This window comes from Lagopus leucura, unplaced genomic scaffold, assembly GCF_019238085.1.
Source record: "Lagopus leucura isolate 7727_CA_CO unplaced genomic scaffold, USGS_WTPT01 Super-Scaffold_702, whole genome shotgun sequence".
Lineage (NCBI taxonomy): Eukaryota > Metazoa > Chordata > Aves > Galliformes > Phasianidae > Lagopus > Lagopus leucura.
The window spans coordinates 7,825,460-7,969,638 of record NW_024962254.1 but is presented as its reverse complement, the minus strand read 5'-3'; the positions used below and the strand labels follow the sequence as shown (position 1 = coordinate 7,969,638).

General features: G+C 39.9%; 1 protein-coding gene across 4 annotated transcripts; it reads left to right on the top strand.

The window, feature by feature from the left end:
- The first annotated feature begins 26,634 nt into the window (after nucleotides 1–26,634).
- On the top strand, nucleotides 26,635–124,510 carry SLC36A4 (solute carrier family 36 member 4). Of its 4 annotated transcripts, none has more exons than XM_042862618.1 (11): nucleotides 26,635–26,707; nucleotides 36,471–36,591; nucleotides 38,192–38,282; nucleotides 39,465–39,553; nucleotides 40,573–40,668; nucleotides 42,214–42,298; nucleotides 47,533–47,760; nucleotides 48,780–48,878; nucleotides 65,975–66,144; nucleotides 70,861–71,030; nucleotides 120,485–124,510. In XM_042862618.1, the coding sequence occupies exons 1-11, from the start codon at nucleotides 26,680–26,682 to the stop codon at nucleotides 120,790–120,792; spliced, it is 1,485 nt and encodes a 494-aa protein (XP_042718552.1). In that variant the 5' UTR covers nucleotides 26,635–26,679; the 3' UTR covers nucleotides 120,793–124,510. The 4 variants fall into 4 exon arrangements, with proteins under 4 accessions (XP_042718552.1, XP_042718553.1, XP_042718554.1 ...); XM_042862619.1 differs by lacking the exon at nucleotides 120,485–124,510 and adding an exon at nucleotides 88,234–88,404; XM_042862620.1 differs by lacking the exon at nucleotides 120,485–124,510 and adding an exon at nucleotides 76,213–76,284.
- Nucleotides 124,511–144,179: the final 19,669 nt, after the last annotated feature.

Sequence of the window (144,179 nt, the reverse complement as noted above, 5' to 3'; positions counted from 1 at the left end):
CTAGGCAAGTTAAAAACTCTGACGCTCCTGGCTGTGATAGCTGTGCCAAAGGCTTGTGACATATTTCCCACATTTGCCAAAGATTAAAACAAATTGTGACTCATGCAATTTTCAATATGTGTCACACACTCAGTCACAGAACAGTTTTAGGCCAAAAACCCCAGTGTGTCAATGAAGATCAAGAACAGTTTTTCTGACACATACAAACGTTATCCATAGCTCTGTCTCAAAGCAGTGAGAAGCCATTTAGAGTTAACAGTAAGCAGTGCAACAGGTACCTTGTAGTACAAAAGTCACTAACTACAAATAAATCTGTGCTTCATTACATTAAATGTATATAATTTTGGAAGTATTTATTTTAAAAAAGCTCCAGGGAAGGAAAGTGACTGCAAACATGGCACCCTGGCAGCTCCCTCAGGCACTCACCCACTCTGCATCCCATAAGCTCCCAAAGGCTCTGAGAAGTTCATCCTGTGAACAATCTGAAGCAGGAAGAAACCCAAACAAAAAGAGAAGCTGGAGCAAGATGCCCACTCCTTCATTTCCATGAGCATTTTTCACAAAAAAGTGTTACGATGAAGAACCTCAGAGCAAGTAGCTCACAATCCTGAACATTGCTGCTATTTCTGTTCTTTTCTTCTACGGCCACTACAGCAGGTGACACACCAGATCTCCAGCCCAAAGACCTGTTACAAACAGAGGTATAACTGAATGGTGTGTCCATCTTTTTATTTACCTCTTGGATTTTTGTAAGTAAGTTCTTTTTCTTTTGGCTTGATTTCCTGGGGCTTGTGAGTTTTTGAAGGAATGCCGCATTACAGAATGATAGAATCACAGAATCACTGGGGTTGGAAAAGACCTCTAACATCACCTAGTCCAATCATCAACCCATCACCACCATGCCCACTGTATCGAAGCATTCCACTTGCATGAATATTTCTTGCTGACTGGTGAATATAATTCAATTTATGTAAGCTTAGTTACGTGTTAAGGCATTTAGAGTTTTTCCTAGGCATCATATTTCTGTTACTTAAGTAAATAAGATGATATATTAAAGCCCTCCTTTGTCATTGATTGCAGTCTGCTTGAAACATAATTATTTCTCCTTGTGTATTATTGCAATCGTTGATGGAATTACACCTTTTTGTATCTTCATTCATTCATCTATTCGATATATGATATTATTTATAGTGTAGCATCAGTGTCTGATACATTTTTTAAAATTCAGCATATTTCTGGCGACTTCTCTGCCTCCTCTCCTGCCTCCTCATGCTCCATTTGGAAATATGGGTTCTTGAGGTGTTCTTTGGTGGAGAAGTGAAGCACTTTTGCCATTCTTGGCGACCTCTCCTCAAAACAAGATGTGCCCTGATGCTTATTGCTCTGTGTACTGCCTAACATCTGTATAAAAGAGCACAAAAATTCTTATCCACCTCTTTTTTGTGAGGCTTTCTCACTTGGCTGGGACATTGGCACAGCTGCCCAGAGAGCTGTGGTGCCCCATCCCTGGAGGTGCTCAAGGCCAGGTTGGATGGGCCCTGGGCAGCCTGGGCTGGGGGGGAGCAACCGGCCCATGGCAGGGGTTGGAGCTCAATAATCTTTAACGTTTCCTCCAACTCAAACATTCTGTGATTCACTGACTCTATAGAGTGCTCTTAAGGAGTTAGAAGAACGAGACAAGGTGATGAAAGAAGCAGTCTTGAAGTATCTGACATTCTACTGCTAGAACAACTTAGGAATAAAAGAGGAAGAGACTCTGTGCCTCCTCGGTTGCTCAGTATAACCTGTAAGTAGGTGATAAACAGAGTAATGGCAACATCACAGCCTAATGCAGAGTGAAATGGTGTACCCTGCTACCTCCAGGACTGACTGCTGAAACAGAGCGAGGCAAACTGAGGTGACTGGATAATGGCAATATCCAGTTCTTACCCTGGGTTTTGGCAAGCTGTTTACTCATAGATCAGCAGATCTGGGTCTTGCTGTCTTACAAAATGATGTACTTCATGGCTTTGAAAACATGACCTGTAACAATCAGCTATTCAGAACCATTCAGTAAAGAAGGCCAGCCCGATATTTTCTGTCTTTCTTTGCCAAGGAAACAGTTTTCTTGTCAGAGGAGAATTTTCTTCGTATACACACACACAGACTTAGAAATTTCCTGCTATCGATTTATTTTCTGGAAAGAATTATTCATCTGCTTTCAGGAATAGCCTAAGTAGCCTAGATACTTACTGTATGACTTACTGCTATTCTAGACCTATTAATCATCTGCCAGTTCCAGCTCATGGGGCTGAAAAGGTTTTGAGGTGACTTAACAATGAGTGAATATGAGAAACACTTATGTTTGAGCTTGGGAATTTTAGAAATGAAATTTATGTTATTTACAATAGGGATTCATGCCCAAACCACGTATCTAAGACTTTCTTCAGAGATTAAATGCTGAAGCTGCAATTAAACACACTATCAGCTATTTTCTGCTCATGCAAATGCTTTTGCAGAGTGATGTATCTTTATTTAGGAGCAAGAGAATTTATAGGTATTATTCCAGCCAGAGAACAAAATACTGCAAAGAATCCCTATGTCAGACTATTTCATACAGAAATTCTCAGCTGGATTCCTCTGACTCAGGATGCTTTATCTCTCCTCAGTCCCACTTCTAAATCTCTTAAATGAAAACAAAACAAAACAAAAAAACAAAAAAATCCCACAGAGGTATTCTTTCAACTTCTAAAAGACAGACAATGTTAGAAGTTTTGAAAGTTTGGATACTCTTTTCTTTCTCCTCTACCCCTCTTCTGACATAAGCTGTAATAGAATGAAACTATAGAAGTTTTCGATTTTCTTTTTTGCACTTGAAAGAAAACAGAAAAAACAGCTTGGCAAAAGGCAAATAGAATTCCACCAAATAATGAGAGGATAAAATTAGACAGAGGAAAAAAAATGAGAAAAAGCAGAAAAAAGATCATGAAAAAATCCTGGGCAGCTTAATTTCATTGGATCTTTTAGTCAGAAATAGAAAAATCCTGTCTTTCCCTTCCACCCAGTCCACAGTTGGATCGGATTATCTTGGAGGTCTTTTCCAACACTGGTGATTCTATGATTCCAATGAGTTAAAATTATTGGAAAAGAGAATAAGAGGGGAAAAAAAATCAAAAAGCGCATGAATTCAACAAATACTGACTTGTTCAGAAACCAAGTATCCAATGTAAACATTATCTTTCACTTCTGTCATTCTGTCTGAAGGGGTTGAAGTCATTTACACTGTCACAAAGATTTCGTAGCACAGTTAGAGTTGGGATCATTCATAGGAATCCATTCTATCCTTATTGTCTGGAGTTGCTGTTAGGCCCTGGCCTTTGCTGTTCTGCTGATGTAGAAGCCGTAAGTCTCGGTGTGTAACTCTAGGTCTTCTCTCTACCTGCTGTGATTTTTGTTCCAGATATTTCTCTAAGAATTTTGTTTCAGGCAGGAGTGATGCATCCAATCATTGCGTGATAAACACTGCTCAGAAAGAATCTCCATCCTGCTTCCAGTGAGATAACAGGGATCCGGCATTTCCAGTGGTCTCTGACACTTTCAAAACTGGAATGTCCTGACTTCCAGCGGCACTCGTGGAGCTGGAGAGCCCAAGGATAAGGCCCTCCACTGCTAGACTAAAAAGCCTATACACGTCAGGAGATGCCCTGAGAGTATTATTCTCAAGCAATTCTAACCATCTACATTTTTAGATAATGATTAGCTTTTAAATCTTAATTGGTGCCTGATGTGTCCGTCATGGTACCTGTAATATCATCATGATGACAACTTAAAAGTGGTATAATGGTGCATAAAAGCCTAAAATGAGAGACTACTTAATGGTACTCACTGTATTGATCTAAAAATAAGAGATCACAAGGAAGAAACAGTACCAGCTGGGCTAGTTCATAAAAGATTGTACCATCAGCCACAGACACGTCTAGCAAATTGCTGTACTTCCACAAATGGATAAAAGCAGCAGATGGTGTACATTAGTGCAGATCCAGTTGCTTCAGTAGGATGAATGGCGCCTTCCATTGGCACAAAATCTGATCCTTGAAACTTCACTGAAAACAAGATGAGAGGTGATTGCTACCTAGCTTTACTCATAAATGATACATTAAATGAGTGAAAATAGAGGATGCTACTATAACTGTTTTATTTAGATTATGTAGCACTCCTGGGCTTAGAGCCAGTTCTCCAAACATAACCCAAATATTTCTCTCTGTTCTACAGAACATTTGAACGAACAGTAAGTTTGAAAATAAAAGCAGTTAACATTGCAGACTTTCAGAACTGAAAATGCAAGCTTAACTTGGCAGTTTTATCACACTCTGTGATTTGTAGATTCTACTCCCAAAGGTTTTTTCCAAATACTAACAAAATTGCACATCAAATGTGTCCTCAAGTCATGAATAAAGCTGAAGCCCTAAGACTATATCTCACTGCCATCCAGACTGAATGGTGAGGTGACATCCACGTGACTAAATGAGTAGCCTTGACCCCAGGCAAAGTCCACACAGCTTTAGGCAAGCTCTCCATCTGCACCATGCTGTTTTGGACTAGGCACAGTCTTCCCTGGATGTCATTTGATGTTGAGGCACTGGCTACTGAAAACCAAAAAATAGTCATTGATCCTGGGAGAGTCAGGTCCCACCATATTGTAATGGGAACTGACTTAGAAGTTCTTATTAATCTAATGAGCTAATTGGGTGAGTTTAGTTAAGATTGAAATTGATATTTCTAATTCTATTGGCTCCAGTCTTAAAATGAAGATTCTTAAACAGTTTAGTTAGGATAATAAATGGGAAAAAGAGAACTTTGAAAATTAAAAGGATGGAGTTACTATGTATTAGATGAACCTCATTATTCTTTGTACGAACATAATCATAGATTTTCATCCAGAAATACTGTACTTATCTTCAGTGCATTTATCTTCCAATAATCTGCAAGGTAATCTCTTTTCAGAACTGATATCAGACCTAAAAGACTATTGGCCAAAGTAATTAGGTGCTTGTGGCAGTCCACTCCTGGATGGTGTCCCACAGAAACAGCAGTGGACCTATCTAGCCAAGCCCAGGTGAAAAAATAAACTACAACAAATTTGCCTTGGCTTTTTGTGCTATGCAGAGTAAGTAAGGTTCTTATATTCGTTCAAATAATTTTAGTTTTTCTCTTTCTAACATATCTAAGTCTGACCAGGACATTGGTACTGGTACTTTTCCTCTGTGTAATTCATCCTTAACTCATGATGATCTCTTGCTCCCCTCTCTGTCATACTGCATAATTTGTTGAGATTATTTATTTATTTGCTTACAGAAATCTCTGTGGGACTTTGAGGCAGAAATGAATAACTGCAGCTGTGGGAAGCAGTGCAGCAGCGAGCATGGAGGTTAACAGCTCCTGCTGCCTACAGACACACAATCTTACCCAGCTGACATTTTAGAGTGGTGCTAAGGAGGCTAATGTGATTGCTGGCAATTGTCTGTCACGTAGGAGGCAACATGCTAAAAAGGGCTGTGACGTTCAAAGGAACTGAACAAAACAACTGATGTCATTGTTCAGACAAGCAAAGGGACGTCTGCTGATGGGATATTGGTTCTGTCTTGAGAAACTGAAGTTCCTTAATGGACAGGCTGGGAAGTGATTTTGGTTTTGGCTTTGCAAGACCTCGGTAAGCACAGCCCGGAGCTGACACAAAGAACAGAAGGTGTCGTGCTGACCATGTTAGAGTGGCCCATTTGTATACAGACAGCCCTCATGTCACACTGGCTGGAAATGTGAGTTGTCAGATTGCTTTCCTTACATTTCCACAAAATTACTTGCACAATGATTCGTGGTAAGAACAATTTGCAGATCCCAAGAGATAAATGGGAGCTCGCAGCATCAGGTCCCATTGGTGAAAAGCACAGGGCTGTGTGCAGACTGGGCTCATCCTTCCTGTACGTCACTTGGGTGCTGGGAGCCTTTCCACAATTAACACAGGTCTTCTCTATCTCAGTGTAATTTCTTTACACCTAAATAGGGTCATTAAGTAGCTGGAGTAAAGATTATTTTTTTCCTGAAGTGGGACAGTTAGAGAAGTGATTTGAACTGATATGTTTAAGCGGGAGGAAGAATAGCTGGGAAGGAGATGATATTGCCACTATCAAATTTCTGCATTCATCTGCACTAGTCAAGTGTTGGCTTTGGTCAATAGGATTTTATTTTTGTACAGCTCTCCTACAGAGCGGTTGTAATTCTTTACAGCCCATTCAGCTACTACGAGATATATTCAGAAACACAATTAGTGATACTAACTTTCCATTCCTTTATTCCCAGACTCCATTGAATATATTTCAGCCTTAAGCTGTGCAGCAAATTAATATGGCTTATTTTGTGAAAATTAAAAGGAATTACAATATATTTAGTGAAAACTGCATTCTTTGTGGGCAGAGAGATGTATACTATATGGCAGGTATTTTAATAAATGCACTGCTTTCCATAAGAATGGAGGGAACCAACTAGAATTAAAATACACAAGCTATGTAAGTTCTTGCTTCCAGTTTCACACGTATCTAGATAAATATATTTTAAAAGTTATTTTATGTCCAAAAAGTCTTTCGCCTACATTCTAAGGAGTATTTGGTCTATTTCTAACTAGTTTTCAAATGTAATACTGAGTAGCACAGCATGCTGCAGCACGATGTCAGCAATCTCTGACTTGTTCCCTCCATCCTCTTCAAATTGTCACAGTAGAGAGGCAAGAGCTTAGGTTACCATGGCCCATCTACTGCAGATCTTCTGTTGGTGGGCAACAAGTTCACTAAACATTAAATAACCTTATCTGTCATACACCCAGGATTCATCTGGCCCATTTAGTTTTGAATGATGAATCCTCCTATGGAGAACAGACCCGGACATTTCATTTTCTGAAAAACCCACTGGGGAATCTTCTTTTTCTGTGTCAGATTTACCAGACTTACAGTTCCTGAAGAAGTTCTCCACAGAAGAACACAGAAAGAGGGTGGCAGGAGAGGTTTCCTCCTGGGACCTCCACCCCTAAACACTCAGGATCACTTGGGAAAAAGAGGGTTACAAGTGGTGGCATTTCTCCATATTTAAACAGTGTTGCAGTGTTGTAGGAATAGCATAAAACATCATTCCCAGGGGTCAGTACTGGGGCCATCCCTGCTTACTATCCTTATTGATGATCTGGCTGAGGGGATTGAGTGCACTCTCAGTAAGTGTGCAGATGACACCAAGCTGAGGTGGATATGATGATCTGTCTGAGAGGCACTCAGCACTTGTGAGGCCATACCTTGAGAAATTTTTTTGGGCCCCTTACTGCAAGTCAGACACCGAGGCCCTGGAGTGTGTCCAGAGAAGGGCAACGAAGCTGTGAGAGCTTTGGAGCACAGGTCTTATGGGGAGTGGCTGAGGAAACTGGCATTGCTCAGTCTGGAGAAGAGGAGGCTCAGGGTACACCATATTGCTCTCCATAACTGCCTGAAGGGAGCTAGTGGCGAGGTGGGGGTCGGCCTTTCCCCCAGGTAGCAGTGATAGGACAAGAGAGAATGGCCTCATGTTGCACCAGGAGAGGTTCATGTTGGATATTAGGACAAACTTCTTCTCAGAGAGAGTGGTGAGACATTGGCACAGGCTGCCCAGGGAGGTGGTGGAGTCACCATGCTGGAGGTGTTGAAGAAATGTGGAGATGTGGCTGTGGTGATTGGGCATGGTGGGGATGGATTGACCGTTGGACAAGATGATTTTAGATGTCTTTTCCAACCGTAATGATTGAATGATTCCACGATCATCCAAAGAAAGTCAGCATGGGTTTGTCCCCTTTTATGAAGTTCTTTACACAAGAGTAGCATGTGAAAACAACATCTAAGTCTAAAATTAGTTGATTAAAGCACCAGTAGCCCAGTCATAACACTGATTTAAACTGGTCATTTGTGGTGGAGCATATGTTATGTAAATTATGTAAATTGCAAATTAATTGAATGTGTGAAGGCTGGACAGTCCTTATGGATCATTTCTCAACATTTAACTGATCTGTTATGTTTGAAACTCAGTCAATTAACAGCTGGTTCTTGCAGATAACCGCTGATCCTGACAGGGTAGACTTCAAGCATGGACACATGCGAACATGCACACATCTTACACAAAATCTCTCAGGATATTTCAGACATAATAGTTAAAAAAAGTGACTGACAGTTTTTTTTTTTTTCTCAAAAACATATATTTTCAAATTTTATTTGTTTTTAAACGACTTAAATTCATCCATCAGTTTCTTTCAGCAGTCAACTGAGGACAAATATTTTTAGTGAAGCTTAATTTGGATTTGAGGACATGCAAACTGTAGGTTAATTGAAATCACAGAAATAACTGAGCTTAATTACTAAATGACTAAACATTCTCTCCCAGTGCGAGGATGTGCATGCAGAGAAAGCATTCGATGACAAAATATCTTTGCACATAGTGCTGTAGTTCTGCAGCCTGCAGTACATAGTTCTGTGAGAGCAAAGCAAACTGAGGAGGAAGCGTAAGTTTTGAGGTTTGAGAAATTGAGGCTTTCTATTGAAGATTAATTAATAGCCATTTTTCTATTTAATGATCTGTTCCAGTGACAATATAATGATAAACTACACTTCTGCTTAAAAGTACTACAGGAGATAGGTACTATAGGTACCAGTACTATAGAAGATTGGTATTCCAAATAGGAGCCACTCAGAAGTACTCTGCAGGCAGAATCTGAACACATGGAATAGTCTGTATAACTTCTTGCATTGTGCACCTGTGCACATGAAAGGCACCCACAGAGCCCCTTATATTACTACAAGAGAAAAATGTGTGAAGTTAGTGGAATTCAGTCAGGAAAAATTATTTCCAGAAATTCACGGTCTTCACAGCAATTTACCATCTTTTATGCTGGGGGTGGTGAGGCACTGGCACAAGCTGCCCAGGGAGGTGGTTGATGCCCCGTCTCTGGAGGCATCCAAAGTCAGGCTGTACGGGGCTCTGAGCATCTGATAGAGCTGTAGGTGTCTCTGTTCACTGCAGGGGAGTTGGACGCGATGGCCTTTAAGAGTCCCTTCCAACTCAAACAGTTCTACGGTTCTATGAACTATGGAAGAGATATTTTGAATTTTTCTATCTTACTTTCAAGCAAAGAAACAAAGAAACAAACCACAAACCAACCAACCAAGACATTTTCTCAATGAAGTAATAGACATTCTTCAAGCACACAAAGTATGATACTTAGAAATTGCTGTTATCTTACTGTGGGTAATGTTCCTACACCTATTTTTGCTGATTTAATTGATTAAAGAGGTCAACCCTCTTCACTGATTTATTTAAGGGTTCAGACCCTTGGAAAATCTCAGGATCTTCTTAGACACTTTCAGCAGAAGATCCTTGAGTTGATGTGCAGTGCTTCCATGCCCTCCCACATGAAGCAAGATTTTCTTGGTTGCTGAAGTTTTGTAAAGCATTTTTGACATAACAAGAGAATGCATCACTCTGAAAATTGCTGTTTATCTGTCACAACTCCTTCATTTTCTCTCCTTTCCCAATAGTTTAATGAAGCACTCCTGTATGAACAAGAGCAGGTCACTCAATTTGCCGAGTTCTGACATTTTCCACAAAACCATACCAGATGTAGATTTTAAATGCCTTCCCGCTCAGCCTAATGAAGCATTCCTCCCATAGGAATAGGGAGGACAATTCAAACTGGTTTATGATCAAACTTGGTGACTTTGTGAGGGACATTAAATGACAAATTTGTCCCATGATTGCAGGCAGCCCAGATGTCCCACTGGCTCCCCTGTCCCCAGTCCGTGAAGGAAAAAATAGCATCAGGAAAAAAGCGAAACCTCCTCTACTGGCTTGGGAAAGTTTTGTTGCAGTTCACCACCTGCTTCCCATTATCACTTGGGATAAACTTGCGTTTACACTTACGGTACCACTGCAATTACAGTGGCTAGCTAACAAGGGAATTGGGCCCTCAGCAACTTGCTTACTGGTGTCACCAAATGTTACTGTAGAGCAACACTGTTAGCAGCTGTTTTCCTCCACATGAGACATTTGCCATTTTGCTCTAATTTGTACTGTTTACTCCTGTAATGGGAGCAATTACAGTATTTCATTAGCAGCATTCCTTAACAATGAACTCCTCAAGGAGCAGAACATTTACAAGCAGGCGTAGCAGCTAACACTAAAAGCACTATTTATTGTTCAGTTATATCTTCCTCCCATAGAGATTGAAGAAACTGGCCTAGCCATGACTGAACATTAATACAAAACATTAGGAACAAGAGAGTAAGTCTTTAAATAAATGCAAACTTATGTTTTTTAAGCAAATGTCACTCACTTCAGCAAATGCAATTGGAACTTCTAACTAATTTTATACCAGAAAAGTATCCAAAGACATGCTGTGGAAGCACCAAGGCTTATATTAAAATACATGCTTTTAGTGTCTTGCACTGTTGGATCTCAACATTGTTTGAGTTCTACATAGGAATATGTAAGCTATTTTTTCTCTCCTTAGAAATGTCTTCCATATTCTGTAGCCAGCGATGCACCAGGATAAAAACTACATAATGGGATTTGTACTGTTTATTAAATAGTAAGCCAACCATGCCTTAGAAGCCTGACAGTGTCTATAACTTCTCTGCGAGGTGTGAGATGGCATAATTACATTTAGTTACTGAATGGAAACTAATTCCAAGATCAAGGCCTAAAAATGTTGCTTTTTTTTTCACATCCTTAAAATGAACTGGATGGATGGGACAATGGGAAATAGTTTTAATAATTTTAAATAATTTTTATATTTTAATTAATTAATTAATATTAATATTTTTAATAATAGTTTTAATAATTTTAATTAATAAAAGAGGGTACATTTAGGTCAGAAGTTAGGAGGAAACTCTTTACTCAGAGGGCAGTGAGGCCCTGGCACAGCTGCCCAGAGAGCTGTGGTGCCCCATCCCTGGAGGTCCTCAAGGCCAGGCTGGATGGGCCCTGGGCAGCCTGAGCTGGTGGGGGACAACCAGCCCATGGCAGGGGTTGGGGCTGGGTGGGCTTTGAATTATTCAATGATTCTGTGATATACTTTGCATGCATGAATCAAAGGTATCTTCCTGAGCGATGAAACGAAAGGCTGAGTGAACTGGGTCTGTTCAGCCTTGAGAAAAGAAGGCTGAGACGGGACCTGATCCAGGTCTATAAATATCTAAGGTGTGGGGGGCAGAATGGCGAGGCCGGACTGTTTTCAGTGGTGAGTGGAGACAGGACAAGGGGAAATGGCCAGAAACTGCAGCATAGGAAGTTCTGCACAAATGTGCACAAGAACTTCTTTACAGTGAGGTGACGGAGCACTGGAACAGGCTGCCCAGGGAGGTGGTGGAGTCTCCTTCTCTGGAGATGTTCAAGACCTGCCTGGATGCCGACCTGTGCGACCTGCTGTAGGGAACCTGCTTTGGCAGGGGGTTGGACTCGATGAGGTCCCTTCCAACCCCTATGATTCTGTGTGATTCTGTAAAATAAATTATTTTACAAGGGATGCAGATAATTAATGCTGTCTGTTGTCTACTGGTCTACCTTCTCTTCTTGCTCTGACTGCTCTTAGTTTGAGATGGAGAAGCTGAGGATATGGAAGTGTACAGTTCCTAGATGAAGATGTTCTTTGCAGAACATATGCTTATCTGAAACAGGCTTTCTCAGAAAGAAAAGCACCAAGAAGGACGTGTATAGTTCTTCACGCACTGCTTGTCAATCCTATGTCTGGCACAGCATCACCGCAGGCAAGCACTGTGTTAGCAAACAGCACAGATAGGAGCTCTGTTTTGATACAAAGTCCTGTCTATTATGGATAAAACCTAAATCTCCATAACATAGCAGAAGTAGTTGGCTCAGCTCTACACAGACTTCAATAATTAGTCTGCAGCAGAAATCAGAAGGTCATTTCATGGCTTTTCCATCTCACTGGCTTGCTTACACAGCCTTGTGCTTTAACCTGTGATGTCTATGTCTTGAGCTTACCTAAACTTCCTCTCTGAGCTTGATTTCTGGTTAAGAGATTCAGCTGGTACTCAGGAACGGAGTTGCTTGCATATTGCTAAACATGAAAAATAGCTGATGAAACAGCAGCTTATGATGCTGAGTTCACACAAAAATCAGTTCTGGAAGCCACACTTTTGTAAGCAAATATCTTTATACATTGTCCAAACTCCTGATCACCTGTAAATGGCACACAATCTCTGGTTCTAGAGGTTTTTCAGATTTCTGCTCCTCTTTCCTGTTTGATCATCTCTCATTTGAACATTTAACAGTGGTAATTTTTTTGCATGTTTATTCAAGTTGAAGCCTAAAAAAGATGCAAGTAATCTGTTTCCCAAACTCTCCTAAGTAGATGAACCTATCTTGCTATTTACTTCAGAGAAAAAGTAGTCTCCTGGATCTGCAACACCAATGGTTCCAAAGATTGCAACATGAATTAATCAGGATGCAATCAAGACAGAGTCAAAGGACAGACTGCCTTTATATAGTTAAGAGGGATCAAAAAGTCATTGGAGCTAATTGCTTAGAGGTAGAATCATAGAATATTTGAGGAAGGAACTTTTAAAAGTTTCTATTCCACGCCCCCATGCAATGAACAGGACACCTCCAGCTGGAGGGACACCTCCTGCTCAGATCCCCATCCAACCTGACCTGGAGTGTCTCCAGGGACAGGGCACCACCACCTCTCTGTCCCACTGCCTCATCACCCTCATTGTAATAAATGTTTTTCTTATATCCAGTCTAAATCTCCCCTCTCAGTTTGAAACCATTTCCCCTTGTGCTATCACAACAGATCCTGTTAAAGGGTCTGTCCTCTTCTTTCTCACAGCCTCCCTTTAGATAGTGAAAGATCGCTCTCAGGTCTCCCCAGACCCTTCTTTTCTCCAGCCTGAGACAGTGAAGTATTTCCTCCTTCTCAGTGCAAAGAGCATTGCTTATCCATATTTACACTACGTACACAATAGCACTAAACCGTTACCATCCCTAGAAAATCTTCTACCATTTAGACAGGCTTCAACACATAATGGGTTGTCTGGTTTGGACAGAAACTCAATGGGTTTGATGTGAAAATGAGCTCAGTAGCTGTGTGCTATCCTTCTGCAGGCATCACACTAATGACCCTGATTTGCTGAAAACTGCAAGGATCTCTGGTATTTTCAAATGAATCTCAACACAAAACTGCTGCTAGAGATAAAGAGACAGCTGAGGCTTAGCTGCCAGTAATGCTTCACAGAACCAATCACACCATGGCCACCACTGTAGCACGATGTCCAGAGAAATGCGGTTCCCAGAAGCATCGATAGTTCCAGTGCAGGAAGGAAAGTAAATCACAGCCATTTTTAACATGATATTGAAGGTTTTTCCGAGCACCATCTTGTAGTGAGACCTAGCTCTGGCGTTTTGCCACTACAGAGGTTGGAGATTGGCACACATATTTGTGTGTTCAGCCCAGGAAATCAGACTCATGAATCTCAGTGCTCTAAGGACATGTTGTCTGGGGACCCTGCCTGGAGAACCATTTATTAAACAAATCTGGTTGGCATTTATTATAGCAGCATGTTTTCCCAAACTTGCTTGATTATACTTCTGCCTTGGATCAGCTATGATAATATTTATTCCAACTGGGTCTCATTAGTTGCAAAGCAGGAAATTATTGCTAAATTAACTGGCTCAAAATATTAGTTCTGTATATACTTATCCATGGAGCTATTTTTAAAAATTCTTGGGTTCAAGTAAGTATAAACTTTTTCATGAATTAAATGATGATCCCGTTTTAGTTCCTCAGTCTTTTGGGTCTGCCATTATTTAGGACCTGACAGTATGCTTGCTGAAGTTGCAGTTCCATTATCTTGGATGGACTTTTTAGATCAGGCTGCTGATGGTGAATTTATTTGAGATAACATTATGTGCAAAGGAGAATAAATGTTGCAAAGAAACTAGAGGTTAATTTTACCTGTTTGCAAAGCTGTCGCTTAGTCTTCAAAGCAGAAAGAGATCAAGCAAGATTTGCAGAATGAAAAAAGGCAATGGAGGATTTTGGAATAAAATTTAACTTGGTAACTTCTTGTGAAGGTTTAGAAATTTTAATATAGCATTTTCAGCTCTCTCCTTCCAGTCCTGCTCAGGCCATGTTTACCTCAATAATACCCAGTGCATTGAAGGGCATGTAGTTGGAGGACTCTACAAATTTCCAATGTTTTTTGTGTTCATTCACAACCACCCATGATTAGTTCTTTACACACCCATGATACACTAATCACTCCTGCAACTGTCTAGGCAATAAGCCTTTTTTTTCCTATGTATGGTCATTATAAAGTATGTAGCTTCTCTTATTTGAATTGTTTCCTGTAGAATGATGAGGTCAAATGTCAGACATATTCTCAGAGATATTATTTATCACTGAATCATAGAATGGCTCAGGTTGGAGGGGACCTCAAAGCCCACCCAGCCCCAATCCCTGCCATGGGCTGTTTGCTCCCCCTCAGTCCAGGCTGCCCAGGGCCCATCCAGCCTGGCTTTGAGGACCTCCAGGGATGGGGCACCACAGCTCTCCGGGCAGCTGTGCCAGGGCCTCACCACACTCTATGTAAAAAATTTATTCCTAACATCCAACTTAAATGCCCTCTCTTTTACCTTTAAGTAATTCCCCCTTGTCTTATTGCAATGAGAATACATAAAAGGTCAGTCCCCTTCCTGCCTCTAAGCTTCCTTCAAGTACTGGAAGGCTGCGAGGAGGGCTCTGCAGAGCCTTCTCTTCTCCAAACTAAACAAGCACGTGTCCCTCAACCTGTCTTTCTAGGAGAGGTGCTCCAGCCCTTTGATCATCTTTGTGACCCTCCTTTGGAAGTAAATTAACTGAATTGAACTAAATTGTTAGTTATAAGGGAAATACAAAACTTCCCCAGATCACTACTCAGTAAAGATCCAGAATACTCTGGATAGCTCCAGAATAGCAAAAAAAATAAGACATTAAATCTAAATTCAAATTTTACTACACATCTACCAACTCAGGAGAGAGGAAGATACTTACATGCAATGGCTCCAAATCTGGGTAGGACTTCTGGGCTCTGCAGGCTGCTTGTTTCAAAAAAAAATCAGATTTCTGAAACCCGCAGCAAAAGGAAGTTGTTTAGAGAAGCTCACTAAACTCTGTCTGTATTTATGTGTGTGGGAGGTCATTATTTAAACTTTCAATCTGTCTTATTTTCCCATTGTATGGATGTATCTAAGGGCTATGTCTTTGTCACCACATTAAGCACATTCTCTAGCACTTGGGCCAACTTTCAAACTCTTTTTCCTCCCAAATAGAGTGACTATTTAATTGAGAATGGCCTGTGCCAAGTCCTTAATTATGCCTGGGAGTTGTTTAGGAAACTTTAAGCGTGAAAATACCTCAGGCACTATCCTAAGAAATAAATAGTATAAATGATAATTTTCTAGTGTCTAAGACTGTGTGATAGCACCGTTTAATTTACTGTTACTGCTTATTGTAGTACATGCTGATAATACAAAGTACTTCAGATGATAGCAATGCAAGCCATGCTTAGATGAGAAATATAATTCAGAGATTCATTGGGATAAACACACTTCTTGGCCACCTGGGCACACTGCTGGCTCATGTTCAGCCAAGCATCAATCAACACCCCCAGGTCCATTTCCTCTACACAGTCCTCCAGCCACTCCACGCAAAGCCTGTAACGTTGCCTGGGGTTGTTGCGGCCAAAGTGCAGGACCCGGCATTTGGCCTTGAACCTCATCAGTTGTTGAACCTCATCCCATTGGCTTCAGCCCAGCTCTCCAGCCTGTCCAGATTCCTCTGTAGGGCCTCGCTACTCCCAGGCAGATCCACACTTCCAGCCAATTTGGTGTCATCTGCAAACTTACTGAGGGTGCACTCAATGCCCTCATCCAGGTCATCAATAAAGATATTGAAGAGGACAGGCCCCAGCACCGACCCCTGGGGAACACCACTCTTGACTGGTCACCAGCTGGATTTAGCTGCATTCTCTACCACCCTCTGGCCTGGCCCTCCAGCCAGTTCCTTATCCAGCCAAGAATGCAGCAGTCCAAGGCACGGGCTGCCAGCTTCTGCAGGAGAATACTGTGGGAGACAGCGTCAAAGGCTTTGCTGAAGTAGACTACGTCACGAGCCTTTCCCTTGTCCACCAGACGGGTGCGAGCTTTCTGTTTTAACAGTGGCAGTGAGAAGTTCAAGAACACGGCTTCCTTGCAAGGCTCAAAATCCTGGAAGCAACAAAAAAGATCTACAGTTAGATTTACTTATTTCTATTTAAATCTTGTTTTCCAGCTCCTGTGAAGATAAATGGAAGAAACAACAGTATTTCAATTGGGTTTATTGATACATAGCAAAGTTTTGTATAAACTTCTAAGAAACTAGGCTACTGTGTTTAACTGCACACTGAAGTTATCCTTTTACTTCTAATTGTTCACCACAAAGAATCATAGAACCATTAAATGGTTTGGGTTGAAAGGGAGCTCAAATCCCACCCAGCCCCAACCCCTGCCATGGGCTGGTTGCCCCACACCAGCTCAGGCTGCCCAGGGCCTATTCAACCTGGCCTTGAGCACCTCCAGGGATGGGACAGCACAGCTCTCTGGGCAGCTGGGCCAGGGCTGTAAATCTTTTCCCCTGACAGCTATTGTAAATCTCACCTCTTTTTGTTTAAAACCATTCCCCCTTATTGTCCACCCCATGTAAAAAGTTGTTTTCCATCCTGTTTATAAGTTCCCTTTAAGAACTGGAAGGCTGCATTGAGGTGTCCCCAGAACCTTTTTTGTCCAGACAGAGCATGCTCACTTAGCTATAGGATAACAATCTAATTGGCACTTCTGCTTAAAATCACTTGGCTTACAAAGTACTTAGCTGCTCAGTACATTAATATTAAAAAAATAAATAAATAAAAATCAGTGTTAAAAAAACAATGATTGTAAAAACGAATGTAGCCACTAGATGGGGAACAAGATCTGGTTAGAGAATGAGAGCATCAGCCTGGATGAACTTGAGGAACTCTCATCAGCTGCGACCTGCCAGCCTTCAGCTGATCACCAATACTTCAATAATGTATCTCACTAATGCATCTCGACACTTCTATAGGCATAGACAAGTAGGCTGTTCAATGAACTGGAAAGTTTTTTTTCTTCTCTCTTTTTTGTTTTGTTATGATTTGGGAATGGTGTTGATGAAATGGTGAGAGAGAGGAGTATTTTAAAATAACTGTGATAATTCCTTGCCTTTCGATGGCTTTGCCGTATGAAATGATTGAAAGGTGGGCCCTTGCGAACCTACTGAGGTTTAACAAAGCAAAGTGCAAGGTTTTGCACTTGGGTTGAGGTAATCCCAGATATGTATACTGTTGCTAACCTCCATGCAATCCCAGCCTGGTCCACAACACCTTATCAGCAGCCCTCCTGTCTGCACCCCCACCCGGCACAGGGACATGAGAGATGCACACCATAGGGTGTAGCTCAAGTGCCAATTTAATGCTGTGCAACACCTACCTACATACCGTGACACGCGACCGCCCCGTGAACCTGTTGACCCACCAAGTACCACCCAGAACCACCCCCTGTAACTACCGCCCACCTTAGCCCAAGTAGCACCCACACCGAGTACTGCCACATATACAGACAGGGAGAAGAACTCCTTGAGAGTGGGCCTGCTGAGAAGGACTTGGGTTGATAAAAAACTTAACGTGAGCCGGCAGTGTGCGCTTGCATCCTGGAAGGCCAATGGTATCCTGGGTTCCATAAGGAGAGGGCAAGGCAGGGCAAGGGAGATGATTGCCCCCTTCTAGTCAACCCTTGTGAAGTCCTCCCCATGTCCTGCGTCCAAGTCTGGGGTCCTCAAAACAGCAAAAATATGGAGCTTTTGGAGAGGGTCCAGAGGAGGGCCAAGAAGATATTCCAAGGGCTCGTAGGTTTGTTGCAAAGATTGGATACAGGCTTGTTTTTAGCACAGTATTCTTAGAAATGGTGTGATTTGTTAGCTGTGCTGCCATTAGAAAGTTCAACCAAATTTGGACCAGAGGGTTAGTGACCTCAAATATAGGAAATTTCTTCCAGAAGAGAAGACAGACCAATAACACTGTCTATGTTGTCAGTGCTTGTCTTGTGAATCATACCAGGAGGTACAGGCTAGCCAGCTCCAGTGTAGCAGATGGACACAGAAACAGAGGTCAGAGACTCCTGCATCCAACTGCCGTTTTTGTAATGCCTTGCTCTATAACACCAGTCTCAGTGGTAGTCAGACCAATGACAGTCACTAGGGAAAATAAGAGTTATTTTTACCTTGGCCTCTTCAGGCAAATTACAATAGTATGAAAATAAAGATATTAGCAACTGACATTTTTCAATTGCTGGATCTGGTAGCACAGCAATGGGAGGTTTTGGGGAAAACATGAATGTGATTAAGGCTGTTTACATAGGAAGGGAGAGGCCAAAGCAGAGAAGGCCAAATACATATGGGCTATGTGATGATCCCAAATCACTCCTACAGAGTACAATAAACATAAAGTTGATTTACAATGGAGAGAGGAAAGGGTATCTTTTTTCCACATCTATGTATACGAGGGTCCTCCAAGAACACTCCTGTGTTACCTTCACAGACAGCCATGTAACAGGGGTGGTGACCTCCTCCCCAGATATCACATAGTGAGGGGACAGCAGCTCCTTTGGGACATCACAGTGCATCACATGCAGTTGCATAGGAAAAGAGGTGTTCAGTGTACTGATAAAGGAAATGCCAAGTAAGTTAAATATTCCAGAAGACAACAACTGTTAGTGCATTATTCTGTTCTGCTAAATTTATAAAGTTTGGAATACACATTTTTATGCAACTGACATCCAATAATAAGTATTCTAGCAAGAAACAGATTTTTAGGATGAACAATATTTGTAAAGATGTAGGACGATTTATTTCTAATTAGTGTAGCACCAGTTCTTCGTGAATGGAAGACACAATTTCATTGTGTTTACGTTGAAAGCTGAAATGATGGCTGTTCACTTGTGACACTGACATTTCACAAACTGAATGAGCTGCCTAGAAAGTCAAAACTGTATGAATTTTCTATTGCTCTCCTTTTCCTACTCTCCCTTCTCCACTTCCATTCATTCTGTTCTGGATACCAGTATTTCATAAATGCCTTTGATGCTTTTTTGACATTTTTTGGAGATATTTACTTCAGCATAGCTTTATTGATTCTGTGAGGTTTAACTTCATCTCACGCTGTCATTAGTGTAGGAGGACACAAAAAATTGTTCAGCATGACATTAAGAAAGGCTTCTACAGGCATCTTCAGTTTTTAAAAATAATACCAATACAAGATTACAATCCTGGATTGAGGTTAGCACAAGGAAGTGGTTAGTTTGGCTTGGCAGTCACAAGAACCAAGTTGTAAAAGCCGTTAACCAATTTCCATGGCCTTTTTTCCCTTCCTAGAATCTGAATCAATGCTTAAACACTGATGGACAGAAGTCACACACAAGGAAAATAAATGGCGCTATTCTCGATTTCCATGGCTAGAGTGCAGTAGTCCAGATGTCTTATTGCTTGCTCACAGATTTAATATATTATGCAGGCAGAAACAAGTCATCGGTCATTTTCTGAATTACCTATATTGGGTCTGGCTATAAAGACAGTGTGTGTGATTGATTATTATCTTGTTTAATAGAAGGGCTCCTGTGGATAGAAAGACAGCTTCTAAATGCTTCCTGAAGATGAGATGTTGACCTGAATTTCTAAAATAAGTGCCAAATGGTAGACATTTTAGTTTTCACTGAGCATTGAATAAAGCTAGGAGCAGATGAAGAGGAGCTGGATCATCACGTTCACTGAACAAATCAGTACTATTGCGAGTCTTGCACATACACACCAACTGCAAGTTCCAGAATGATGTACTACTGATCCTGGGAAAATTCGATAGGCGTATTTACCATAGAGCTCAGCTGTCTGATGATTATGAATTTCCTAGGAGCTTTCTGGCCCCTCCTAGTATTTTTTTTTCTCGTTTGATTGAACTGAATTAAATGATAATGTTCTGTGTAGCTATTGTTCTGATTTCTATAACCACCATTTCCTACAGCTTTAACAAATATTTTCAGTAACAACTTTTTACTATTGGCTAGATATGATTTTACAGTATCCTGTAACTAGTTTTGCTTCTGGAAGCTCAGGGAGGCAGATAACCCTCCCCTCATCACACTCCACTTTGAACACTGCTTCAGAGGAACACAAAGGCCACAAAAGCTGCTGAAGGAAGAATTCCCACAAGATGCATGAAACGAATCCCCACAGTGCATGAGGTGGTGTGGATTTTCAGTTGCTCTGAGCTGCAGTTCTCTGGAGGTTTTCTTAAATTAGAGCAGGCTCTGGGAGTAATGCCTCATGCCTTAGGCTATGCTAGTTCCCAAATCAGATGTGAATCTGACAGCCACTCTAGGGCTGTGCTGGTGGGTCACGTCTTTTTTGTGGTATCACAGCCAGTGCCTTCAAAAGAGATCTGGGCTTATGTACTGCCTAGATGTGAAAACCAGGAATAATAGAATTCTCTTATAACAGGGAGAGAGATTTACCTTACAACACCACAATTCTTATCCCTTACTCAGCCATTTACTTTCCATTCTTGTGCATGTATTAAATGCCCAGAAAACATTGTATCTGGAGGTGTGGGTGGCCTGAAAGTGCAAAGGCTGCTTGGGATAGTGGTGGGGGGCTATGGAAACGGAGGGAGCCAGACCTCAGCTGACTCATTCTTGTCGTCAATGTTTTTTGGGAGCAGGCTTGAGGAGAACTGTCCCTTGAACAGTGCCTGGACATATTCTTGGAGAAATCTGGTTAGATATACAGAACATGGGTGTTCCCCTGAACAGCGTAGCACAAGACACAACTGACCATATGTTGGTGACAGATGGCAAGACCTAATGGCCATGTGCAGTGTTTTACCCACCTAGGTAATTTAATAAACGTTACGGTAGGTCCACGCTGATGCTTAGACTAATCTGTGTTATATCCATAGAACATCCACAGGCTTCACTATTCTTCAGCTTCTAACATAGGTGAATTGAGCTGCATAATATGGAAAAGCGTTATAAATCTGAGACACTATCCAAAATGATCATATGATCTTCTTTAGTGTGGCTTAGTAAGTTTGTCATGCATAATATCTGGATTTCTTTATTTAAAATATTTGAGATTAGTGATACATGATCTGACAAAGATTTGTTTGTATCTAAACATCTGTGGTATTATGGCAGGTGATCTGCTTATTGAAGAGATGCTGCACTTTGACTCTGAACAGTAGTGAAAGGAAGTTGACACTGGCAGCCCATTAAATTAAACAATTAAAGAAAGCACTGATATTGGCAAAACTTGACTGACAAGTCCCTTATGAAGATCCATATGCAAATATAGATCTTTTATTTTCATTAAGTGACAGAAAAATATTTTACTTGTGCCTTGTGACAATGAGTCATGTTGGGAAACATCCTGCTAGCTCTCTCACATGTTTCTGATGTTTGAATGGTGCTGAGGATTTCTGTTTGAAGTATGAACCACCAACAGCTCTTGTGACAGCTGCAGCATCTTCTGTAATCATATTTATTCTTCATCAAAGCTTAAAGAGAATCAACACAGTCCAGGCTTTTTACACTTGGTTACAAAACAGCCAAATTTTACAGATTCTAGAGGGAATCATCTAAAATTTCTTTTTCATCACATCTGTAGCAATCAAATCTGTGAACAGTAATTTTGGAGTTTTAAGCATAGCTGTTGAGCACAGTGGTCCTTTTAAGATTTGTTTTCTTAAGCAGTGACATTGAAAACACGCGTTCTTCAGCTACATACCTCATGAACAACCTCAGGACAAGCTACGTGCCACCCAGCTGAAAGCAGCCCATCAAAAAAACACCTAGGGCTCCTCGTGGACATCAAGTAGAATGTGAAATAGCAATGTGTCCTCGCTGCTAAGAAGGCAAGTAGTATTCTGGGCAGCATTTTACAAAGCATCATGACCAGCAGGTCAGGAAAAGTGATCTTTCCCCTCTATTCAGCACTGGTGAAGCCAGTCTCATGTTCAGTTCTGGGCCACCCAGTATTAGAGAGACCTAGACAGACCAGAGAGTCCAACGAAAGGCTACAAAGATGATAAAGAGCTGGAGAATCAACTCTGTGAGGAGATGCTGAAAGGGTTGGGGCTGATCAGCCTGGAGGAGGCTTAGTGGGATTTCATCAATACAAAGCAGACAGAGCCAAGCTCTTGTCAGTGGTGCCCAGTGCCAGGACAAGAGGCAATGGGAACAAACTGCTGCACAGGAGATTCTCTCTGAACACCTGTCTCGCTCCAATTTATAGGAGGCACAGGAGGTTCTTTGATATATATATATACCCAGTGTGAGATTGAGAAGCAACGGTTCAAATGTTGGTCCGCCTTGTTTGTTTATTACAAATCTCAATCAAGGCGATGGGGAAAGGGAAGACAAACACTATTATGGATCAGGTGATGAGGAAGGGAAGGTAGGTTATAGACAAGATAGGAAAAAAGCAAGAATTGTGTAAAGTGGGGATAGTCTGCAGGATGAGTCTGGGAGGAAGAAGGAGGACTCAGGTCCAGGAGAGTCTGTCAGCATGCAGGCATTCCGTAGTGAGGGAGCTGATGGCAGACACCTTTGTTCTTCTTCAGCATGCAGGCATCACGTCGTGAGGAATCTGTTGTCAGAAACCCTTTGGGAGGGAGCAGCAGCATGGCTGGCCTTAGGCAGCAAGAGGCTGCAGCGACGGAGTAGGTCCAGGAGGAAGAGGGGCAGGACGTGAATCTTCTCATGGCCGTAAAGCTTCTTCTTCATGAGGAATCTGTTCCCAGAAACCTAAACCTCATGATTGTAGGTCCCCTTTTTATCCTTCTTCTCCTGCCAGCATGGCATTCCTGGACACTTGGGTAAGAGTCATGTGCAGTACCCCTTGAGAGGACGATCTCCCTGGAGATAAGCCCACACAAGAAACGGCTTCCTGGCCATTAATCTGCAGCTTATCTCTCTCGTTGCCCCTGGCCTTGTCCATCTGTGTCCCTCAGACAAAGGATTTTGCAACCCTTACCCAGGACTTGTCCATCTGTGTCCTCCAGACAAAAGATTTCTCAACCCTGGTCAAGGACTTGTTTGGACACGTTCCTCAGCAAGCTTTGAGGCATAGAAGAATAATCTCTTACAACACCAGAAGCCCTTCTATGCTGTGCATGATGGAGCACTGGCACAGGCAGCTCAGAGAGGCTGTGAGGTCTCCTCCTTGGAGATCTTCCAAAACGGCTGGGGCATTATTTTGGGCACCCTGCTTTTGCTGTCCTTGCTTGAGCAGGGGTTGGAGCAGGCAGAACCAGAGGTCCCTTCCCACCTCAACCATTCTCTGATTCTGTGAATCTATCAAACACAATGGAAACCAACCTTTGGAACTTCTTCCAAAAGACTCATCATGGTGAACAAATACAAGCTGTTCCATGCGTAGCCTGAAAATTCATAGTAGGAAGATGTAACAGAATACTTTCCGAGCCAATACACATCAAACTAACACCCTCCTAAAAACTTAAGTCTGCAAGTTTATTACATTTTTAAGTGATACTGACCACTAAGATGCTGACTTTTTATGACAGTTTAGGACGTTGATATTTTGCCAAAAAGCAAAAGTAGGGATGCTTGGAAACTGGCCAATACATACCAGAAAATAGAACATGAGGAATTTATAAGAAAGGAAGCTCACAATTTTGACTGCTGAATTGGAAGTATGTATAAATGTTTTCATGTCAGTGATCAAAGGAGCTATTGCTCTTTGATTCCTAGGTAAGCAATAAGCTATTTGGGATGCAGTGAAATGTGGATGCAGCATTCATATTCAAGGGGATATCAAAATGTGTTCATGTGGTCTGAAGTATATAACAGTGATATAAACCTTGGAGCAATGCCAACCATTTGCCAATCAGACAGAATTATAGACTACAGGCAAACAGATGGCAACATAATTGAAGGCTACCAATGGCTCATTAAAGCATCATGCAAACTAATCATCTTGTAACTGAGAACCTGCATAAAATATTAAAATATCAACTGCCACACAAAGCAGAAGTACAACTAGTCAGATGCAGGCAGAAAGGTCTTTAGTGTGTTTGTATGTCTGCACTTCTGATGCATCAGGTACAGGCACAAAAGGACATGCCTTTTTGGATGACACATAATTCAACTGTGAGACTTACTGCCTCAGGTGGTCTGGAAGAGAAATACAAAGAGCCTGAAAAATAGATTCTGCAAAGAATTCGAAGAAGAGTCCCTCAAAACTTGAGAAACCTCTAAACCAAAGCTAATTGATATCTTTGTGGAAAAAAACAATAAAATCAACAAGTTGAACCCAGGATTTCTAAGAGAGAAGCTGCAAATGCTATTCAGAATATGAAGCTTAATATAAATATGCATTTGGTGACTGCAGTATTCACAGCATGAGGTAATTTTGCATTGATGGATGGATGGATGATTAGAAATAAACCAGATGCCTGTATTAAAGTAAATCCTCCCATTCTTACTAAAGAGGAACAATACAAATATAGTAAAACCATGAATATCCATCACAACATAAACTCTCCTGCATTTTTTTGAACATTAATTGATCACTGCTGGCTACCCAGATATTTGGTATGTTTTTTGGAGCATACTAGAGAAATCTCCCTCAACACATCACAAGCCTCTTCCCTGAGGAGTGACCTCTGATGCAGTAGTGTAAAGCAGTGGAAATAAATGGCACTGAGATGTGAATTAATGATGTATCATGTCCTCAAATCTCTACAGCATGTATGAAGGATTTACTGTGCACCAAGTCCTGAAATGCAGTGTCAAAGTAGAAGGAATGAACATCCTTACTGAATACAGATTTTTAATATGAACTCATATAATCTGATACCTTTTTTTTTTTTTTTTTTTCAGGGAACAAACTTTGCTGTTATTAGAAACAGCAGAGGACATAGAATATGCATGAATATAAACAAAATTTATATATTCTAAGTGAACACATCACATAAACACTGTAAGTAGCAAAGCAGTTTCTGAAATCAATAACCCGCAGTCACAGGTTGCATAATGTGAGCCCTTTTCCAGAATAAATTCAATAAGCCAATAGCTCACATGCACGGCTCTTTTTTTAAAAAAATATAGCTTCATAGAACATAAAGCTGGTGATAGAAAATCGTTGTTTTCCCTAGTGGAACTTTGTAGATAATTGAATTATTTATACTTGTATCATAGAAAGGCCTGGGCTGAAAAGGCTTACAACGATCAATTAGTTCCAAGCCCCTGCTATGTGCAGGGTCACCAACCAGCAGACCAGGCTGCCCAGAGCCACATCCAGCCTGGCCTTGAATGCCTGCAGGCATGGGGCATCCACAGCCTCCTTGGGCAGCCTGTTCCAGTGCGTCACCACCCTCTGTGTGAAAAACTCCCTCCTAATATTTAACCTAAATCTCCCCTGTCTCAGTTTAAAACCATTCCCCCTTGTCCTATCACTATCCACCCTCATAAACAGCCATTTGTCCTCCCTTCAAGTACTGCAAGGCCACACTGAGGTCTCCCCACAGCCTTCTCTTCTCCAAGCTAAACAAGCCCGGTTCCCTCAACCTTTCTTCATAGAAGAATGTATGAAGATGACTGAAGCTTCTGGGAACCTTCAGAAGTCTCTTGCATTTCTCCTGATAGGAAACTGATTAATTTGTTTTTTAATGTCTTCTCATTGCAAAGATAGTTTTCTGTTTTAGAAAACCAACAGGTGAAAACTTTATTAGTTAAATCGTATCAAGCATCAGTATAGGCATAACTTTTACAGCTGTGATGAAGAACACTGATGGGTTACTCTGGGAGCAACTGGCACAAAGATGGGTTAAGCTGTGAGAGCCAGGTTAGTGGGAGATCAGTCTCCACGTACTTAAAAGCAACAACAGAAAATGCTTGATTGAAGAAGGCTTTCTCAAACACTGTTCCTTTTCAGATAAACAGCAAAACTTCAGCTGAAAACCCTAGGAGTTTTAAAACACCATACTTTCACAGAGTCACAGAATCATAGGGGTTGGGATGGACCTCTGGAGATCATCCAGTCCAACTACTTTCCCTTCATTTCTCTTTCTGCCTCTGCCCCCTTAAAGAGCTCTATATTAAGGGCTTCATATCATGACAACAAATATTCATGGAACTATCGCTTTTACTGCACAATGCTTAATTTGCTTTAATTTCACAGAGAGCAAGGATTCTGTGTATTACATCACCCTGAGGTGAGATTTAGACTGATTGTAAAGAGGCACAGGGTGAAGCTGAGGCATTTGCAGGGGCAGCCACCAGCAGGATAGCTGATGTTAGGGACCAAAGGTCAGCACGGGCCGTGGCTGACAAGGCGTCAACGCACCCAACATGGCGGCCACGGCCAACCCCACCCGGAGGACCAAACCCCCTCGCTCTCGCGCGTCCTCTCCTTCCGGCCGCTATCTATGGTTCGCCCCCGCCAGGCGCGCCGCAGCGCATGCGCAGTAGCGGGCCGGCCGGCTCCACATTGGCGGAAGGGCGCGGAGGAGCCGGTGGGAGATGGACGCTACCGGCGGGGAGGAGCTGGGTGAGCCGCGCCGTGCGCGCCGCCGGCGGGGGAGGCCGGCGGGCAGAGAGACGGCAGATCGCCGCGGGGAGGGGAGGGGAGCGACATGAGGTGCGACCGGCCGAGTTCTTTCCCCCTCCCTTGGAGGCGGAATGGTTCGGCCCACGGGGGGATGCGCTGCAGCGTTCGGCGCATCGTGGCGGGCGGGAGGAACTATCCCACCGGGGGGAGCGGTGCGCTGTGCCACTCCTCTCCTTCTGAGCGGTCCGGAGCCGGTTCGGCTCTGTGGAGACACCGGGCGGGGCTGAGGGGAGCGGGGCGAGGTCGGTGGGCCCGCGGGGGGCGGGTGGCGGCTTCGCTTCGCAGGGACCTCGCGGGAAGCTGCCTCCGGAGCTTGGGGAAGGGAGGGTAGAGGGGACCGGTCCAGGGCTGGATGGAGGGCTGCAGCCTCAGGCGCAGCTGTGTGCCCCTGCCTCTGAAGGGTTCCTCCCGTCCCCTGCTGGTGACAAAAAGCGGGAGGCGTGCTTCGAGTTTGGATTTCCCGAGGCTGATCCATCCTACAGTGAGAGGCTGCGAAGTGACGGGGGAAGCTTCATTGCTTCAGTCAGCTGCTCAGATTTGCGGGCATGCCAGGGATTGTCAGACCTTCAGAACGAGATTCTTATTATTATTTACGGGATTATCTGCTTAAGAATGTAGGTAAACTGGATTATCTTGATTAAACTTGAGATTTTTAAAAATTGCTGATTGGTCCTGTTGAATACATCTTTGTGTGTATTGATTGTGCCGCTTGGGAGTAAGTGCTGATCTGATTGAGGGTAGGAAGGCCCTGCAGAGGGATCTGCACAGGCTGGATCAGTGGGCTGAGGCCAGCTGTGTGAGCTTCAATGAGATCCAGTACTGGGTCCTGCACTTCGGTCACAACAACCCCTTCCAATGCTACAGGCTTGGGGCAGGGTGGCTGGGAAGCTGCACAGAGGGAAAGGATTTGGGGGAGCTGGTTGAATGCAAGTTAGCAGTGGCCCAGGTGGCCAAGAAGGCAGGTAGCATCCTGGTTTGTATCAGAAATAGTGCAGCTAGCTGGAGCAAGGAGGTGATGGTCCCCCTGTACTCAACACTGGTGAGGCTGCTCCACGAGTTTCGGGCCCCTCACTACAAGGATGACACTGAGGCATTGGAGCGTGCCCATAGAAGGGCAGTGAAGCTGTGAAGGGTCTGGAACACAAGTGTTACGAGGAACTGGGATTGTGTAGTCCGGAGAAGAGGAGGTTCAGGGGGAGACCTTATTGCTCTGTACAACTGCCTGAAAGGAGGTTGTAGTGAGTTGGGTGTCACTCTCTTTTCCCCAGTAACAGCAATAGGATGAGAGGCAGTGGCCTCAAGTTGCACCAGAGAAGGTTCAGGTTGGATATTAGGACAAACTTCTTCTCAGCAAGAGCGGTGAGGTATTGGAACAGGCTGCCCAGGGAAGTGGTGGAGTCACCGTCCCTGGAGATGTTCAGTAACTGTGGAGATGTGGCACTGAGAGATGTGGTGTGTGGGCATGATGGGAGTGGGTTGTTGGTTGGGCTAGGTGAGCTTAGAGGTCTTCTCCGACCATAATGACTCTATGAGTACTTAATAGCATTCAAGTTCTTACCCACGTGTCATCGGTTGACCGCATGTTAATCATGTAGAAATGTGCGCCTTGGTCTACATAGTGCACTGGATTAATTAAGACTTTGCAAATAAATGTGCGATTGTCAACAGGAGTAAAAGAGCTTCTCTGCAAGAGCATAATAAGCTGTGAAGGGGTTTGTAATTTGTGTTTTGTTCTGTTGGTCTCCTGGATTTTGATGATTTTCATACAGAAGCAAACAGTTCTTCCTGCTTACTCAGTGACGTTATTGACTTCTCAACATTTATTAATAGAAAAAATCGTACTGTAAAGCAGAATAAATTGACTTCTGTAATACAGTCTGTAATGGAGAGAAACGTGATGCAAAGTTATCTTCCTCTGCCCCAAATAATAGTTAAAGTAGCCACACTATGTATAGCACGCAGCAAGAAAGAAAGCTAGCAAAATACAATATTAACTTTTATTCTGTAAATAATGTTACTATATAGCAATTAAAAAAAAAAAAAGGGCGCTTCTTTAACACGAGTTTTCCTTTTACATTTTAATTTTGGAAGATTTTTTTTCATTTTTTCTTTTTTTTTTTTTTTTTTTCTTTTCATTCCTCTTGCATACAGTTGTAGTTATGGTAGTGAGAAATGGGCAAGGGTTGGCTGGTAAGGGGTTGAATGGGATTACCTCCCCCTGGAGCTAGAAAGGATTCACAAGCCATTCAATCCATGCAGTTGTGCCCCGGGAACTGCTGCTCAGTAACCTCATGCTCTTTGAAAGCTTCTGTGGTGGCTGTGGGAGTGTATAACAGAGTAATGTGGTAGAGCTCAGGAGTCATAGGCCCATGAGTCATTTGTGTTTATAGACAGTGCTGCACAGTTCACCTTCTGCAGAAAGTACTATGAAGGTTCTTCATAGGCTGAAGATTAGGGTGTGGAGGAAAATACTTGTGGTTAAAAGCTTAACTGAGAGTTATATTATGCATTGCTTACTGAACCAGTTGTGGATTCTGAGAAGAAGTTACTGTTTTCTCTGTGACTAAATATTTTTTGAGAGCCCTGGTTCTGACTGCTGAAAGAGCTTCTCCGTGACTTCAGGATGGTAAATTTACATCTGTAAATTGAATGGAATGGCTGAGCAAGTGCCTCATCTTGTCTCACTGATGGCTGTTCCCTGGATGGTGGAGTGGTCCTGTGTTACGGACCAGGAGTGTATCTGCTGTGCGCAGACCCGGTTGTCAGTCTTGTCCCATATAGAAGCCACAGCTTGGTTATGTGACAGAGCCTGTGGGCTTGTGTGTAGGTTGTCAGTGTACCCCGTGTGAAAATACAAGCTTCAAATCATACTTAGGCTAGTATATAGACTTAGTGCTTCTGATTTTTGCTTTTATTCAGCAATCAAAACAAGAGCGAATTAAATTAAATAGAGCCTGTGTCCCTGTAGCAGAGACAGTGAGTCACCTTCTGTTTATAATAAACATTTTGTGGGACTCTGAATCTCCTGCTGTGTTTCTGGCTGTGTTAGCAAGTTCTTGTGTAGGAGCTGTGAGTAAGTGATGAAGTATCTGTGAGATTCACTGTGATTAATGCTTTTGCCAGGCATATAATGTACATAGGTTGCTCTGAAAGTAATGCTTCCTATTTATTTCCTTGGAAACTACAACAGATGCAAAGAGCTCAGCGATACTGTTTGACAGAGCAAATTCTCAGCTACGAAACACTGTTCACCGCATTAAATGTGCATTTTTACCATTGATGAATGAGAGCCTACATGCTGCGCTCATAAAAATCTGCACCAGCAAAGGTGATCCCCTGTTACCATTGCCGAAATGCACCACTCACTGCCTCAGACAGTGGCTGTGACCACAGTGCTCTCCATAAATATTCAGCAAGCATTGATGAATGTCAGTGGGTACCATCTTTTCCACACAAAAGCATCCAGTTGCAGACCTTCCTCTGCACTTCCATGTCAGATACCATTCTGACACACTGCCCCTCTGCTGCCATATGGTGCAATGCTGTAACAGCAACATCCACTTCTGGTGTCATGGGCTGACAGAATGTAATAGGAAGCATTACTTTCAGAGCATCCCTCATACACTGGAAGTGTTGCTCCAACAAGATCTGTCTTCTTTCATAAACAGAGTAAATCAAGCTGATACAAACGATGATAAGCTATATCCTGCCCCTAAATCTTTTTTTACGTGTCAAATCCAGTTCTTGCTGTTAGATCACGCTTCTCAAACCCTCAAGGGAAACAAAAACAAGCTGCTAAATTGATTTGCAAAGCAGGTTTTAGATAAGAATTTGCCCGGGGGGTGAACTTCTCTGAAGGAACAACAGGAGGTTATTTGACTGTGTTTTTCATATTTCTTTGTTTTTAACTTGGTTGGCAGCTGTGGAAACAGCTTCATCCTTTTGTTGTCTTTAATGATGGAGCTTAGTTTTGTCACTTGTGGTGCTGAGAGGTTCAGTTAGTTTTTGGAGTATTAATGGCTTGAGCAATATAGAAAAACTAACTGAAGTTCTTAGTGAAAATGCATTTGCTTGCAGAACTTTCTAGCTAAGGGATTAGTTGAGTGTGCTATAGATAGGCTTAGAATTAAGTACATTTAGTAACAGCTCAACAGTTTCTTTGGCAGTAAGTCTACAGAGATGCAGCCGAATTCTAGTGGTAGGAAGATGCATCGAACAGGAAATATTGGTCAGCACAATTTAAAAATGACATTTTAATCTCCTACTGTATAGTGAATGGTTGCCTAGTGGCTGAAGTTACTCGGAGGTCTGAGGATGCAGGATTGATGTTTGTGTGATGTAGCATAGCATGAATCTGTCATGGTTTGTGACGGCTTGTTGTCAGTAGTAGTGCTGCTTGCAGAGCTTTTTGGCATCCATGTGGATGTTTGCAGAAGAGTACAGAAACAACAGCAAATATTCTATAATTGCATAATATATAACAGGTGAGGACAGGCTGGATGAAATGCTTGGTCTAACAAGATTTTTGTAATAGTGTTGGAAGAGGAGTTTGTATTAGCTGATAGAAAGACATTTGAAAATTGTGTGGTACTTTGGCTAGGTAGAAGCAAAGCATTCGTAGAGGTGAGCTTTCGTTCTGTACTGTGTTGAATCATGAAATGTGATGCAAAAGCACGGAATGCACACAATCCAGTTCCAGCCCCTTGCTGTGGGCTGACTGCTGCCCAGGGCCTGTTCCTGCCCTTCAGCACCTCCAGGGACAAAGCATCCACAACAGCTCTGCAAATACTGTTACTGAAGTGGATCTTTAATAGTGAATAAAGTTTGGATGCATTTGAGGCAGCTTGGTGGAACAGAAGCCTAAGGAAGACTGAGATGTATGTTGTACCGTATGCTTCATGAGACAACAGGCTGCGGGGTTCACCTCCAGCTGAGGTTTGGCATGCTTGTGCTGTTCTTTGAGTTTAATGCCCTATTTATGCTTATTGGACCATGCAGGGGTCACTGAGATGATCAGAGGGCTGGAGCTCCTTTCCTAGGAGGAAAGCTTGAGGGAACTGGGATTGTTTAGCTTGGAGACCTCACTGTGGCCTTCCAGTACTTGAAGGGAGCGTATAAACAGCAGGGGGAACGGCTGTTTATGAGGGTGGATAGTGATAGGACAAGGGGGAATGGTTTTAAATTGAGATGGAGAAGGTTTAGGTTAGATATGAGGAGGAAGTTTTTCATACAGAGGGTGGTGACACACTGGAACAGGCTGCCCAAAGAGGCTGTGGATGCCCCATCCCTGGAGGCATTCAAGGCCAGGCTGGATGTGGCTCTGGGCAGCCTGGTCTGGTGGTTGGCGACCCTGCACATAGCAGGGGGTTGAAACGTGATGATGATTGTGGTCCTTTTCAACCCAGGCCATTCTAGGATTCTATGCTAGGAAGCACTCTAAGTTAACTTTGATATTCCATGCTAAAGCTCTGGCAGTGACTATGTACTTCTCACAGACGGTCTCAGGCTAGGTCCGTGTAGGCTGAGTACTTGCTCTTCTACTTTGTGGGTATGTATCAGCTTTGTGGGAAAGATAAAGGTTAACTTTTTTTCAGATGTGCTCTAGACCGCATACTTGGATCCATTAGATTTGTGTAATATCCAAAATTAAATATCTGTGCAAGTATGGACTGTGCAGCTGGGACACAGCTGCAGTACCCCCAGCAGTGGAGATCTATTGTCAGAGCCATGCTGGGAAAGCTCCTTTGAACACGTTCCAGGGCCTCAATATCTTTCTTGCAGTGAGGGGCCCAAAACTGGACACAGTACTCGAGGTGCGGCCTCACCAGTGCTGAATATAGGGGAACAATCACCTCTCTGCTCCTGCTTGCAACACTGTTTCTGATGCAAGCCAGGATGCCATTGGCCTTCTTGGCCACCTGGGCACACTGTCGGCTCATGTTCAGCCGAGCATCAATCAATACCCCCAGGTCCATTTCCTCTACGCAGTCCTCCAGCCACACCGCCCCAAGCCTGTAGCGTCGCCTGGGGTTGTTGCAGCCGAAGTGCAGGACCCGGCATTTGGCCTTGTTGAAACTCATCCCATTGGCTTCAGCCCAGCTCTCCAGCCTGTCCAGATCCCTCTGTAGGGCCTCGCTACCCCCAGGCAGATCCACACTTCCAGCCAATTTGGTGTCATCTGCGAATTTACTGAGGGTGCACTCGATGCCCTCATCGAGGTCGTCAATAAAGATATTGAAGAGGACAGGCCCCAGCACCAACTAAATACAGGGAATTTAAATGAATCAAGATTGTATATTTTGTCTGACCTGCATGTCTTCTATTTTGTAAATTCTTACATTCAAAAGCGCTTTACTTTTTGTCACGATCAATTGCTGAATGGGACAAATGAGTTCAGGACTCAAGACCAGCAGTAAGGCTGACAGGGAAATGGAGCAGAGTGTCTGCTGCAGACAAGTGATGAAGAGGTAGACAAAGCTCTTTAAACAACTGGAAGGAGACTTCTGCTTGCAAGTCCTGCTTATCCTGGGGGAGTTTGCCCTCCTAATGCCTTCTGCGGAGGCAATGTCATAGGGTCCAAAGAAATGAGGATTTTTCTGAAGTGTTGTGTTTCTCGATAAAAGTTTTGATGCTGAAATCTTATTCTGCAGTACTTTAAAAAAAAAAAAAAAGCTTGAATTAAATTATCAGTTATTGCAAATATTAGCATTTTGATTTGTACATTAGCCCACATGTTTTTGTGGAATCTAGTGAAATAATAATGACTTTTTAAAAAATACATGACCAAATAAACCATAAAAACGCATTTCTTTTTTTCTTAAGAGGGATCTGCTCTGAAGTAGTCCTTCAGTGAGCTACAGAACCTCTTCACAGAAAAAGTTAATGATTAAGGAAAAAAACCCACAAGGCCAGGTTGGTCGGCGTCCTGGGCTGCGTGATCTGTTGCCTGATTTAGTGGTTGGCAGCCCTGCCTGTGATGGGGGGTTTGAGCTAAATGATTTTTTGTCCCTTTCTACCCAAGCCATTCTGTGATGATTCTGTGATTGTTAGACTCAGTATTTCAAAGTATGAATGTATTCCTAATTGCACGCCTGCTGGGTAAAACCTCCAGAATTGGCACTTTGTTTGGACTGGTACTAAAGGGGAAAGACTTCTGTTCTAAAAGCAGAGTACGTGGATTTTGGTGAGCACTATGAGCACAGCAGTAACTCAGCTCAGGGTGACAGGTCATGGTGTCCTACAGTACTGCTCAGCACAATGCACTGGCAATAGTGGGAAGGGACCTATTTGCTGACCCTTTTTTTTTTGATCTATACGGATAGTATACACCACATAGAGTAAGGTGATTAAATCTATCTCAACTTGTATCATTAGAATATGGCCGAGTATAAATTTGATTTATGCTGTACTGTCCATTTAGATCTGACCTCTGATGCTGCATTCCCCTGCACTCCTCTTGCTTTTTTCTTTTTATTTTTCTTTTTTCCAAGTGTTTTCAATATCAGCATTCATCTTCATTGACAGTTCAGATGACTTGGTGCTGTCTTTAGATGAGGTTGATCTACAAGCTTTAATTTTAATTAGCTGGATTTCAAGGTGAGACTGGATCAGGCCATGAGCAACCTGATCTACCTGTGGTGTCCCTGTTCATTGGAGGGGAATTGGTCTGGATGGCCTTCAGAGTTCCCTTCCAGCTCCTAGGGTTCTATGATAAGCTGCCTTCTATCTTACTGGATATACAACACTTGTTTAATAGTTGTTTGAAGTTCCTATAGCTTGTGTTTGGCTTCAGTGCCCTGCTTTGGGTTTAGACTTAAGATTTAATAATGATATTTTTGAACAGCAGATTTCAGTGTATTCTGTATTTCCTAGCAGGCTTTGTGCATGTATCTTGTTTTTACATCAAGTAGTGATCTTATTAGGTTGACCACAATAAGTCCCTAAATAAAGCTTGTACCTGGCAAGTGTGTTCTGCTGTGTGCTTTGGAAATGCCAGTCGTCCACGTCTTCTTTTAAATGCTTCTGCAGTGGCAGTGGTGTCACAAATCTGTTTGAGATCTGTTCAGCAGATCTTATGAATGGGTGCTGCAGAAGGCAAATACTCTTTTTGCTCTTGGCAGGATTTGTTTTGCTTAACTGTAATCATTTAGAAATGGTTTAATCAATGCGGAACTGGCAAAAGCTGCTAGCATTGCCTGAGAGGCAATTTTGTTCACTGCTGGCTGCTTGCTGTTTCTTAGTGCTGTTATTTAGCTGGATAGCAAGATTGCATATGTTGACTGCAGTGTCATTTTATGCTGCTTTAAGAAGATCTGGAAATGGCAGTTTGAGCATGTGGTTTAATTCAGTTATCTAGGTTCTCCTGACAGTGATGGGGGATATCTTCTAGCGTAGCTGTTGTACCAATCGCTTGTCTTGGGTACAGGACTCGAAGGTGTCATGAGTAGGTCTGTGATGATACTACACTGGGAGGGGTTGTTCACTCCCTCGAGGGTAGAGAGGCATTGCAGAGAGATCCTGATGAATTAGAGGGCTGGGCGACCAACCATGATGAGTTTAACAAGTGCGGAGTTCTGCATCAGGGGTGGGACAGCCCTGGATCACGTCACGTGCAGACGTGGGGATGAGATGCTGTAGAGCAGCCCCAGGGAAAGGGATCTGGGGGTTTGATGGCAAGTTGGACGTGAGTTAACAGCGTTCAGCCAAAAGGACCAACCGCACCCAGTGTGCATCAGGTCCAGCACTGCTCTGCGCTGGTGCATCCTCACCTCCAGCTGGCACTGGTTTGAGCACCACAATACAAGAAAGGTATGAAAGGGTTCAAATGAGGGTTACAGAGATAGGGAGGATCTGGAAGACAAGGTGTGTGAGGAGTGGCTGAGCTCAGCCCAGAGTAGAGCTGAGGGGAGGCCTGATGGCAGCTGCAGCTCCTCACAGGGAGCAGAGGGCAGCGCTGAGCTCTGCTCTGTGTGACAGTGACAGGGCCTGAGGGAATGGCATGGAGCTGTGACAGGGGAGGACGGCTGGGGGTGAGGGAAAGGGTCTGCAGCACAGGGTGGTGGGCATGGAACAGCCTGCCCAGGGCTGTGGGCACGGCCCCGAGCTGCTGGAGCTCAGGGAGCATTTGGACAGTGCTCTCAGACATTGGGTTTGGGTCTTGGGAGGTCCTGTGTGGAGCTGGGAGTTGGAATTGATCCTTCGGTCCCTTCCAACTTGGGATATCCTGTGCTTCTGTGATCAGTGGTAGGATGGAATGACTGGATGGAGGTTACCCTTACTTTCCACTTGTAAGAGCTGGAGAGTAGGCTAAGTGCTTAATTGAAAATAGCTAACAGCACGCTCATCAATCAGTGTCATCCTTTCCTAGCACTGGATGACCTTTCTTTTTAAGCTGTATGTTGTATTAGCTTTTTAAAACTGTATACACCATCGTTGTTTTGATGGTACAAAGTTGTTTTTCTTAAAGCTGTAATGTTTGGCCATAAACCAGCCTACTTTTGAATAATGTGAATGTGCACCCCTTTAAAGTGAGACAGCATTTCTTCTGTAGATATGTGATGTAAATAACTATCTGCCCAAACCAGCTTTATACTTGATAACATAAAGAAATCTCACAGAATGGCAAATTAGTTGAAAATTGTCTTTTAATTCTAAACTGTACATTTCTTTCTAAGACTAAGTTTGCTTTAACTCTGTTGTTTAGACATGGAAGTAATGAAGCCTTTAATTGATGAACAACATTCAGATGTTTCTGATGAGGAGCGTGAAAGTAATTTCCTGCCAGTTGAGAAGCATTACCAACTTGATAGTGAAGAAGGCATTACGTATGTATCATTCTTAACTATCAGCTTGTTAAAAATTTGTTACCTCTAACTTCCTTTTCATAAGTAGCTTACTAAACTCTTAAGTGGTTTACTTGCAGCCATGCTATGGTTTTGCAGGTATACTTAAGGCTTTTCATAGTTTTACAATAATCAGTGGATTGTGCAGAGGTTCTTTGTTCTTTGGAAGCTAACAGTATGCTGACTAAAATATTCAAGGTGACCATTGTTAAGTGATTGGGCCTCTTGAAATCCAAACACTGTTTACAGTGGATTTGGATTGAATTAATTTTATAATAAAAAGCTTAAGATACATTGGAAATAGATTATTTGTTGATGTTTGAAGAACCTGTAAGTTCTGTTTTTGTTATTTCTTTTTTATTGAGTAAAGCTTTCATGGTCACAAATCACAGATTCTGACAGGTAATTGTTTTGAATGTTATCATTATAAAATAGCTTTGATGAAACTTTGAATCTTTCTGAGGCAAAATGACAATAAAATTGCACAGAAAATATCCTTATCAAGGTGGAAGAGGGACCTGGAGGTCAGACTTCTGTGTCCCATTTGAAGGAACTTGTTTCTAGATATTAGTAAGAACATCCTTTGAATGTGCTAGACCACTTTAAAGTACTTAGAGGAAATAGCTGGTTCACAGATCATCTTTATCAATGACCTAGACAGTGGGATCGAGTTAACCCTCAGCAAGTATGTTGATGATACAAAGCTGACAAACAGAAGGAAGGGATGCCATCCAGAGGGATCTGGACAGGCTCTAACTGTGTGCCCATGTGAACCCAGTGAGGTTCAACAGCACCAAGGGCAAAGTGTTAGGTTTGAGTTGGGGCAATGTCTGCAGAATGGGAGAGCTCATGGAGAGCAGCCGTGCAGAGGTGGAGGAGAACCTCGTGGTTGAAAAACTGGAGGGCCAGCTGTATCCAGAGCAGCATCAACAGTGTGATGGCCAGCAGGGTGGGGGTGGTGATTGTCCCCCCTCTACTCTGCACTCAGGAAGCCCCGCATGGAATACTGCATCCAGCACAAGAAAGACATAGAGCTGTTGGAGCTGGCCCAGAGGAGGGTCACAGAGATGTTCAGAGGGCTGGAGCGCCTCTCCTGTGAAGACAGGCTGAGAGAGCTGGGCTTGTTCATTCTGGAGAAGACAAGGTTCTGGGATGATCTCATCTCGGCCTTCCTGTACTGGAAGGGAGCTTATAATAGGAGTGATTTTTTTAGATGGTCTGATTTTGATAGGACAAGAAAGAACGGTTTTACCCTAAAAGAGGATGTATTTAGATTAGATGTTAGGTAGAAATTTTCACTGAGAGGACGGTGAGGCCCTGGCACAGGCTTCCAGGAGAAGTTATAAATGCCCCATCCATGGATGCGTTCAAGGCCAGGTTGGACAGAGCCCTGGGCAGCCTGATCTAGTGGGTGGCAAGCAGCCCATGGCGTGGTATTGGAACCAGGTGTTCTTTAAGGTCCCTTTCAGCTGAAGCCTTTCTTATATGCTAATAAAGATGGAGGGTGCTCTTCCCCCATCCAGTATGAATGTACTTCTAATGTGATTATGTGATCTGTGACTGGCTGTGTTTGTGTCCTTAGGTTTATACAAACGCTTACCCACCTTCTCAAAGGAAACATTGGAACTGGGCTTCTTGGTCTTCCTCTTGCAATAAAGAACGCTGGCATTGTGGTAAGACAATTATTTTTCACAGGTAGAAAAATTACCTAGGAAGATCTATAAATATGTGGCAGAGCCTGAAAAACTATATAGTTGTTGTTTGTACCTACCTACTTGCAGTTGTTTTCTGTTTTTCCTTTTCAGTGTGGTGAATATGTGAAGGTTGACACAAACGTTTTTTAAAAAATCTAGGCAATTCTGTTAGAATATGTTGTATTTTTGCTTAACCAAAACATTTTTTTTTCTGTAGAAAACAACAGCAATTAAAAAAAAAAAAAACAAAAAACAAAAAAACAAAAAAAAAAACCAAAAGTCTGAAACCAGAAAAATGTTGATTCATTCAGTTTCCTGTGAATGGGATTTGTTGTTGGGTTTATCTCATCTTTGTCCAGACTTCTTTGTATCCAGATTGTATGGCAGAGGATGTACTCTTATTTTCTTAAGTCAGACTTCTGTTTCTGAGCACAATTAGTTTGTACCAGACAACAAACAGTATCATTTTCTAAGGCAGTGTAAATTTCATCAAGTGAAATTTTCAACTAGATAAGGCAGTTCTTTATTACAGAAGGCTTAATGCAAGGATGAAATCGTGTGAATAGCAGGTACCTTTTGTGAAAACTTGTGGTCAAACGTAGGAAAAGAAATTATTTAATTCAGAAGTTATCTGTGACTCACAGTTGTAAAAGTTATCAGGGGAGTGATTGTGACATGTTTTTTTCCCCCCTTTGTTTTTATATTTTATTACACTGCACATCATCAGCTGTTCAAATGTAATGGGAAGAAGCCTTTAAAATGGCAATGCTGCTGCTGATGAAATGGTCCAAGGCATGGTATGGAAGTGTGCAAAGTGTTCAGCCTTTTCTTGTGATAATTCTTTTGATGAATATCTTAATGAAACTGTTAATGGGGGGAAGTTCTTCGTGCCCCCTTGCTATTCAATGCATGATCATCTCTAAGAAATCATCATTCAAACAATCAGTTAAAAGGGAGGAATGCCACAGGAAGTCAGCTGCAAATCCTCCAGTGGGTTGGGGGGGGAGGTTGCTTAACATGTGAACCTTAAAATCTATTTATGTGCTGAAATGTGAAATTTTTGCATGTGAAGATTTTTCCCCAGTGTATTTTCATGAGAAGTTCTGTTTGTATTACTTCTGTTGTTGATATTCTTTTTCCTCTTTTTTGTCTCCACACCAGGTCGGACCAGTCAGCCTTGTGCTCATAGGGATTATATCCATTCATTGTATGCACATCTTGGTACGTTGCAGCCACTGTCTATGTCAGAGGTAAATGTGGAACTACTCACTCTGTTGCTAAGTTGGAATATTATTTTTTTTCTTCTCCAATTCTGATTTTTGGTCTGTGGAATGACGTGATGTTGTAGCAATTTGTTCAGCTCAAAACCTTGTACTTAAAAAAAAGAACACACACACTTATGGTGCAGCTACAAGTGACAGCTGTGTGAACAACACTGCGTTAATACACTGATAAAAAATTTCTTCTCTGCTCCTACACCAAATTAGGTTGGTTTAATATATATTGTCCAGTATCCTGTTCCCTCTCTTAATAGGGAAGTAATCGGCTGTTTGTCGTTACAGTTTTACTAGCTTACCTTCAGTCCTTTAACCCCCTTGCATCTTCATAGTTTTCTTAGCTCCTCAATCTTCACAGCTTTGAAAAATGTTCAATTTATAAATTGTCAGTTTGTAAATACAGAATAAATGGAGAATTGTTCATTTATTTTATGCTAATATGTGAGCTCTGTTTCTTTGGATTGTGACAATTGGATTCTTCAAAATTGTGGTGCTAAGAAATGTATTGAAGTGCTAATGGTGAACAGATAAATGCCAGGCAGTCTTTCAAGTGAGATGTAGGACTCTTTGGGGGAAGTGGTTTCAAATTGGGCTGACAGTATTTCCATTAATAGTTGTTGTCATTAATCACTTTTATCTTGGTCAGGTGTTAAAGGGCAGCAGTGAAAGTTCTCCTGCTGTTGTTTCTGAACTGAAAACACACAAAGCTGTTAGTGTCCATGTAGCTGGAAAAGCTATCATTCAAAAAAACCCTGAACTGTTTTAGTACTATTGAATTAATGGGGAACAGTTTGGGTTACATGCTTAGAGAGTGCTAGATATTCCTTCCTGTGAGAAAGGAGCCCAAGCTGTACTTGTAAAATTCAGTAGCTGCAGCGTGGAGTCACAGATGATTCCTTATAACGCTGTGAGGCCAGCAGCATTTTCAGAGTGGAGATCTAGGCTCTGATTGTTTCTAGTAACTCCATTCTTTCTTCATTCCTTGATCTCAGGTTGAAAAAATCCTCACTGGGGTATAGTGATACAGTTAGTTACGCCATGGAAGTGGGGCCTCTGTCTGCCCTTCAGAAAAGATCCTCCTGGGGAAGGTAAGTTGACAGTGGAATTTAATTTAATAAATCAATTATTAAAATTAATGGCTACCGTTGGAACGGTTAGGAGACAGCTTTTTACTGAGCTGTAGCTAGTTTTAAGAATGCATTCTCTGTATTTGTAATAGGAAATACTGTTGCATAAAATTATTTCCTGAAGTCAACTTGTGTGCTGGGGATGACTGGGGAGTGAGTCTGTCTGTAAGGAGCTGTGAAGGAAAGAATTTTGATGTGTAGAATAGGATGGCATATGGTATAACCAGAAGTGCATTCTGTATTGCCTAATGCAGTAATGAAAATTTCTGCCAGCCTTTACCACAAACGTGTTTCACTGCATCAGACTTTGCTTTCTGAGCAAGTTGGTACTGCAAACATAAAAGACTTTTTGGATTTAGTCTAGAAGGGATCAAAACGTTCTTTTATTTCTGTCAAGAAAAGATGGTGGAGAAATAGCTACCACCTTTTTATAGGAGCAGCATGCAGGTATTGATAGCTTGTTGTCTCTCTTAAACGTTTTATCCTTCTTGGAAAAAAAAAAAAAGAGCATCATATTGTCTTTGCCATCTGTTGCTGTATAGCTTATGATATGACTACACAGTGGAACTGAAAATCTGAGTTGTTGTTCCATGTTAATTGTAAGGGATTTTTCCCTCTCTTGAAGAGAAGAATATTTTTCCTTGTCGTTTTCAAGGATATAGCACCTTGTATCACGTGTTTTGGCTGTCGCTTGGTTCCAAATAAGACCAAGGGAAGTTGTGTTTCAGGATCTTTTGTGATGACTTCATAGGAATGGACTGGAGCTGAGATTAGAGGGAGATTGGTCTGTAGTGAAATAGAGTGAAAATGCTGTAACGCACCAAAGAGTTACATGCCGCAAATGACAATTCTGTTTCCAAAGACACTGTGCTTCAGCAAATCTGTTCAGTGGGGCATTTCTCTATTAGATAGAGAACTATATGTAGTAAAACTATTAAGAGAGTTTCATTATGATGTGTCTTCAGGCCACCATCCTGTGAATCATTTTTCAAAAACAATATGAACCATGAAAAACTATGAAATTTTTTTTTCCCCAGGAGACACAGTGTCTGAATGTGTATTTGGATACGTTTGTATAGATCCAATTAGCTGTGAAATGTTTGTCATCTGGAATTGCTGGAGCTTATATAACTAAGACTGTATGAGACATTTCATCTCTGGTATCAGTGGAAAACAGCTGTGTTATAGTGCTAAATTACTGCAGCAGAAGTTATTTGCAAACTGAGTGTCTGTGTCCATTGTTTATATTTGTACAACACCGCTGCATGTTTGAATTTCCCTGTATGCCCCTTTAAAGCATGTGATATGCCTGTAAAAAAAAAAAAAAGATTAGAAAATTACTGCCACCACCAAAAAAGCCACAAAACCACTTTATTTTTGCCAGAAGAGGAACCTACATTCCAGCATTGGTGAGTTTAATTCACAGGAGTTATAATTGTGTGTTAGCTAGAAATAGGTTAACATATGTGAACTTTAATGTATGTTTGTTTATTTTTCCTTTCTCAGGTATATTGTGGACTTTTTCCTAGTGATAACACAGCTGGGATTTTGTAGTGTATATGTTGTATTCTTGGCAGAAAACGTTAAACAAGTGAGTAAATATACTGTATGGAAACAACTTCGGCATTTAATTTATTTTTCACTACTTTTATTTCCTTGTACAGTCCAAAAGAACTTGTAGAATGTGGAGCTGAGAGATGCACAGAATACACTCTGTCGTGGTTTCCCCCAAGTTGCTTTTGAAAAAAAGTGGCAGTGTGCACAGTGATCTAAACTGTCATATTGTGCAGGTGGTTGTAGCTTCATTGCCCTCTGATTTGTTTGTCAGATTTCAAAATGAATCCTAAAAACTGGTAAAAATACAAGACCACGTTAGGACTGGCATCCAGTTTTCTCTGGACTTCTCTGTTTTACCAGGCTTCGCTGCTGCCTTTTTTTTCCCCCTGATCTCCTAAGCGTATTTTACCCTTTTTGTGCCATGGGAATCTTTCTTTGAATCTGTTTTTGTTTAACCTCTTCGGTTTTCCAGAACTGTCTTGCAGTTATTTAGCTGCTTTTTTTCCCACAGAATCTGTTGAATCTAAACCTATCCTGATCTTGCTCTTAAAAAATACCTGACCTTGGAATTTCCATAACCTCCCAGTTAATTGGTTCCAATGCTTTGTTATCTATTAGACAACTTCTTACTTGAGTCTAAGCTAGAAATAATTATTTGCAATTCAAGTCTGTTATTTCCTGCTCTGCTTCCAAGTGTTTTATTGTATTGTAAGTATGGATGCCTTTTACATTTTTGAATATTGGTATCACATCTCCCACTTCCTTTTTAAGCAAATTTTTAGTTTTTTCCATCTTTATTTGCAATGAAGTGATATTTTTTTACTTTCTTTGAAGGTTCTGCACTTGGTTGTGTACTTCTTGCCAAGTTTTATCCCAGCAGTTGTTTATGCTAGTCTTGCTGAAGTCTTGCTTGTGACCAGTAGACTTGAGAGGTTTTTTCGCAGGTCTTGCAGCTCATATTCCAGACTTGATATTTCAGTATAATGATCATATTGCAGGAGCATGTCGTTATTAGCTCATGATTGATTTGTGATTCATTGTGACTTCTTGATCCTTCACTGCAGAGTTCATCCTGGCATTTCTTCTAGTTCATTTTATACTGATATTTTCTCTTTACCTATGAAATTCTTTATTTGTCCTTATTGAATTGATGTTTGCCAGAGCTCAAGGCCAAGTTTTCCTTCTGTATCCTTTCACTTTCCATCTGGAAAGATGTTTAAACTCTGCTTATTACATCCCTGTTATTAATGAAAATATTAAATATTACTGCTTAAGAAGCATTTCATATTTTCAAGTAGTATTAAACAGATGCAAACAAACACATATCGAGGTGTTGTATATTTTAAAAATGAATATTAATCATTAGAAAACTACTGTGATTAGTTTATGCAAACTCTAGATGTCTCAGGATATCTAAAAGTCAAATATTTTTAATGCTAGATTTATGAAAAAGTCAATTAAAACTTGCAAGTGAATCCTCACAGCCAGAAATGTCTGTATACCTCCTCAAACCTTTCAATAAAATCAAACTATCATTTTTCTGCCACACAGTCATTTGTCATTGATAAAACCAAACAAAAGCATGCATAGAACACGCACACTGGTTCTCACTTGAAATGTTACTGCTCTGACAACACGCAGTGTGAGGAATAAGCAAGAGCATCCAGTAGCTTTTGCTCAGTTCCTGAGCTACGACATCATTGACACAAGTGAGACTTGGGAGAAGTCCTGTGACTGTTGTGTCATGATGGACAGTTGTAGGACCTTCAGCAGGAGCAGTCAGGAAGGGCGATGAGGGCTGGCACTGTGTGTGAGGGAGGAGCTGAGCTGTTTCTTATTCAAAGGTATCTTGAGATTGGCTGCCCTTGCTCTTGTGGGTAACTGTTAACTTCCTGTATTTTAACTGAGAGCACGTACATTGGTCATACATCTGGTACAAACAAACAGGCCTAGGAAATTCCTGAGGTACACTGAAGATAACTTCATGGTACAGGTACTAAGGGTTCTAATAAAGCACAGGTACTTACATTTATTGTTTCTAAAAAGAGAGTGTTTTCTGGGAGAAGTGATGATTGGTGAGTGTCTTGGCCATGGTGACCATGGAGTAGTTGAGTTTTAAGTTTTTGGTAATAGGAGGAAAACTGCCACCACAGTTTTGACCCTAGATATAGGGAGTGCAGACTTTGGGCTGCTCAAGAAACTAATTAGCAGGGTCCCTGGGAACCTGCTTGTGAAGAGAATGGAGTGCAGTGGTGCCGGTCACTTTTTAGGAGCCATCTCCAAAGAGTACAAGAGCAGGCAATTCCAAAATGTCAGAAGTCAAACAGAGCAGAAGACTGACATGGCTGAGCAAGGATCTTCTAGAGCTTAGTTGGAAAAGTCTACGAATGTTAGAAATGAGGCTGGGCAACATGGCAGGGCTACAGAGGTGCTGTTTGCCATTGTAGGGAGAGTCTGTGCAGCCAAAGCTCTATTAGATTTGAAGCTAGCCAATACTTCAAGGGACAACAAAAGGGTTTTTTTTTTTTTAAATTTTTTTTTTTTTAAGTATGTTAACAGTAAATTGTTCCATTACTTGATGAGGCTGGTCACCTTACAAAATAGGGACACAGACAAAGCAGAAACGCTTGCGACTTCTTTGCCTCTGTCTTCAACACCAATGATGAGTGCTGGGACCCTCGGAGCCCTGAGTCAGAGAACTTCAACTGGAGTAGTGATGAACTTCCAGCCAATTTATTTGGACCTTAAGCAAGAGGAAAGACTGATCACCTGTTTTATAAGTTTTGGAAATAAAGCCTTTATAGAAAACCCATTGCTGCTTTCTTGAAGAGCTGAAAGCTGGGAACAGATCTTACAGAAGAAACAAACTATAAAAGCAGTAGCTGCAGAGACCCATGATGTGTAACCTGTTTATATGATTTACATTGCCCTGTGCCCTTTCCCCTGGGAGGGAGGTGGTGTTTTCTTCTGGGCAGCTTTTCTGTTTGCAGAAGTCTGTCCCTTAGAGGGCACCAAAGAACACAAATTAGTGCAACTTTAATCTCTTTATTTTGGTTAGTGGAAGGATGAGACAGGTGAACAGGAGGAATGAGGGAGTGGAAAACTAAGATAAAGGAAATTCATAGTAGTAGTGTTAATAATACTAATCCTTGACCAGTACCTTTGCTATTATGAATACCATGTATTCTGATTGCCATCCATGCACAAAATGTCTGAGGTTAGTAAGGATCTGTCAGCACCTGCTCCAGACCCAGAGCAGGGATACCCAGGGCCATGTCCAGGCAGCTTTGGGAGATCTCCAAGGAAGGGAACCCAAAACCTCTCTGAGCAACCCGTGTCAGTGTTGCATCACCTGCACAGCATAGAAGTCCTCCCTCGTGTTCGGAGAGAACGTCTTGTGTTCCTGTCTGTATCCAGCTATTGGCAAGTTGGTGTATGTAAACTTGACAGCCACATGGAACAAGGAAGAACTTCCACTGATATCTCTTATTTGATATTCCTAGTTAAAAACTAGTTCCAAACCAAACTTTGCAGTCTTTTTCCCCTGCTTTATCTACCATTTCAGAGAGCTAAGAGGTGACAAAGCATTTTGGAATGGTTCTGGTGAGTGAATGGGGTGTTCATCAGATTTAGTTGACAGTATTGTATGTGAGTCTAAATATTTATTTAATCTTTTGAATTCTGAAACGTTTATACACTCTTCTCACTACTGGAGACATAGTGTAGCTTTTGGTTCTAAATCTTTTCTGGTTATGGTATGGGATTAGAACAATGTTGACTGCATTACCTTAGATTTTTCCAGATTATTTGTGCTTCAGGTCTGTTTCTAATTGTATCAAATTTCAAGTAAAGTTTTTCTAAAGGAATTTCTTACTGGGGCATCAAAGAAACTCAGGTTTGTGATTTGCAGATACGCCCGTCAGAATGCAAGTAAGGTCTTAAATGTGAAGATATCTAGAGTCTGAGAAGAAGTTGCTGAGTTTGCTGGAAAAGTGTCATTTTATCATTGTTTGGTGATAAAGCTGAAATATGCAAATGTATTCTTTCTGCATGGGAGCATTTTGTTACATCTTTGGCAGTTTGAAGGTGACCTGTCAATAGGATGACCTGTGAAGCATTTCATTGTCCTTTTAATTCTGAATTACAGGGTAACAGTATAGTCCTGTTTGCATTAAATATGTATCACACTGTTTCAGTGCTAGATCTGGCCTTGTGTATCGTACTGCATGTTGCTCTGTGTTGAATAAGGAAGGAATTACAGGAAACTGATCAGCTTGAGGAGTGCTGTTTTGGTCCCAGTGGATGTTGCATAATCTGTAGACTGTGTGACAGAAAGAGTAGGATTTGGGGTGTAAGCAAGAAGAATGGTCTTGGTTGAAGCGACTAAGGAAACTGAATTCTTCTGACGTCATTCTTACATGAAGCATATTGGTCAATTAAACTGAATTTTCTGCACTTGCTAACTGTGCATACCTACTATCAGGAGTCTGTTGTCCAGTTTTGTTCAAGTGTGTAATCTTCACAGATACAGCTGAAGGCAGTGGATGCTGTGCTTGGAGTATATAAATGAAAAATGTAATGAAAAGTGGGGTACGTAAATAGAATTCAGTGAGGCACTCCTGTAAAGGAATCTGTTTCAGACATCACACCATCATGAATTTCTGATGTGACACATAAAATAAAATAAATGTATCAGGTGTCAGAAACTCTGCTGTCTGCTTAGAACTGCTATCACTAGGTATAAACTTGTATGTAATAGTAGTGCTAGCAATAGGACTACATGAATGGTCTCAAGTTGCTCCAGGGGAGATTCAGGTTGAATGTTAGGGAAAACTTCTCCAAGAGTGGTTAGGTGCTGGAATGGGCTGCCCAGGGAGGTGCTGGAGTCACCATTTGTGGAGGTGTTCAAGAAACATTTAAGTGTACTGAGAGACATGGTTTAGTGGGAAATATTGGAGGTAGATGTACAGTTGGACTGGATGATCTTGGGGGTCTTTTCCAACCTTGGTGATTCTATGATTCTGTTCTTGTGGATTTCTTCTTTAGTCACAAGTGGGATTATAGCGAGGTCCTTTATGGCCCAATTTCATCATTTATCTTAAGGATGAAATATGTTGAGGATGAAACTCTTGCCCTGTCTTTCTCTTTGTGTTGTGAGTATAGAGAAACCCAAATGCTTGACATTCAGCACCATAAAAAAACAGGAGCATGATCACCAATGTGACCACTCAGTGCTACTGCTGTTGAAAACTTTTCCTTTCCTTACAGGTCCATGAAGGATTTTTGGAAAACAAAACTGCTTCTATAAATGTCAGTGTTACCAGCAGTTCTTCTGAGAAAAGGAGTACTGATTTACGAATATACATGCTTTGTTTCCTGCCATTTATGATCCTCCTGGTCTTTATTCGTGACCTGAAGAGCCTGTCCTTGCTTTCACTGCTAGCCAATCTGTCCATGGCTGTCAGCTTGGTGATCATTTACCAGTATATTGCTAGAGTGAGTATAGAAAAGTTTATTATTATTATTATTATTATTAATGTGATTCTTATATGTTGCTTGGGATAGTTGGTCTCTGACCAATAATTTCTGACAATTTCTGCAAGTCAGAATTATCTTGTAATTTGAGGTAAGGGGGCAGCTTAACACTTGAGATATGCTTTTAACATATTTTTATGGAATTTTTGAAATAATGGATAATATTGTTGCACTTAAGATATTGAAAATACAGATTATAAGGGTTCTTGGGTCCTTGAGTGGAAGAGAGTGGAGTGCACCCAGAACTTCAGAGGTTTCAATCTATGGCCAGTCCATTTCAATTCATTGCACCAAAAGAACAGTTTCAGAGATTGTTTCTAGTGTTTCTCTAGTACAATTACTTATTTAAGAAAGGATACTGCATTCTTCTGTTTCTGAATAAGTTGAATGTTCTTTGAGTTTTCTGGGTTGCTGCTGTTTTTAACATTTGGGGGCAATTGAAAATAGAACAAATGGAACTGATGGCTGAGAACACATACAGAAACTCTACACTTTTTCATTCTTATTTTTGAAAAGTATAAATGGTAAACACCATTGCGTGCACAGTACCTAGATATATGGTGTGCTATATACATGTGCTACTGGCAGAGAAAGCTTTCACGTGAGTCATAAAAGGGGCAGGAAGCAGAGAATGAGGTGGAAGGCAGAGAAGATAGTGAGAGAGTTGGCTAGAATAGAATCATAGAATCATAGAAAAGGACCACAATGATCCTGTAGTTTCAACCCTCCTGCTATGTGCAGGGTCACCAACCACCAGACCAGGCTGCCCAGAGCCACATCCAGCCTGGCCTTGAGTGCCTCCAGTCTCAGTGCATCCACAACTTGGTATAGGAGGCAGAAGTTCCACAAGAAAGATTGGAGGAGTATGTTCTTTTGTCAACATCTGCTGATTTTTCTTTCCTAGAGACGAATGCAGCGATCAGAGTTGTAAGAACATCTGATGTTGTTTATGTAGAGCTGTTTTGCTTTGTTTTCTTTAGGATATAGCAGATCCTCGAAAACTGCCTCCCATGGTTGGCTGGAAGAAATATCCTCTATTTTTTGGAACAGCAGTGTTTGCTTTTGAAGGAATTGGTGTGGTAAGTTGTTATCTCTGACTCTTCAAGATATCTAGATCTGTGCCAGGTGATGGAACATAAACAGTTTAATGACTTCTGATATTTAATTTTTCATGTTGAAGCGCTAATCTTCCAGATATATGAAATGTGTTATAATTTGTCTAATTTGTTGAGGACAGAACATCCCTGTACAGAGGTATTTTAGTGGTTGCTGATTGCTAATTGAACACTTAGTAGCTTCCCATTTACAAGAATTTATGTAGTACATAAATAGATTAAGACAGTGATGTAATAATAATTAGTATCATATTATATTCAGCTAAGAATATGATGAGATTGTAATTATAATTCAACAGCTCAGTTTGAAGTGATGAGTGTACAAAAAAAAAACCCAACCTATTTCAGCATCTGCCCCCTTTTTTTTTGAGGTCACGGAGGACACAAGTGATTTATTGTGAAAGTATTATTTGCCTGGTCTCAAAGTTGTCTGTAGGGATGGCTTCATAGAAGTGGCGATGATAAGAAAAAGTCTAGAAATTTCCAAATATTGTTTTGACTCATGGACTCGTGACAGTGAATCTCACTGTTTCTTGAAATATGTTAACTGTTTATCACTCCTATAATGTTTTTGATGAGCGAGGCATTTTTAAGCTCTTGTGTTCATAACCTTCTGCATCTTAGGACTTTCTGATTGCATCTCACACCAGTAAGGTTTGCAAGTTAGTTAGCATTTTTGTTCCATGTGCTGTTTTTTTAAAAAGAGCCAAAGAGGCACCTAGGAATTGTAGGTCATAATGTTTGTAAACTGTTCAGAAATTACTGTGTACGCTGTATTTATTACTACTATAGCTATGTACTTGACAAGGTGCTAGTATGTGCTTGAAACTAAAGCTAAAGAAACAACAAAAACAAAGACATAAACCAGCCAACCGAAAAAAAAGGCCAAACCAAAAATGCAGTACCCTCAAGACAACATGCATTTTATCTGAAATGATTGTTTCTTATGACATAATGTGTTGGAGATTTCAAGTATCTTTTAATTTCTGGAATATTCAGCTCTGAATTAAACCAGCAGAGCTGAATAGCAAAAGTCCTAACTCCAAATTAGTTATGAAAGTGTTTTCACAGAGTGGATGTGTGGCTCTAGTGATGATGAATTCAGACTGTTTTTCACTGTTTCTTAGACTGAACTGACTGATGTAGAGGTTTGGGTAAACCTCTTTTTTCACGTCATCTGAAAGTTCTGCCATAGCAAATGGATCTACACTGTTTGATGTCCACGGCAGCTCGTGACCAAAAAACCACCAACCCTGTCATCAGTTAATCTAACATATTGGGCTGTGATAAACTTAGTGCTCCTAAGTTGTTTGAGGGGTGACCTGCTTGCTGTCTACAACTGTCTGAAAGGACGTTGCATTGAGGAGGACATTGATCTCTTTCCTCAGGTGATAAGAGATGGAATGTCAGTCAGTGGCCGTAAGTTGCACCAGGGGAGATTTAAATTGGAAATTAGGAAGGATTTATTCATGGAAGGGGTGATTAGGCATTGGAACAGGCTGCCTGGGGAGGTGGTGGAATTGCCATCCTTTGAGATATTGAAGAGAATGTGAAGCTTAGGAACAGGGTTTAGCAGCAGACCTGTGGTGTTAGGTGTGTGGCTGGACTTCAATCTTGATGACCTTTTCCAGCTGACATGATTGTATAATCTTACATGTCATGTTCTGTTTAAAAAAAAAAAATCAAAATAATTGTTTACAGAATGCCAGTATGAGTAGTTTCTCAAAGTCATCTTAGGAAGCTTTAATTTTTTTTTAAATGTATTAATATGATGATTGGGCTGTTTACATCTGTTTGTAGGATCAGCCTAAATTCTTGTTCGATGGCTGGTTTGAACAATTTTGTCATTTTACTAAATTTCAGGGAAGTTCATTTGTAATACAACTCCTACAGGACAGTTATTCCTGTTAGAGAGCTGAATAACAGTAGTGCATGCTCAGCTGTGATGCCGAAACAGTGCTGCACTTTGATGTGCTTGCTATTCATTTTTTGTTCAGTGTGAGTTGACTATAGAAGTGGGCTCACTGCTGGTTGGTATAATGTACCTGCTGCAGGTTGCACCTGTCTTGGCAGCTGGGTGTTGATGATCTGTCTGCTGACAGGAAGAGCTGTCAGCAGAGTAGGCAGTGTTTCTTAATGCTGAGCTAGAAACAGGAATTGAGCACTTAGTATAGTAGATCTGGTGGCTATTGTTAATTATGATGGAAATCCATTTGGGATTTCAGCATGCTTAAATTAATGTTTTGAGATGAGGGTGACCTTGTGAAAGTTGTACTGAATAGTGACATAAGTGCCATTTGTGAAACAGTGGTAGCTGCAACTGGATACAATAGATTGCTTTGGATGTATGGTTTTGTTTTAATCCTTACAGTTTCAGTCCAGGAGGCAATTATGTGTTGATCAGCAGACACCAAAATTCAACCCTTTATGGGTCTCTTTATGGACAGAGTGCTGCTCAGGATGGCAGAATGTACTGCTGCCGCTTTCCCTCTGTGCTTTAGCTCCTCTCTAGTTGTGAGTTCCCTGCTCTGGATGAAACTACCTGTGAAGTCATGAGGTTGATACTAAGGCCACAGAGAAGAAGAAAGTATCAGCGCTAATTTTTGAATACTGTAGCTGCAGGTGATAGATGGAGCGAATGTTTGCAGAATGTGTTAAGTTATTTTATAAGAACGGTGTTTGAGAGCTTCTTTTGTATTCCATGGACGAGCGGATCTGTTTGTATAAAGAATGTGAGATTTCCGTGACTGAATTAAAAAGTAGTTTCAGTCTGTGCTTCTGGGTAAACCTAAAATGCAGTTAAAACTATTTTTTAGAAGAGTATAAAACTGAAGCCTTCAGGCTTGGGTACATCTGTAATATTACTGTGTGCAGGTGAGAACTGCATGATGTTATACCTATGCAACTGCAGTTATAGTTATTGGATGCTTGGCAGTGAAATTCCAATTTGCGTTCTTGTGTGAGGTATAAAAACCAAATTCAGATATGGAAGTGATATTTTAATATAAACTTCAGGGGAGAGAAGGAGGATAAAATACATTCATAAAGTTTAAACAATAAATACGTATTATGTATTGTGCATAAATATGCTCAGTTAATTTAGTACTGTTTTTTTGGAGTTCTGCACGCTAGTTATCATAGCAGAGAGAAAGTGTTAATAAACATTATTTCCAAGTTTAGGAAATGAGTCTGATATTTCAGCCTATTTCTTGAAGACATCTATTAAGACTGCTTTTAAACTTGTATATCACAGCTTTGCAGTAAGGAGGTGGGGTGGTATTTGTACACCCAGTGACAGGCTCTGGAATCCCCTTTGGCAGCAGCTAACTGATTGCAGGAGATTTAAAAGCAGAAAACTAAGTGGATTAGAATTTTTGAAGTGTCAGTATTTGGATTTTGAAAGTGATGCAGATGAGCTTGTTAAGCCTATGGCATTGAGATAAAAGCCTCTCTTAAATTCTTTTGCCAGAGTAGTAATATTGTTTTAAATAATTAATGAATCCCAGTGGCTCCCTGTTCTGTTGTCAGACTGGGTTTGGCAGAAGCAGGCATTTAACAGGTAACATGACATAGTCTAGGTATACTTGGATTGGGGTGCATCAGTTTCTTTGTTGTTCTTCAGAGACAGCTGAGATGCAAAGGCAATATCATCAGATGTTGCTTTTAAATTTGATCACCAAAAGGTAGGCATCAACAGTATTTGTTGACTGTGTGTATGACCTTCTTGTAAATTTCATGGTAATTGTGAACTTTAAATGTCTTGTCAGTGAGAGGCATGCCATAACTGCTGAGCAAAGCCTCTTGGTTTGACTCTCTTCTGAGCATGTTTAAAAGAAATTGAGGAAGAAGGCAAAAGATTGTAGACAAATGCCTAGAAAACAATGTTACTAGATGTAGCAGATACAATTTTTTTTGTTGTTGTTAGAAACAAATAAACAAAATCTTACTCAGATTCATCTGAGTCCTGGTAAAAAGCTGGGCTTCTGGGTATTGGCTTTTGTGAAGATTTCACAACAGTGAACAGCTCAGCACTGCCATACACCTGTCTCACTTCTCAAAAGAGCAGAGGGAGAAAATGTGATGGACAGAAAACTCATGGCTGGAGATAAGGACAGGGAGATAAGGACCCTCCAAGTGCAGGTGGTGTTCTCCTCTGTCCCTTCGGTGGCAGGGAGGGATACTGAGGCCCAGGAAAATACATCTGATAATACATGGCTGAGAGACTGGTGCCACAGCAGGAATCCTGTTGTTTTTCTTTTTTCTTTTTTCTTTTGACCCTAGGGCAGTTTATTGAGCACCTGATGTGATGGCTGCAGATGGATCCCATCTGTCTCAACGGGGGAATGGATCCTAGCCTAGTAGCTGGCAGGGCTCACTGAGAGGGCTTTAACCTAGGCATGAAGGTGGAAGGAGATGAAACCAGGCTCACTAGAGATGAGTCTGGGGGAACAATTACAGCACTGGGGACGAGGCCAGTGTCTAAGCAGAAGTGCATCTATGCAGGGAGAGAATCAGAAAGGCTAAAGCACAGTACGAGCTCGACCTGGCCACTGTGTTAAGGAACAAAAAATGTTTTTACAAATATGTTAACAGAAGGAGGGCCAAGGAGAATCTTCATTCTTTACTGGATGTGGCAGGGAATGTGAACATTAAGGATAAAGAAAAAGCTGAGCTTCTCAATGCCTTCTTGGTACTGCTGAACTAGATGATAGAGATCTTTTTCAGCCTTTATGATTCTGTGATACTACTTATGCAATACTTAGACTTTTGAGAAATTGACTGACTTTTTTGGGGACCTTATAAATGCATTGGGGATCTTATCAGTACTTATGTATATCTAAATGATGGGAGTCAAGTGGATGGGGCCAAGCTCTTTTCAGCAGTGCCAAATGACAGAACAAGGGACAATGAACATGAGCTGATACTTAAGAAGTTCTATACAAACACGAGAAAAAAACTTATTTACTTTGAGAATGAAAAAGCATTGAAACAGGCTGCCCAGATTGGTGGTGGAATCTCCTTGTATGGAGGTATATTCAAAACCCTTCTGGATGCTTCCTTGGGCAACCTGCTGTAGAGAACATGCTTTAGCAGGGGATTGGGCTCTCCAGTGGTCCCTTCCAACACCTACAGTTCTGTGATTCTGTGAAACAGGAGTCGAGTGCCAATCCATTGTGTTCTGCTCTGCTATCTTGTGGTGAACAGTTTTTGGGGTGTGGTACAGATGACTTCAGTGGGACACAAAAGCTTATTCCTCTGTTTGAACCTGACCGTCTCAGATGGAAGACTTCTGTGTTTTAAGTATGCGTGTAGTAAAGATGGAAAAAGACTTCTTATATTAATTACGCACATAATTAGGCAGTACAGTAATTAATTTCAGGTAGAAACATTTTCTGTTAGGTTTTTCATCCTCTCTGTCCATTATCCAGTAATGAGTTGCTGCTCTTTTGCACTCATTTGCAATTATTTTCCTCCTTCCTCGTATGTTCTGTGTGAGTATTGATCTGCAATGGGTTGGATTGCCTACGTGATATTTAACTGCAAGTCTTCATTATATGCCTAATATGTTGAATAGAGCTGTGAAGCTGTGGAAGTGTTAGTAACTTTTCCTGAACTCAATAGCTAGTTAGAAGAAATGCTTGCATCTTAAGCTTTAGAGCACTTGTGTAATTGACAACATGAGGAAAAGCTTCTTTACTTTGAGGATGACAGAGAACAGGCTGCCCAGAGAGTTGTTTTTTTAAATATATGATGTTACTGTATGGCTCAAAATACCACTTATTAATATTTATGAATAAATACTCTGCTGAAAGAACCCTTATCATCCACTGTTGAACACTGACAAATTTCTGTAGTGGTTCTCTAATATATGTTGTGACTTAAAAATTGTACACCTGGAGGAAAGATTTGTCAAGAGCAGGAGAAGAAAGTAGAGAAGTGACATAATGATGAAAGCATTTGTAGAAGATTACACTAGAAATTGGTGTGTTGTGTATTCTTACAGTTGTACTTGAACTGTTTGAGCACTTCTCAGAAAGAGTAAATGAGTAGTTTAGAAGTCAAGGTGCTATGCAATCATTTCAAATGAAAGCGTATGAAGCTTTCTGCTCTGAGAAAAGCAGAATGGTCAGTGTCTTCCCTTCTCCTATGCCTGATGGATTGATTTTCCAGAAGAAGATAGTTTTTTTCTTTTGATGATGTTGATGTTAAAATGTCAGATATAAGTCACAAAAACTGTTGAATTGCTTCTTTTCTCCAGTGCAGTCCTGTTAGCTTTTTAACTGTCTTGGTCCTGGAGTGTGTAGTGCTGTTCTCCATGCATCTTCCATGCATTCTCCATGCATTCTTTCTGCACCAGTAAGCATCTGTTGAATTACTGTGTATTTCACAAGTGAATTCATTAGGCTTATGTTCCTTTTATTCTTTTGTTGCTAGAAATATCGTCCCGGATAAATATTTATCCTCTGAAATAACGAGCTTAATTTTATCTCTATGTTAGGACAATTTGTTTCTGAACTTGCTGGTTGTATTGACTTAATACAAGTCAATTGGCAAAGCTAGTGTTTATGCAGAACATTAAGATCAAGCTCTTACCTTGTGTGAATGTATCTTCTATGCTGCATTTCAAATAAAGTAATTAAGAAAAAGGGTTAATATTTCTGGATAGATATATTTCTGTATTTAGAATTATAAATCTCCTTAATTTGTTTATTTCTGAGAATACTAGTTAATCCTTGAAGGAAAACATTGAAACCTGCTTTCACTTGTACAGTCATGGAGTGTGAAAGACCTTGGAATAGCACGGAATCACAGAATGTCTGAGCTGAGCTTGTCCTGGGCATGCTGCTCTGGCTAGAGCAGCTCCCCCCCTGCTAGAGCAGAGGGACAGCCAGAGCAGCATGTTCAGGACAGTGCCTTGGTTGCTTTGTAAGGTCTCCAGGGAAGAGACTCCACAACGTCTCTGGGCAACCTGTGCCAGTGCTCCATCACCTGCACAGCACAGAATGCTTCCTGGTGTTCTGAAGGAACGTCCTGTTCTGCAGTTTGTGCCCACTGCCCCTTGTCCTGGGGCACTACTAAAGAGTCTGATACTGGGCACTACTAAAGAGTTTGACTTCATTCTCACTGTACTCTCCCTTCAGGTATTTATAGGCATTGGCGAGATCTCTGTGAGCATCCTCTTCTCCAGGCTGAACAGACCCAGCTCTTTCAGCAAATTCTCTTAGGAGAAGTCCTATGAGGAGCTTCTGTCCATTCATTACGTTTCTGGCTCTCCATTGGACACTTTGCAGTATGCCTAGGTTTGGTATACAGGGAGCCCAGAAATGAAAGTAGGACTCAAGGTGCGACCTCACCAGTGCTGAGTAGAGAGGAAGAATCACATCCCTTGACCTGCTAGTTATACTTTGGCTAATGCAGCCCAGAATACCCTTAGGCTTCTGAGCAACAAGGGCACCTTGCTGATTCATGTTCAACTTGGTGTCTCCCAGGCTCTTTTCTGAAGAGCTGCTTTCTGGATAGGTGCTCCTTACCACATCCTGGGTGGGGTTGTTCCTTCCTAGGTGCAGGATTTCATACTTATTGTTGTTAAACCTAATGAGTTTCCTGTCAACCCACCTCCCCAGCCTGTAAAGGTCTTTCTGGATGGAAGTGTGACTGTAATTAGGAAGCCACTACCCTAAGTTTTATGTTGACCAGAAATTTTCTGAGGGTGCACTTGAGTCCTATGATGTAGATCATGGATGTTGTTGAGGAGGACTGGTGCTACTATGGACCACTGGGTACTCGCTTGATACTTGTTTCCAACTAGACTTTTTGCTACTGACTGCTGTCCTCTGGATGTGGCCTTTCACTAGGTTTTGATCCACCTTACTATCTGCCCATCCTTCAGTAGTTTTTCCAAGAAGGTCTAACGGGTAGCAGTGTCAAAAGCCTTACTGAATACCAGAAAGAAATGTTCGCTGCTCTTCCTTCATCCATCAGGCTGATGATTTCATTACAGAAGTTCATCATGTTGATCAGACATGTCTTCCCTTTGGTGAATCCATGCTGACTATTCCCGATTTTCTGCTCTTCCATGTGCCTAGAAGTGATTTCCAGGTTCCAGATTAGCACTTCCATCACCTTCCCAGGGATTGAGGTGAGGCTTATTAGTTACCCAGGTCTTCCTTCTTGTGCTCCTTGAAGATAAGAGTGACATTTACTTTTTTCATCTAGAGAAATGTACATCTAAATTGTCCTGCATTACTCTAGAAGCTAAAGCGATGTCTGGGTAGAACAAAATCTGAGGTACATGCCAAAAGAAATAGTATTGCCAGCAGGAGCAGGGAGGTGATTGTCCCCCTGTACTCACTTCTGGTGAGGCTGCACATTGAGTACTGTATTCAGTTTTGAGCTCCTCACTGCAAGAAAGACATTGAGGCTCTGGAGCGTGTCCAGAGAAGGGCAACAAAGCTGGAGCACAAGTCTTATGGGGAGCAGCTGAAGGAGCTGGGATTGCTCAGGGTGGAGAAGAGGAGGCTCAGGGGAGACCTTGTCACTCTCTACAACTGCCTGAAAGGAGTTTGTGGTGAGGTGGGGGTCAACCCCTTCTCTTGTGTAACAAGTGATAAAACTGGAGAGAATGGCCTCAGATTGCACCAGGGAAGGTTGAGGCTGGGTATTACAAAAATTTTTTTCTCCAAAAAAGTGGTCAGGCACAGAAACGGGCTGCACAGGGAGGTGTGGAGTCACTGTCCCTGGGGGTGTTCAAGAAATATTTACATGTTGTACTGGAGGACATGGTTTATTGGGGAAATACTGGGGGTAGGTGGATGATTGAACTGGATGATCTTGGAGGTCTTTTCAAGCCTTGGTGATTCTAAGAGACATTTTGTGAAGCTGTTTTCTTTTTTTGAAGCGTTTGCACTGAAGTGAAGTTCATACATTGGCTACTGTCTACTAAAAAAACCAGACATGGATGACTGAGAATTTAAATACTTCACTGCAGTACTACTGCAATGGAATGTATTCTTCTGCAACATCTTTTGTGTTTCTAAATCGTATTTTCTTTTATCACTTATCCTGTAGAAGTTTTGAGACTAGCATAAGTTATAGAGGATGTTAAAATATACTATTTTATGGTCTATTGAGTACAGTTCTAAATGCAACACAGTGGGGAAAAATAAAGCCGAAGTGTGTGGCTGGAAGCGTCTGATTAATTAGGAACATAATTTTCGTATTGGCATATATCTTACAGCAGTCTGGTGTAAAGGACAACAAAGCCTGTAACCCTTGAATGATTTTGACATACAAATACCTTATAATAAAATAAAATACAAAACTGGTTTGTAGTTTTTTGTATACATTGTAGGGAAATATTCTGGATTTTAGTCCTGAATAAAATTATTCTCTTAAGACATGGTAGTACGCAGAACGGTGTAATTTCTGTTAAATCTCAGAGCAAGCTAAAGGTTGAGTAAATGTCACAAAGGGGAGATGAATGAAGTCTTAAGCGTTTATTTTGTATAAACCATTTACGATAAAAGTGATGCAGAATTACCTTCTGTCTTGCACCTTTTGAGCAATATTAGCCATACTTCCATTTGCAGCCATGAAGGATACGTTAGGGAAAATGAGGTTGTTTATTGCACTTACAGTTAGACAGTAAAGTTCTGTGTTTTCCTCAAGAAAGTAAGTTGTCCTGGACACTTAAAAATGCATCAAAAAGTGTTAGAATAAAATATCATTGTTGAAAATTTTCCATAAAATATTTTGTCATCTAGAGGGACCTTGACAGTCTGGAGAGGTGAACGGGAAGAACTGGAAAGAATTTTGTGAAGTTTAGTATGTAAAATGCCAAGTACTGGGGAGCACTTCAGGCACCAGTACATGCTGGGGGCAACCCATCTGGAAAGGAGCTTGGCAGAAAAGGAGCTGGGATTTAGGATTCCTGCTAGACACCAAATTGAACATGAGTCAGCAATGTGCCTTGCTGCTAAGAAGGCTAAATTTGCCTAATGCCTAAGCTGTATTAGGAAAGTGTCAGCAGGTCAACAGAGATGATTCTTCCCTTCTCCTCAGCACTGGAGAGGCCATAGGTGGAGTGCAATGTACAGGTCTGGGTTCCCAGTACAAGAAAGACTGGGACATATTTGGACATACTGGAAAGGACACCAAGATGGTGAAGGGACTGGAGCAACTTTCCTGTAAGGAGAAGCTGAGAGATCTGAGTCTATTCAGCTTGGAGAAGACAAGGAGGCTTGGAGGTGACTTTAGGAAGTTTAACAGGCGTAAGCACTGGATTCTGCACCTGGAATGGGGCAAATGTGGATATATGTTCAGATTAGAGGATGAAATGATGCAGAACAGCCCCCCAGAAGGGATCTGAGGTTTCTGTTGTTGGAAAGTTGAATATGAAACTGTTGCGGTGTAATCTCAAGTACTGTGTGCAGTTTTGGATGCCACAATGTAAGAAGGACATAAAACATAAAACCTGGAGAATATCCAAATGAAGACTACAAAAATGGTGAAGAGTCTGTAGCACAAGATGTATGAGGGGCAGCTGAGGTCCGTGGTGTGCTCAGCCCAGAGCAGGCTGAGGGGAGGCCTGATGGCAGCTGCAGCTCCTCATAGGGAGCGGAGGGCAGCGCTGAGCTCTGCTCTGTGTGACAGCGACAGGGAACGGCATGGAGCTGTGACAGGGGAGGAGAGCTGGGGGTGAGGGAAAGGGTCTGCACCACAGGGCGGTGGGCATGGAACAGCCTGCCCAGGGCTGTGGGCACGGCCCCGAGCTGCTGGAGTTCAAGGAGCGTTTGGACAGTGCTCTCAGACATTGGGTTTGGATTTTGGGAGGTCCTGTGTGGAGCTGGGAGTTGGAGTTGATCCTTGGGTCCCTTCCAACTTGGATATTCTATGATCTTAGCAATGTCTATAATTGATGAAAGAGAATGTGAAAGAGGACAGAGCCATCTTTTTAGTGGTGCTTAGTGCCAGGACAAGGGGCAATGAGCAATGGGTACAAACTGGAGCACAGCAGGTTCCCTCTGAGCACCAGGAGCACTTCTGTGCTGTGCAGGTGATGGAGCACTGGTGCGGGTTGCCCAGAGAGGCTGTGGGATCTTCTCCTTGGAGATCTTCCAAAGCTGTCTGGACATGGATGGCCCTGGATGCTGTTGCTGGGGTTGGAGCGTACCCAGAGGTCCCTTCCTGCTCTGACTCTGTGCATTGGTATAGGATATAAGCAAGAACAGGCAAGTGAAACATAACAGACTGAGCAGAAGTTAGGTAGTAAAATTTGTGTTTGTATACCTCAAATATTTTAATATCAACTTTATCAGTATTTTGTTTTATAAACAAGTTGTAAAGAAAATTAAACTTATTTTTTTGCAGGAGAATGTGATTGTAGGTGCTTTATTGTTTTTTTTTTTTTTTTGTAAATGAAAATATCGATGAATACATTATTGAAAATTTTACAAAATGCTTGACCTGATTCTGTACTTTAAACTAATTAAAATCACCATTTGACTGTATCGTAGAATCATAGCATGGTTTGAGTTGGAAGGGACCTTTAAGATCATGTAGTTCCAACCCCCATGCTATATGTAGGGACACCTCCCTCTAGACCTGGCTGCTCACAGCCCCATCCAGCCTGGCCTTGAATGCTTCCAGGGAGGGGGCATCCTCAACCTCACTGGGCAACCTGTTCCAGTGTCTCACCACTCTCACAGTAAAGAATTTCTTCTTAATATCTAGTCTAAATCTACCCTCTTCCAGTTTAAAGCCATTTTCCCTTGTCCTGTTGCTACCTGCCCTAGTAAAAAAACCTCCCTCCCTAGCTTTCTTGTGAGTCCCTTTCAGTTACTGGAAGGCCACTGTAAGGTCTCCTTGTAGCCTTCCCTTCTCTATGCTGAAGGGCCCCAGCTCTTTCAGCCTGTCCTCACAGGGAAAGTGTTCCAGCCCTCTGATCATCTTTGTGGCCCTCTACAACAACACCGTGTCCTTGTCTTGAGGGTACCAGAGCTGGATGCAGTATTCCAGATGGGGTCTCATGAGAGCAGAGGGGCAGAAGAGGGGCAGAATCACCTCCCTCAACCTGCTGGTCATGCATCTCTTGATGCAACCCAGGATATGGTTGGCCTTCTGGGCTGCAAGTGCACGTTGCCAGCTGATGTTGAATCATTCGTCAACTGACACCCCCAAATACTTCTCAGGGCTGCATTTAAGCCATTCTCCACCCGTCCTTTTTTTGTGCTTGAGATTGCCCTGACCCAAATGCGGGACTTTGGGTTTGGTCTTGTTGAGCTTCATGAAGTCGGCATGGGCCCAGCTTTCAAGCCTGTCCAGGTCCCTCTTGTTGGCATATTTTTCTTCTAGTGCATTGACAGCACCACTCAGCTTGGTGTCATCTGCAAACTTGCTGATGGTGCACTTGGTCCTACTGTACGTGTCACCTACAGTGGTGTTAAATATGCCAGCCCCAACATCTATCCCTGAAGAATGCCACTCATCACTGGTCTCCACTGGGACACTGAGCTATTATCTTTTAACCTGGAATACTCATTTAAAATGAGTAACGGAGGGAGGATTGCTTCTTGTCATTTTTGTGGCAGTTCACGAAAGATGGGAAGATGAGCATTTACATTTAAGCATACTCTTACAGAGTTATCCATGACAAGATTCGTTTTCAATGGCAATGACAAATCAATCTGATTATCTGCAGGCTGAATTCTCGTGTTCCTGTTATTTTTGGTCAGGTAATAAAAAATGTACAGTTGAGATTTCTAATTAGAATTAGACAGTTCCCTGGAGCTTACTTCTAAAAGGTGAAGTCTAATTGCAACCAGAATATTCCGGTCAAGTAGTGAGGAGGCGGTGTTCTTTCTGGGGAATGATTCTAGCTACTGTGAGCAGCTTGAAATGAAAGGGTAGATACTTCACATGATTTATGATTGTAGATTAGGCAGGATATTTCCAATACTAGATTATGCTGCTTTGCCAGTAAAATATGGATACTTTTAAATTAGTCTTTTGGTGGATTAAGGAGGGGTGGATTTGTTGTAAAGTTATTTTCTTGGAAATTAAGAAGCCAGAAGTTAATAGTCTCTAAAGGAATCAAGCGTTAAGTTCAAAACAAGATATCTGTAACAAAACATGTGTCTCAGAAATTATAAAATTCTCTAAAACACAGAAAAAGAAAGAGAATTTATTAACTGAAAAAAAAAAGATGGAAAATAAGAAATTAGGAAAAATTATCGGATTTTGGTTAAATAAATAATTTCATAGGTTTTTAGGGCTGTGACAGGGCTGCTGTGAATTGGGACCTAAAGAGTGTGAAGAAAGCAGAGAGAACATGTAAATCATAAGCAGGGAGAAGACCAACTCCCAAACCACTGAAACTTTTCATATCTTGAGGTTCTCTTGTCTCCACTGTTCTGCCTCCAGTAACCTTGCTTGGGAGACAAAATTGTTCCCCAGAGTTCTCCCTCAGCAAACTATTTCATATCACTACATTGTGAGACGGTTATATAAGTGGTGATAGTTGATAGATCTGAAGGACTAGGTTAATGATGCTGTCTGATAGAGCAGAAATATTGTTTGAGTGAGTGGACAAAAGCACTGAAACCCTGGCATGAGATACTGAATTAAAGCAGCATTTGTCTTGAGAGAATCTGTTCTGATGCAAGAATGGGACAGACAGAGGGAATTGGAGATGTGTTTTTCTCCTTCAGTGTCCTTCAATCATCTAGTTCAGGTGTTGGCTTTTTAAGAAAATCATTTAAAGAATTGAAGAGTGAAATTAATTTCTGGTTCCAGAAAAAAAGAAAAAATGTTCAGCTTCAGTATTTTAGAAGTAAGTAAAGAAAGAAACTCAAAAGCATTTTCAAAAAGATTTCAATCTCAATTTGTGGCTAATTAAAATGTTAGGCCACAGGGACCATACAGGAACTGAAAGGAAATTCAGAATGAAAATCTCTGCAGCAGCTGCCCAAAAGTGGCACAGGAAGAACAAGGCCTAGCTCGTGTCACACCTTCCTTCAGCCCTTGTCTGCATCCGACCCATTTTGGGCATCTTCCTCCTACTCTGTTCTCTGGAAAGGGAGTGGAAACTATTCTGCAGTTTGCCCCATCCCTGGAGGTGCTCAAGGCCAGGTTGGATGGGCCCTGGGCACCCTGAGCTGGTGGGGGTCAGCCAGCCCATAGCAGGTGGTTGGAACTGGGTGGATTTTAAGGTCCCTTCCAATCTGAGTCGTTCTATGACCCCTATGATGATGAATTTAATGTAAAGCACAGTGTATGTGTAAAATATCATTACTGTTAATAATTGCTTATTAGATCTGTTACCTTGAACTCTGCAGTCATATCGGCATCTTTTTTTCTTTTTAATTGTTCTTCAGTATGATTATAGCCAGTGTGTGTTATAAATATACATAATTTTGCTATTTAATTGAAGCTACAGCCAAAAAGTGTCTTTATCTTCTGCAATTTGTATGAGTAGTCTGCCAAGAAATTGGCATGGCTTTTTTTTATTTGTTTGAAGGAATGTCATCATAATGAATAGCCCAGTGGTACCAGTAATAGGTCTTTGATTTGAGCTCCCTCTGTCAGTGACACCAGAAGATTTTTTTTTTTTTCCCATTAATACAGATGGCTTTTGCTGCCCTTTGGTGGCACAAACAATATCCAGGATCTCTTTCCTACGAGGAGCCCTAGTGGAAAGACACTGGATTTTTCACGCCCAGCCTGTGTGTCTGTGTTCACTGCTCTCATTCTGCCAGGAATGTGGGAAATGAATGTTGAAGACTCTGGGAATCAAATCTCTCAGCCTGAGAACTTATTGGAAGACTCCTTGTATCTGTAATCTGGGCAAGCATTGCTACTGCAGTTCTGTAGGGTTAGTATAGGTTGGAGTAAGAACTTAATGCAACTATTAATCTTACTAGGACTCCTGGAAGCTGTAGAACATCTTAGAATGTAGACAGAAAATGTGTTGCATTTATAACTACCAGAGAATGAACAGGTATGCAACGAATCAGCAGGCTCAAATGCTACCTGTTGATTCTTTGTATCAATAATGGGAAAACTCAGGGGACAGGAAAAATAACCTGTAATTACTTGCATTCTTCAAAGTTCTTAATAAGCAGTTAGGGTAAAACAATCCAATCCCAACTCAGGACAAAAAAATCTGAAGTGTTTTCTGTCCTACCTGGCAGTTCTTCACGTGAAATACAAAAATACAACTTGATGGGCACTGCACTGTCCCAGAAGCTTAATCCTTTTAGAGGAATGAATGTCTTTGCCTCTGTGACAGTAAATTTAATATTTGTGGCTTCATGTCTCCTTTTGTTTTTTTTTTTTCTGCTGCACACCACTGTCATTTAATAATTAAGTTTTAAAGTACTTCTTGGTTTAAATTCTGCCATCTCCTCAACAAGATTCAGTTACAGTGCAAGCTCATAGTGCTTAGTGGGGGAAAAATTTAGCAGTGGAAGCTCTGAGATGTATGAAGATGCTCAGTTAATGCATTTAATTAATTGGGGATGAACAGAAAGTTTGGAAAAATTTGCCTCCAAGTTTGCATCTTTTTAGAGATCTGTTCCCAACTAAAGATCATTCCCAACTAAAATGATCTCATCAGGATTTCCATTGTGTGAGGAAATACAACATGGGATGAGTAAATGGTTGGGATATTCAGTGGTAGGTCAGGAAGTGGGTATCAGTGGGTGAACACGGGGAATGATTGCTGTGGAGAAAATAATATGGCAGCAATTCATATATAATTTCTGTTTACTTATTGGAGGAAACCTGTTTTTTTCATAACGTGTATTTGTTAAATTGAAGATTAAATTTTCATGCATTTAAAATTATGAAAAGGAGAGTAGCTCTTAGGAGAGTAGCTCTTATAGGGTGGCCCTGTTGCACTGAATGCCTGTATTAAATCTCATATTAGTGGGAACCAGAAGTGAAAAGCTAGTTTAATTCAGTGTCCTACCATTTGCAGAATGTAAGCTACCTGCCTTCTTGAAGATAAGCTGAGCTGCGTTTTTAATTCCACTGACTATTCTGACTTCATTACCTGTCTTTATTACAGAAGCTTAGACATTTTACTCATGTAGACACAGCAAATCAGCTGTCTTAATGTTGAACCATATCCCATATTAGTGGCCTGAGATGAGTATAGACTTGAGAAAGATATGAGAAAAGCATGCTTGTCTAGGAATGTCTGCATACCTTCAGTTTGCATCTTCATTATAGCAACCAAGGCTCTGTTACACTGATGAAACTCAAGGTGAGAGCAGCAGAACTATTTGGCACTTACAGCGTGTGTGTTATTTGGATTTCCTGAGCCCTGCTTTGAAATTCTGTGTTGGTGGCTGAAAAATTACTGCATACGTTTTTCTGTATCCCACATAATACATGTATAAGGGATGCAGTAATGTTTGCAGTGCCTGTTTCTTAGCTTTGAACTGACGAGCTTAGCAAGCTTATTTGGCTACAGTTCAGACTCAGAGCACCTATGCTACATTTAGGAAAAGCAGCTTTCAATATGCTCAATATGGGCTATATCAGTGTTAGCAAAATGAGAAATAGCATCAGCCCATGTTTGTGGATTCGAGGGAGAGCCAGGGCTGACTGCTGAACATCAGCTTGCGTGTAAATCACTTGCATGATTGGTTTGTCTGTGATGGAGACATCCAGTGCAATCATAATGGGAAAAGGAAGATAACTCTTGGATTCTGAGCATAATCTGTTAAAAATATATATAAAAATCATGATACTTGTACTGTATACACATTTTCATCTGGGTATCATCAGTTTCTCCTGTCATTTTTACTAACCTACAAATACTGTTTTATATATTCAAAATTATGCAGTTTTCAAGCCAAGATTGGTGCTCTTCAGTAATCGACTGAATATTTCCACTGTGTATACAATAAAGCCTCAAGACTATAAAATGTTATTGTAGAGCAATCTTGTTTATTAATAACAGCTCTTTAAATTCATAAATCAACTTTGAAAGGAGGGAGAAAACGGTTTTATTGTGAGGATATAAAATGTGAATTTTCTCCCTGTGTTTCTAGGTACTCCCATTGGAAAACAGAATGAAGGACACCACACGCTTCCCACTGGCACTGAACATTGGCATGGGCACCGTTATGACCTTGTACATCTCATTAGCCACTCTTGGGTATCTGCGCTTTGGGGATGAGATCAAAGGCAGCATAACGTTGAACCTACCACAGGACCAATGGTAAGTGTGAATGTGACCTCAAAGCCCTTCCCTCCACATGTCCCATGCTGAAGGAGTGCTAAAGACTTTCACCCGCTTAGAATTCATAGTTGTGTACCCACCTATGACTGTGTGATAATTAAAGTCATTGTGCAGTTTGAATGTTTTCCAGAAGTTCATAGAATCATAGAATCATAGAATCACCAAGGTTGGAAAAGACCTACAAGATCACCCAGTCCAACCGTTCACCTATTGCCAATAGCTCCCACTAAACCATGTCCCTCAGCACAACATCCAGCCTTTCCTTGAACACCCCCAGGCTCGGTGACTCCACCACCTCCCTGGGCAGTCCATTCCAGTGCCTGAAGTTCTGCTTAATTGCCTGATTCCAATGATAAAGACATGGAGGCATAGTAAAATGTGTCATGAAGGATGAAGGGGTTGCTAGAATTCTCATTTACCTGTTATTTTTGCTTTGTTTGTGTGGTGTTACTGCATAAACTTTGTTTGACAGGGTTCTGTTTCTTGAGGCATATTGCTCATAATAAATATTTCATTGTGGCCTTTTGTTAGGAATTTGCATACATTAATAACCACTGTATCCCTTGTGTCTGTATGATGCATCTGAGGGGGAAATTACTTCTGCTTGCAATACCACATGGTATTAATCATTGATAAGATTAGTGAAACGTTTGTTTTAAATGGTAGCTCTGAGGTCCTTTGTTGAAGTTGAATTTCATTTGTTCTCTAAGATGAGTTCTGTTAAAAGAATAGAAGGAAGAGGGATGCAGAATAAGGCAAAGTTGCTTGCTTTTTCTGTTGCTTTTTGTGAAACTCAAGCAAACAGGATCAACTTTATTAGCTGCTGCCTAACAGGGCTATTCAAATACGAATTTTCAAATAGCTCTTGGCTACAGTGCAGATGTGATGATATTTATCCTCATGCCTTTACAGACCTAATACAAAGAAAGAGATAATAAAAGAGATGGAAACTGGTGCTCTATAAGGTGGGGAATTGACATTATAAGCTAATAGCCTCAGAGCAGCTGCTCAGGGCTCAGATGTAGAGATAACAAATAGTCTGTTTTCCTCTTACCCTGGATGGTATCCCAGCAGCAGGCAGACCTAGAAGCAGCTCAGGGTACACCCATGGGTTATGATGCGCGATGTTATCTATAGCTTTGCAGTGCTTGGGGTCTACTTGAATGTTATTGCTGAGCAAATGTGTGCAATTAATTGTGCTATCAAAACAAATTTCCACTGAGCCATATGTTGGTATTTTGTTATTTGGTCCTCGCATAAAAGCCAATAAGTGGGTGGGTTGAATGCAAGAAGCAGAGAAGTTTTTATAAGAAGGTGGTTGTGCAAATGAGCTCGGATTGTAGCTGAGTAATGAGATTTGGTTGATGTGTTTAATTTTAGCTGGGCAATCCCTGTCTTTACTGACAACAATAACTGACATTCTGCTGCTTTCTGAGTTTTATTTGATGTGTGGGCAAAAAAGCTGTCCAGAAGGTACATATGGGCCCTAGATCAGTGAAGTCCTTCAGCTCAGTTTAAATAAAGGACTGCTTCTACCCTGGCCAGGTCAGAGCCTCGAGATAAGAGACTTTTTACACTTCCAATTTAGAGTGTGTTTTGGAAGGCAAACTGTTGCTCAGCATACTAAGTAAAATATGGAGGTTTTAAATTTTTTTTTTTTTGTCATCTTTAACATCCACTTCTTTATGAATTCAAAGCATTCTATTTTAGTACATCACATTTTTTTTCTTCATTTACATACAGATATTTATCTGGTTTGGAATAATAAATTTTCGTGTCCTTGGAATTATGTAGAGGAACTGGTTCCCATTTTTTTTTTCCAGTAAAAGGTGCAACAAAATCCAAAATGCAGCTTGATGAGAGGTGCGCTTCTCTTAACTTCTTCCAGAATCTATCAATGTTGTAGAATTTTTTTAAAAGGTAACCTATGGACCATCTTTATCTGGTTGTACTGCAGTAGCAAATTGCCAGTGAATTCAATTTAGTAATGCAAAAAATTATTTCCTAAATTGAACAATATGAAGAGCGAGAAAATGAGTGTGGTGGAGGCACATTCTTGGAACTACTGTGTATTTAAAGCTTTGAATCCTCTTCTTGAAGCTTTGTTATTTTTTAAAATTTATTTTTATTTTATTATATTATTTTTTGTAAAGTTTTGGGGTGACCTGAAGACTGAGGATTAAAGGTTAACTGAGGATAGCTGGAAAGTTTTTTTGCTTTTTTTTTTAGCTACCCTGTGTACATCCCAGTGTATGGAATGTGAGCAGTGGTGCAGCTGACAGAAATGTGCCCATCTCTTTTGTCTGAATTTCTTAAAGCTTCTGAGAAACCAAAAAAGAGTATTACCAAAGCAGTGGCTTCTAAATTACATGGGGTTGAATGGTTGTAATGGTTTTTTCTATCCGTTTAAAATATGCCTTTGAGACTTGGTGTAGCTGTGTGCGATGATGGTCAAATATTTGATACCAATAATTTAGTTCCTGTTAGCCACGAGGAAGTGAATTTTTCTTCTTTCCACTGATAGACACTTGTAATTACTTCTGTAAATTTGTTCAGATAATAAAAATTACTGACTTCTTATTGTTTTTTTCTAGTAGTCCTTGGTTATCATCAAAACTCAAAAGAAAACTTGATGAACTGTCTTGTAGATGTGAGAGGAGAAGCATTGCAGGCTGGATTGATAGGGCTATTAAAGCTCATTCCTCTGCTCAGAATCACTCCAGCTTAACAAAACCATGACTTGTGTATAGCACATCCTTCAAAATGCTGAATGATGGAGTCTGTAATCCCCCAGGCAGTTATCTGGGGCAGCATTTCATTTTATCTTCTGTTTGAAGGCCTTTCCTAACGTTGAAATAAAACTCACTTGCTGCCATTTAAGCCTACTGGTATTATCACTTTTGTTTGAACATGGCAAAGTGTTTCAGCCTCTACAGCAGTCTCAGCTATCTAAGGAGTTTGTTCTGCCTTCCCTCAGTGTTACTTATTCAGGATTAAACAGTCCTCATCTACAAGCTTTCCCAATAGGTTGTGCTTTCTAAACTTCTACTTTGTCTCATTATAGTTTTATCTCAATTAGCTATATATTTTTTAAGTGCAGTTTTACCAAATCAGTGCTTTCCTAGTGCTGAACATTTGATGTATGTTTTGAGTATACTTCCTTACAAGTATTATAGGATATTATAAGCCTGGTCTGGTATTACATGGGGAGTTTGGTGGCCCTGCATGTGGCAGGGGGGTTGGAGATTCATGATCCTTGAGGATCAACCCTGGCCATTCTGTAATTTTGTGAAAAAGGTAGATATCACAGCAGTGCTTTTGTTGTCTGTCCACCTTCTCTGAAGGTTTTATTTCAATTTATGTATAACATCTTATATTTTTTTTCAACACTTTCTCCAATTTTTGAAAGTTACTCTGAATTGGAAGCTTGGCTTCACTCATGCTTGCATGAGTGCTGTGTTTGATAATATCCACAGATGGATTATATGTATTCTTTACCATGAGTTTCTTTAAAAAAGGAGCAACTCCAGTACAGATTTGGGTGGAATCACATTGCAGTTTTCTTCTTCTGAAACTGAACCCTGTACTGGAGTTTAGAGCATCTTAGGGAAATGCAGTTACCTCGCTATGTCTGTGACTGTTTGCCAGTCCATGTCATGGTTGTTTTATTAGAATAAAACAAAAAAGCATATAAGGTTCGTGACTAGTTGTTAGGTTTACAGACAGGATTGAATACAAGCTTATATTTTGAGGTATTTCTGGAGATTTTGATTTGGAGAGAAAGAAACAAAACATTTTCTTTTATTAGAATAATTTTCATAGTAACATATTGTAACATATTCTGGCAGTCTGTTACTGGCATAAGATTGGACAATTTGGAGTTGTAGAAGTTGATACTTGTTTTTTTTGTTTGTTATAAAATCTTTGAAGTCCTATTCAGATGATATTTTGGCACAGAACAGTGTTTTTTGCTATATTACTGACTTTCAGTATTGTGGCCACTACTTACAGGTTGACAGCCTCAAAATATCTGACCCAACCGTACAACAAAATTCCTTAGAATTTTTCTCTTTCCTGATGTGGCATTGTAATTTAATGGTGTTCTGTATTCTTTGTGTTCGAAGAGGAGGTTACAGACTGCAAGCAGATTGTCTTTATGAATATTTTCCAGCCTAAGAAAGCACTCCTTCCAATTTTGCTAAGTAAAATTTCATTGGATGCCCTCTGCCCAGCATGAAAAGATTTTTAAGGAACACACTGCCTACATCTTCCTTCTGTTTGGAAAAGGTTGTTGTAGTTATGTATTTTTTTTTTTACATACCATTTTAGAAAAAGCCACAATCATTAATCAACGTTACTCTTAGGGATGACAATGCTGGTCACTTTACCTGCGTTTTTAGTTAATGACTATGGGGATTTTTGATAAAGTTTACAAAGAAGAGAAAAATACTGTACTACCCAGCTTATATTTTGGTAGAGCTGACAGCTTGTTAATATGTGGAATGTTCATGGATGAAATACATGTGAGATAAAGAATCTGGATCTAATTAAAAATGTGAGGAGTCTACTTGCTTAGCTATTAATTAGTTCTCAAATGTCAAATGATAGAAAACACTTTGAGAGGAAAAAAAAGGAAAGCTAATTTTTGATAAAGAATTTGTAGCTTACATGAATGTATGTAAATGTTTTGAACAGGTTGTATCAATCGGTAAAAATTCTGTACTCCTTTGGGATTTTTGTGACCTATTCGATCCAGTTCTATGTCCCTGCGGAGATCCTCATTCCAGCTGCCACCTCCAAAGTGGAGCAGAAGTGGAAGTTACCCTGTGAGCTCGTGGTGAGAGCGCTGCTGGTCTGCTCAACCTGTAAGTATGCACAGAACATCCAAAACAAGTTTGCTATTGCATGTTGCTGAGGCCTGCTTATATGTGTATGTTGTGTTACATATTTTTCTGAAGTACAGCAAATCTGAATAAGTTTCAGTGATTCAGTTTGTTTTGATTTTCATTAACAAGTGAATCTAATGTTGCATTTATATTTTAAGCATGCTTTTTCTTTGTAGGCAGTTTGACAGCCAAGTATCTTGGTCTGTAATAGTCTAAAGCAGGTAACATGAAAATAATTTTCTTAAAGTTTCTTTATTAAGAAATAAATACGTATTTCCATTTCATGTCAGTGTTCCTCTATGCTATCTCAGTATATGCTGCTGACAGAGAAATCCTTCTCTTTGTTTTGTTGGCCTGAAAATTTAAGGCAAGCATAGATCATAGAATCATAGAATCTCTCAGGTTGGAAAAGACCTTAAAGATCATCAAGTCCAACCACAACCCAACCATACTACCCTGACTAACAACCCTCTGCTAAGTCATGTCCCTGAGCACCACATCCAAATGGTTCTTAAACACATCCAGGGATGGTGACTCAACCACCTCCCTGGGGAGCCTATTCCAGTGCTTCACAACCCTTTCTGTACCGAAGTGTTTCCTGAGATCCAACCTAAACTTACCCTGGTGCAACTTGAGGCCATTTCTCCTCATCCTGTCACCTGTCACCAGTGAGAAGAGACCAGCCCTGCTCTCGCTGTAAGCACCTTTCAGATATTGGAAGAGAGCAATAAGGTCTCCCCTCAGTCTCCTCTTCCCCAGACTGAACAGCCCCAGTTCCTTCACTCTCTCCTCATAAGGCATATTCTCCAAGCCCTTCACCAGCCTTCTTGCCCTTTCTTTGGACCTGCTCCAGCACCTCAATGTCCGTTCTGTACTGAGGTGCCCAAAGCTGAACACAGTAATACAGGTGAGGCCTCGCCAATGCTGAGTATAGGGGCAGGATGACTTCCCTAGATTATAGGTGTCTGCTCAGATTGTTTACACAGTGGGAGGGACACTTATTTGAGATGCAAAACTACTTCAGAGCCTTGCCATCTCTGCTCTCACTGTTACTCGCTCTTCTGTGGACTGTTATTTGCACCCCCTGCTCTTTCCATCCCTCCTGTTGCCTCTCTGTGTTTCTCACAGCTAGATGGAATGCTGGGGACAGCAGTAGCAGTCAGTAATGCTCACTGAGAGGTGAGCATGGTCTCAGCCATGTCATATTCCTGAAGGAGATAAACTGAGGAGGAAGTGAGGTCTTTCTTTACAGCTCTCATCAAAAGTTCTTGGTAACATTCACACCTTTTCCCAGAACCACTATCAAAAGTGGTTTCCAGTGAAAATTCTTGACTTTTTACTAAAAACAGCTGTTTAAAAAGAATTAAAAGCTCCAGTTAAGCAAAACATGCTAAACATTGCTTATTAGTGGAGGAAAGTATTGATGGAAAAGACCAATTTAGTCTTTGATTCTGTGGTGAATGCTAAGCAGTGGTTAATGGGCTGGGCAGCAGCAAATAATTACCTGTTAAGGAGCTTGAACATGCAGTGAGATTGTCTTAGAAACAGGCCTGTTAAAGGAACTGTGTGATGTTGGTGCAGTTTAATTACTGAAGTAAGCAGAGGGAAATACCATTGATCTCATAACATACTGCTCTGAAAACATATCTACTATATTAAAAAAAAAAAGTAAAAGAAAAAAGACATGAAATGATTTCTTGTGTAAGGGAGTGCAGATCTTCCTGAGGCGCAGTGTAGCCTATGCAATCTCCAAGGAACTGAAGTGGAAAAGGAAATAAAATAGCTTGAAATGCTGGAAGAGGAATCTGTGAAAGGTGAAAAGAAATGGAAGCAAATCAGAGTGGGATGGGTAGTTTGTGCTTGTTTTGAAAATGGACCAGTTGCCTATTAGGTATAATGAACTACAAGTGGGTGAATTGGGACAGAAAAAATAGAACATGGGCTATAGTGTGTCCCTTTCTCCTAGAAGTATGTTGGTATCTATCCTTCTTCTTTTTATTTTCAGACAGTTGTCCATTGTGTTTTTTCAGGTATTTCTTTCATTACAAGAAAACATGTAATAGTGGCTTTTTTTATTTTAAAGACATAATAGATATTTAAAGTGATTTAATACAAAGTGAGTGCTACATCTCTATTTTTTTTTAAATTATGCAAAATTTGACCTAATTTGTGTCAGTGCAGCTTATCTGTGATGCCAGTCTATAAGTGAACCTGCTGCAAACAGGTATTAAATCATTTGCTGCAAGGCACAGAAACATCTTAAATGTTTAATTTTTGCAAAGCTATTGTATGGTCAGTTGTGTTTATCCTAATTGTCATTTCATTTTTGGCCAAGTGGCTTATACAGATTCTGTGCAGGCTGGTACCTGTGATACTTCTTCCTCCAATAATATTGTGTGTAATCTCCCATTTTTACACTCATTTGTGTTTTCCATTGTTCACTGAATTGCATTTTCATTGAATTTTGCTTATAAACCAGAGCTGACTTAAACAGTGCTACAAATCACTAACTGCGGAACATGGTTTCTAAAATGGATCAGAAAGTGCTTCTGTATTAAAAACAAAAAGTCTGAAAACTTCGAAATTGAGTTTTAAAAGAGAAATATTTTTTTATCAGTGACAAAATATGTTGTAATGTCTGGACTGTTCAGAGGTCACACACTGATGAAAAGGACTCTGCTTGCTCAAAGAAGTTTTCTATTTAGAAAGACATTAGCCATGTTGCTAATAGCATGTTAACAGGTTATTTGAAAAATCACTTTCATTATTCCTGATTTTTTTTTTTTTCATTTCTCAAAAATCTATGAGGTTATGGTTTTATTACTGCAGTATATCATAAAATGTGCTAGGAAAATGCATACTCTGGACTTGTTCTCTTTGGTCTGGAAAGGTTTGTTAGAAGGAAGGACAATTGACTGGAGGAGCAACGTGAATGTGAAAAGCCATGCACCCTGGCTGTTGTTTTTCATTGTTTCGTTGTTCGCTTTTTGACACCTTGTCCTACGGGAAGATGGTTACAAACTTGCTTTGTATTTCAAAATTGTATGTTCTGCTTCCTCTGCTAGTGTTTCACAAAAGACACCTTATCCAAAGCATGCTATGGAAAATACTCATCACCCTTAATGTCACTTGTCTAAGCCAAACCTTTGAGCCTGGCTCAAGGAGAGGAATGCATCTGACTGCAGGTTGGCTGTAGGTCACTCTGGTGTAGCTCAGTCTGCGAACTGAATAGGTCCTGAGGAGCAATGAAATCACCTCGATTCCCTTTCTAGACAAAATTGGTAATTAAAGCTGTTTAAAAGGTTGTAATTTTTACCATATTAGAAGGGAAGTAAGTTACAAATAGATTTATAAACATATATATAGATTTATAAAAGTGATTACTGTAGCTATCTGAAATATCAGATCTGTTCCTAGCAGTGTTTTCAGTACTTTGACAGTATCATTCAAGGTAAGAGAAAAAACTAAGGGGTATTTTTGCTGGGAGAGTGCTGGGCTGCCAAGAACATGATTTTCCTTTAGTTATAATCCCTTATTTGTGTTTTTTGAATGAGGAAACAGTGCAAATAATTGTTTGGATAGAAATGCAAGTTATATACTTTTGAGATAAAAGAAAAATGAGGGGAGAGGTAGATTTCCACTTCATTTGGCATTGAATGCTTCTCTCAATTTCATTTGCAAGAAATGTGCATCTCTTCCTGCACCGTGAAAATTGTTGCAAGTTGAAGGATCTTGCTGTAGTACTAAGCCCTTGTTTTACAAACTTGGATGAGTACTTGTGCACTGGCTGGGACTGGAGGGATGAAGTAGACTTCAGGTCAAAGTCCAGAGCAGAGCTGCAAACTTAGTTTGGTCTTTTGTATTAGCTGCTGGAGGCAGGTGGGATTTGGTGCTGTGGATAGGAAGGCAGAAGTACAAATGAAAGCTGGGCTGAACATCACTGTGGTGGGGTGAAGGAAGAAACTGTGAACAAATACAAAAAGAGGTAATGGGATGAGAGCCAGCTCAGGATCTGGAAAGCACAGAGATGTATGGAGGCACGGTGATGTGTGGATTGCCCTCAGGCTGTGGCTGGAAGGTTATGAGTACAGGAAACCTCCGGGCAGTGCCTGGCGATCTCCAGCAGCTGCCTGCACTGCAGCCCTGAGTGGAGCTTTGCCAGCTGCTGTCCTTTGGTGAGTCAGCTCAGCTCATCCTGGATGGTTCAGAAAGACCTCTTGTATGACATAAGAAAGACAAGAAATCTATCTGATCATACTCAGGTTATGTAACTACATCCTTGTAGTTTCAGTAGATGCTGTTGCTGCTGCATTTGTAATTTTATTTGAAGTGTAAATGCTTTTCATTTATTTTTCTCACAGATTTTAGTTTGTGCTCCTGGTATTTGAAGTTATCTCTTCAGCACTTTGAAATATTTGTTGGGGTGGAATTTTTATAATATGAAAGTTCTCTTGGTGATTTCACCTCTTCAAATGCGTCACAGAAATAGTTTGGATCTGTGCGTGCTGTATCTGCTTGGATTATAATGGGGCTTCATGGGCAAACCTTGCTGTGGTTCAGCTGAGTTTCTTATGTGATAGGGCTGCTGTTACTGCACACTGTGACTGACCGTATGAGTGTGAAGCCTTCTAGTTTATTTCTGAAGAATCTGGAGTATCCTGGCTGAATTTTTAATAGCTCTGTAATTCTGTTGATGTCTTCAGAACTGAAGAAGTTTTAACCTTTTGACAGAGAGAACAGGACAAAAGTGTTCAACCCAAACGAATCCTGTTTAGTGAATAGCTTGAAATGAAATGCAGTTATGTCATGAAAGTATTTCACTCTTCTGTGCTTACCTGACAGTAAGATCATAGTAACTCTGTAAGGGGAAAGTATGGAGAGGTTTTGTTGAGCCTTCTGTGTTTTCCTTCTGTGAGTAACTTCAGAATATGCTGAGCACTCTGTGATTGAGAGAAGATCTAGAGATCATCTGCTTCGACTGCCAGCATGACTCAATATTGGTGCTAAATAACAACAAGCATACTCACTTCTGTTGATATGTCTCAGTCGAAATTGTGATAAATAAATTTTAGGTTAGAGCAAGAATGTGAGATTTTTAATGAATGTAAATTTATTACCTACTGTCTAGGTATCTTAATCTTAATCTTTTGTTTCCTGCCAGAAGCGTACTAAAGATGAAACTGCTTGCTGGAGGTGTTGGAAGAATTACAAAGAAATGAATTATTGAGAAAGGAATAAAATAGAGCAGTACTTAGCTTTTAAAGACTAAGTTACTTTTAATTTATTACTTACAAGATAGTAATGAATAATTGTTTTGTGAATTGAGAAGAGCTGCTGAAGAGCTGCTGAAGCATGGAGAAACCTGGAGCTGAGAAGTAATAGTATCTGTCATCTGCACAAGAAATAAAGACATATTTTTCAGGGCTGTATTCTCTAAGCCATGGTGCTCCTGTTAAAATGAAGACATAACACATTTGAATATGGATGTTGAGTTATTAGTAGAATCATCAGCTGTTTTGATTGCTGGATTGAAAAGAAACAAATTTGAATGGCTGATCCAGCTGAGCATGAACTGAGCTATTAGTGAGCTGCTTTCCATTAAAAAAAAAAATTAGCCTGAGCTTGCTGTGTAATTTTACCGAGAGAATAAATTCATTATTCAGTTCAGTTTATCAGTTGTGCTTGTCTAAATATTTCCCAATTTTAACTCTACTTGCTGCTGAACAATTAGACAGAGGAGAACATGGTATTTACTAGATCTGTTACACTGTTTAACACATTGTGCCGAAAAATACTTAGAGTAGGTGCACCATAGGTAAAATGGAGAGATTTAAGATCTGTATATGCTTAATAAGTTCAAACATTTTTAGTTACCTGTGCTACAGAAGCAGTGTTAAGGACAGGTTGAAGATCCATAATGCTGTTCGCAAGGTAAAACTGAGTGGCAGTCTGTGCTCTGAAAGTTTTAAGTGACTAATGGCTGAGATGCAAATAGATCTGTTTTAACACAGAATAATAGGGTGGTTTAGGCTGGCAGGGATGTCAAAGACTGTTCAGTTCCAACCCCCTGCTGTGAGCTGGTTTACCTCACCAGACCAGGCTGCCAAGGGCCCCATCCAACCTGGCCTTGGGCACCTCCAGGGATGGAAGGGACCATAGCTTCTATGGGCAGCCTGTGCCAACTTCTGTGTTCGCGGAGCGTTTGCACCTGGAATAGCCATCCTAGCAAGACTCCTTATAAGTAGGGGAGGGCACTGTTAATCTACTTTACGTACTCACTTCTGGATTGGGCCACAGAAATGGTTCTTTCTTTCTTTGATCTGTAGAAGGAATGTGGGTGAGAAATGTGTCAACATTTGTTATGGTGAATTTTTCTTGGGAAGACAGAGAAACAAAGCTGACTATTAAGCTCAGTTGTAGGCAGCTCAATTCTGTCTTCCATACCTAGCAATAATTTTAAAAGTAATCATGCCTACTTTCATTTTTTATTGCATTTTGTATTTTTCATTTGAATGTTTATAATTATTATGAAGCAGTAACATGAAATATCTTTATCCCAATAAACAATATGTATTTGTTTTAGTTCTTTATCAGGAACTGCTGATCAAAAGTGCAATAAATTCATTACTTCTTATCTCTCCATTATTTTGGCCCATTATATTTATGCATGGTATGACTCATAAGGGAATTTAATTTATGGAGTGCATTCTTCAATGTCTTACACGAGCCAGTGATGATCTGACATGCTCACTGAGTGGAGCGGCAACTTCTACATGTGCACCCTGTGCATTTTACATCCTGCAGTTCATAGACTTGAGATTTCCTTAAGATCCAAAAATTCCTTGGGATGGAGTCAAAGAAGACAAGCTGGAAAGCACTCTTCTTTCCAGGCACCCAATTCAGAGGAAGTTGATAGCGTTAAAATCTCCCCACTGTTTTCATAAAAGCTTTCACTTTTGATGTGTAACAGCACAGAGTTGTAAAGATGTGTTAACTGTATAGCAAATATTCAATAGCAAAAGTATTAAGGATGCCATGTTATGCTTAATCTGCTGGTCTGACTGAGGTATTATAGCAAGTAATACTTACCAAGTGATATCACATTCACTTTTTAATCCTTTTGTTTTCTATGTAATGATGAAGGATTTGTCTGCCTGCTGTCCTTTTCTCTTAGTGTGCAACAGAAAAATCTGAACAATCCCTAATGTTGGAGTATTAAGCAGCAGACTTTGGCAGACACTTGAACATGGAGCAGTAGTAACAAATACTTTTGAATCAGTGCTTTAGCATTAATTTTTTTAAATCGCTTATTGGCTTTAAAGCAGTATGTAAATGGTGCATTGCAAATTTGTAGGGCTGTGGACTTCTTTGCTCACAGAAGTGAACTTCTAAACTGATAGGACAATGCACAAGACTGCTGATTGACAAGTAATTCCCTTAACTGCAAGTGCAGTGTGTGGATTTCTCCCTGCTAATACCTATTCTCAGTATATCCATCTGCAGTGCTGCTGCCATGCTGGCACAACTGCTCATAGGATCGAACTGCATAATGTCTCAGTGAAGTGATCTGGCCTGAAAGCATCCTCAATGTTTTTTCTTTCTTCTGTATTTTCCCTCTTGTCTCCTCTTGTCTCCACTCGTCTCCTCTCCACTCCACCTGGAATGTACCTAAACCTGATGTGCACTGTGGCCCCCAGACCTTTATACCTTTATACCTTTATACCTTTATACCTTTATGGAACCATATGAACTGTGTTCTGCAGTTCAGGGGACAGAGTGGGAAGAACAGGATTATCTTTGGAGTGTAGTTTTATCATACATGATTCAATTTACCAACTTGCTACTTAGAAACATAAATATCATACTTTTCTCTCCATCCAAATCTGGCATGCAGTTCCATCTCTTCCTCATTCTGGCTCTGGCATTTCTTCAGAAAAGAGCAGGTTGGAGTCATTGATGAGCACAAGACCCCACACTGTATTTAAATATGTTGCATATTGTTTGACTCAGCAGATGTTGGGGTGTATCGTGTTTTGATTTGCAGTAATTACTGACTGGTGCTGTTCTGCAACACTGCAAAATATAAATTATCATAGGATCCTAGAATGGCCTGAGTTGAAAAGGACCACAATGAGTTTCAGCCCTCCTGCTATGTGCAGGGTCGCCAACCAGCAGACCAAGCTGCCCAGAGCCACATCCAGCGTGGCCTTGAATGCCTGCAGGCATGGGGCATCCACAGCCTCCTTGGGCAACCTGTTCCAGTGTCACAGTGTCACCACCCTCTGTGTGAAAAACTTCCTCCTAATATCTAACCTAAACCTCAGCTTAAGACCATTTCCCCTTGTCCTATCATTATCCACCCTCATAACCAGCCTGTTCATACACTCCCTTCATGTACTGGAAGGCCACAATGAGGTCTCCCTTATTATTAAATTATTTTTCTTTGGATTTAAATCACTTTTTCATTTCTCATGGGCTTTTCTGGTAAGATTATCAAGGCTATAATTCTTCAGTAAAAATTACATGGAATCACGTTGCTGCCCTGCAAACTGGTAGCTCGTTAGCAGTGTGTTTGTCTGCTAGAACAAAGTGTACTTAACCAAATAACCCTACAGTATCAGGCCATCCCTTCTTAATTATCCATTTGAAAATTGCAACAGGCTACTTTTGAAGTTTTATGCATTCCACAGTGCTTCAGCTGAACGTACCTACTGATCCCACTGCATCAGTGGGCAGTTCTGACAAAATGGCTGAGCATAGACCACCTGCTGACGGGGTGCCTGCAACACTAGAGGGTGCTGAACCATGTTCTTCTGTAAATTTTGGAATGGAGCTGTTAATTAGTATTAATTAGTTTGCCTTATCTGACCTTTGTGCTGTTTGGTAATACTGAGTGCTTTGATTCTGCATTCAGTTTGAGATACCTTAAGCTGCATACCATCTTGGCAGGTTTTTGGAGCAGTGTTTCAGAGGGACTTCAGAAGAGTACTTGAATGAAAAGCATGTCAGAAGTATGTTTGTGCTGGAAAGCTCTGTTTAATATTAAAAGACAGGTGTAGAGAAATTTTCCATATTAGGGCAGCAGTGAGGACTCACAGTAGGACTAACAATCATCTTTAGTTTTTTTCTTTTTTTAACTTTTGTGATCTTGTCCTCCAACTGAATCACATGAGCCGTATGGCCTGCTGAAGATGCTGTCTGTATGTTCACTAATTGGAAATGGCGTCACTAACCATAGGGAGTGTGTTGTTTTACTGTGTCTCATGGAAAGAAAGGGAAGGGGAAGAGGCAGTTTGTGATAGGAAAGTAGGACAGTATGTATGGTTTCATTGTGTTTCTCTGGAGTCAGTGAATTTTAGAATTCTCTTAGCAAGTATTCACTTATTTTCATTGTGATGATCTACCAAATTTCTGTACACCAGTTTGATAGATACAATGAATCTTAAGTTACAGAAACAAAGTTACTTAATATAGGACAAGTAGTGTGGATGTGTAATTGTTTATACAGAGCATTTCCCACTAAAACTGAAATGCAAGATGGCAAACTGGCATTTGTGTAGTTTGAATCAAATTAACTTGGTTAGCTTTCAGGACAGAGATTGATTTTCTCTGCTTTGTTTTCTCTCAAGTACCTTATAATGCATGTTTTGTAAATGTGTGATATGAAGCAAGTAAACAAATTGCACAAATTGCCATTTTGGTTATAGTTCTTGGACATTATGAAACTCTTGACATTCACAGTCAATTATCCAGGGCTACCACAAGTATCGGATTGTCAAGTAGAGCCTCTCATTATCTGGAACACCATGTGTGTTACACAATAATAATTAGTATTAATTAATTAATTTAATGTTTAATTGCTTGTTGGTATTTTTGTATTTATTTTTTATTTCATTTGAAGTGTATTACTAATGGAAACAATTATGTAATTAGCCTGAGCAAAGTTAAGTGGGATACAAAAATTTATTATGCACTCCTGCATTCTGCCAGTATGTTCTAAATCCAGCAGACTCTGTCCAGGCAGGTAATTCATAAATTAAAGGCTTTCAAGGACAAGGAAAGCGTACTTATATGAAGAACCTGACTTTGAAGAACCTCTTCTGAATCAGTATATATATAATGCTTTTAAAGAAAAACAATTCATTTCAAGTGAATAAATGAAAATTCTGTATAAAATAAATATAATTTATTGCATGTTATCCAATAGCTGTTTAGAATGAGAGCTGGGTTAAACAGCTGTACCTGTTATTTTTCTTGAATTATTTCAGTGGTTTATGGTCTTTTTCAGCTGCATGGTGCACATGTGCATCATTATACCACTGCAAGTGCAGCTAACAGATGAACTGCTGTTCTCTTTCTGGATAAAGAAGATAAATCTCTGATTACAGTGCTATGCTCTGAACGTAAGAGAAATTATACTATGATTGCCATGATGATGTGGAATATTAGTTGATACTATCCACTAAGAAAAAAAATGGGATACATTTAATTTAAAAACATGTTCTGAGAGTTTTGTTTGTGCCATTGAGTTTCTTCTGCACATTGGGTAATGGCTTCCTAGAAGTGATATACTTCCTGTGTATCAGTTTGACAGGCTGTAAAGAGGGAAATTCAACTTTTCCAAGGATAGGAGAGGAGACCCTCCTGAATAGAATGTTGGATGCTTGGTGGATTTTTTGTTTTTTTTATTTCATGATTTTGTGGAACTTGAAAACCAGGTAAGACAGTCACAGTAACATGGCGTGTGCTAAGTAAAAGATTACAGAAAGCTGCATATATAGATCTGCAAATCCTTGTGCTTATGTTTTGAAAGGATAACAAGCTTTTTAGTGTAGGAATCAATATTTAAATTATCTTCATAAAACAGCTGTTTCCATTTAGCATCTTCCTTTTTTTTCCCTTGAATTCTGAACATTGCTATCTTGTGAATGTGAATGGTTTGCAGCAATGATTAAGAAGACTTTCTGCCAGTTGCATTCAACTTAAAGTATCAGATACTGTATTCCTCTGTATTAGCAGACTCTGAAAATGAGGGAGAAGTAGAAGGGTGCACTAAATCTAACTTTTGTTTGGTATTGCAAAGAAGAATCCGGGATGGGTAAACTGCTAAACTCTTACTTCCTACAGAAACGCTTATCTCACCTCTACTGACCTATTTTTATTTTATCTTGTGCCTTTACTCAGTAAAACCATTCAATAAAAAATAATTAGGTGTTTTCAAGGAAAACATGTCAAATTTAGAAGATTTAGCTGCAGACATGGACTGATTAGTTGAAACGAATTTTCCACTGCTGAAGACTAGTTAGTATGAAGTCAGGTTTCCCGAGGAATTAAGTGCATACAATTGTTCCTTCATTGTGCGCCCCTGATAAGTTGCTTTTGAAATCACAGAGTAGCAGATGAAATTAAGGTTGGAGGGAGCCCTTGAGAATCACTCTAGTCCAATGCTGTGCTCAGAGTTAGGCTAACTTCAGACTTGCCAGCCACTTCTGAAAGAAGGCTGGTTTGAATAATGATTGCATTATAACAATTTTTTCTTAAAATGTTTCTTACGGGCAGACTGAAGAGCTAGATGTTTCCATTGCATTAAAAACAGTGGGATAAGATATTGTGCATTTTGTTCAGCATTAACTGTTTAGCCTGAATGCTTTACTCTGGACTGCTATAATAGCTGTTGGAAGGGGCAGGAGGAAGACAAATTTAGGAAGGTAATTTGGAGGGAAAGGATAGAAATACAGGAGGTTCTTCACCAGAGGACAGTGAAGCGTGAAACAAGCTCCCAGTGCAGTGGGCACAGCCCTGAGCTGCTGGAATTCTTCCAACACACTGGATTTGGGTTTTGGATGGTCCTCTGTGGAGCCGGGAGTTGGATTCAGTGACCCTCATGGGTCTCTTCCAGCTTGGGATATTCTGTGATTCTATGAATGACAATGCTTTGTTCTTTGGAAGTATGTTGAGAGATGCTGTTAGCATTTTAATTCGTATTATTAGACTCCCAGCAACCAAAACTTCTAACAATTTCTCCTACGCAAGTATTTCTCTGAAATAGACAAATTCCAGTATCAAGTAAATCAATGAGAAACTTCTTTTTGAACAGCAACATCTCAGGAAAAAGTTCTATAATGTGACTTATTTATTATCATTTAGGCCGTAATATCTTCAACAATGTCTGAAATGGTTTATGTTCAGTAAATAACACGTTTTTTTAGATTACTTCAACAACTCCAATACAGAATTTTAATTCAAAATGTTAATGAGGAATATGGAAAATAATTCGCTGATTTTTGAGCAGTGTGCACTTGTGCTCTATAGACTATGTGACATCCTAAAAATTTGGTTGGATCTACTTACACGTGATAGATTAGGAGTCTAACTGCATGTGTTTAACATACATACATACAGCAAACATTCAACAGGTGTATTTCACCATAAATTTAGCATGGCAAATTTTGCTTCAAAGTGTTGCTCGTGCTTGCTGAGGGAAGGAGAGTAGGATAAGTTGTATTTATCCAATTGATCATACTGTGTTCTGATTCATGGTATCTCTAGAGACAGAGTTTGTACCGCATTGTCAGAGAAATATTGTGTCACTTACTAGACTGACAGTTCATCACCAAGGAATAGGATCTCCATGCATTTTTTTTGCCATTTTAAAACTTCTGTGAGTGTGACAGGTCAGGAACATTGGCAAAATATACAGAGCTATTCATTAGCTTTTTGGTTGCTTTTTAACTTCCACAACCTAGGATATATATGTATATATGTATATATACACACATAAAATACTGTATGTATACATGTATAAATATTAAAATACATAATATAACCATATGTGGAATGAAAGCCATGCTCTGCAGTACCACAACTAACCATATAAGCCCTGTCTTCCCATTGGAAACTGTCAGCCCCTTGTTTGTTATGGATGTATCACAAAATGCCTGATTGTTACAACAGATTGTTGGTAGGAGTAAATCCATTTTTTTGTATTGTAATCTCACACTGACAGCTCTCCTTCTCTCATCCCTAGATCCCAGTGCTGCTTCTCATGCTGTAGGCTAGCAGAAATCGTGTCTTCTTGTCATGTTTCTTTATAGCCTCCTCTAGATCCCTTTATCTTTGCAGGACTTAGTCCAGATGCTCCATTTTTGTTGTTCTGCATAGTTCACTTCTGTCTTCCATTAGCTAGTGCTTTTTTCACTCTTCTGGTGTCAATTCTCTTCATCTAGTGCCTGGAACCCTGTTGTTTGTAAGCTTCCTGTTTTGTTGATTTTTTTTTCTTCATCTTTATTCATATGCCTTTGCCTGTATCTCACACTTGTCCGTATTTTAATTGTATGTCATAATTCATCTGTAGTATCAGACAAGGAGCTAGAGGATTATTAGCTTAAAAGCACAGAATGAGCCATTATTATGTGTCATGTAATCAACTTGACAGAATATATTACAGATATGAAGTCTTAAGTGGTTTGGCTAAGAGAGCTGCAATTATGTGGTTTGTTTCCTTCAATTATCCCTATTTGATAGTTACAGAAGGTATTTCTTTAGAATATGGAGGCAAAATGCTGCAAATACACCACTGAGAATATGGTAACAGTTTAATTTTAACATTTGGTGCTTAGAAATACAGGCCTGGCAAAGAGAATGGACTGTTCAATTAAGTCCAAAGTGATACATGCTAACTCTATTTGGGATTTGTTTTAAAATTCTGATCTTACTTCTTAATTGTCACCTTGAAGTTGGATATTGTGTAGAAATGTCTGGTAGACTTGATGTGCTGCTCAGAGAGCTGAATGAGTTTCGATCGCACGACTATGTATTCTAATTTGTCACTATTAGGAAAACTGTGTGATCATTTTGGATATTATTGCTTAAAATGCTGTCTGTGTGGTGTTTTTTTTTTAATAAATCTGAAATAATGTTTGCTGGGCTAGATGGAAATTGCAGTGGAGTTAACTGAGGTTAAGGAGAGGTTAAAGTATCAGGAATGAAAATGAAAATAATTCAATTTTGTGGCTCTGTTGAGCTGGATATCTTTGATGTAATTTGTACTCAGCTTTGTGCTGAGTTAACTGTGAGCACTGATAAACAGCCTGCCTCCTGGGTCAGAGCAGCCTGACGTGGTAGCATCAGTAGCCAGGGATTGTTTGGCAGTGCTAGCAGTTGCTCAGTAGAGAAAAAGGGACTGTGGCCCTTTATGTTCTGGGGCTTGTGCATGTTTCAGTGAGTCAATAAGTCTTTCAGGAAAGGCTTTATATCTTTATAGCTCTTTTTGGTATTATCGATAGAAGAAGCCAACATCCTTTACAACTGGTTGTGTCTCTTTTGAAGCTAGGAAAAGAATGGAATTGTTGGTCATATCAACCTCCATCAAAATAACTCTAGTGCCTTATTTTACCATTAATGTTCTATTTTTTTTAAAAAAACTTGCTTTTGTGTTACACTCCTCTAGCTTCAACTTTTAGTCCCTGTGCCTATTTACCTTTTGTCTGCTAGGCTTAGGGGTACATCCTGGGGTGGTTACAGGGCAGCCTCTTATAGGGTCTGACCACTCTTTCTGATAAAAAAATTATTTCTAATACTGCACCTGAATCTCCCTTGGCACAACTTGAGGCCGTTTTCTCTCATCCTATTGCTGTTACCTGGGAGAAGAGACTGACCCTCACCTTGCCACAACCTTCTTTCAGTTAGTTGTTGGCCTCCTCTTCGTAATGTAAACAGACTGAGTGTAGGAGGCAATTTTCTATCCTTGTTTAAGAGGATCTTTTTTTATGCAGACTGTAAGGGAATCTTTCCCAGTACTCACTGGGTTTCTTTCGCATCTGCAAACCAGAAACAATTTTCAATACACTGCAATAATTTCCCCATTTTCTTTTATGTTTATGACCACGTTATCACTTTTGGTTGTAGTATTAGCCTCATGCTCATCTGAGTAGCTGCCGTGGCTCCCAGGAAAGTAAAGCAAAATCATTGGTTCCGGACCCACTTAGGTAGTTTATTAGTAGTAAGCCCAGCAATGAGATTGTATTGCTAACTCACAGCAATGAGATTGTATTGCTAACTCACAGCAGCATGTGTGTCAGGAATACTGAGTTCACACATCTCCCTTAAACACTGGTGAGAATTGTCCATGTAACTCACCACGTTCTTCGCTGAGAATAAACCATTTTCTTCTCTACATGTTGTATTGCACAAATATTTTCAAATGATGCCAGTTACAAATGTTTTTTAATTAATCAGTGGCATAAATAATTCTTGCTGATCATCTATTGTTGAAATTTACTTAACAGTATCAGGTATGGTTACTTAAAGGATCAAAAAGATTTACTACTTAGTTCAGACGTTTTACAGTTTTCTAGGAATTTCATCCTATCAGTTGGACTTAATGATAACTCTAATTTAGTCTGATTGTCTCTCTGCTGTATTGTTGTGTTCAAGATTCATGTCAAGTCTGTTTTCTCCTGTCAGATGTTCCATTTATGCTGCCCCCAGGAAAATGTTGTAAATTAGAGATATCTTCCCCAATATCTGCTAATACATTTTAGAATGAAATTCTTGCATTAAGGCCTGCCTTTACAGCTCAAATGTATGAGATATCAGGAAGGAGCAGAACTATGGGGTTTTAAAAATATTTGTTATTTTGTTCCTTTTGTTTATGACTCATTTAATAATCCATGCCTTAGAATATGGATAAAATAATGTATTGCTTGCTTGCATGCCTTACAGCTATAGCTGTTCCCCTTAGCTTCTATTAAATGAGTTAATAAAAAGCCACTGTGCCAGAGTTCCATGGTTTTTCTGATAAGCAGATTTTGATAAACATTTTATTACTGTTGCCTGTACAAACTCTACATACATACCTCTATTTATCTCAGATACCTTCATACTCATGCAGTCACAGAATTATCACAGAATTGTTGGGGTTGGAGGGGACCTCTGGAGATTGTGAAGTCCAACTCCCTGCTCGAGCGTGTTACCTGCAATAGGGCACACAGCAGAGCGTCCAGCTGGGTCTTAAATATCTCCAGAGAAGGAGACTCCACAACCCTTTCCTTTTCTTGTACACAAGGGGCACCAGGCCCCTAGTCACCTTTGTGGCCCTCTGCTGGACTCTTTAGGAGTACAACAACACATGCTTGTTGCTGAGGTCGTTCTCATGAGCTCATTTCCAACAAGTCAGCCCCTAACCTGTACTGATGCATACAGTTGTTCCTCTGCAGGTGCAGGACTCTACACTTGCTCTTATTGAAGCTCATCAAGCTCCTCTCCACCCAACACACTAGTCTGTCCAAGTCTCACTGAATGGCTGCACAGCCTTCTGATACGTCATCAGCCATTCTTCCCAGCTCATTGCTCCTGGAATATTGACATCAGAGTTCTCTACATAGTATTTGGTGGACAACAGGCTGGCCATGAGCCAACAGTGTGCCCTTGTGGTCAAGAATGCCAGTGACATCCTGGGGCGCATTGGAAAGAGTGTGGCCAGCAGATTGAGGGAGGTGATCCTTGTCCTCTATTCCACCCTGGTGAGGCCACTTTTAGGCTACTGTGTCTAGTTCCTGGCTCCCCAGTTCAAAAAAGACAGGGATCTCCTAGAAGGAGTTGGGTGGAGAGCCACAAAGATGATGAAGAGCCTGGAGCATGTCCTGTATGAGGAAAGGCTGGGTAACCTGGGTCCATTCAGCCTGGGGAAAAGAAGACTGAGGGGGATCTAATTAATGTCTATAAATATCTGAAGGGAGATGGGAGGCAAATGGATGAGGCCAGGCTCTTCTCAGTGCTGTGTAGTGATAGAACAAGGAGTAATGGCCTAAAACTTGAACATACGAAGTTCTGTACAAACATGCGGAAGAACTTCTTTACCCTTTAATTAAGGGTGATGGAGCACTGAAACAGGTTGCCCAGAGAGGTTATAGAGTTTGCAAATTCTTAATTATTTAAGATTTAAATGTAGTCTGGAAACTTAGTAAATTCTAAGGTCTTTCTCTTTATGGTAGTTTTCAAATATATTGTGAGCTCTGGTGTATATTCACAATTTCATACAGATAAAATGAGTGCTGAGAGTTAAGGGTGAATGTAGTAAGGTCAGCTAGATTCTGTGGTTGTAAGTGCTCAGTTTAAACATGTAAAATATGATTTTTCAGTATAGTTAGTCTTATATAATGTAATGCTGCTGTTCTTGTAGGTTCAAAGCAGACTTCATTGGCATCAGCTGCATCTGAAACTGCTGTGAACTTGTGGGATCTCCCCATTTTCCCGTGAAGTATTTTCATTGTTTTATTTGGCGTGTAAGTTCTCAGGACCAGCATCTGTATCATCTAAAACATGTGCAACACTTAATCTCTAGTGAATTAAGACCTAGCCTAAACTCACATGAGGAGGATCACATAGAATCACAGAATTTCTCTGGTTGAAAAGACCTTAAAGATCAAGTCTTCTCATTCTTATGAGCCCTATTAGGATTACATGTAGCCTAATGTTTTTAGTGACAAAGAGATCCTGTGTTGTGTTAAGTGTAGATATCTTTAACTCAGTCGTAGAGCATAAATATGTCTTTTTTGAGAAGGATGTAATAGAGTGAGAGGCAGTAGATAAAGAGGAACTGTTCTCTGATTTCAGCCCAGTTTGAGCTCTGTGATATTAAGTTTCTTATTAATGGTAATTTTAAAAGCCATTCCTTGGCAATAAATAAATATTTCTGATACTTCAAAGAGATATAAGGAATATAGTAGCTTTTTCATGGCTCTATTATAATTTTTATTGACAAGTATGAGAGGGATAAGATAACATTATTTTCATTTTTGATGGTTGAATCCCAAGGAAAAATACGGCTTAGCTATTAAATGGTCTGTGCCTGAGTAACTTTGAGTGCTTTGATCTTGCAGTGAGAGAGCTGAAATGACAGTAATCACAATAAGAATAAACACAGAAATCATTGTGAGCAATTGTTTTAGCTCAAATAACTGTCATCCTATATAATATAAAATTACAGGGTTAGGTACAATAGAAATAATTGCTGCGATTAAATATGAACAAAGTACATGATAGCAAAAGAAAGCAAGAACACTTTATTACTGATTTTTCTGAGCATCTCAGGACATTCATATGTATGAGTTAATTTACTCTGGAAATTTGATTGCACGGGGTGGAGTCTGCTGTTGGTTTAGTGATTCAAACCAGGTTTTTGTTAAGAAAATGGACTGGAGAATGACAAAAATAAATATATGTAATTGTGTGCTATAGACAGTTAAAAAAAAACTTTTTGGAAGGATTTCCTTTTTTTGTCTTACATTACACTTGAATGTTTCATTGTTACAAGATGAGTCACTCTAGAAAAAAGCCATTTACAGTTTGTTAGGTAAGGATATAGAGAATCTGGGGAGAATCTTTCCATACTTGGCTGTTAGATCCCAAATGAGTAATGTTGTTACCATTCACTTACGATTGCTGTCTAATGTTTTATGTTTGCTTCCTGATGTACCAGAATGAAGGTAGTTAGATCTGAAATGCTGATACTGTTCCAAAATAAATGTCTTGAGATTTTCTTCACTTGTTTTATGATTGTGATTAAGACATGAGGAACATGTACGTAGCTGAAGAATATGTTTAAAAAAAAATTACTGAAGATACTTGATGTGCTTTTTATTTTTATTTTTATTTTTTAGTTTTCTTAGAAGTAACAGACAAGACTCCCTCCACTAGAAGAGCTTTGGGAGGGAAAGCTCTCACAGTTGACTTTGCATCATTGAGGGCACGTTTTATGAACCCAGGTTCATCTTGTCTGACTTTCTCCCAGCAGTAAAGAATAGTTGTTACTTACTGATAGGGATAGTGGTAACATTATTTTTCTCTCTTACTAAACAATTTAGATGGTGTGTTACCAGAGGGTAAAAAAAGAGGAAAAAAAAAAAAAAGATTATAAGGAGAGATGACATCCGACAAATATTTGGAGTCACAAAGAAAACATGTATTTTCAGATTCATCATCATCATCTGGAGGAATACCCATAGCTTTTCATTTCTTCAGCCAAGCGCAGGTTATATAATCTGTTTCTATCTTTCAAAAAATACACTGTACTTTAAAAAAAAAAAACAAACAACAAACAGTAGAACAAGGTGTTAACATTGGGCAATATGTTATGGAGATTATAGGTATTTCAAGCTAAAGAAAAATGTCAAGACTTTTCAGAGTAAAATTCTGGCACATACAGGTTAATACTGCATGTTAGTCATTGGCTATCTAATTATTTTTTATGAGTATGTTTGGATGGAAAGTGTGAATGAAGTGCAGCAGTGTGTACCATTATAAATGGCATATTCTGTGTGACTGTGTGTTTTATTCATAGAGAGGAACACATGTATGCTTCTCAATAAAGGCCTTTGGACTTGGTAGGAAGCAAACAAAAAAGCAAGAAAACATATGGTTCAACAACTATCTAACAGTTCATCTGGGACTGGCATTTGACTGTTTAGCATTAGCAAACAGAGGCAGCTTAATGAGAAATTCCTTGCTATTGTAAATGTAAAAAACACTTCCAGGAAAATGGGCTGAGAAGTTTGTGTTCTGCTTACTTAGTGTTCACAGTTCGGAGTGTGATTCAGCTGCACACCAGTAGCTAATGGTGGAGCTTTTGCAAAGGTGATGTATTCAAGTGGAATTGTGAACTTGTATTGAGATGGTTTGGAAGAGATTATTCTTGTAAGTCATTTCATAGTTCTCTCTTTCACTACCACTGTTTATTTTCTCTGCCTTTCTTTTTCTGGTCACTCAATTCATTGTCTTCAAAGTCCCACCCTACACAGTAATTTTAAACATTCTTCCATTTCCTTTGTGTTTGGAAAAAAGAAAGATTGGAGATTTGTGTGAGTGCTTATCTTATGTGGATTTCCCAGTAAATGTAAAAATTAAATTTATTGAAAAACAAGCAGAATCAATACAAGCAACAAACATTCAAACATATCTGCAGAAGCGAAGACACAAAAAGCAGTCAATATGGGGCTGACCTGCACTGTTCTGACAGTGGCTTTAAGTCCTGTGTAATTACAATGCTCTCATCCTGAAATGCTCTGAAGTCAGATAAGTAATTATGTCTTACAAATTCAATCACTGAAAAAGCTGAAAATTAAAATGTAATTGTAGTGTTTCCCTGTTGTGTTATGCTAATGGATGCTAATAGATAATAGGAAATTTAAAATAAATAAACTGTACATATTAAGTAGTTGTTAAGCAAAAATAACTTTCTTGCTATTGACCGTATCCCAAGCCATTGAACTGAATGAAGGGTTTGGGATTGATCCTTCATGATTCTGAGGTATCAGATGCCTGAATAAGTCTGAGAGTTGTAGCAGTTTCTGGGAGAAGAATGGGAAAAGATGAATCCTTATTTCAAAGAAGATATTGGTTGTAATGAAGTGAGGAGTCAAGGTGCATATGTGTCAAAGAAAAGAATGTAAGGACCATACAGGCGAGGAAGTAGTGTAGTGCTAATGGCAAAATGATGTTGGTCTGAACGAAATTATCTAAGGTCATTCTTCTGAAGCAGTCAGTATTTGTCTTCTAATGCTATCACAGTCCGAGTATATATCACAGTTCTGTGATCAGTAGTGTCTTCTTTAGTGTGATAAAATACGAGAGCAGGTAAACGTATCTAAGGTTGGCTCAGGTATCGATTGGAATCTATTCTTAAATTTTACTCTTTCTTTACACTAAAAATTTTGCTATGGCCTAAAACAGAATACATCGTATGCAGATGTAAGGATTTATTGTTAGCATAGCAAATATTTTACAAATTAATTGAAATACAATGCAGTTGTTATTAGTCCACTTGTAGTCCAAAAGATCTATTACAGGAAAGGGGATCAGCCTCTTCTTCCAGGTAATAATGATAGGATGAGAGGGAAAGGCCTGAAGTTGTGCCAGGGAAGGTTCAGACTGGGTACTGAGAAAAATTTCTTCTCAGAGAGTGGTGAGGCATTGGCACATGGTGGTGGAATCACTGTCCCTGGAGGTGGTCAAGAAATGGGCAGATGTAGCACTGGCTGACATGGTTACTGGACGTGGTAGGATGGGTTAATCAAACTGCCCTCTAGATGATTTTAGAGGTCTTTTTCCAACCTTTATGATTCCATAGTCCTATGACAAACTTCCTCATTAATTACTGAAATTGCTTTACGAAGTGTAAGATCAATCAGCAGGTACATGACTTTGCTAAATTGTTAACATAAATTATGTTTACAGAGCTAAGCTAGAGCAAATTAGGCAAAATCTCTTTGTCTGTCTGATGGGCAAATAATTGCTCCCAGTTTTAAAACAAACTGGAATGAGCTCAAGCTAATACAGGAAAGTGCAGAAAGTGCAGGCTTAGGGCACTGTTTGGGCTGTACAAGGTCTGTGGTTTTATTAGTATTAGCAAAATCATCTTTAGTGGGCTAGCTAGTTTTAATGAAATAACATTTTTAAAGTTCATTATTGTTGGCTAAGTAACCACATGCAAAGCTGTTGAAAAAATTAATATAAATATATCAGTAATTTTAAAGATCATACTTATGCTTCTTCACAGTACAGTCCTATGTTGTCTTTTTGTAGCGGCAGAATATTCATAGAATGGCCTGCGTTGAAGAGGACCACAATCATCATCACGTTTCAACCCCCTGCTATGTGCAGGGTCACCAACCACCAGACCAGGCTGCCCAGAGCCACATCCAGCCTGGCCTTGAATGCCTGCAGGCATGGGGCATCCACAGCCTCCTTGGGCAGCCTGTTCCAGTGTGTCACCACCCTCTGTGTGAAAAACTTCCTCCTACTATCTAACCTAAACCTCCCATGTCTCACTTTAAAACCATTCCCCCTTGTCCTATCACTATCCACCCTTGGAAACAGCTGTTGCCCCTCCTGTTCATATGCTCCCTTCAAGTACTGGAAGGCTACAATGAAGTCTCTCCGCAGCCTTCTCTTCTCCAAGCTAATCAAGCCCAGTTCCCTCAACCTTTCCTCATAGGAGAGGAGCTCCGGCCCTCTGTTCATTTTAGTGCCCTCCTCTGGACCCGCTGCAAGAGCTCTATATCCTTCCTGTACTGGGGGCCCCAGGCCTGGACGCAGTGCTGCAGATGGGGCCTCACAAGAGCTGAGCAGAGGGGGACGATCACCTCCCTGTCCCTGCTGGCCACTCCTCATAGCCAATCTTCTCTTTGTTTGGATGAAAAGTGTTCACTTAGTCTTTTCCTTACTTTAAAATGTTCTCACATGTTCAAATATTAGAGTTTAATTTTGGAATATGATATGTTCATGGAGGAACTAAACGTTACATTTGTCTGTTGAAGCCAGATGTTCCTTTGAGGACATTATGTTAAGTAGGCTCTGTCGATGCCAGAGCTCCCTTCCATATTTTAACTTGCTGATTAATAATTGAATTATATAATGTTGGTGATATTGATTGTGAATACTTGCACATTTCTATTTTAGGATGATTTTAGTGTTAGGAAATTCAAGGCACTTTTAGTTGTAAAATTTTGGCTTAGTAAAGTGTGTAGTGTCTTAACTCTCTCTGCTAATGTACTATAGACATGACATTATCCTTGAATTAACTAAAAAGCCTAAAGATTCCTGTTAGTTCAAAAGGCAAGAAAATGAAAATATACATAAAGCACAGGTCTGATGACCAAAAGAATGCTGGTTATGCGGAACTGATTCCATACAGTAGTCCTTAGAAATCAGCAGAGAATTAAGATTCTTCAAGGAGCCAGTTACAATTGGCAAATGTGCTGCAAAATTTGGTCCACTTAGTTTAATATTTCTGTTAAGATCAGTGTATGTGCACAGATCCTAAATATGACATTATTAATTATTACTTGGTTCATAAATCCAGGCATTTCTTAAGCAATGTTGCCTGGCAATTATGAGAACAATTCAGAAAATGGGATTTGTTGATAGTATGAAAAGAAATTGTATTGACTTAATTTCTTGCAAGGTTGTTTTTTAACAGTGAGTGCTGTTAAAAACCGCATGGTACCCAAAGTTATTTCTGTTTTCTCTGTTTTACACCAATAGCATCTTTCCTCCACAAAGTAGCAGTGTGTATGTTCTTGTCAAGCAGAGATGTAACACAGTAGTTACGCTATCTTCATTATGCTTTATCTGCTTTGTAAGGGATGGCCACTGAGCTGATGGTGCATATACATGTTGGGAAAATTAGGTGTTCCTTTGTTACTGTCTTATGTTCTTGCCACCTACTTATCTGTCCAAGTGTTCTCAAGAGATATCCTAATTAGTAGGTACTTTGGAGAGCTGGGGAATTAGTACTGTTTAGCACAAAAATGGCTCATTACAAATACAATGATCTTGCTGGTCTATTATTACAGTGCAGAGAATATCCCTTTTCACCTGTTGCTAGTTGAGTGTTTTTTGAGGCACACTTTTAGGGCATTTGTAAAGAATCTACAGATTGAGATAATTATGCACATGGTGTCCCATGTAGTATTTATCTGGTAATAATAAAATTTGGATATTTGTTGTTAATCAGGGTGGTATTCACAATGCCTGTCTTTTAGAACCATATGTATTTTACAACTATACAGTTTTTTAGAGTCTACTCGTGTCGTGTACACATCCTGATTCCAGAGGTTCCAATATGGTAAAATCCTTTCCCTCAGTTTATTTTACAAGCACACAAAAATATGGTTTGAGAGAACACAGTTTGATAAACTTCCATTGGCTGTGCTGTCACACTGAAAAAGGTAAATGCTTGTATTGCTGAGTTAATGTAGGTACTTCTAGTGCGCTTCAGTTTGGGCTTTATGAAATTAACCATTATTCTGTTGTTATGTTCAGTATTACCATTTAAATTGCTTGTGCTATACTAATCCATCCATCTCTGTGAACTGGAAGCACTGATGCAAATAGCTGTTTCTAAGCAATTTCATTATACAGGTAAATGACCAAATGATATCCCAAAATATGAAAGCAAATCTGGGATCACAGAACAACTGGAATGGGATTAGTGCAGATTATCTACTCCAATCTCCTGCTCAGGGCATAGCACCTGTGCCCAGGTGGGTTTTTAAGATCTCCAGTAATGGAGACTTCTAAGCTTCTTTGGACAATCTGTGCCAGTGCCAGACCACCTGCATGGTGAAAATGACTTTTGTTATGTTTAAATGGAACTTTTATTTCAATTTGTGCTTCTTGTCCTAGCATTGGGCAAGAGCCTGGCTCCATACTCATTGCACCCTCCTGTAAGATATTAATGGACACTGTTGAGATTCCCCTGAGCTTCTCTTCTCCAGGTTGATCAGCACCAGCTCTTTTAAACTCTCCTCCCAGGAAAAGTGCTCCAGTCTTTGTGGCCTTTTTCCAGTGCATACCAGTGTGCAGGCATACATCCTCTGGATCTGCAAACAGGATTTCAAAACGTGCTTAGGTGTTTTAAGAGCAAATTTTCCTTAGATTCCAAGTATATCAATAGTAAACAATGTTTGAAATTGATTTTTAAATATACCTCATGTTTAATTGAATTTGAAACATTTTAGCATTAAGCAGTTTCTCCATTATGTTGTAAAGTCGTATCTTTTGCATCAGTCCAGATAAACTGGCAATGAACATCCTATGATGAATGTATGTATTAAAAACTATTTTACCCCTTTACCACGTGTAGCATCTGGAAATCCTTAGATGTGGAATAGACAAGCCTATAAGCCCTTAGAAAATGACAAGTTGATTATTGAGAAAACTGTGGGGCGTGATGTAGCAGTTCCTAAAACTTCTTTTCTGTTCATTTTGAACTCATAATATAAATGATAGTTTTGTTATTTGTCATCTGTAAGAAATAGATAAAAAAAATAGGTTGATTAACTACATGCAATTTAGCTCCTGTAAGTATCTGATATGGTAAATGTATCTGAAGTGTGATTGTCTTTGTATATCTTTATTCTAAGTGCTTATTTTCTAAATTCTTATAATGGACAACATTTTAAAGAATGAAGCCTTTTAATTAATGCAGCCTAGGTGTAAGCATTTACTATGCATATCTAATGTTCACCCAGCAAGTGTAACTGAAGCCAACTGGTTGTCATTTGGTGATTTCTTTTATTTTTTTTTAATCCTTCATTATTATGTTATTTAGCAAAATTGGAGTGTCCACCCTTAACCGTGGAGATGAATGTAATCCTTCGGCTTTGTAGTTATTTGCAGTCATTTGGAAATGCTTGTGAAAATGATATTTATTGAACAGCAGAAGCAGTAAAGGGACTTAGCACTCGTGGAGTGGCTGCAGCTATTGGAATTGTCTCTGAGGCTTTTACAGATGATTGTAGTTTCTAAGCAGTTCCCAGCTGTGAGAAGTGGATATACGCTGTGCCTGCCTTCCTGTGCCATTAAATACCTGCAACTCCATCATCCATGTCAGCCTTGGGCTGCTCTTTCTGTTTCTCCCATCCTGTTCAGGGGGATGAGTCTTTTCTTTTAGCAGTGCATTTTTTTCTCTGACCTCCATTTTCTGTTGCTTCGAGACCTACATAGGCAGAGCTAAATCAGTTCCTCTTTATGTTGTTATGGAGAATGGCAGTGCAGAAGTGAATTGGAAATCCTTTTATTACTGGAAAAGAATTACAGCTTCCTGATGAGATACTTGTTCAGGGAAGAGACAAAACTGCGTACTTAAAAACTTGTTAAATTTTTCTGTTTTTCTGTATGGACTGCATGACATCTTAGTTTTTTTTTTTCTTTCTATCTTTCTGTAGTTCAGAATCCCAAGACAAGACTCATTCAGCTCAACAGTAGACACGTACCTCTTGTGCTGAAATTGAGAGTGTCAGTGCCATTGGCTTCCCTTGGAGGTGGGAAATGTAACTTCAAATCCAGAGGGGCTCACTTCTGCCTCAAAGGCTGTGATCTCGAGTTTACTTAGGGAAGTCGTGATTGCAGAAAAAAAGATGGAGAAAGTAATAATGACTAAAGTGAAATTCATGACAATATACGAGAAGAGACATAATTCTTAAAATACATCTAAAATGTTTCCAGGTAGTTTTTCAAAAGCACGTTTCATGCTTTTGAAATATCTGACGGTGAGATAAGTAGTATTTATAGGTGCTTATCGAGTATGATTCAACCTTTCAAACTCAGCCCAGTTAAACTTCATGCAAGAATGTCCTCTCAGGCATGCAAAACTTCATTCCCTTCACACTATGTTTTTTAGTTTGTACAGATCTTATCACTGTTCATTTCCTGCAGATTCAGTTCTGCTCTTTTCTCTCTCTCTATTTTTTAACCAAGAGGATGGCTTCTCTGGTTAAAGCTGTATGTGTTGGAGTGCCACAGTCACAGATCACCAAGTTCTCCATAATTATTTCTGAAGTAATGCCATGAAATTACTTTCCAAAGACATTTCCTACATAGAAAATGGATCTTCATGCATCGCATCTGTGCGTCATGTCCTCAGAGCACCTTACAGGCGTCAGTTAGGCAAACACAACTCACGTGGCAGTTAAAGCATTCATAAAATATTATTGATGTTGCAAGCTAAAAAAATAGTCAGAAAATAGCATCTGCTGAAATATATAATGATGTTGATTACTCCGTTGCCACAAAATTGCCCTGAAATGTCTTGCTGTACAAAACCATCTGTTTTGCATCCATATTCATGCAGATTGATCTGAAATGAACACTGGTATTAAGTATAATAATGGAATAATGAAAATACCTGTGATTATATACTGTCTAAAGAGCTCTTTAGAGGAAATAATTTGATTCAGCCAAGGAATTAAAGTAATGCACAAGGAGTTGTTTGAACACCTAGAAAAACAAAACTTGGTTCTAAAACATAAGTATGGTGATGATTTATATCCTGATTGCTCTTGATGAGAACAAAAGAAGGGGAAGCAGAGAGGTGAGATGTGTGGCAGTGTGCCCAGACAGAGCTGTGTTGGGAGCTCAGAAGCAGGATGGATTATGAAGGGGAACAGAGTTCAGGGAGTTTGCCAGCAATTCTGTTGAGGGGATTAAACTCATCTCACTCTTTCAGAAACTTTCTTTCTAAATGGTGTTGTGATATTTCATTGTACTGTGATTTTTCCTTATTAGTGCCATGAAAGTCTTCATCAGCATCACCTATACCACACACAATTTGGAAGAGGCATTTCTGACTTGTGAGTATTTTGAGATGCTTCATTGCATTTAGGCTTGAAATGAATTTGTAGCACTAACCATGTTATGAGTATTAAAATCATGGCATAGTCACTGCATCTCAGAAATTCAGGTTTCTTAAGTCAGTATGGGAACCTGAAAATCTTCTGGTTTTTATTTTTTTTTTTTTAATTAAAAGCATATCTGCTTTACTGTGAAGGAAAAAGAGGCTTTTCAAAAAAAAGGAAAGGGAAGCAGGTGACGCATACCAAGGCTTGTCCTTGGCAATAGAAATGCTTCTGAAAGCAGAGATGATTCTTGGATTGCTTTTGTGAAAGAAGGAAATGATGAATAGAAATATATGCAGTGTGCTTCTTATCCAGTGTATTCCTACTGAGAAAAAAATATTGTCATTCTCAGGAAACAGATGTGCGTTATTTGCATATTAATTATCACAACATCAGTTTAAATTGAGTCCTTCAGGAGGCTTCCACATACATTGAAAAATGCAGCGGAAATTTCATTTCTCTGGCACTCAGATCAGCAGCAAACCACTGGTTTCCCTTGCTGCCCACTTCTCAAATAACTTATGGAAGGCAAAACCTGTTGCATGTATCTGGTGGCACTTTGAATGCTTTTTTGTCTATGGCCATTACTGATCCTTTTTCCACATGGAAACGTTAATTGCACTACCAATTCTTAAATTTACTCAATCATAGGTTAGAAAGAATTTATTTACAGTCCCTAGAAGTGGAGTACAGCTGTGGTGTTGTCTTGATAGTCATTACAGCCCCATGCAGTGCATCGACTGCCCAGTGTGTGATGGCTGGATCGAGGGGAAAAAAGAGATGAAGGAAAGAGGCTCACTGAAGTGGCAGCCTCTTGAAATTCCTGTCTGTAGTTAGCAATCATCCTGACTGTCTTCCTAGATGAAAGCAGAGAATTAAGACCTCGAGAACAGAACAGTGGCATCACAGCATTTTTTCAGTCCATAATTTTATCCACAATTTTTTATCCATAATTTTGTCTCTAAGCACAGTTGGCTGTGCCTTCTAGACTTCAGCTCTTAATTTTGCACGATGAACCATCAGGATTTTGTGGGTCAGCTGCAGGATTGATATCGCTGAAGGAATACTTAAAGCTATGCTGTAAACAGAAACTTTGAATTTTGTGCTGACTTCAGCTGCAGAAATCAGGCATTTCAATGGTATGCCCAGCCTTGATTGTTGGTGCAATACATAGCTGTAACAGCATTTACATTGCTCTGACAGTTTGCAAGGTAATTGCTGTAAAAGTTGGCAAACAGATTGCTCCACTAATCCAGTTCAGAGAAAAGAATCTCAAGTACTGATTGAAACGTCTGAAGGAGCAATGACTTACAGCAAGTAAAGCACACCTTTGTGGCTTTTTTTTTTTTTAAGGGCAGTGAATAAATTTTAATTTCTCATTGCTTGCTACTCGCTGTGCTTCTTCTAAATTGACTGCCTTTAACAGATCAAGAAAGCTACTTGGAAATTTTGCTTTTAAACTGCTTCCATGAAATAAGTACTGTTACGCTTTTTGATGGTGGCTAGGAAGTTTTTTAAAGCCAGTGTAAGCAGAAGGCAGATTGTCAATGCGTCTGCTTCTTCGAGTTGAAACTGTGGGTTTGTGACTTCAGATTTTTGTTTAGGAGGGAAAATGAAAACTATATTAAATATTTTGCATTTTTATTAATTCTGTCATCTAGATAATGAACATTTAACAAAACTGTCCAATGAAATGAGAAAATAATATTTTTCATGTTAGTGCTGTTGCTTGGCCTTTTTTTCTGATGACTAAAAGCATCTGCATGAAAGATAAAAAACATGCATAGTTTTTGTATGACTACAAAATTGTAAATGCTGAAGAACTGATAAATTTCTGTCTGGAGAAATTGCAGTTATTAAACAAAAGAAACTAAATATACTAAGAACATAAAATGAAGTCTTGTATGATTCTGTGATTCTACTCAAATCTAGTTTCAGCTCATGCTATCTGGAACAATTCTCTGCTTTTGCTATGAAGCTATAGTCAAGAAATCATGAAATCAAGGTTATCTGTAAAGCCTTGATTCTTCCTGTGATCTAAAGATCGTATTGCATGTTCTTTACACAAATATACACTTGTATGATGTTGTCCCCATTACCTATCCCTACATACTCTTCTGGTTGCCAAAGATTGTGAAAAGTGTTTATATTAAAAATCCCCTGTAAGAGCTCCAACCCTCATAAACAGACCTCTGGGACAGTGAAATCAATAGCATTAATTCCTCCATATTGTGCTTGTAATATTTATATTTACAGATGACTGGAGCAGACCACATAAGTGGTGTGAACTTCAAAGCTAGGGTCTCAGCCATGGATTGAGGATGCATTTGTACAATAAAAGGGTGCCAAATACAGTCTCTGCTCCAGTGTGATGCTTTGCTTTGTGTCCAGTTCTGGAGCCCTCAACACAAGAAGGACATGGATTTGTTGGAGCATCTCCAGAGGAGGGCAGTGAAGATGATCAGAGGGCTGGAGTACCTTCTGTATGAGAACAGGCTGATGGAACTGGGGCTCTTCAGCATGGAGAAGAGAATGCTCTGAGGGGATCTTTCTGTGGCTGTAAAGTACCTGAAGGGGGCCTACAGGAAAGCTGGGGAGGGACATTTTATAAGGGCAGGTAGCGACAGCATGAGGGGAAATGGCTTTGAACTGGAAGACAATATATGTAGACTAGATATTAGAAATAAATCCTTTGCTGTGAGGTTGGTGACACACTGGAACAAGTTGTCCAGTGAAGCTCCCTGGAAGCATTCAAGGCCAGGCTGGATGGGGCTGTGAGCAGCCTGGTCTAGAGGGAAGTGTCCCTTCCTATAGCAGGGGGTTGGAACTACATGATCTTAAAGGTCCCTTCCAACCCAAACCATTCTGTGATTCTATGAGCTCTTACGGTTTAGGGATGCTTCGTCTGTCATTGGTACAGCTAAAATAGGATTTTTTTATCTTCAAATAGAGTTTTGCTCATTTACTGAAATGTCTCACATTGGGTGGGATTGATATTTTAATCCAAATCCAAGTCTCAAAAGTTTGTCTGGGTAAAATGCAGCATGCTTTTATTTTCAGCAGAGGCTTATGAACCAAAATAAATAAGTTTATCAAGCCTTATATTTCACTTTCTGTCTATGTTTGACTTCTAGGCGCCGAGTTTTGAATCATCATCCTCCACAAAAATCAAATTATATTACTCTATTTATTTTCTCCTAGCATAGATTAATCAGGTCACTTCTCAAATTGTTCCTGCAATCTGTTCTGCCTTCTGATCTGCTTGACAGCAAACTTCTTCCAATTTTCTTTCTCTATTTTTACAGTATCTTTTTGTAACATGGATACAAGAAATATATTTCAGTGTTTGAATATCAATTTTGCTAATGCTGAATGGGATCTTAAATACCTTAATGTCCTACTTACTCTTGGCTGCGGTAAAAAATTCAGCTATCCAGAAAATAGACCTTAAAATTTGGTTTTCTTTAAGTAATCCAAATCTAAAAATTTCAAATATTTAAAGTGCTTACATTTGAGAAAGTTTAGATCCCGATGAGACCTTTCTTCCCTATTTCAATTCCACTTCTACCCTCGTGTATTCCAAATCCCTGAGGATGCTTTTGTTCTTCAAGGCACACAGCTCTATGTCTATTACTGAGGCTAAATGTTGTCCTTCAGAGATTAGTCTTCGGTTATCTTTGTGTTAATACATAGAAGGCACTGTCAATTTCAGATCATCTCTAGGAAGCAGTTTATGGTTTGATGGAGCTGCCTAAGTAGTACCTAGTTTTGACTGTGTGGCAACACTGTGGTGTTCAGATTTAAGAAAGTGGTGTTTTTGTGCAGGGTGCAAGTGAGGTTTATTCTTTGGTTTGTCTGATGCAAAACTGCAGGTGATCCTGTGGTGAGGAAAACACCCTGCTTAATTTGCAGACATAGAGCAGTACGTGGAGATTTAATATTGACTGTTTTTGAGCACTGTTTTTGTTTTGTGTGTTTGAATACACAACTGTCAGTGCAAATTGCTTAGAGTACTGTAGTTGTACTATATTGCTACTGTATTCCAATCTGTATAGCTGTACAACCCACCCCTTACTTCTTTTGTTAGAACTGAACCATAAACAGTCCGTTCTCTGTAAGAATGTGGTGAGGTAATGTGAGATTTCTTAAATGAAAAGTAGTTAATATCAAGTACTATAAAGTGTTTGATTCAGAATGTCTGCACAGTATATATGTATGATCACGAAAGCTTTCAATTAGTTTGTATTATTTCTATTTATTAATTTGATCAAAGTATAAATATTTAATAGCAGTAATTATAAAGCTTTTGGTACTTCTGAATTTGTGTCTGTCAGGAAAACAAGCAGACTGCACCTGATTCCTAAATGTGGAGAGGCAAATATCCATTGAGTGTGTGTGACAGCATGGAGCTGTTGTATTAGCAAATGCTCTTTGGTAAGACTTTGTCTAGGGTGCAGGGTGGGCAGTTACTTCAGTTGAAATTCCAGGCATTCTGCAGAGAAGACAACACCTAGATCTCACTTCTAAGGTGATTCTCAAACTGATCACTCAGTATTTAGTTAAATTTTAAAGGAAAATGAAAACTACAGTCTTCTGTAGTGCTCCAGTCTTCCTGTGCTTTGCATTAATAGTGGTTGTTCATTTTTTCTATCCTGTGTTTATGATATACTTTGGTAGAAGCTTGAGTAGCAGCTGGAACTTCCAAGTTCTGCTGTACTATTTTTACTTTACCAACATCTCCAATGTAAAAATTGAGGTTATTTGTATTGTTGTTGAGCGTCACCAAACTGCAACTGCTACACTGCATGTTGCGTTCCTTGTAGTTAAGACATAACTAAGCAGTGCTAACGTGCTGATTACAGCTTGTCAGGCATTTCAGGCTGCTGCTGTATGCTTAACTAACAGAAATATTTTCTAGAAGTATGGCTCTAGCAGCACCACTAAATTTCAGACTGTGCTAGTTTTTGTTTTATACCATTTTAAGCTGTAGTATTATACAGGAAAAGATTTTGTTGAGATTGATTTTTGCGTGCTTGGATGGAGAAACAAAATTGTTTTGGATCCTTTTCAGCATCATATCTGAATGGTTTCATTTTTAATGTATGATTTTATGGGCAGCTGAGTGATAATGTAGAACTAGATTGCCTGTTTATTTCTGATGCTATCATGCAAGTCTAACAAAATGTGAGAAATGTGAGACTGCTTAGCATTGAAGTGTAAGCAACTATGTTTGTGCATCTACTGCATCTCATTTTGGCTGCATATGTGTGATTAGAAAAAATCTGCGTAAAGTTTATTCAATGATAGCTTTAAAAATACAATTATCTTCTTGCAGTCTGCCTGTGTTTCTCTGCTGGTGTCTCTTTACAAGAAAATGGTGCTGAAGTCAAAAGAGATTCTCTTTCACCTGAAGGCAAAAGAGATTTGCTGGAAGGAAGTAATCTGTGTGAAATAAAATTGTGTTTTTATGTGGCACTTAGCATAGCAAACTCCTGCCATAAGTTTATATTTTTGATGTCCAAATATTAATCATCAGTGTCTCATTATCGCGGTCATTATCGCTCTAATATTGTCCTTCTCTGAGAATCATTTCTTTCTCTTTCGTGTTTCACCTCTTTCCATCACCATTTCTGTAACTGCAGCTAATTCAGGGCTTCTGGAAAAGCAGAGTTAAGGCCAACAATCAGTCAGTGCTCTTCTGTTTCAGCTACTCATAGTGATGCATCTTTGTGTTTGTTTTAATGCACTTAAGTGAGAGTGAGAAGTAAAAGTTGTCTGTTCAGATGGAAAAATAAAATATGTTTCTTTACCAACCCTAAAGGAGAATTTCAGCAGAAAGTCACTTAAGCAGTTATAGGACTGTATGATTAACATGTTTAACTGTCTCTCTGTGTGCATCATCTTGCTGCTTCCGCAACTCCTGCTCAGATGTTTTGTCTTTGCATCTTTTTTTGATCGTATATTACCTGGGGAGGAAATTCAACTATGCCTTTTTATCACATTTTCTCCTGAAAATGTAAGTTTTCAAGTAGAGAAGGAGCTAGAAACAAAATGATGCTTAATTTTACTTAAAAGTCATTTTACGTGTTTAATTTAGTAATCAGATTGCACAAAAAAAAGCTTACATTTATTTACACACTTTGACATGATAAAGAGAAACAAAGAGCCTTATCTGAGGTGGTAGATGAAATAGTGCAAGCTATTAAGCTACTCCAGTTCTGTTTGCTAAAATGTGAAGTTTTGCTTCACTCCTTACTTTTATATTGCTTTGTATTTTTTTACATTGGAGAACTATACAGAAAAATTTCATCTGCAGTGCCAGTTTGTACCTTGCAGTGAGCATATATTTTTAGTTTCTTATAGCAGGCAACAAAGATGTTGTTGCTCACTTGCAGCTGAAGTGGGTGTGTTGGCCTTCAGAAATCAGGCTGCTGTGTTAGAAGCCTAGTGCAACTTTTATGTCCTACTTAAAGATTTAAGGCATCTGTGACTGAGTCTGTAAGAATAACTGTTGTTTTGTTTTGCTTTTTCTCTACTAGAGTTAAAAGTTGGGAATTGTACAGCAGTAATTGGTCATTAATTAAAGGAAACAAATATGCTAGCAAGGGTTAAAGCAATTCTGGGGCAAAACCATGTTGTGCCAGGAGCTAAAGCACATGGCTCAGGAGGGAGTTGTGCTGGGCTGGGTTTGGTATGGGACTTAGAGATGAAAGGCTTCTGTTTTATAGTGCAGAGCTTTTGAAGAAGAGCTGGTATTTGGAGAAAATTAAATCATTAATAAGGGTCAAATCATAATAATGGAAAGAAAAAAACAATGAAAGAAATGTAATCTGAGGATAAAGAATTCATTGTGGTAGTACGTCTTACATAGCATAAGGGTACATATTAATACATTAAAGGATAGCCTCCTTTAATTTTGGTTTGGTTTGGTTTCTCTCTGTTTCTCTTTCCCAGTATTTTGCAGTTTCATTATCCTTTTGGTGGCTGATTATAGCTTATATTTCAAAAATTCTTGAAAACTCATTTAGTTTTAACAGAAAACAAATTTTCACATAATGTACCAGTGTGTTTTTGGAAGCCAGTTTACAACAATCAACAGAGATAACCTCTGTTTTAGAGCACTCAGTGAAATGAGCTTCCTTTTTTATTGTTGTATTGTTTACTTTTTAAAAAATTATTATTATTTCTTGGTATAGCAGAAAATTAAATCTGAAGAAATTGCTTCATGAAATCCCAGGCATCAGAGTCCTGCTTGAGGCTGACTGATCTTCTACGTTTGTACTGTTCTTACTGTAGTGCTGCTGAGTCAAGCTGTAGTTCTTGCATTTGGCTTTAAGGAAAGGAAAACCCAACTTTGTTATTACTCCTTCATTCCACTGAGGTTCATCACAAATGATCTTCCCTTTCTTATGAAGTCATGTGAAGTCTAGCAAGTACTTAACTCATAGGGAGTCCTTATGATGTTATTTAATATACATTTAAAAGTAAGTCACTTAGATACAATTCCAAGTTGTTTTCAGATACATGCTCTAAGTTTAGAGAGCTTGCAAACATGCTGCTAAGCAAGGAAATGAAGATGACTGGGGAACAAAGTAATTCCATGAGGAAAGGAAATTGAAAAGTACTGTCAAAAATACTGGAAGTGTTTGTGTTTCTCCTCAGGACTCTATATAAAACATGGGGCAAAACATTAAGAGGCATTAATGCTACCAGTATCTGCAACTTATGTACTGATGCCACTTCTGCTTTGCTGCTTTGCTTTCAAATTCAAACAAGGTCAAAAGAGGAAAAGGGAACAACAGCCCAGCTGTCATCCACATGATGTTGTTTCTCCTTGGATTTGCTGTCCTCAAATTAAGCTTCTAGAAGAAAATGATAGTAGAGCAAACAGATAAGTGAAAAGTTTGAAGGAGTAATGTTGGCACATGGAATAAGCTGAAGAATTAGGCCAGCAAGGTACTCAACTGCAGCTCTAGTAGAGACAGAGTTGTCTAGTGATTCTTTTGCTATGGGCTCTGTCTGTATATAGAGCTCACTGGATCACTGATGCACACATCTATGCATTGCATGCATGTGGAAGTCTGGATACAGCTGAAATGACAACAGATATTTAGGTAAGATCTTAGCCAAATGGAGGAGTGGCAGAGACTCAGAGTGATTGCCTTCTTCTAACAGCACTACTGGGTATGGGGCACACTGCATTTCCAGTCAGCATCTCAGACTGACTGCAGTCTTGTGCAAGCTCGTGTAAAAGTGAGTGGAAAAGGTTATTACCCATCTGTATTGCTAGGTTAACGTGAGAAAGCACTTAACATTTGAGTATCAATATATCACACTCAATGTATACTGAATGAAAAAAGAACAGAAATCAACTGTCAGTCTCTTGATGTGAGCTCCAGCATGATGTCTGTTGGCAAAGGTTGGGTTGGTTTTAGCAAGACAATTGCTACTAGTCCTGAATACAGACTTCTGATTAGAAAACCCTTCATTTTCAGAATTACTTTCTAAATGAGGAAAAATGCATATATATGGTGCTGTTCAGAAAGCCAAATATATAGTTTTTCTCTGAAATTTTTTTCTTTCAAAATCAATATTATAGGCACATAGAAAGTAAACTTTTGAAGACTTACTGTAAAATATAAAGACAGTGAACACATTTCTTGAAAATATTCAAGAGCTTTATCATTGTGTATTGAAAAAAATTAGCAATAAAGGAAATACTCAGGAGCTTCAAAGTATGACTTTTCTGCTAGTTGGTATACTGGCATCCTAGTGCTTCTTCTTCTTTTCAGTAGAAGTGAATCATTGCTTTGAATTCTTTCTTAAAACATATTTCATAGCTGGAATTAGTCACTCCAGGCATTTTCTATCCTAGTGCTTCAAATAAGCATAGAAGGTAAAATATTAATGATAGCTCAGTGTTACTCATGATCAGTGACTCAACAAGCTGATCCTTGCAACATGCTTTGGAGCATCTCTACTCTTTTATACAGGAGTGGAGATGATATGGCTTGGAAGTGGTAGTTTGTTGTTTATTGTTGTATGTCAAAAATTAGCAGTCTTGTAAGTTTTGTTTCATTTTCTCTACCCTCACCATGTATAATGGCAAACAGAATTAACTGAGTCTTGAGGTACACATATGGGCCTGAGAATTAAGTCCTCTGTGACTTAATTATAATGTCTTCACTAGCCTGCAGAAGAGTGAGGGCTTTGAAGATCTGTTGTCATCATAGAGGTATATTGCTTTAAGATGTCAGAGCAACCAGCGTGAAACTACTGGTAATAAAGTTATGAAAAAATGTGTAGCATGTTTTAATGGATTACATCCTTGCATTGTTAAAGTTTTCACATGTATGTTTTATTTTCTTTTCATGTCATTTTCTTTTCCCTGCCTTATCAAAACATTGCAGCTCACCCTGAAAAGAAAGATACTCATGAATGGCTGTATGATTGGCTCATGTGGATGTACTTGATAAATTCTTGCATGAATGGAAGGGATGGATGAGACTTCATGGAAATAACTGGTTGAAGCTGTGCACCAGGTGCCATGCTGTGATCAAGGAAAGGACACAGTCAAGCAGAAAAAAAGTCTCATTAACAACAATATACAAAAAAGATGATGAAAAATACACTAGGTGGAATTCAAAATTCAGTTCATTACATGCAGTGAATAATTAAGTGTGATAATGGTTAGAGTTTTGATAATCAAAACCAACAAATGTTACTTGTCTTTAATTTGAAATGACTCAAATTCATATTGGAAACTGCAGTGGCAGAGGCAGTCAGCCCCAGAAGCAGCACACCTCTGTAAGCAGTGTGTCTTCTCAGCAGGACCAGCATTCAGTTCTGCATGGGACTTGTAAGTTCTAGCTTACTAGCTTACATGTAAGCAACTGTAGGTACTTACATGCAGTGTTGTATAGTAGGTATGTGACATAACTTCATTTCTGTTGCACCTGCCAGTGCCATGTCAGCTTCTGACACAGCCTAGGTCATCAGGGAACTCACCTGGGGAATCACTTTGTTCATATGCCCCATCTACGTATTTTCTTAGACATTTGTTTAAGAAGAGATGGTACTTCTCTGCAGCCTTACCTGATATTTGGCACTCAGCTGAGAAATGGGAACTGGCAAGATTGGCTTGTCTGAGATGTGGATATGGGCTTGGCAATATGAGAAAACATTAAGCAGCATCAGAATAGCTTCAGAGTCTGCAAAGGGCAAAAAGAAAAAATGGAGATGACAGTTCAGAATCCTGAATCCACTCATAAGAAATGAGATTTCAGGTTCTTGGGTTTGTTACAGCACCTAGTCTAGTGGAAAAAACAATTCCTCTTTTGGGCTTTTTTCCCTCCTGGCCAGGATGTCACAATAAGCAATGTACTCCTTGGTATCACCATCAGAAATTGCCTGAATTGGCTTGGGATGTGATTTTATTATAAAGCTTTTGCTCTGGCTGTAGAGAACTTCAAGGAGCCTGTTCTGTGCTCCATGCTGTAACAGTTAAACTGTAGCCAGTGTCTGCATTCTGTGTCTACTTTGACATGGCATTTTATGTTGATATCAAACTTCTGGGTAACAGTGCTTCATATGATGAAAAAGTCTTGTCTTTACTGTTCTGTATTATGCAGCTAAGTGAATATATACTACCTGATTTAGAGTTTTATTTCATGATTTTGTCTGAAATTTTGCATCTTTTAGATGTTTACTTCTTGAGAACAAAATGGAGATTGACTCAGCAATAACTGGTAGATAAAAAATAGGTGTGTTGTTCTCATTGTTTTTCCTTGTGGGAAGTTAAATAATGATTATCTAAATTGCTACAGGATAGACATCAGTACCCTACTTAACTCTCATCTCAGATGAGCTCCAACTGGAAGCATGCTCACTTGACTTGCCAGGCTTTTATGCCTTCATTTTAAACAGTACCAAAGATGACAGCAGTGACTGTAGTACTACCTGGAAATTAAAAATGGGATTATAATACAGTAATATCTTGTGCTTGATATCAAATATTGCATTTTATCCTTTGTGAGTCCATACTGCTCTACAAAATGTATTTATATTGCATATGTATACAGAATTGCTTTACCTCCATGTAAAAGCATTATGAAAGTGTTACGGTAGAGTTTGGAATAAGAAGAAAACCATTTCTAACATGGAAAACATTTGAGGATAGCCAAAGAGGGCGTCTGATCACATAACAGGAGCTTGGTTCCTTGTATACTGTGTAAACATGTGAGCAGTTATGAGTAATGCTCTTAGATGTCAGAGTTCCAGCAGAAGCTGTAACAGCTGTAACAGTTACAGCAATGATATTAAAGTTTATTACTTTTATATTGCTTTTTACAGTGTCAAAGTGCTTTACAAAGGAGCTCTTGCAGATAAACAAGGCAGTGATGGGAGGGGAAGGGATAAGCCCAAAGCTACTAAATAGATCTGTGCAAGTCAAATGAGCTGAAAACAGATTTCCTATGCATAGATTCAAAGCTTTATTTGTAAGGATATGGTGCCTTCCTGCTGTATACGGAGATAGAAAATTCCAGGAGGTACAGTCCCAAGTATTGCAGCCATAGGGGGTTTAGAAGCTATTCAAGGGATCATAGGGCTCTAGTACTTTTACAGCGTTGAAAATCACTTTCATTGGCCAGTTCTTTAGACCAGTCTCATCACTTCTCTCCTGAGAGACTGAGAGAATGAATATTCATTCTCCTGTCAAGGTGCTTTCTGGTTCTTTGCTGCTTTTTCTTTCCTCCTCAGAGGAAAGAGTCAGCTCCTGTTTCTGAGCAGCCTGACCATATCCTTCGCAGATCTGTTAAATCACTGGCTCTTAAGAGTACCTTCTCCGGATAGGATACTTAACTGATCATTGGACAACCTGTGGCAGAAGGAAACTAATGATGGTTTAAATTTTAAAACTGAAAAAAAACCCTTCAAACAATCTTTTCTATCAAACGCAGTACTATTTTCACTGTATGTTTCACTTACACTCTTCATTAAATGAATAAGTGATACAGGAACAGTTTCGTCAAATACCATTGCTTAGCTTAGGACCAAGAAGAATTCTATATAAAATTTCTAAAATTTGGATCTTTCTGACCACACTGAAGCTTCTGAGGCCAGTTACTCCAAATGAATGGTTGCTGGCAGCTTTTCCTTTAAAGGGAGAGCAGGTGATGGAGCAAAGCTGGTGTCATCAGTTCAGAATAATGCCCTTGGGACTTGTTCTTGTCATGAGTATTAGTAGGTCAAGTTGGAGGAGGGAAGGTGTATCTGTAAAAAACATTGTGGGTATTTTTTTTTTGCTCAGGGTTCTGTGGAGGAAAGATTTAGGTTGGATGTCAAGGGGAAATTCTTTACAGAGAGATTGGTGAGGTGCTGGAACAGCTGCCCAGAGAGGTTGTGGATGCCCCATCCCTGGAGGTGTTCAAGGCCAGGTTGGATGGAGTCCTGGGCAGCCTGGTCTAGTATTAAATGGGGAGGTTGGTGGCCCTGCATGTGACAGGGTGGGGAGGGTTGGAGCTTCACGATCCTTGAAGTCCCTTCCAACCTGGGCCATTCTGTGATTCTGTGTGTGATTCTGTGATTCTGTGTGAGGGACCAATGCCATATTCTTCATGTCTAAAGAACGAGGTTACTCATTTGCTTATGCTGTTCACATCTTCATTTCTGGGACATTTTTTTCTCTTAGCTCCCATTGTGTAATGTTTAAAGCAATGGTGTGGGCTGTTTTCCAGGTACCATTATATATCATAATGTTGTGGTTGTTGATTGGAATATGAGAGAAGTAAAATGAGAAGGATTTGATTTCTCTGTTCTCTGGCTTTAACTTTTAAATAGACTAGAGTAGGGGAAACAAACAAACAAAAAAGTGGTGAGTGAAAAACAAGATAAAGTAAATGAGCAGGTGAATACTGCTGACATAAAGACTGCCCACTTTTATATGATGACCACTGTAGGCAGGAAAGTAAACAGCCTCATTCTTAAATAAGACACCTATTTAAAATGTGTGCTTGTTTGCTAAACTTGAGAAAAGCAGAAAACATCTTCATTTCAGAAAGCTGATTCCTCAGAAGTCATAATGAAATTTTTATAGGTAGATCATTCATATTGTGACAACAGTCACAGGTTTCCTTTAGAAATGTTGAAATGAAGCTTGATTTTAAAAACACTGCAGAAAACTCAAGAATTTGTGTGGTAAAGATTAGAAAATCAGCAATTTTGAATAAAAGCTTGAATATAATCATATAAAATGATGGTTTTTTTGCAGACTTCTTTAGGTGATTTAATTAATGGTATTTGTAATGTCTAGAAAAAAAGGAATTGAAAGATAATTTTGTAGGTGAAAATTACTCATTCAATTAAAAATACGAAGTTTTGGAGGTTAGGCATTAAAGTAAAATGGGAAGTTTTCATAAGTCTTAATGGATTTATATTTCACCCTATCGTTCTGATGTTCAAGCTCCAAAATTGCGTTAATGCATATTTTTTATTTGAAAAGTTGTGGCAATTAACAGGTCCTGTGTTCATTAAAAGTAGAGGAAGTTAGCATAAACTGGAAGAATTCAGGATTAAAATGGGATGTTAGTACACTCAATTCACTTTTATGAAATATGCAGCTGAAAAAATATAGATAAATAGAACATTTGAGATTATGTTTATGATCTCCTGAAGTCCGGAGTAGCAAGCTTGGTGTGCACCCTCTTCAGTGCCCAGAGGATCTTGAACTCTACCATTTCGTGGTCAGTGCAGCCCTTGAGCTTTACATTGCTCACCAGCCCCTCGACATTGGTGAGGGCAAGGTCCATCGTAGCACCTTTTCTCGTGGGTTCCGGTACCACTTGGAAAAGGAAGCCATCATCAACACATTCCAGCAACCTCTCTGATTTCTGGTGCCTTGCTGTGCTGTTCTTCCAACATATACCAGTGTGGTTGAAGTCGCCCTTAAGAACCATGTTTTGTGAATGTGAAGCTGCTCCTATCTGTTTATAGAGGGCCTCATCCACTCTGTCTTCTTGGTCAGGTGGCTTGTAGCAGACCTCCATTACAATTACTCCTTCTCCTGCCTTCCTTTTAACCGTAATCCATAAGCTCTCTGTCAGCTCCTCTTCTGTGCTCAGGTGGAGCTCTGTGGTCTCCAGCTGGTTGTTGATATAGAGGACAACACTTTCTCCCCTGCCTGTTTTCCCTAAAGAGTTTATATTTGTCCATTCCTACCTTCCAGTTGTGAAAGCCATCCCACCATGTCTCAGTGATGCCAGTGACATCATAACCCTGTAGACAAATGCACACCTGTTACTCTTCTTGCTTGTTCTCCATGCTCTGTGTATCAGTGTACAGGCATTTGAATTGGGCTCACATTGAAGCTGATTTGCCAGTTGGAGTTCTCTTATCCTGCACCTTAGATGTTGACTTACTGGCCTGTAATCCAGCTATAGGCCCAGGGCATCCATTACCATCATAAGCCTCAAAGTGGGATGAGGATTCCTTCCACTGGGAAGGGGATTAAATAAGCTTTTTTTAGGCATTTTCTTCTCAAACAATAATGATACTGTGAAAAAATAGAGGAATCTCTAGCTTTTGAAGTAAAGAAGGACATGATTTGGTGACAAAGATAATAGCTGTCACATCAGAGTGTTGATAACATATTTGGAGATTTAAATACATATTTCTCTTTTATTTGATAGAATACATTCTCTCTTTTTTTATTCTTCTATTTTAATGCTACATTTTCTACTTGTAATATTCTGAAATGAGGAAATGAAAAGATCCAGAACTCGTTACTGATTATTAAAACAACAAACCACACAAATGAACTCTGGTTTATTCTATTCTGTTCTGGAATAACTGGATAGTAATAACTGGAAGATGCTGAGGGTGGGAGAGAAGAAGAAAAGAAGGAAGCATTAAAAAATCCAAAGGAAACAACAAGTCTCAGGAAGGTATGAATGGTTGATAGGTCACTCTGATCCCAGCCCATTCTTAGATGCATATGCTTAAGGTTTGCCACTTGCTTTTTTTCTGGAAAACAGTGTTTGTATTTCCATGGAGAAAAAAAAAATTGTGTTCCTAAATACATGTGAAATAATTCTAGGTTAGTATTTTGTTATTGGAACTTTCTATTCAAATCTTAACAAATCAATATATATATGTGTATATATATATATATATACATATAAAAAGAAATTTCTAATAGTTATTAAATAGAAGTTGCCTAAGGCAACTGGAAATTCATTGTAAAACAGAAATGAAGCTGACCTCTCTTTGCATGAGGGACCTGTTTAGATATACACAGCCTCTGTGTTGGAAGGGCTGAGCCTAGGAAGAGGAAACTTCATTTACCTTACTGCTATCAGGAAACTCTGGCAGTTCTTTGAGCACTCCTTTCTGTTGGAGATTTGGCTGTATGAATTAGCAATGAGAAGAGACCCCTTTATCAGATATATAGAGAAGAGAGACCTTTATCAGACAGATAAGGTGCTCGCTGTGCCTTTGCAGGCATTGCTTGGTGCAGAGGTGTCTGCAACTAAAGGAGTGCCTCTACTTTTGTCCAGTTTTTACAATGTAGGTAGGTGATCAGAGTGGAAGAGAGAGTGATAATTTTGATTTTTTCTATGAATTGCTGTTGTTACTGAAAACCTAATGAGAACTTCTCTCCAAACTAGTTCATAAAGGTGAACATGTTCGTCATCTAAAAGTCAGGTAGTGCTTTCAAGTGCCCAGAAGCATCTCGTCATCCTTAAGATATGAAGAATTTCTAGGAAGCATCACTGTTAAAGTACTGCCTTTAATCCAGCTTTGAATCACAGAATCACAGAATCACAAGGTTGGAAACGACCTGCAAGATCATCCAGTCCAACCACCCTCCCATTCCTATTAGTACCACAAGCACTGAACCATCTCTCGTAGCTCCTCATCCAGACGCCTCTTGAACACTACCAGGGACGGCGACTCCACCACCTCCCTGGGCAGCCATTCCAGTGCCTGTCCACCCTTTGAGAGAAGTTTCTCCTAATATCCAACCTAAACCTCCTCTGGTATAACTTCTGGCCATTTCCTTGGGTCCTACTATTTGCCTGGGAGAAGAGGCCAGACCCTTTTGCACCACAACCTCCCTTCAGGAAGTTGTGGAGTGCAATGAGGTCTCCCCTGAGCCTCCTCTTCTCCAGACTGAACAATCCCAGCTCCCTCAGCCGCTCCTCATAAGCCCTGTGCTCCAGACCCCTCACCAGTTTCGTTGCCCTTCTCTGGACACATTCCAGGGCCTCAATGTCTTTCTTGTAGTGAGGGGCCCAAAACTGGACACAGTACTCGAGGTGCGGCCTCACCAGTGAATCATGATTAAAAATCAATAACTTAGGCAAGCTGGTCTCTTGATACATCATCTTGTTTGGAAATGTTGCAAATTAATGAATCCTTGCTAATGAAGCACATACAACACCCCTAACACGGGAAAGAAACTCCTGGCTCAGAAGTTTTGTCAGTTTATTCAGAACCAAATCGCCTTGTTCTGCAATTTATTGAAAACTGCACTGGGAGGATGCTACAGTAATCTTTTATGTCATAATCTTTTACTTCTTTAATAGTTATTGGACAAGATATTTAGCAAAACTGTTACAATTCTTGGTGCTCTGATAAATCTGCTTCTGGCAAAAAGACAATAGCATAATTTTTTTTAAATCTTAATCATCTGTTCCTTTAGTCATCATTAACAAAGAAATGTAAGATTTGATGATGAAGGGCCAAGAAGCCTGAATGATAAATGTAGATAGTTTAAACCATTCACAAAGGCTCCTGTGGCAATGTTTCTCCTTCTCCCTCTTCTATACGCTTAGTATTTAGCGAGCAAAGTATTGTAGTTTCAGATTATAAGTAGATTTAATTGCATTTTTTTCTCACTTTGTGTAGTAATCAAGAGATATGCAATAGTTTTTGTTTGTTTGTTTTTGAGGGTTAAGGTAAGACAAACTGCTGTCTGTACAAATTGATTTTAACTTATTACTGCCCAGGTCTTACGTTTGACATGAGCTGGCAAAGTAGCTATGAATGACTGCCTTCTACCTTGTGACGTAGCCTGATATATGTAGCACAGCAAAGAGACAAGACTGGGGAACAGATAGTGATGACAGCATGTGAAGGTAAATATGACTTTCCAGCACTGTTGGAAACTTCTCCAGGCTTTGCCACTGCGCCAACTCTTTTCTTCACCTTTTTTTTCCTATGGCAAAAACAGTCTTGTCCTTGAATAAGCGACATTCATTTCTGCTTGCACTGCTGGGCGCCCTTCAGCTGTCTCAGAAAAGGAATTTATTTTATGAGACTGAACCAGAGGGGACAGTTAAATTGCAAACTCATTTCAGATGCCTGAAAGAGAGTGACTGGCAGTGGGAACAGTGTCAATACTGTAATGGCCAGGATCATCCATTTGGAGTTCAGTATTAATGTTTTACTGCATGCTTTATGCTCATTTGTTGGATCTGGCTGCATATTGCAGTTGTATAAACTATTGTAGCATAGTACGTCTGAACAGATTTGTAAGTATCAGTAGCAAAGCTGAAATAAATTTACTGCTGAGACAAATGAATAAATACAGCATTTCAAATGCGACAGTCTAACCAGATGCCATTCGTGAGCCCACAGATTGTACTTAATGGAATGCGGAAATACATTTGCAGATAAATCAGTGTGCTGTGCCAAGCACCTGTGCACATTAGCTTTGGGAAGGTCACTTGGTGTTGGAGCTCCATCCGGAGGGTCTTACTGCCTACTTTGCTTTCCACGCTGGACTCCAAGAGGGGTGCTTTGTGAACGCATGAATTCTGATGGTCTGATGAGGGGAGACACAACCCTGTGTGAGCAGGGCAATAAGGCAGAGAGGAGCAGTAACTACTATAGCATTTTACTAAGAGTGAGCAAGTTGCCGTTGGGAGGTGCGTTGAGGGGGGAGTTCCCTTATAGACTCAGGACTGCCACTCCTCCCTGTCCCTGTTACACAGCCTCTTCCTGCACATGGCGGTTGTGACACCAACTCCTGCTTAAAGTAAGTGCAAATCCTGAAGCCTGAATGAATTATATGCTTAAATGCTGGGGATGTATAAAGTGCAGACAGCATGGGAGGAGGTGCTTTCTTAGTGGGACATGGATGGAATGGTTTCCTTCAAGGAGTTCTTACAGAAGTGTATGTGCCAGTCCTAGATAAGTGTGGTAGGTAAGCTGGTAAGAAAACAGTGGGTTTGATACCTCTGTTAAGTCATCATTATCTCTGACATCATTTTTATGCTTCTTTCTGCATAAAGAAAGAGAACATAAATTACTAACCTCTTATAATGGCTTCAAAATCTGTGCTGTGAAGTGCTATAAAGAATAAATCTGCTTCTGAATCTCTGAGATGTGGATGTGGAGGGCTCCAGAGGAGGAACAGAGCTGTCCGTGCACTGAGCAGGGCTCAGCTGCTGCCTGGTGCAGTGTTACCTCTTGTGACGAGTGAAGTTACTTAACCTGAGCATGACTGACTCTAGTCCTTCCCACTAACGTAGGCCAAAGTGAATTGTAGTGCAAGGGCAGATGGAAGGCTGGATGTGAAGTACCATCTGTGGCCCCAAGCATGCTGGATGTTGGAGGCACATCTGGTGAAGGTTTTTCACTCCAGAGGGACCAGAGCCAAACCATATGGTGTGTGTGGTTCTTCTGCATGCTAGCTGTGAAAGTTCAATTTTTCACCTTTTTTCTCCTTTGATTTGTTGAATTTTGGGTTTGAGATTGAACTCGTATTTAAAAGTGCATTTAAAAAAAGATGCATTTAAAGGAGTTGGGTTAAGAAATGATTTTTTTTGTGTGTGAAAATTGGATCTAGATTTTAAAGGAAATCATCTTCTATCTGTGTCTAATGGTCTTTTGATGTTTCAAAGGACAGTTGAAACAAACAGCACCTCAAACCCCATGTCAATTAGCATTTGCAGCCAGAAAAAAAAAAAAAACTAAATCACAATTATGTAATACCAGGTTCTTTATCTGGAATCTTTTTTCCTTAAACTTTATCCACTAACGCGTAGATTTTCTTCCTGCATATGTGCAAAGCTCTGTAATATATTCACAAATGCTCTTAACTAATTATTTGCATTCGACAGTTTTGCTTCAGATTAATAACAGGTTTCTACTTTGTCCTATATTCTTTTGTATATGTATCAAAACACAATTTTACAAGCTTCTACTGTGGAACTCCCAAGGAAGGCGTTCTCTATTTTGGTGAGCAGAAGCTTGGATATTAGTGTAGAAAGGAGAATGTGGGCAGGCATTTTGAAGTGCCATTTTGCCTGCAAACAGAGTTCTTTGGCAAACATCCCATTGTAGGCATCTTTTCCTCCTCGAAGAAACTCTATCTTGACACATCATAGGCATCTGTCTTGGTTAAAAATACGGTTTTGCTTTTGTGCTTTGAGAAAGCTGTTAAATCCAATTGTCCTGACGGTGTATGTCAGGCACCCATTTCTAATTCATCAATGCTCCAGTCTTCTGATTGGATCTTGGAAAAGTGGTAGTAAAGCTTTGTGTTTGCTGAAATGCCTCTTGTTTACTTCTCCTGGAAATAAGAAGGAGAAGCTGCATCCATTTTTCTTTATTTGGCAGATAATAAAAATGGTATTTCCCTTGGATTGTTACAGAATACATAAGAGTGTAATTAAAAACTTGAAACGTGTTTCCAAAACTTCCTCCCAAATATTATCCAGATTAATACAAATACATATGTGCCAGATAAACATTTGACGAGATACAAGCCAACACAGAATTTTGCTTTTCTGTAATCTGAAACAATCATAAATTGAAATTTTGGTTTTTTTTCCAATAAATAACTACTAGTAATATTATCATGATTTTTAATGAAACAGAAGATTTCAAGCCAAACTGTGACCTATAAATTAATGAGTATCTTCCAAATCCTGAACACCTGTAGATTTGAAAGAAGTCTATTACAGAAATTGACACTCCATGTTTGATGACTACACCCTCTACATCTATTAAATTGGCAAGATAATAAATGTTCAGCCCTCTCTCCTGCTTCAGAAGAACACATTCAGCTTATTAATTACCTAAGATTTTTCCAGTCATTGCAGACATACTTCAGCAGCAGTTTACACTTGCTTACCTGATGTGCATTGTTGTGCAAGTATCAATGATTGCCTGTGGTTCTAGTCTGAGAGCTCAGTCTGTGTTGTGTGGGCACTCACAGTACCTGCTTTTGTGGCCTGAACAGAATTAGAGAATCATACAATCATTAAGGTTGGAGAAGACCTCTAGGATCATCTAGTCCAACTGTCAACCCATCACCACCGTGACTACTAAACCATGTCCATGAATGCCACATCTACATGTCTGGCCACAAAAATTATAGAGCTTGGTCCTTGGTGACTTTTATTAATTTTGGTGTAATTTCTTTCTCATTCTATTCAGCTTTGCCCTAGATAATATGTAAACATGTGACATTTCCAGTTTGTAATGTCATATGCATGCAGTGGAAGAATGCGTTTGGCACTGCGTATGTCCATCATAATGGTGGGATAAAAACTTTAGCTCATCCATTTTTGAGTGTCATGTCTTTCCTAAGGTTTCCTGAAGTACAGTTCTGTCTCTTCCCAGTCTTCTTCTGGTGACATTAAGTCTCTCATGCCTCTATAGAATCACAAAGTATGAATAAACTATAATAATGGCAAGCTAGAATAAGTCAATAGATTTATCTTTCAAATAGGATCTTTATCCCTGTTTAATCTTGTACCTTCAGCCAACCATCCTTTTTATGCAGTATCTCTGTGCTTAGGGTTTTTATCAAAATGCTTAGCAAATGGTGCCTGGTAGCAGCAAGTAACTGTTGTTCTGGAAGTGAATTTTGACTGGATCTTCAGCAGACAGGACTGAACTCCTTCTGCTTATGTTCATTTTAAATTGGAATACAGAGAGGTTTGATACAGCAAAGGGAAAGCTCTTGGCAAGATAAATGGGATGACATGATGTACCACACTGGGAGCCAACACAGTTGTTGCTGTGCTGCAGTGTGTGCACTTACTAGTCTGTATCTCTGCTGGCATGAGTGTATTTGCCAATGCAGATTTCTTCAAGTTCCATGTTCTCCATGGAGAATATTAGCACTAACATAATTTGACTACGTGGCCTTTCGTAACCAGGTGTGGTCTGAATTTGAGGCAGTTGATGGCAATGAGCCCACAGGGAAGAAACTTTGCAAGTGGAAAGTTCAGCCTGGGACATTAGAAAGCTGATGAACATGTTATTTTTTATCCTGATGTGTTACGTGAGGATTTCCTTCCTGCTTGTTCCATTTGCTTCTTGCCATAAATGTTATTTCCAGAATATTTAGTTGGTGGGATGCACTCACAGAGGGGAAAAAAGGCAGCCATTTCCAAAGTGTGGGATCATATTGGAGCCTGTGCTCAGCTGACCTTGGAAAGTTAGCTTCTAACAGAGAACTGAAGATTTTACGTGACAAACCAGCATAGCTCAGTTAATACTTGGGTATCTTAGGGTTGCTGGCCAAAGGGGTTAAGAGCAGGGGTTCTGCTCCTTCTGTAAGGCTGGACTCTGTTCCCAGGAACACTCCAGCTTCTTGGTGAGACTGGCCATGCCATCCTACCGTGCTAATTGGGCCTTCTCTTTGTACTCAGCTCTTGGTGGAACTAAGTTCTCATTCAGCTCACTGGGCAACTGCTTCATTTTTTTTTACACAGAATGCAATAGTATAGACCAAGATTTTTCAACAGACAAGCCTGTAGATAAGTGATAGAAATGTTTGTGAGCCTGCCAAGTGGCCAGCAGCTTTTGAGCTCATTTTGAAGACCCCTTCCACTATTCTGCCTGAACTTTTATGGCTTAAAAATAAGCCCATAAAATAAAAAACTAAAAATGTCTCTGTACAGTTTCATCTATCTCTTGTCTCTGTGATTTGCAGGTCAAGTTTACTCACCCTGTAAGTATAACAAAATTTTAACCTAAAGCTACGCCAGCTCATGCAGAAATTCAAAACTGAAACTGAGTATCACACATGAGCATGAAAATGTACCTTACTCATAAACAGACGTGCTGATTTGTGCCGTGCCTGCCAATCTTATCTGGAAAACATAGTGAGTGATAGAACATTTCTGAAAGCATGAATCACTGCGTTATGTGTTTATCGTGATTGGTTTTTTTCTTTTTTTTTTTCATGAGGATGTTGAATCTGCAGCCAATGTTGTTCTCCTTATGTTTTAGGTGCTGTAGCGGTTCTGATCCCTCGCCTAGACCTGGTGATTTCTTTGGTTGGAGCTGTCAGCAGTAGCACTCTGGCACTGATTCTGCCACCTCTGGTTGAAATCCTCACTTTCTACAAGGAAAACCTACGTCTGTGGACAATATTGAAAGACATTTTTATAGCTGTCTTTGGAGTCGTTGGATTTTTAACAGGGACGTATGTGACAGTTGAAGAAATCATTTACCCTGCATCCACAGTTCTGGCTAACACAACTGAGAGCATCTCTGCTGTTTTAAATGCTACAGACTTGGTGGTTGGTTTGAAGTAAAAATGTGATGCCGTGAACTGTTTTGTTCCTTATTGAGAATCCAGGATGGATGGAAGACCTACGTATGGGATAAATTAAAAGGGATTTGAAATGAATTCTTAAAAAATCACATGTAGGCCTTTCTCCCTCTGTTTATTCTTTCTCTCATTGCTCCAGGTTTACTACCTGAATTAACCCCTTAGTTCTCAATCTTCTCATCTCATTAAAAACTGAATTGATGTCAGGATATAAAATATACATATGGATGTAAGAAAGAAATATGATATTAGATTACTTGCAAGACAGAGGAACAGTTTTCCTAAAGAAGTCAAAATGCTTTCCTTCTCAGAAAGGTGGAAGTCTGTCCATTCATCATATCTAGATGCAAAGCCTAGGCACTACTGTTTTCTCTCCAGCCCTGTTTTAAGGGCTTATGTGGAAGTTAAGTGATGCATTGACCTGCTCTTGGCTGTCTCCAGTGGTTGCACCCCCGTGAACCAGAGACACTGGTTTCAGAAATGAAGAACTGTGGTTTTTATTTCCATTCTGAGGACTTTGATGTTTGCTTTGCAGAAGCTGTAGGGTGGTTACAGTTGTGTGACTGTGGTCTCTGGGAGCTGGTTTGTCTACAATCCCAGGGCATTGTGCAGACTGACAGTGTCTCTCATTCACTCTTTCCACTCTGGCTCCAACTGGAAGGACTAATTCCTCCTAGAATAGGCTAGAGGAACAGCATTACCACTGCTGTTGGTGGGCTATGTGACAGGTAGGGTAAAGACATTTTTTCATGCTGACCATATGAACATTTAAGCTGAAAAATGGACAAGGCTGACAGAGAAACAAGGCTTAGAGGTAAAGGTAGGATTCTTTGTTAGATCAAAAGAGACAGTTAGATGTGCTCTTTCCATCTTGTGTCATCTGGTACCATGAGCTGCTCAGCATAGTCACATCCAGGCTCCATGAAAATGGCATTCGTGGAACTCTCCAGAACCACAGATATTTGACTGCCTAGAGCAGAGTTAGATTTCGGAAAGGATGAGACACTGCTTTCTAGAATGGAGCTTACGCCATCTTTTCACACAAATAATCTGTGGATTGTTTGTGAAAGAACTTATAATTCACAGCACTGTGAAGGGTGGGGGCACAGAGAGTCCCTGCTTTGAAGCCCATTCTACCTGCCTGCAGGTTGTCTGAAGATGTTGGTTATCTCAGAACTTGCTTTCAAATACAGCATGGAGAAGTACAACTTATATGAGATGCAGGGTACGCAGATGAAAATATGGATTATTTTAGAAAGTAAATATTTATTTCTTTTGGAGTTTGGCTGAAATGTTACAAAATGTTGTTTAGCAGAGCAATATTTATTTAATGATGCAAAAAGCATTCAACACCACAAATAGTGAAGTAGTTTATTTTTGTATACTTTGGTAACTGCTGCCCTAACATTTTTTATTTTGTTCTTAATTATAACTGCACAAATGTATAAAACTATATTTTTTTCCTTTGCCTATTGCTAGAAGTCTATAAAGTATATTTCTATTGGAACATATAATATTTTCACATGCTTGCATTCTGCCTTAAATAGAATCTAACATGCCCTTTACTGATTTTTGATTCTTATCTCCATTGTGGAAGAAGAAAAAGAACACGTTATTGAGTTGGTAATTGGGTAGAAATGAGTTTTGTTCATACGGAGTCCTTAGCTGGGATCCTGCTGTTCAGGGCTCATATTTGACTTTCTGGCTCACATTGCACAGATGAAATTCAGTCCAAACACCAAAGCTGTATTTTCGGTCTTTTTTCATAAAATCACTCTACGTTTTGTACAACAGAACTCTATTTATCATAGTCTTTCTTTCTGTGAGGAAATTCCTTCTCTAAGGGATGTATTTAAGTATAACATTCCTCTAAGAAATATGGTATGATAAAACCTCTCCATTCAGATTAACATAAGAATATATGTAATACTTGGTTGTCCTTAATATCTGTCTCAGAAATCTACCATTTGGTAGTCTACCATTTGGCATTAGAGTGCTAAAATAATATAGTCCTAGATACATCTATATTTGTACTTTCTGAATATTTCTCCAGTCATCTACCATGTAGTGACTGTTTTTGAGCACTTTTTTCTCCATGCTTGTAAAGACATTTCTGCTAGGAATTTCCGCATGTAGTTTGAACTGCCTGCATTTATTTGTTCAAGCAATAGTTCTGAGCAATGCTTTTATTTTTCATTTAGTATGGACAAGGTTAAATATTTGGCAGGACTTTAAGGGCACAATTCCCAATGGGTTTAATGCTATAGTGTTAACTACTTGTATGAAAGTGTCTCTGAGGAGCAAACAGGTAATTATCAGAGGGGCATAAGGTAGCTTCAGCTTCTTGTCTTAAAGGCTTTTTGGTCTTTAAGCTGTTTGAAAAGACATCAGATGTCTCAGTGTGCTTGGTAATAAATCTGTTGTAAACCATACACTACATAACAATATTGACTATTTCTATAACTATAACAATATGACTATTTCTGTATGGCAAACTTTACTTGATGTAAATATTCAACTGCAACCTGTTTTAGTAGGATTGTTAGAATTTAAACGAAAGTTATTTTTCTTGTTAGTTTTGTATCTTTCTCACAGTGTTTGGAAAACAAAAGATTGTCGAGTCCATTCATATCATCTCTTCCTCAAGGGCTGTGTCCTAGTGATGTGTCTCACCTCTGAGAAAGCCCCGCTGCAGCAGATCTTGACCAGCTCAGAGTGTGGTGGTACTGTTTGACTTGTGCAAGTGAATGCTGACATGAAGATTTGCTGAGCTCGGTAGGTGGCCACAATAGCCAGGTGAATGCAGCAGCGTTTTGAAACTAAGATCACCTGTTTAAAAGCTTGGTGAGTTTGAGGAATTGAATTTGAGCTGTCAAACTTTGGATGACCTGGTCCAAATACAGATTTTGCTGCTGTGTCCCACCATCAGTCACCTGTGAAGGAGATTTATTGCCATTGATTGGCCACATATGAAGTACTGTTTTTATGCAGTGGGTCAATGTTGCTGTGTCTCATGATGTTTTATCTTATGCATCTTTAAAATGTTAGTTAATATATTTTACACAATGTTTCTCCTACAGTGTAGGATTTTCATTAGTTTAACACTCACACAGAGCATTTGTGTGGCCTGTTCTTTCAAATAGAAAGATTGAAGGATTGGAATATCTTGCTTTGGATGCCACTAAAATTGTCATTAGTAGAACTAAAATAGAACTACTCTGTCTGAATAATAAGAGTGTTCCCATGAAACATTGCCAAAGATTTAAAAGATGGGAAATCTGACAGAAGGCTCTTGTGAATTACAAGGCTGTTCATTTAGCTTTTAAAGTACTGTAATATAAATTTCAAGTTAAGATGCGGGGAGTGAAACTCCAGATTTAATGGTTATGGTGTATATAACATATATTTAAGAAGGAAGTGTCCTTGAGCTCAAGCTAACTTAAACAAAAATGTGATTGGCTTGTGTTCTTGACAAGAAACAGAAAGCTGTTGTATTTATATACTGTACATGCAGTTACGTTTAACAATATGATATTGTCATCTGTTTCAATGTAATTTAATTATTAGCTGCATTGTAAGGACCTGGGTCATTTTCTTGTCTGTAACTGTTCCTCCTGAAGTACTGGGCAAGGAAGAGGGTGGCTGTGCCTAATGTTCTGTAACTTGGTTCTTCTGCATCAATAAAGACTAAAATAATAATTTCCTCCTAACTCACTGTTATCCTGCCTATCGCCACGTTACATCATAGAAGAAATGGATGCCTTGATTCAATATTTACATTTGTTTTTATTTTGATTTTTTTTTTTTAATTTTATTTATCCAAGGAGTGCTAGCTAGTTGACTTAGAACTGTCAAACATGCTCTAGAGCTGAAGATTCATTGATAAAAAAAATCTCACTTCAAAGTAATGTGGGCGGTACTGAAAAATCCCCCTTCTGCTCCACGGTTATTCATGAGGGCACACTTACAGTTAGATTTTAGAGGTGCTTTATTAAGTGAAATAAGATCAAAATGTAGAAGGGCAGCCACAGGAGTTCCTGCTGAAATTCCAGTTCACTTCTGAAAAACTGCAAATTAAAAACTGGACTTCTTGAAACAGGACAAGCTCTTATCATGTTTGGGTATGTACTTGGCCTTAGTGTAAGTATTGGCCTTGGGAAGCATTGGGGTTTGAATAATTAGGATGAAGGAAATTGATGTGAAAGTTCTTCACTTTCTAACTAAAATTGAAATTACTAGTTGGAAGCAAAACCAGCAGTATGAGGTTTAAAGTGCTCTGCAATTATCAGATATCAATTTGGAGATCTAATTTGAAATGTTTCCAATTTTAATCCACGATGCTTTGAAGGTATGCTTGTCTAGGTATCCAGAGTCATTCAGCCCATTACAGAGTTGCTTGTATAAATACAAGTAAGAGAGAAGCAGCGTACAAATTTCTTGGAGAGAGATCCATCAGAAAATCCAGATTAGAAGAATAAGACATATAGAGTAGTTTGAAAGTCCCTTCACACCAGCAGACAGGCAAACTGGAAGTTTGTCCCTAGGTGATGAATTATTGGAAACACTAAATTCCATTATTCTATATTGGCATGTGGAGAAAAGTAATTTTTAAGAGGCATGCTTTAGCCCTCAGTTCACATTTTAGTTTAGATTATTTTTTACCCGTGAGACAAAACTACAACTTCATGAACTTAAAAAAAAAAAAAAAAAAGTGAATCCAAGAGCATAGGTTTCATTTTCCAATGCTTATGTTTATTAAGATATTTGTTTATTTGCAGCCACAATCCAAAAGGAATAAAATCATTAAAAAATTTTCATCCCTCTCCACTTTCCAGCTCTGATCATGCAATGAACTTTGTGTGCAAGATAAGGTGGTGAACAGCACTTGAACAGGACTTTAAAAGTATCAGCATGAGTATTCAGATGTATATACATATTCAGACATTCAGACATGTCTACATATCTTGTCATTTTAGTCACTGTAGGGGATCTTGCATCACATTCAACTGTTGTGGCATAAGAAAGGCTTGAGTCTCCTCTAGATCCTGTTCTGTATTCATCTCTGTGATTATGGATTATTAGGCAGCAAAGGTCATTTCAAACAGCAGCAGCTATCTGTGGTTAGGTGAGTCGTGGTCTTAGAAAATATCAGTATGAACTTTTATGAAGGATCTAGGGCTTAAGTAAGTTGCTTAAATGTCATTCTTGGTGCCATTTGAGGTGCATCAGGGCATCTAGACATCCATGTGCAGTTTGTAGATTGGATAAGAGATCCGAGCCCTTCCTGATCAGCAGGAAGACGGAAGGCAAGATACATTAGGGCATTCCAAATGGCAGTGAGCGTTAGGTGGTCTCTGAGCATCATCTGTGCTATCTTCATCCACACCCATGACACTATTGCTGTTAATAGGTGCATGTCGATGCGGATTAGCAGAGCAACTCTTGACTCACCAGGGAGAGGATCATCTAATCCCCGTGATTGGGCAGGCTCTGGAGGGGTCAGCCTGGCCTATGCAGACCTATTATCAAAGAAATGGCTAAATGTGACTCAGCTGTATGCAGGGAACTGGCCTGCCAAGAAAGAGTTGGCATCCACCTCATCAGCTTTATAGGCCACCCTTGAAAGGGCATGCAGTATGTGGGCTTTCCTGCATATGCATCATGTTCTGCAACATGGGCACTACTTTACTTTCATCTCCATGGCTTTTACAGACTTTTCAATATGTTTGCATGGCTCTTTGGATCACATTCAGCTCTGCCTTTCCCCCCACTGGTGACAGCTCTTTGTTGTCTCTAGCATCTATCAGAACATGTAGTATGCATTCAAAGTTCTATGCTGCTGTTATAATTGCTGAATTCCTGTCAGCTTGGATGAGAGATTTTTATTTATATCTGTAAATAGATATCTTTCATACGCATTTGTTAAAATTCCACATTCTCTTCCTGCCCAACCAATTTGCTTGTGAGTCACTGCTAAGCCTGCATCCACCACTGTTTCCTGGCGCAAAATGCAAGGCTCGTTCTGTCCATTGCTCTCAATTTTAAACTGTCACGCTCCTTGTCATCCTGCTGTGGGCTGTTATTATGCTCTGCTTTGTTCATTCAAAACACCTACGTATTGTAAATGCATATCTGAATTAAATTCCTTCCAGAATCCCCAATTGCGGTGTATTCTGCTGAACACAGTTAGCACAGCTGATTTTAAAAGATGAGAATCGGTGGGAGTTCAAGGACTTGGTTGACAATGACGCTAACAGGAGAGTGTGCTCTCAGTGGTGGAGTTATCTCAGAACCAAGGTGCCTTCCACTGTTGTTGTGGTCCTGAACTACCCGTACCCTTCTATTAGAGCGGTGACAAAGATGACACTAACAGAGGTGCCACAAAGATATTTGCACAGCATCACATTGGTTGCTGCTCACAGTTCCAAGTATTAATGGTCTCCAAGTATTCCTTACAGTTTTTCTCCATCCATCTCCCTCTACTCTCTAGTTCACCCCATCTGAAGGATCGGAATGGTCTGTATGCAGAAGCACAAAATGTGATCAGCCTTCTAACAGGAATACACAGTTTTGCTGCAGCAAACTCATTTGCTGTTTTTGTTAAGCATTTTGCATCTTGCTTCATCCACAAAATTCTGCATCAGTCAGTCAAACTTTGCTTATTCCTGTGATTTCCTTTCCTCCTATTTAACACAACAGCTACTGTTTCCATCAGTTTTAGCCTGTTCAGCTGATTATCTTTTCTCTTTATTTCTGTCATGTTCCTTTTTTATTTGTGTAACATGCCTTGCCTTGTATTATCATATGCGATGCCAGATGCTATTTACAGCCTCTATGATTTTGTCCCATTGGCATTTACTTGTTTTGGAGGAAATGCTGTAGTTAGTAAGAAGATTGTCAAACATTTTTATTAGGGTCCTGGACCTCCCCGTTGGAGATGTTTTATTCATAATGTGGAACTGTTTTCTGTTTCTTAATTAGAATACGGCAGGATGACCCTTCTCAATGTCCTGAATTATAATGCTTTTCATTTTTCAGACCAAACAAAGACATGAATCTTGGAACTGCTGGAGACAGCCACGTGCAACTCAAACAGAAATGATCGCTTACAGACTTGCATGCTAGCAAAATTTGTTGATATAGCAATATTTCCCCATTGCAGTTTATTCCCTTTGGCTTGGTTATACAAGGAAATGTGCAGCTTGTCTTGCAGTGAGGTAAACTACAGGACATCAAATGGTGTTCCTACATGCCTGGAGACCTTCCCTTCAAACTATGTCTTTTCCGGTTCTGTTGCGGTTGTTGTCTTTCATATTTCAGTCTTTATTTTTGTATATCTTAATTTATAAGATAATTTTTTTTCTTTTTCTGTTTGGGACTGCAAAGGTTATCTCTCTCTCTCTGTTGTGTTATAATTAGCTGGGGTGGTATGGCCTCTGACAGGACTTTGTGATAAAAACATGTGACTCAAAATATTATAAATAATAATAATAATCTAAAGCTGTCACGATATCCTGAAAGTAAAGTAAGGCCTTTACCAGTACTAAAGACAAAGTGCTGAGCTTGATAGACAAATACAGAAAGAAGGACTCCTTTTTTCAGTAACTCAAGTCAGGCAACCACCTGAGATGCCCAGGTCTACCAGTTGCTTTTGAAACTCTTGGCTCATGCTAACACAGTTGTAAACTAGGAAAGGATCACCGAGCATACTATTATGGCAGATGTTCAGTGCTCTACACACACAAATGTTCATATGATTGGCTCTCTTCAGTAATGTTTGCTGCAAACTACAGATATTTATTGGCTTTTGCCTTCCAGATGTTCCCCGTATACAGTAGTACATGAGCAGTAGTACATGAAACAAAACCCCAACAAGACTTGAGGTCATCTTGAGGAATTGTTGACTGACGTTTCCTAGTTTTCTCTTCTGCTGGCTTGGTTACTCTTTGTAAACCCAGCTAGGACTCAGAACATTTATCCTTGTTTAATTGCTGTGAACTGACATAACGAAGAAGGGCACTGCCTCTTGCTAGCCATGGGCTCTTTGTTAAGTAAGCTTTATTTAGACCGGTTGTGCTTTACATCAGTTGAGCTCTCTGTAGCATTTTGGAGGATACTCCATGCCATTAAATGTTGTTTCTTGTTCACATCGGTTTCTGTTCTGGGAAGAGATGGAGATGAGATTCTAGAACTGAAAAGTAGTATCTGAAGGGTAGAAAAGAGTAACACTCAAAAATTGTGGTATTGTCCATTATCTATTACTGCCATGGGAAAAATTGCAATTTTTTGCCTATTTTCTCTTCTGTTTTTCCTTCTTTCTCATTAATATTTATGATCTCCTAAGCTATTATTTTTGAGGTTAGTAAATTTATTACCTGGAGGTGAGTTTAATTTTATTTTATTTTGCAATTATCTATGAGTAATGGCTGTGTAGGTGCATTCACAGTGTTCTCAAAGGCTTGCTTTCCATGAGACTATTCCTGGCAAGAAGCATACACCTTGGTGTTTAAGAATACAATTACTTCAGAACTGTGATATTGTTGGCATTGCTTCAACAAAGGCCAGTGCAGATACCTTAGCAGATAGGTGGCTCCCATTGTGCATTGAGGCCCATTTTGCATTAAGTTATTGGCAAGAAATAGCTTAGTTCCTGCCTGAAAACAAAATATGATGTAAATACGAGACAAGCAAATTGTGGAGGAAGAAACATGGTACCCAAGAAAAACCAGTGCTGGGCCTGAATTGTGTAGACAAATATTAGGCTAAGGTTAGGTGCCCAATAGTGTCATTAGTATGGTGTCCTCTACCTGCACCATGTGCCCTGCAGAGGCTTTGTGTTCTGTTTTCTCCATCTAGGTAGGACTTCCTCCAGATTCTGACCCAATGCAAAGCCTGCACACTCATTAAATCCTATTTTTAGGGCTTAATTCTTAGCAAGAACAAAGGTTGTTTTGGGACACTGCATTGTGTTTTGACAAAACCTCACCTTTCTTTACTGCAGAGAGATCTTTTCTGCTTAGCTTGATAATTTTTCTGGACTCGGCTGTTTCATTGGATGAGTTTGTTTCATATCCAAACATTGTTTGAAAGAAGAAACAGAGGGGACTGAAGGTATCAGGCTCATCTCTGAAAGGTTTAGCTGTTGCTTGCAAGTATATCTATCCTCACTTTGCCTAGTTATGTGGTAGATATCTGGAAGTCAGACATTTGGAAGCACTTAACCATTCCCATTTCCTCTTTCTGTCAACTACTTCTGAGTTTGGTTGAATTCTTCAGTGGCAATATGTTTTGCTTTTGAGTTAAACCTTTTTCTTCTGCCTCTCTGATTGTGAACATCCCACAGCCCCTCTGAGCATTGCTTTTATCACTTGACTTTTAAATTTGCCTTTAATTGAAGCCTGAGAAAGACAAATACGTTCAGATTCCTCTGTGAAATCTTTATTACTGCATTTATTACTTTAATATTATTGCGAATTGAAGCATATTTTAAAAAAATGCTTCCATCAAGTTAATTTTGATTGGATTTATAATGCAATTACATACAAATATCTGCAGGAAATAATGCAGTTCAGGGTAATGACATGCTGTTCTAGAGCCTCGCAAACAATATGAAAAAGAAACTGCAGAACATATTTTTAAAAATGCTGTGTAGATACACAAAATAAACTCTGTTTAATTGGTATCACTTTGCAGGGTTTAACTGGTGTTTGAAAAAATATGGAAAGGTATTGAGCAGAAATGGGAGTGGAGAGCTAAGTCCCCTCCTTTCGTTCATCGCTGGAGAAGTCAAAGGTTGATGTGCATGAGTATTAATAAAGCATGCACTGCTTATAGTACTGCTAGGCAAAAAGTATTGGATTTTTCAGTTTGACTAGAGGCCGAAGCAAGAAAAGGAGCAGCTGCAAAAGTGTAAAAGCAACAATGTTCATGTATTCATAGAGCTTAGAGATGAAAAAGGGATCAGAAGATCACCATCGTGAGGCTGGTGCATTACAGTTACCTGACATCCAGTGACCTCAGCCCTTAATTAAAAAGGCATCAGTCACTATGTGAGAACTTCAGGAGGATGAAAATCTGACGTCTCCTGCGATATTTTGTTCAAGGGCTTAATCTCCCTCACACCTAGAATTTTGTCTCTAGTTTTATACTTATATTTGTCTTCTTTGTGCTTTCAGGCATCTTTTTGTTGTTGTTGTTGCTGTTTTCTTATTCTCCACTAGATTAAGAGCCATTCAGGACTTAAGACAAATTTGCTTCTCAAGAGGTGTATTTTCTCAAGAGGTGTATTCAAACTACATTTGAATAAAATTGCTTGTTGATTATTTTGAAAACATGCTGAACTCCTTTGTCTCTTGCTGAAGAATAAGCTTTTGTGAGCCTTCAATTTTGCAGTTTTTCACCCAGCATTGCAGTGAGTACTCACATTGAACTGCCTGTCCTCTCTAATCCTTAAAGATTTTACCATTTCCCCTTGGTGCATCACTAGTAAATTGCCTTTTCCCAGATGTATGAATTTGCACTTATCTCATGGAATCACAGAATGGCTGAGGTGGGAACCTCTGGATCCGTCTGCTCACTTACAAACTGTAATTTTTTTTCTAACATAATAGTCTTTACTTCAGTCCATAACCTCTGTGTCTTAGTATGGTGTTCATCCAGTACAGAGAAGATGTTTTGCATCCATTCCTCAAGGAAATGTGAAATCATAGAATCATAGAATGGATTGGGTTGGAAAGGACCTTTAAGATCATCTAGTTCCATCCCCCTGCTATAGGCAGGGACACCTCCCTCTAGACCAGGCTGCTCACAGCCCCATCCAGCCTGGCTTTAAACACATTTATGGAAGGAGCATTCACAACCCCTCTGGGCAACCTGTTCCAGTGTCTCACCACTCTCACAGTAAATAATTTCTTCCTGATGTCTAGTCTACATCTATCCTCTTACAAGTTAAGCCATTTTCCCTCATCCTGTCACTACATGCCCTTATAAAAAGTCCCTCCTCAGCTTTCCTGTAGGCCCCCTTCAGGTACTGGAAGTCTACTATTAGGTCCCTTTGGAGCTTTCTTTTCTCCATGCTGAAGAGCCCCAGTTCTCTCATCCTCTCCCTGTAGGGGAGATGCTCCAGCTCTCTACTCATCTTTGTGGCCCTCCTCTGGATCTGCTCCAAAAGCTCCATTTCCTTGTTGAATTGAACACAGTATGGTTGTGGTCTCACAAGAGCAGAGTAGATGGCAGAATCACCTCCCTCAGCCTGCTGGTCAATCTTCTCTTGATGCAACCCAGGATACAGTTCGCCTTCTGGGTTGCAAGTTCATATTACCAGCTCATCATCATCATCAGTCTTTCATCAACCAGCACTACCAAGTCCTTCTCAGGGCTTCTCTCAAGCCATTCTCCAGCCAACCTGTGCTTGGGACAGCTCCAACCCAGGTGTAGGGCCTTGCACTTGGCCTTCCTGAATTTCATGAGATTGTCATGGGCCCAACTATCAAGCCTGACCAGGTCCCACTGGATGACATCCCTCCCCTCTAGCATGTCAGCTGCACCACTCAGCTTGGTGTCATCTGCAAACTTGCTGAGGTTGCACTCAATCTCACTGTCCATGTCACCTACAAAGATGTTAAATAACACTGGTCCCAGCACAGATCCTTGAGAAATGCCACTCATTACTGGCCTCCACTTGGGCATTGAGCCACTGACCACAACTCTCTGAGTGCAGCCTTCCAGCTAATTCCAGTGAGTGGCCCATCCATAAAATCCATTTTTCTCCAATTTGGTGATTAGGTTGTCATGCAGGACAGTGTTAAATGCTTTGCACAGATTCAGGTAGCTGATGTCAGACATGAATTATTAGCACTTAATTTTCTTTGATGGATTAATACGTCAAGTGTCTCTGCAGAGTACATTGACTATAGGCTCCATTTTTTCAATCAGGTGACATTTTCCTCTGGAAATGCTAAGGTTTTTATTCTTCTTCTCCGTTGCAAAGAGGAAGAGTTGCACATATTACCTACCATACCACCTTTGACTAGCCCTGACAAATTCTGGCCAATTCATGAGTCTGGCAGAGGACATAGCCATCACCATTTTGACACTCTAAATTGGTGTCAAAACTGGAACTCTGCAAAAGAGACTCAAATGAGACCTGTGTGGGTACGATCATCATGTGCTGCTCCAACAGCTCTGCTCCCACACCTTGCAGTCAGCAACAGCTTGAGGCGTCTTTCACTCCTTCAGTGTCTGGTAGATGGATGGGGAGTTTTGCAAATGGAGGGAAGGAAACAAGAGGCCGTAAGGGTCATTAGACACAGATCAGATGGAATCAGATATCAGTGATGTCAGATTTCCATAGGTTTATTCTCTAAGAAGGAACCCATTCGCTTGGTAACGCTGAGGTATGCTAGGGCAATGAGGTAGATTAATTTAGTTCACTTGGTATTTTTTGTTGATCTCGAGTCTCATCTGTCTGCATGTATAGTCTTTCATTTGGAAAGAGAGGAAACAGATACATTATAAAATACAGAAGTGTTTTCACAGAAAACAAAAAATGACTGAAAGAACATGAAGCTCATTATTTTTAACTTGGTTTTGAAATTAAATGGACTACTGATGTTGATAATGTCAGGAGAAAAATGGAGAAATCTGAAAATTTTCTGGGCTGCAGCTGAAAATTATTTCTTTATGCCATTAGTTTCACACAGGCAGAACAGAGTGTTGGCGGTCTTTCTTCTAGTGATATCTAGTCTGGAAAGTCTTCTACAGGACAGATGATTGCATCACAAAGTGCTAGGGAGAGCCTTTGGAACATCTGTCTTGATGGGAAGGCTCACAGGTCTTGAAGACTTACCTTGACTTGATGTTAATTGATTGGTTTTCTGAGAATTAGGGTTATTTTTCAAACATAGAAATAAAGTATATTCTATGCTGTGAATTGATGGCAAGAATTATCAACTCATAGGTGTAAACCTTGTGGCTTAATTATTAATACAGAGAGAGAAAAAAAGCCCAAAACTAACTTTTTAGCAGCTTAGAAGTAATATACTTGGTTTCGCTTATAGCTCTGCGTATGTCTCCTTCTCTTGACTACCTGGAAGACTCTGCAGTCAATAGTACTTCTGTGGTTTTTGTGGTGATTTCAGCCTGAGTGGTAGATGAACTCTTCAATCACTCTCTCCCTTCCCATCCTCAAAGGAAGAGAGGGAGAAAATATGATGGAAGAGAGCTCAAAGGTCGAGATAAGGACAGGAATATCACTCACCAGTTACTGTCATACTGTCACAGGCAAAAGAGACTCAACATATGGAGATTAATATAATTTGTTGCCTATTAATAATAGACTAGAACAACGAGGACTAAAAGCAACCTACAAACAACAACATCTGTGATGTTATGCTATACAATTCCTTTTCTGGCTTTGTCTTGAATAAACATATTTGTAAGATCTTCATGTAGAACAGATGATTTCCCTAGGGAAAGAGAGAGAGAGGGAGGACGTAATCCTGAAAAGGTGGAACTGTGTGTCCCTTGCAGTTTTTTCGGGTATTCTGCTATTAGTCTACATCACTACTGAGTGTAACAGTGCTATAATAAGCATAGCAACCTTCCCTCTTTTAAGTCTAGAAGTCTCTGAACGTTAATGCTGATATAGCAAATTTGCTTATTTAGGAAAGGCTAAATCCCTTAAGTAGAGATTTTTCTAAAGCATTATTTCTTGTTTGAAGTGAGGGGGGATCTGAATAATATAACACTTTGAGTGAAAAAAGAAATATCTATCATTAACTATGATATCAACAGATAAACTAAATCTTCTCTAGACGTTTTCAACCAGTTCTCCAGAAATGTGGTCTCTCTCCCTGTTGTGTTTACTTTCTTTCAGACTCAGACAGCAGGGCTCTGCAGGGTTATCAGTGAGTGGAATTTGGTTCTAGCAGTGCAACTGCCAGTCAGAATTAGGTGTAAAGATATCAGTGATCTCCTTTTTGGAAAAAAATAGTGGGAGTCATTGTCTTTCTCCAAAAATTGCTGTCATTCAGTTTGAAATATTCCCTCTTCCACCATACATTGTGTCCAACTAAGCAGGAGTTAATAGTATTCCACTGAGAAAGGATATTAAAGTAATTCTCACTGGTGATGACACAGCACACTCAAAAAATTTAGCCCCCACTTTCATTTTTTCCTATTCTTCCAAAATGATTCAACCTCCTACATCTTTTTTTTTTCCCCATTGTCTCATGAGTAATTTCTCTTCAAAGGCATCAACAAAATGTAATGCTGTATAAAAGCTGGAAACTGCTGCTTTTGTACTGTAGTTACTATTAATAAGACTGTGCTAACTGTTCTCTGATCAATGCAACTTGATTTTTCCTTTGTGAAATATAATGTTCAGGTAAAAAACTGGAAAAGATACAGGTCATGCATTTAGAATTTTTCATAACTTGGACAGGGTCTTAGATATGCCCTTTGCTTTGCCATGTCATTAGTAAGTAGGTTCCACAAGAATATCTTTTTTGAGGTTTTCTGCTCTGCAGTAATATTGTCAGCCATGCAGCTATAAACAGTATGAGAAGGTTCACCAGTTAACAAGGCGTTATCTTGTCAGCTTTCTTCCCAGTGTGGGGCATGGAAAGGATGTGCCTCGGTAAAAGAAGTTGAAGCAGCCTGGGATCTTTACAAGGATAAATTCACAGAGGTATGTTGAACAAAGTCTGGCAATGTGCTGGCAGTGATAAAGGAAGCAAACTACTAATGAGCTCATTCAGCTTACTTAATGGCAGCCATCTGAAAATAAATCACCAGTCTCACTTTGTTGACAGTGAAGCAGCACAGGCACCTCAGGAAACCATTTCTGCTGCCCATAGGTGAGACAACTCTGTGGAGGTGCCTGTTCCTCTCCATTTGGTGTAAGGAGAGTGCAGATAACCATGAGCAGATGCACTGAATTAAGCAAGAGAGCTTCTACTTTGCACTGTACAAAACCGAGAAACGTGAATATAAATTTATGGACCCTCCGCTCTTACAAAGGGAAAAGCCAATCTGGTATCCGATTTAAATAAATGCAGTTCCTTTTCTGGACAAACTGAATGAACCTGTGAACTCCAACAGCTTAGAGGGGAGCACTATTCCCAGGACATTTCCCTTTCAACCAGTGCTGATGGGAGAAAATGAGATTTGGGTGGTGTACACAGCTTACAATACAAAGTCATTTACATAGCCAAATGATAGAGTGATATAATTTTGATCAAATGCATGTGCCTTAAACAGATTGAGGACATTTAATGATGAGTTGTGAAACAACATGTAGTTGTTCACTGTAAAAGTGAACAGAAAAATACATTTAGCTTTGTGATTCCAAGAATTTTGTACTGAGAGAACAAAGCAGGAGGTCAAGGCAGAAGAGTAAGCCAACAGGTGCCATTTCTTGGTATTGCTGCACCCTCATACTGAGCCGTTCTTGCAAGGCCATAAACAATTCCTACAGGTTACGAGTTATCCTAACTACCTCCACAGTTCCTAACACTGCTCATAAACTTTCTTCATAAAGTGTCAATTTCAGCCAAAGTTCAGCCAATCTTTCCTGAGCAGAAGTCAATGGAAAGACTGCAGTTGACTTTGTTAATTACTGCAGCAGGTTTTGCATTGACCCTACCTACTTTTGGCAATCTAAAAATAACCATCAAGTCTGAGCAAGATACCCAGGCCTCTTCTACAACCAACGGTGGGGGAAAATAAAAGCATGGAAAATGAAAGATTGATCTCACTTACTGTACCCACACGTCTTAGAATATGAAGAGATGCCCTTGAAAACTCTTTCTCCACTTATGTTCTTTATGTGGCGTGTGGAGCAGAGAAATACTACGTGCTTGCTTGAGACTGTTCTTACTGACTTTAGGATGGCTGTCTTGAAAAATAGTTCAGTGTTTTCTCTGCAGAGGAGAGGAGTAGTCCAGGAAGGAAAACAACAGTCTCTGAAATTAATCAACAGTTGCTATACCAGATTTTTAAGCTCTCAATACTATCCATTACATGGACACCCTTGTTATGTAGGTCTTTTTCAGTAAATGAGCAATGATTCTGTTGCCTCTATAATGTCTTTGGAAGAAATTGCATTGCAGGAGATTACCTTGGTGTTGAAAATAAATACAACAAAAAGACTTCAAATGCTTTAAGTCATAAAAATAGTTGCAAATGTCAGGCTGGTGAAATGGGTCATTTGGAGGAATTACAACTTCGTAAGCCTTAGATTTTTCTGCTTTGGAATTAACTGCATTACTGAAAGAACTTCAGAAAGGTTGAAGGTTCTAGAAACTTTAATGCTGTAGGTCTGTCTGCTGCTGGAAGATCCAAATTGTCCTTCCAAACCTACAAGCAAAAAGATGTTTTATTTATTGTGCTGGGCAGCTTTCAGAAGAACCCAGGCTGTGGCTCTCACACTAAATATGAGGTATATGGAATGACCACTTCGCAGGAATGCAACTTCAGCTACGTATCTTATCTTCTCCCTGATGTTCCCTTAATTTTACTCTATTAAAGTCCTGGTAGCATTTCTAACCTTTAAAAATGAACCTAATGAAAGAATCTGGACATCTCACTGCTGCATTAGCATTGGTGATGCAACATTTTGATGTGAAACCTTAAAATGTGTGAAATTATTACTTTAATATCAGGTATTCTTTTTCATTGGGATACTGAAAGCATCTGAGTACTGAAGGTAGTTTTTTAATCTCTCTCTCCATGTATAAATCTCTTCATATTTTAAAGACTTGTAAAGCAACTGCAGAGTTAACCGTTAGACCTTGCTCTGGGTGGAGGTGTTGGCAAATGACATCATGATGAGAGATTGAATGTCAAATGGCACTGTGATAATAAATATCTGATGCTGCTGTCTTTCTGCTTTAGTCATACTTCCCTAAGAGCCTTAATCAAAAAAAGGCATATTCAAAATTAGAAAGGATGGGTCAAAAGCAGGGGTGAGAGATAATAGAGTGTCACTAGCTTCAAGAAGATACAACAAGTGTAAAAAATCATGATGGAATTTGAAGTGTTTAAGACCTTGTTTGCTTCAACTTTTGTGAGAAGAATGAGCTGCGCGTAAGTCCATATCACAACATCAAGTAAATGAAGTTAAGACCAGAGCCAAAACTAGAGAAAGATGAAGGGTAGTGAGATTAACACAGTAAAGTTGTCCATAAAATATGTTAGACAAATTAATCTCTGATAATTTGTCACTTGTTAATGACTGAAGCAATTTCAAAATCTTTACTTATTAGCTCTGAGAAGCTATGCAGGTGGATGGGGATTGCAGAAAAGGCAAACATACTGCTAGACTTTAAAAAGAGAAAGAAAAGAGGATCTGGGGAAAATAGGCTGAGAGAGCCTCATTTCAAATCCTGAAAGGCAGTGGAACAAGTAATTAAATGATAAATTTGTCTATCAGAGGAGAAAAGGGAGATGAGAGAGAGCAAGCACAGTTCTGTCAATAACAATTTGTGTGAAACCAGACTAGTTTCCTGTCCTTCCATTTAATTGATTTAGTGGATAGGAAAGGAACTATAATAATAATACTAGTAATAATAATATTATTATTATTATTACTTAGAAGGGATTTTGACACTCCCTTGTGTGGAAGGTGATATGTTCTTTCTTATATTATTATAGAGTGGATAAACTGCTGGCATTGACAAGATTCCACAAGCTTGAAAGGAAGTGAAGTTAGATTCCCTCATAATTTTAACCCCCTTCTGCAGTGTTCTAAGAAGGTAATTTGGATTTGCTGATGACACATATGTGGGAATGGCTGTAGGCACTACTGGGAACAGGGTTAGAATTTCCAAGTCTTTTCATTAGAAAAATGGCATGAAATCAATGATAAAACAAGGAAAAAAGAAAAAAGAGTCTTCTCAGGGAAGCACATGGACAAATAGAAAATAAAATGCGTGGAAAGGAACTGATAAATTAGCAAAGCACTAAGAAATGTGTAGATATGGCACTTTGCAGCATAGTTTAGTGGCATGATGGTTGGACTAGACTATCTTAGGGGACTTTTCCAACCTTAATGAGTTGGTGATTCTAGGATTCTAAGAAAAGAACCTGGGGCAGTGTGAGGCAGGAAGGTAGCACAGGATAATTCAGACCAGAGGGAGTTGAAATCCATGTGCCCACTGCTTCCAGCTGTGCTCCAGTCTTTGTGCTGATGTACCATGGAAGGCCTCTCTCAGCAATATTTTCAAGGCACTTTGCATTACTGCCACACACTTTGCTGGATTTGAGTCCATAAGTGTGAACTCAACTCCTCAGGAAATGCACTGGTTACAATTTGGTACAGATTTTTATGATTGCATCCTTCAATATAGTTGCCAACCTACATTTTACCATCCGTTTATAGGAAGTGCCTCCCTCAGTCCTTTGAATTTTTTTCTGGAAAAGTTTTACTATTCAAGTTTCACTATTCATCCACTGTCCAGAAACAATAGGATTCCAGTTTACGTTTGGACAGCATCATACAAATACGTGAAATAAGCAGATGCTGTTCAGCATGAAAATGGTGTACTGTCCTTTTGTGGGCCTATCTGGGTTTGGTGGCGGCTTACGCCTGTACAAGCTGAGGACTCTCAGTATTGGTCTTGTTTTTTGCATGCCCACATACTGAGAATGGGCTGCAGGAAGGGAGTGCAGCCAGCAGCAGTGGCAGGCAGTTGCTGCAGGGGGTTTTGTCGGGAGCTCGGTGCTGAGCACTGGCACTTGAGTGCTTTGCTATAACAGGCTTCAAGTGCATCAATGCACAGATGACAATGAGGCCATTGATTCTCTAACAGTGAACTAGGAGTACTCTTGAACTATTGCCTGACCTAAAATGCCATAGTTCTAGCATTTTAGGAAATACTTGAACCCATGTTTGAGAGAGATATAGCTGCAGGAAAAACAGGAGGTTCTTTGCTCTTATCACATCAGTGTGAAGAATGGGCTGCAACTTAGGGTCATGTTTTCTACCACAGTGCAGCTCTGCTTGGTGAGAGCTGAGGTGGCATCAGGCAGGACAGCATTTTTTCATGGCAAAACACAGCATGAAAAACATGAAAATGGTTCTACAGTTAGATTTCTGTTCCTGAAACAGACAGAAGAGAGTAAATATCCTTCTATAAAGGATGTAAGTTTGATTTTCAGCTTGGATGTTAGGAAGAGTTTCTTCTCAGGAAGTGGTGAGGCATTGGCACAGGCTGCCCAGAGAGGTGGTGGAGTCACCATGCCTGGAGCTGTTCAAGCAAAGAGCAGATGTAGTACTCAGGGACATGGCTTAGTGAGCAGTGTTGGTGGTAGGTGGATGGTTTGACTTGATGATCTGGGAAGTCTTTTCCAACTTTAATGATTCTATGATTCTGTATTCAAAGAGCTTTGAGTTCCTGAGCTGAGCTGTATTACAAAATCAATAGAGGGAAACATGAGCACGAGGAAGGAAATAAAAGTTAAGTGTTAAGGTATAATTTGTTTTCCCTTTGGAGTGTGTAGTTTTCAGAAAGATTTTACCTTCATGTGTAAGATAGTCTTGATATAATTGCATTTACTGTTGCAAGTATATGTTATCTATTGTTCTGTTCAGAAAGGCAGTTGCACACACAAACACATTTAATAGCTGTTTTGCAGAGGAAGAAGAATGAATGTGATTTTTCTATTCCAAGACGTTTAGAAAAGTATGGGTTTAAGGAATGGATAAAAAAGATGGATTGCTGATAAAAACAAATAATGAGATTACATAAGGGCAATAAGTAAAGGGGTGCAGAAGACATGATTTCAAAGAACATGGAAGTCTAAAAAAAATAGAGAAAACATAGAGATAAAAGATGAGTGAAATGAGAGAAAAAACAACGAAGGAAAATTGAAAGTTCAAGAAAAATGACATGTCAAAAACTTTTCTTTTTTTTTTTTTTTTGCTACTACTGTAATGAGTACAACAGGGAAAGAATGTCCTCCAGCAAAAGGGCCTGGGTTTCATTTAGATTAGATGTCAGGGGTAAAATTTTCATGAGGAGAAGGCGGTGAGGCCCTGGCACAGCTCCCCAGAGAGATGAGGGTACCCCATCCCTGGAGGTGCTCAAAGACAGGTTGGATGGGCCCTGGGCAGCCTGAGCTGGTGGGGGGCAACCAGCCCATGGCAGGGCTTGGAGCTGGATGATCTGTGAGCTCCCTTCCAACCCAAGGTGTTCTGTGATTCTGTGATAAAGATGAATGCTATTTATTTGGTTGAGGAGTGCATTGCTGTCACACAGTAAGTGCTGTTTTCAGTTCTGTGTCTGCTGGCTGCTGTCGCAGCAGGAGTGAGGGACCCAATAGTGGCTGGAAGCATAGGAAATGCGGGCAATTACCAAACTTTTTTAGGTCATCTTCTCATGTAATCAATAGCACTGATGGTCACTGATTTTAGTAGAGCCAGCAGGAGACATGTTTGCACTGTTTGCAGCTATCTCTAAACATTTCATTTACAATGTGACAGAGAGAAGAGTGGTCGTTGCTGACTTCCACAAGGGCAGCTGAATCCCAGTCCTTTACAGAGCCAGGCTGCGGCCAAGCACAGATGGGAAGCATATTTTTTTAGGTGGAAAGTGACAAGATTAAAAGAAAAACCAGCCTCACCCACCCTAAAATCAGAGTGTTTCAGCCCGTGCTCTCTTACACTGAACTGCTTCCTACTCTTGTGAAGAAGTACGTTTGGAAACTAATCTCCAAGCAATAACTACCTTACTTCTCAAGGGAATAGCACTGCAAAGGTCCTTAGTGCATTTGTGGTAAAGAGAAGGCAAGGAGGCACAGGGACTGCATTAGAGTTGTTGTGAGCCTGTAAGAAGCTGAAAGCAAATCCTGCTTAGCATCTTTACAAACCCAGTTTGGTATTCCTGGAGCGCTTCCTGCAGATGGGGACTCTAGCTTTTTCACAAGCTTTTCCTTGAGTAACGTGTCCCAGCCTGACCTGCAGAGTGCAACCCCGGGTGCTCTGTGCAGGACTGCTGCTGGTGGGGAGCACAGTGTGCTCCCAAACCCATTGCTGGTTTTCTGAATGTATACTGCATCCCAGGGAGACTGAACGTGTCCTGAAGGTCTCCAGATCTAGGCACCTGTCATCCTTTTAATTATGGATAATTTGCCCTCTCCTTCCTTTGATGAATCTAAGGGCAGTGTGTGCACTCCCAGCTTTTATATAGCAGCTCGGTCAGTCAAGAACTTATTCAGACATAAGGGATTTCTATTTAATAACACCTGCTCCTGGCAAAGCCCCGTGTGATGAATAAATGATTCGCTGGAGGGATAAAGAAGGAAAAAAGAAAATGAACAAAAATCACATTGGCTTAGATCTAGTCTCTGAAACAAATTACTTTTAATTTTTTATTTTTTTGCATTACTTTACCCTGTTTCCTCATCAGACTTTTCCAAACTTTTATGCAGCGTAAGTTTTGTTCCAGATCTTTTCTCACATTTATTTGCAGATATCATATTTCTGTATTAAGGGAATCGTTTCATTTTATGCTCTCAAGTTGGAAAAAAAAAAAAATTAGCAGAGTTGTAATTTCCTCTGCAGCATTTCATAATGAGAAATGCTTCAAGAATTGGCAATTTAAAATCTCATAAACTGTTTCTCCCTCTAGCAAAATACCTGCAGTCACTGATGGAAGGGTCTTTCTGTTCTGCACTGCTCATGAATGGGCAGCAGGACAGCATCTCCAACCACCCAGGCTGAGGCCATTGATTCACACCAAATATGCTGATACTTTTCTTACCCATGGGAGAAATGAGCAGCCACCAGAGAACAACTACTGCCTTTTTCCTGAAGCTTGAAGTATCTCAAATCTGCTTTATCAAGACAGGCTCCATAACCTCTTCACTGGCTGGTACTCCTCTTGGTGGGAATGGCATTGCAATCTGTGAACTGGGCACAAGGGCCTGATCAAAATTTCAGTCCCTATGTATGATATATGGTGATGGGAAATCATTTGCAGAAGAGATCCTCATGTAGTAGTAGACCAAGAAAAGTCATCCATCACTGCAATAGAGATGTGGTACTTTTGCTCTCTTATTGTGTCATATTACTTTATGTTGTCATAAAGAGAGAAGGTAAGACTTAATTCAGACTCTCACAGAGGTTTTCACTGTCATATTGGATACAGCCCCAGATACTGATCAATCATCCCCTGAAAAGAGATGTCATAAAAGACTTTCAGCCTTCTGCACTCAGCTCTGATTCAGAGCCACAGTGCTAACAGCTCTGAATAGGTGGTTTTGTTTGGTGTGAAGAAGGGTACAAGAATCTGTTTTTTGACTAAAAAGAGGTGCTTGATTCTCTGTTATGATCAGTCTTTCTGATCTATGAAGAACGCACTGCATTAACATTTCAGATCCTCCTTCAGACCCTCTTCCAGCTCTTCTAATTTTCTAATCCAGTGGAATAAGTTGTCTCACTACTATAAATCCCTTGGCTCTGTACTCCATCATTTTTATGAAATTTGCATCCTTCTGAGCACTGTTCACTTGCCAGTCTGTTGTCACCTTTCTCCGACCCAATTAATTAGAGATGATCTGTTTCGTCCTTGGATGGGTTGTGCAGATCACATCATTCCAACTCCTGTACATCTTTCTCTGGAAGTTTCTCTGCCAGTGATGGATGCTGTGTGTGAGCACACATTGCTTGTTCAGAGCTATGCCAGCATCTCAGACAGCAAACAAAGGTGCTCTTCATTCATAAAACCTTAGGCTGTGCAACCTTGAGCACCTTCACAGAAATGGTGAGATGTTATATGTGATATCTGTGCTTTTTTTGCAGAGTTTGTGAGGAAATTATACTAGGTATAGAATATGGGTCTCTATTGATCTATTTGTTTGGCTGAATCATTTTAGGAAGAGGAGAGGAGCCAAGGTTGCCCTTTCCTTGAGTTGTTTCAAAAACTGTGAGGCATTTCATCAGGTAAACGTTAGTGAGTTTTTGTAATGTATAGCAATGCTTTTGAAGATATGAACCTGCTGCCAGTAGCTAAATGAATAGCATTTTCCAGATTAACTTCTCAAAATGAGTTCAAAGGAGTTGGTTCACAGCCAGAAGCAAAGCAGAAGAAAAAGAAGAGAGCCACAGAGTAAAAAGCAGCCAGTAGCAGGAGGCTCAGGGGCAGGTAGTATTGTGGGTAGCATTTAAAATGGTGACATTTACATTGCAGCACCATTTAAAGGCTGCAGTCAGAGGAGAAGTCCCTTTGGGCAGTCCCTGTGAACATGCCAGTGGATGGGTGGCAAGAGGCCAGACAGAAAAAAACGACATGAGGCACATGGAGGAGGGGAAAGATTTGATTAGTGGAGTTGCATGGTCACAACCAACCCAACCTTGACCTTTCCATG

Excerpts from the sequence above, each read along its gene's own strand:
- SLC36A4 (XM_042862618.1), top strand. The coding sequence starts at position 26,680 with ATGGACGCTACCGGCGGGGAGGAGCTGG. Across the intron at positions 36,592-38,191 it reads GATAGTGAAGAAGGCATTAC|GTTTATACAAACGCTTACCC; the intron begins GTATGTATCATT and ends TTGTGTCCTTAG. Across the intron at positions 40,669-42,213 it reads AAAAGATCCTCCTGGGGAAG|GTATATTGTGGACTTTTTCC; the intron begins GTAAGTTGACAG and ends TTCCTTTCTCAG.